Source organism: Manduca sexta, chromosome 22, assembly GCF_014839805.1.
Source record: "Manduca sexta isolate Smith_Timp_Sample1 chromosome 22, JHU_Msex_v1.0, whole genome shotgun sequence".
NCBI lineage: Eukaryota > Metazoa > Arthropoda > Insecta > Lepidoptera > Sphingidae > Manduca > Manduca sexta.
The window spans coordinates 12,520,276-12,631,732 of record NC_051136.1 but is presented as its reverse complement, the minus strand read 5'-3'; the positions used below and the strand labels follow the sequence as shown (position 1 = coordinate 12,631,732).

At 35.2% G+C, this 111,457-nt stretch overlaps 2 protein-coding genes and 1 long non-coding RNA gene across 5 annotated transcripts; 1 reads left to right on the top strand and 2 right to left on the bottom strand.

The window, feature by feature from the left end:
- Positions 1-10,427: 10,427 nt before the first annotated feature.
- LOC115449528 (proton-coupled amino acid transporter-like protein pathetic) lies at positions 10,428-28,548 on the bottom strand. 2 transcript variants are annotated; one of them, XM_030177375.2, is made up of 9 exons: positions 28,484-28,548; positions 27,957-28,070; positions 25,059-25,209; positions 18,919-19,040; positions 17,904-17,988; positions 15,636-15,880; positions 13,157-13,369; positions 12,719-12,888; positions 10,428-11,530 (listed from the first exon to the last, which is right to left on the bottom strand). In XM_030177375.2, the coding sequence occupies exons 1-9, from the start codon at positions 28,531-28,533 to the stop codon at positions 11,247-11,249; spliced, it is 1,434 nt and encodes a 477-aa protein (XP_030033235.2). In that variant the 5' UTR covers positions 28,534-28,548; the 3' UTR covers positions 10,428-11,246. The 2 variants fall into 2 exon arrangements, with proteins under 2 accessions (XP_030033235.2, XP_037297430.1); XM_037441533.1 differs by having other exon boundaries at positions 25,071-25,209.
- A 3,008-nt stretch (positions 28,549-31,556) lies between these two features.
- On the bottom strand, positions 31,557-89,425 carry LOC115449527 (proton-coupled amino acid transporter-like protein pathetic). 2 transcript variants are annotated; one of them, XM_037441359.1, is made up of 10 exons: positions 89,313-89,425; positions 64,555-64,623; positions 54,010-54,123; positions 51,000-51,150; positions 43,931-44,052; positions 42,352-42,436; positions 40,833-41,077; positions 37,013-37,225; positions 36,600-36,769; positions 31,557-35,132 (listed from the first exon to the last, which is right to left on the bottom strand). In XM_037441359.1, the coding sequence occupies exons 2-10, from the start codon at positions 64,602-64,604 to the stop codon at positions 34,849-34,851; spliced, it is 1,434 nt and encodes a 477-aa protein (XP_037297256.1). In that variant the 5' UTR covers positions 64,605-64,623; positions 89,313-89,425; the 3' UTR covers positions 31,557-34,848. The 2 variants fall into 2 exon arrangements, with proteins under 2 accessions (XP_037297256.1, XP_030033234.2); XM_030177374.2 differs by lacking the exon at positions 89,313-89,425 and adding an exon at positions 67,357-67,705.
- On the top strand, positions 59,178-60,086 carry LOC119190150. Its single transcript, XR_005112783.1, has 2 exons — positions 59,178-59,321; positions 59,773-60,086. It is a non-coding gene; the product is annotated as an uncharacterized LOC119190150 (long non-coding RNA).
- Positions 89,426-111,457: the final 22,032 nt, after the last annotated feature.

Genomic DNA, 111,457 nt, shown 5'->3' with positions numbered 1-111,457 from the left:
ATATAGATTTTGAACGCTTGTTGCGTTTCCTTTTATCGATCGTCCAAAGATCTTTCCAAACTGTCTCATTTCGGGTGACTTCAAACTAACCGCGCGGTTTCAGCGCGGAAGTCGCGCGTTTCACTTTTACATAGAATGAGCGCTGCCGCGGTGTAGCCGCGCGTTTATTTTATAGGTACCCTTAATATACTGTTGGGGTAGTACCTAATTATCTTCCTCACTTTTTTTGCCAAATAACTTTGCACCTTACATACTGATGCTAGGTTTCTCGTATGCGACGGACCATCAGGTAGGACCACCGCAATACCATTTCCATCGATAAATAGCAGTGTGCGTGCTATTGCCTTTTGAATGTCATTGTAGCCAGTGTACTTATTGGGTATTATGAGGCTTAGCATCTCTTGTCTGAGGGTGACTAGCGCAGTGGAGTGCCACTCAGATGTCTCCTTAGGGGCAGGTAAACTGGGCAACCTCCAGGGCTCTAGCGCTTTGTCTTGGAGGACCGTTTTTACCATCTTACGGACGAAACAGTTAAAACTTTTTTTTCTCCGCCTATCGGCACGCGTCCTTCTTTTTTAGCTTTCGCCCCGGACCTCGCCTCGTTTAGACCCGCCATTGCCACTCAGTACTGTCTAATTCAAGCGTCTGTATGGTATTGTATCTGTTTATGGTCGAAACGTTTACCACCAGGCGACATGCTCATCTCGTCATTCGACTCCTATAAAAGAAACGAACACTAACTGCAAAATGGACCAAATAATGGTAATATCTATCAACGAAAGACGACGCGTCCATTGATCAATGTAATGGCATCGTATCGTTTTATTAAATTGAATAACGTAGTGTATGTGTTCTGAATGCATTTGTTTTAGATCGGCTTTTGATGTGTCGTAGTTTGTGTTATAGTCCTTACATTCAAGACTTAAAATCACTATTTTTCGAATTTCATTACAGTTTTTTTTTATAATATAATTGTCTTTACCATAATTGCATAACTACTGTTTTAATGCAATAATAAATTCAGTTCAGCCGCATTAATCGTTTATCGTATTATAATATCATAATGTATTTTTTCACATTTTACAGATACAAAACAATTATTATTTCATTTGAATAAATATACTTAGTTTTATATTTCCAGGCGCGACTCTGAATTAGCATACATATTGGGTTATTTTTTTTTTGCTTTGAATAATGAGACGAGTTTGCCGTTCGCCTGTTTATAAGCTATACGGGTGGTTGTGTCGATTACAATAAATAAACAGTAGAAACACCATCCAACACGTTGAATTACAAAGTATTGTTTGGTATTCCACTGCGCTCGCTATCCTGAGACATGTTAATGACAAACATTAGCATCTATGATATTAGTGAAACAAACCCTCACTAACAAAATAATAAAGCTAAAAACATTCTCTTGCGACAGAAAACAGTTACCGTTAGCTCCCTCACTTGCATGTTTACTACTTTTTAGCATCTTACTGATTTAATTGCTCCACAATTTTAGAGATGTTTGAGTGTAGAACTGCAAAAACCGCTGAATGGCTTTTAATGAAATTTACCGCATATCGTTTGTCAAAATGTAAGCTACTTTTAAAATATCGTTTACGCAGGCAAATATACGCGTTTTTTTAAACGGACATGAAAAAGTACCCCACTTCACCTAATGGTGAGCAAAGTGGGGTCCAGATAGAGTGTCGATTAAAGATAGATGACTAACGCACGCAAATCGACACAATTATACTTTTTTTTTATTGCTTTGGATTACGAAATGAGCTTGCTGTTCGCCCGATGGTAAGTGATACGACAGCTTTTAAAAACACCATCCAATACCTTGCATCACAATGTATTGTTTGGTATTCCACTGCGCTCGCCATCCTGAGACATGAGATGTTAAGTCTTATTATGTCCAGTAGTTACACTGGCTACAATTCCCTTTAAACCGGAACATAACAGTGACTACACACTGCTGCTTGGCGGTAGAAATAGACATTGCGCTGGTACCCACCCAGGTGGACTCTCACATATGAGAGACCTACCACCAGTAAACCAGTTACCCCACACATCACTGAATTTTATCTTGTATAAATGGTTTGTTAAAAGAAATAATGACTTGGCATGATATCCAAGATATAACATAAAAACAATAATAATCTGAACATAATCTATTTGCAATATGCAATATTTTTAAGTACTGATAACGTGTCTGTCATTTCAGACACAAGCTTATCCCATCATAGATATAAGTGTACTTTGTCAATATTCAAAATTCAAATTACTTATTTAATATCAGCCCTGTATTATATACTGTCCCACTGCTGGGGCCCCCTCTACTTCTTAAAGGGTTTAGGCCTTTGTCCACCACGCTGGCTTAGTGCGGATTGGCAGACTTCACACACCCACAAAATTCCTATAGAGAAATTCGCAGTTATGCAGGTTTCCCCACGATGTTTTCATTCTGTTAAAGCATGCGATAATTACAAAGAAGAAACGACTCTTAATCCACTTGTTTCTGTAGTTTTTTTTTTATTTTAAAATATCCCCACCGTTCAAATGTTGGTGTGGTAATTTTGACAGCCCGCTTCAACACGAGTTCAAAACTTGAAGTAAACATAAAAATCTGATTTTTTGTGTTATTTGTGTTATGGCGTTCGTTTTTTAAGTCTATATTAGTTTTTCTTTAGGTATCGGATACCGTAGAAAACATCGGGAGAACTCTGCGAATATGCTACTGGAATCCCGCGGCTTAGCGACTGCAGGGTCCTGGAAGAAAGTTGGGAAGGAAGGGTTACGAAGGAAGTGTGAGGGAAAATTAAGAAAAAACTCTTAGGATGGGAGGAGGAAAGGCCAGGAAAAGTCCGCAAGCTCTTATAGGCCTCTGCAATTACGATACAGTTCAATTTAAGACATTGAAATATTTAATTTCGATATATTTTGATAAAAAAAATTTCGTTCATAAATAAATTAATGAACACTTAAAATCCTTTAAGTTATTTTTCCCTTTTACATCACTCAGAAATTCGTATACCTAAGACCTTTAAAATAAAATTAAAAAGTAAATGTTACCAACCTTCAAATAAACAACGTGCGCACATTCGTATACCGAACAAGTCGCTCATTCACGACTCTTGCAAACCGACTGAACCAAATCAATGCGCCTGAGTTTGTGTTTTGTGACAATATTATCTATACAGTGCATATTTGACGTTATCTACGTATATTAAATAAAGTCTATTGAGAAAATTAGGAAGCAATGTTCCCAGGACAGGGTGAGAGAAATCCTCAGCCATCCAAAAGTCTTTGCGTTATAAAGAGTAACTAAAGTTTCTCAACAATCATTCAAATCTACAATTTATAACATACTATTCACGAGAAGAGTATAAAAAGGTATTCTGCTGATGATGCAATTAATGGCGTTAATAGAAGTGACCTCACTTTAAACTTGGAAACGTGACATAAATTTGGGATATCCAGAATACATCACAGGAATGACGTCTATAGTAAGTTTTAGGATAAAACAATTTGTACAAATACATACCTATAATAAAGGTATTGATATTTTTAATATTAGTAACGGTGTTGAAATTGGAATGAACTAGCAACTAGCTACTTAATGTATGTGTGTGTGAGTGAGCTCATTCAAATTTCATATACCTATTAATCCGTATTACTATGTAGTAGAAATGTCACTGCCTCGGTGGCGTAGTTGTACGGCAGCGCTCTGAGGTCCTGGGTTCGAATCCCGGGTCGGGCAAAGTGATATTTGTGTTTTTCTGCTCAATATCAGCCCGGAGTCTGGAATTTGTGCCCGATATGGCGATAGGCTCGCCCCCTATCACATCATGGGACGGAATACACTTGGCGAAAAGTGGATGCCATGGTTGCGCCTCTGCATACCCCTTCGGAGATAAAATGCGTGATGTTGTGTTGTTGTGTGTTTAGAAATGTCACGAAAACCCGCTTAGTTAAGTTAAACCACATAATTGTTACTACGTCTGCTAATATTGTGTCAAAAAAACATCCATGAACGAATACTTTTATGGAAAATCGCAGTTTTGGTTTTCTTATTTTTTGATCATTTCGAAGTTTAGTACAATAATGGCGGGTCGTCATCATCATCATCATCATGATTTCAGCCGGGAATCGTCTACTGCTGGACATAGGTCTCCCCCATTGAGCGCCACAGGGACCGGTTCTGGGCCGCTCTCATCCATCGGACTCCGGCGACCCTCACCAGGTCGTCGGTCCATCTCGTGGGGGCCCTGCCTACGCTGCGTCTCCCGGTTCGTGGTCGCCACTCCAGAACTTTTCCGCCGCAACGGCCATCAGATCTACGAGCTATGAGCCGTGCCCACTGCCATTTGAGTTTCGCAACTCTAAGGGCTATGTCGGTATAATGGTGGGTGCGTGAGTGTATTTCTGACTAAATTGTTGCCGCTGCGACGATTCCTCGTGTAAGATGAAATTTACTTTTTATTGTTAATCATTTTATTCAAAACTTGCACTTTTTATTTTACATCTACGGTTAACTTATTGAAAACTATTATTGTCCAGAAGATAAGTATGTCGTTAAATTTAGTAACGATGTGTCAAAATGACACTGTATAATACATGACTGGTATTGTAGTTATCAATTCGACGTGTGTTTTTGATGATATTATGTAATGCGAATTTGAAATGATGTTATTGATTATATGCTGTTGAGTCACTTATCAGGCCACGCAGTTAGTTCGTCTAGTCATTTATTTGGGTAAAAAATGTTCTATACATAATATTTATACAAAATTATTTGCACTTGACGTTTGTATGTCAGTTGATGGAGATAGGATCTACATTAAAATCATCCATATTTATTTAATCGATCTGAGTGATTGATATATGTTCTTGATATAAAGAAACTTGGTTTAGAAAGTTAAGGCTTGTCATTCAAAATACCATTGTATCACTAGCAGATACTGTTTGATTCCTTCCTAATCGAATTTCTGCTATAGCGGCCAATCACAACGGATGTCAGCCAAGTACGCAGGAGATATTATAGTGCACAAGTGTATGCATAATACACAGATGCACTGTGTATTCTTTCACTCTCATAAATTTGAAGTAGATATGTTATGAATTAAACTGTTGTGAAGTTATGTAGTAGTAGGTACACAATAAAAAACACGCAATCTTAACTAGATATCTTATGATTAAAGTTGTCTACAATGACATGTGAAGTCAAACCTATCAAGTTAATCTAGTGTTTCTCCAAAAAACACGCAATCTGAAGTCTGAACTAGATATGATTAAAACTGTAGACAATGACGTGGGAAGTCTTACATACAGTAATGTTATTGTACATGTCACAAATATGCAGCTTATCTATCGGTTTGTGTGGCATTCTTATCTTGAGTTGTAGATGATGTCGTTAACAATCCTCTAGGCTCAATTACAGATTGATATGGTTGTCGAATCGAATTTCTAAAATAATGTTCAATGACGAATGTGAGCTTGCATGTACAAAGAGAGCTTGTTCGCTTTTTTTTTTGATGGTCTGCTTAAAATTTCATTTTTTTAACGTTACTCTACGTTTGTTAGCCTGGTAAGGGCCCGGCGTATACAAACACTGGAATTTTGGGTGAGCGGTTTAGGCGCTCGCAACTCTTGAAAGCGGCGATAGCCTAGTTGGTTGTGGAACGGACTGCCGAGACGAATGTCTGCAGGTTCAAATCCCAAAGGCACACACCTTTGACTTTTCAAAAAATTTATGTGTGTATTCTTTGTGAATTTATTGCTTCTTAACGGTGAAGGAAAACATCGTGAGGAAACCTGCATACCTAAGAAGTTCTCTATAGGAATTTTCGTGGATGTGTGAAGTCTACCAATCCGAATTAGGCCGGCGTGGTGGACTAAGGCCTAAGCCCTCTCAGTAGTAGAGGAGGCCCGTGCCCAACAGTGGGACAGTACATAATACAAGGCTGATTTTATTATTTATTTAGTAACTCTTGAAAATTAAGCAACTATGCTGAGTGGAACCTACTAATGACTCAGGACGATGACTTGGAGAGGATCACATAAGAAGAATACATAATAAAACTTCATGATGGAGTATTTTTTTCGCAGCACGTGTAATTTTTGAAGGAACATAAGTTGCTCTGTCTGAGGCAATATATTTTGTCGTAAACATTATTTGTAAGCGAGATGCTTGACAGATACACAAAATAATTTGTACGTTTTGCATGTTCAAGATAAAATTACATTGCGTAACAGTCGTGGCGGCACGAAATTTGTTCTAGCAATTTTCTTATAACCGCATGTCAGTTTCTAGTTCTTGCTTGCGTTGGGACGGTATCATGTTATTTCCTTACGATTATTTCAAGCAATAATTGATATGCATATGGTTAGTAGCAGTTTTGTTTAAGTCAGGCTTAAGGCGCGTTTTCTCTGTGTTACTCAATCTATTGAATTTGTCTGTTTTTCCAGATTAATGTTAAAACATGTCGAGTGAACTTGATATCCAATTGGATCTCACTTATAGTTTTTTCACAAGAATTTTTTAGTGTTGAAATAAAATATATCAAAGAAACTACAATAAAGCTTAGATCCGAACAACGCAAATTTGTCTCATGGGAAGACTGAGGCATCAAACCTCTTAAGCTCAAACAAAAATTAAATTAGTTTACTGTTGACAAATGTTGACACTGTTGACAAGTTAAAAGCAAAAAAAGAATGTATGCCGTGTTTGTGATATAGTGTCTTAGTGACGTAGTTGTATTTCAGTACGGGAGCAGTGCTGAGGTCTCGGGTTCGATTCCCGGATCTAGCAAAGCGCTATTGGATTTCTCTACTCAGTACCGGCCCTGAGTCTGGAATTTGGCCTATTACATCATGGGACGGAATACATATGGTGGAAAGTGGGTGCACCAATGCGCCACTATCTACCGCCTATATATGATACGTCAAAAAGAGATTTTTATCCCATTTAACTATCATTTTAATTACTAGGTGCTACTGCTATAAGTCTTAATAATATTTACATTTTTAATCAATTTTCTTCTTCTTCTACCTGTCTTAATGCCCCTGATCTGGGGTCGGCCATTTCGGCACATTCTTTTTCAAGCATATTGCATATTTTCACTTAGTATTAAGAGCAGTTGCTTGCTTGACGTCCTTCATTAAAGGTTCCAGTCTGAAAATATTGTAAGTTCTTCTTTTGTGAATCTGTTTGATATTTAATAGAAGTAAACGAAACCGCTGAATGGATTTTGATAAAATTTGACACATTGATAGACATATTCTATTTACATAAACTATTAGTGAGTGACTGTAAAAATATAGTACATATTAGGTCTTTCATTTCGGGGAAGTAATTGACACGGATGGATGTAACGACAACGAATTTTTTTAACTTATACCAACTATGAGATGATATCTCGTCATTGGATATATGTTTTACGAGTACGCGAACCGCGCTGATGTCCTGAATCCCGGGCGGGCTAACAATGATTGTGACTGAATTTTTTCTTCTTAAAACTTGGCCGCAGCTCGGAATCAGAGAATTCGCGGTGTGATACCCCTGTGTCTCAAATAGTACGTTAAGCCGTTGGTCATGTCCTGATCTCTCTGTGGTCATGTCGGATTTGCGGTCTCACCGGACTATGAGAGTGAAGGAACAGAGAGTGCACTTGTACATTGCGCACACTCTTGCGCATTATAATATCTCCTGCATACCTGGCTGCTTTCCGTTGAGATTGGTCGCCGTGACTGAAATTTTGCTAGGAGGTATTCAATATGTTGGTTTATATATATGTATAGATATTAGATAAGTCACGATGGCGGCAACGGATTACGTTAGTTATATCAAAGGTTTGCAGTAATAAGAAGTCGAAATATAATTAAGTATTCATTTATTGCTATCACAATTTAATTTACGGTCTCTTGTGTAGCGTCCGTTTCCATTCAAGCGATAAGCGATGCGGAGATAAGATGGGAAAAAATCCTTAGGTGTATAGTATTTCATCTCTACTTTGCTTTTGCAGAAAAAATGTAAGCAAGCAGGAGATAAATGATATAGTGAGCAAGGGTTTGCAGACGATACGAGAAGAAATAAAACAAATAAATTATAAATGTGCACTCTAAGTCGTTGTTCCAGTGTCATTGCAAAGGGTAATAAAAATCATCGGAGGATGATTTATTACTTTTTTAATATTTTTGAATGCATGTATATTTAAAACTGTAAAAAAGTACGTTCAACGTAAAGAAATAATTGGGTAATATTTAAAGTCCATATTACTTATCCGCGCGGCTTCTGTTAATGGAAACGCACCTAAGTGTTATGCTAGAGTTGAAACTCTTATCTAAGTTACTTGTACAATAAACATTCATTTGTACATTAATTACATTCAATATAATACAAATTATAAAAATATAAATTATTCCTGTAAAACACAACTCAATTTTTATACAAAGAAAAATATATTTGGTCACTTTAATAATACATATAACAAAATATACATTATTAATGAAGCGCTGAAGGTCTTATTTATCTGTGTTTAAAGCCATTCTGTGTGAAAAGTAGCGGGCATTGTTCAGCAACATTGCAAAAACGCGCATCATGTCTTATATTTTTAGCCGCAGGATGTCCACTGCTGAACCTCCCTAAAGATTTTGTTTAAAAATTCCTACTGTCAAATTATTGTTAATTTCAACGTCATAATAAAAAAAACGCAATTCATTCTTACATGATTACATGCTTTAGATGAATTCGATAATTTATGATAACATAAGATGAAGTAAATATAGCTTTACAAGTAGACACCAACTAAAGATAACATCAGTCAATATTGTGAACTTGAATATTAACTATAACACTTTTTTGTTTTACAGGGTCATTTTAACATTGCGTTACTAAATGAAACCATATACTCGTCGTGACCTTTGCTCACATTGTGCCAAAAATCAACCATTAATAACTTATATTTTCACCAAAAATCCTGGTTTTACTTTTCTGTTTTTTTTTTATCATTTTGTAGTTAAATGCGAATATGGCGTGTGCCTGAGTGTATTTCTGACTGAAAGTATGATGTGGCCGCTGCGACGAATTCTCTTAGAGTAGTTATTAGTAATGGCATTAGGGCGCATAAAATTAAAATTACATTTTATTAATATTTATTTTAAACTAGCTTCTGCTCGCAGCTTCGCCCGCGTGGATTTCGGACTTCAAAAATGGAGGAGATGCTCAATTTGTCGGGATGTTTTTTTAATTATGGTGGTATGCAGGTGGTCCGATTGTCCTGTCAGGGTCTGATGATGGGATCCTGGTGAAATCGAAGGAAGCTTATAGCATGATTCAGTATTCACGCGTGATGGCTTATTATTAGCGTATTTCATGTATAAATTTGGTGTTTCTATACCGATTTCTATGATTTTTTTTATGGAATATTTAATAATGTTAACTTTTTTAATTAGGGATGACTGAGAGTGTTATAAACGTAAGAGTAGACAAATATAATGAGAAAGCTTCGAACTGCTAAGCTATCGGGAGTTACACGTGTTATTGTGAGTCAACCATAAAAGATAGACATATGCTGTCGTGGGATATTTTTTACATAATTTTAAGGAGAACATTTCCGTCATACATGATTTCTGCGTAGCTTTAACCATTAAGGTTGCACACGCGACGGAAGCTTAAAAATGGAGTAACTTCTCCCGTTTTCCCAACATTTCCCTTCACTGCTCTGCTCCTATTAATTGTAGCGTGATGAAAAGTATACTATAACCAGCACAGGAGTATGACAAATAATTGTACCAAGTTTCGTTAAAATCCGTCGAGTAGTTTTTGTTTCTATAACGGTTATACAGACAGACAGACAGACAGACAAAAATTTTACTAATTGCATTTTTGGCATCAGTATTGATCCCTAATCACCCCCTGATAGTTATTTTGGAAATATATTTCATGTACAGAATTGACCTCTCTACAGATTTATTATAAGTATAGATATAGATATACTACTCAAGTAACTTATTGTAAAGTGTTATTTCCAAGTAAATAAGCATGTGGTTTCATTTAGTAACGCAATGTCAACATGACCCTGTATAATGTTTTATTATATTCGGAGTCCTATACCGTCTGCGGAGGTAAATTCGTCTTTTTGAAAATAGTGGTTTTCTTAGACATAAAGGTAAAAGTGTCAAAAAACCTTCACTATCTGTAGGGCTATGAATGCTGTCTTTCGAGTAGATCACCCATAATTGCAAAAATACGGATTTGCCCTTGTGGATGGAATAGGGAAGCCAGAATTTTTTCAAGTCATTATTTCGGTAGGTGTGTCGTATGTTACTACAATATGTTTTAAATATATTTACCTCAAGTGCTATAGTTCAAATGTGTATTATAATTAACGATAATTAACTTGAGCCCAGTACTGTATGGTAGGGTAATTTTATGCACGTAACTATGCTATTTTACAAAAACCGACGTCCCGGTAGTGTGCTCAAATTGTTTGCTGGTTATTATATCCACTTAAGTATTTAAATGAACGTCAGCCTCGCCCAAGACTTTTCAGACCAACCAGAGAAAGGTCTATGTTCACTTCAGTTATATACGACCCCTTTGATCATTGCCTTTTTTTTATTGCTGTAAATGACGAGACGAGCTTGCCGTTCGCCTGATGGTAAACGATACGACCGCCCATTAACAGTAGAAACACCATCCAACACCTTGAAATATAAAGTATCGTTTGGTAGTCCACTGCGCTCGCCATCCTGAGATGTGAGACGTTAAGGTCTCATTATGTCATGTAGTTACACTGTCGCGCAACGCGTCAGTACGCGCAACTGGTGCATCCTCCTTCCGCCGGCTGTATTACGTCCCATGGTGTGATAGGGGGCCAGCCTGTCGCCATAACGGGCACAATCTCCAAATCCGGGCTGACACTGATTAGCCTTTGCCCGACCCGTAGATCGACCTAGACTTCAGCACTGCAGCTGTATCGTAATATTTATTTAGCTGTATCGTAATTTCGCCACTGAAGCAGTCCAAAATGAGTCAGTAAAGGTAACATTTAAGTTTTTATGCTTTTACTAAAATAGATAGTATAACTAAAAGTTGATCACTGAAAAATTAAGGTAACGCCACAGCAGAAAATCAATTTATTAATAATGCACAGAATGCCCGTATGCTTTTGACTCGTATCCGTCTAGTGTACGCCTGTCAATCATATATAGAAAACTATACTCTTATTTAACTATTTATATATAGACGCTCATAAGCTAGTTACATTAGTGTGACTTCCTTCCAAATCCTGATGTCCGGTCTCCTCACCCATTCGCAATATAGAAACATACGTTCCTGACACTAAAGCTGCAAGAGATATTATTCCTAATATAGTATTCTTCCATAGTACGTAGTTATATTTTCCCAAATCTTTGTCCCAGTGATAGACTGTGTCTACTACCGCTGGGATTAGAAGACCAAGGGTAGAAAAGAAGATGGCTCCGAAGAAGCTGATGACTAGTTCCAGGTTGGGAAAAGCTGCTGCGACTGCGACTGCAAGAGAAGAATAGGAATTGATTTAGCTGGGTGGTAGTCTTGAGGGATGGTACCTCGCGGTGAGATGGTTTCCATAAAAAATATTTGAAAACGTTAATTATAAGTAGTGAGACTGAAGATAATCCGGTTCCTAAAATGACCTACTATCCTAGTTTTTGTAAGTTTTTTTATTTTAAAATTTTATAATAATATTAAGTTGGCATGACACTCAAATTTCAATAACTATATTTTTTCTTAATTCGGTTTGTTTCATGCTAAAAAAAGTTTTTCGAGAATCTTAATGACCATCTGTTTATTAGTCCAGGCTAATCTGTAACGCGAAAAAGTTGGATTCAAGAGGTTCAGGAGTGATTTTATTTAAAATTATATCCTGAATATTGAAATCAAGTAAATTGAAATTAATACTCTTCAATCGAGACAGAAATACTAAAGAACCTTAGTTATTAATTATTTAGTCTGTTCATATCACGTTCTCTACAGAGTTCTATCAAAATATCTAAATTGACTTTTTTATTGCCAATTTCATGTAACAATCAGTCATAGATCTGTTGATTTGATCGTCAATATAAATTATAAAGTACTTTTGAAGTAATTGATGAGCGTAAAACAGTTAAATGGGTTCGCGCGATCTACAAATGAAATATGTTTTGAATTGTAATCATTTCCTTTTTGCATTTGTCCTTATTTTAAAGCAGATGGAAAAATAAAAGAGGCTAAACTATTCGTGGATAAAAAAATAGATGGTAAAAACAACATCTTATTTTCAAACAAATCTTTTTCAATGCCTTTACTGTATATAATAATGAAATATGAAAAGTGGGTAGAAATCTGTTAGATTTTATTTTTCATTAAGTGTGGTCCATTCACGCCTCTACATACCCTTTCGGGGAAGAAATATTGGGTGTGATCATTGAACTGAAACATATAGGTGCATCTTCATGTACAAGTCATTGCATTCACGAAAACGCACCCGCCACTTTTGATGGGGTGTAAACGGATAAGGGGATAGATCCCAGACTTTCCCCAACGCTATCGACCATAGCATGTGTGTGCACGTGTGCTACGCAAGCATACTATAAACGGTTGAGGTAAATAGTGGGGCACGTTTTGGTGGATGAAATAATTTATACACTGCTGCTTAGAGGCAGAGATTATAATATTGACAATCAAAGAAATGATTCCTACCTGAAATACTAACGATAACGATCCTTATAGAAATCTGTATGACGTTCTCGTATCTGTCAGATTCTCTCTTCTTCAGCATTCTGGTGATCCATTCCATGGGTACGTAAAATTGCAAAGCGTATGTTAGGTATATGACGAGGGCCATCAAGAACTTGGCACCTTGGGCCATTCTGGAAGAAAAAATGATTTAATTTTATCGACTTCATCATTACATGTAAGACTGCGTTGAGTGATAAGGCGGTCAATTAACTTCTTGAATGTATTTTCCGTGTAAACGATAAAGTTATAAATAAAAAAATATTTCTTTAGCAAATGAGCGAATAGTTTGTCTGATAGTAAAGGAAATCGTAAAATCTTTGTCGAACCGTTTGCGCAAAATCGATAAAAGAGGTTATGCGACTACATTGGTGTGAGGAAAGAGGATAAAGTGTCACTTACAGTTCATCTTGAGGAAGATTCAACGTCACACTGCCTTTGACCTGGTCTCCGAACTGGACGTAGCCGAAGAAGCCCACAAATCCATACAATGCGACAACGATGATCATGGTAACGTTGAGGACTCCTGGACAGCTGAGGAACTGCTGCGGCTTGGCCATCTCATTCTCTACCGGCATCACCACCCCGATACTTCCCATTGCAAAGATTACAGTGCTGAAAATATGATAGTTAAAAAGTGTGTTAAAAAATGTTAAAATAACTCATTACAAAATGTTCCAAAGGATACCTCAATTAAGATAAAGTATAGGACCTAAGAACATTTTTGTGACATGATAAATGTGACGATTGGAGTGATATAACTATAGAAGGTTGAATATTTCTTTTTCTGGTCGGCTCCTCGTGTCTAAGGATTGTGGTCAGCATCAGAGTTGCATCTGGAGCGCATAATCTGCCATCACCAGTTTCTATCCAGCACGCCTATTACGGCTGAGTAGAATTTGGAGGACTAAAGTGAATGGTTGAATGTAATTGAATCTATTACAAAGTGCAAACTGCCTGATTTTATGTTTATAGCAAAAAACTAATGTACCAACTCAACGATCTGACAATATAGTACAAACGGTAAAAAGAACCTCGCTTTCAATGACAAATGCTCTGTAATTTGTTAATAATCTTTCTTGCCGGACCAAAAATATAAAAAACCTCGCAGTAAAATATGGAACTTATTTATTGTAATAATAAAGTTAACTTTAAAATGTAATAGCAAAAGTGACACCACAATGTAGGTTTATTATTTTATGATTAGATAAGTCGGTGGTAGTATATATTTTATAACCTCCCGGGTAGCGACCAGTGACCACCGTATACATGGTGTTAAAATTCACCATCGTCGCCAACATAAGTGCGTAGTCTTCCGAGATAGGCTTGTTTTATCCGGTTCAAACAGACTGGCATAATTGTGTCAACTGCCGAGGGATAATCATCTCGGCAATCAAATATTGAATACGAAAAGATTTGAGATAATACAAGTAAGCTTTGTATTTATATTAGCTTCTGCCCTTGAAGGTGTGTGTGGAAATAATGTTTTATTTAAATAATTTTTCAAGATTAATCCACATTCTGATAGTTAAGAACGCAATAAAAAACCGGCCAAGTGCGAGCCGGAATCGCGCACTGAGGGTTCCGTACAAACCTGTAAGTTTATAAGTAAAAGTTCACCCATCACGACAATCGAGTCATAGTTATGGTATGCTTATAGCAAAATTAAATCCATAACATTATAATATGGAAAGCTGGAGGAGCATAAATTAACAAATAATTTAAGTTCTTCGGATTTTTTTCTTTATATGTGCTATAAAATATTGCTACATGCCAAATTTCAAGATTCTAGGTCGACTGGAAGTACCCTTTCGGTATTGATTCCCTTGCGAGTAGTTGCGAATTTGAAAATATGCGGTTTAAATTACTTTTACTTTTAATTGTTTTGTTTGAATTTGTTACAGCTTAAAGGTATTATAGAACTGAGTATTTGATATGAATTTCAATTTAATACCTCTACGCGTTCATGAGGAAAGGGGTAGTAACTTTAAAATTATTTTTATTATATGATGTCACTAAAAATGTATGGTTTCCGCATTTTTTCCTTTATCTGTGCTATAAGACGTTGCTGCGTCCCAAATTTCAAGATTCTGACTTTACGGGAAGTACCTTGTAGGTTTTGATTCCCTAACGAGTTTCGAAAATTTGCGGCATAAACGGCTGTATCTTTTGATTGCGTTGGCTTAGAAGTTTGAATTTTTCACAGCTCCAAGAGACAGTAGACTTGAGTATTTGGTATAAATTTCAGTTTAATGCTTCCACGCGTTCTTGAGAAAAAGGGTCTTGGCAGACGGACGGACGGACAACAAAGTGATCCTATAAGGGTTCCTTTTTTGTCTTTCGAGGTTCGGAACCCCAACCTTACTTTCGGGGAACCTAACCCTAAGGAATCATTCAAGCCGGTCTAGCTGTTCTCAAGTGAAGCCTTTAAATACATGTGGCTAATACATATATTAGCTCATCGCCCTTGCTCAAACAAATGATTATAGCAAGGCTAAGATGCATAAAATCAATATCACGCTACAGCCACCCGTCCCAGTTCACAGCAGACCTGTGTATTGGTAATTAAGGCTGGTTTCGATGAAATTGACATATTTGAACATCTGTTTCAGTCATCCAACGTCGATACCGTAGTTTTGGATTTCAGTGTTTGATTTTGACATCTAAATGAAATGGCACACTGGATGCTTATATTGAGTTCTATTTTGTAAAAAAATATATAAACTACTTAAATGTCTCTATTGTGTATTTGGGGAATTTTTATATGACTTTTTTTGAAGCATAGAGTATAAAAATATATTTTGTCTATTAGTGAAATAAGTGTCCCACATGGAAAATTATTAAAATATAAAAAACAATACACTAAATACAAAGCCATTACCTCAAAAACAATGGCCATTGTGTAACTTCAGCAACCATTTCCCTCTCTTTCAAAGGGGGTAGATCCAAGAATACATAGTACAAGGTAATAGCAAAGACAATGAAGATTAGCACATTGGCAATCGCTGAGAATGGCACCAGGTACTTGAGGTTCCTTATTTGGCACAGTAGGACCAGGGGAACTAGTGTCAGCGCGCAGTATGTTTGAATAGAGAGCTTGTTGTCTGGCATGTAGGCGTCCAGGGTCTGGAAAGATAATCGCAATTTAAGTGGAAAAGAAGGGTGAATTAAAGGAGTGGTAAAATTGAAAAAAAAAATATTGGGTTATATCTGAAATATAACACAGTTGATGATAACTTAAACAGTGAAAATATAATTGCTATGCAATGGATTGAAAATAAGGTCTTCTGATAGAATTGTTACTGATTAATGATAACTTTCGTTTACCAACAGGCAAAATGGGAATGACTTGGTAATGTCATCAATCCAATATCTCCTACTGATGTTTATAAGAAAGTGTTTGATTATGATATTAGTCATCGGGCAATCGTATTGCTAGTCTCGTTATAAAGTTGTATTCTAGTAATATTGATATGAGAATTTGTTGTTTTTGTTGCTATATCCTAACTGCTGGATGAATTCGGGTGGTGTTTTTTTTTATTTCAATATAAAGGCTATATTCAATTTTAGAAAATATTAATTCCAGTGACGATTTGGCTTGCATTTTCCTACTAATCTCCTTGCGTCTATCGTCTATGAAGGATGTCTTCTTCTTCTTAGTCGTAACACTCTTGACAGAGTGGCCTTGATCGTCATGTAGTGTTTTCCGGAGCAGATGTAATGTGTCTTACGATCTTTTGCCATATCTCTATGTTAGAGGTTATTCTGGTGCACTCATGTACGGGACGCTCTACGGCAGATTTTACTTGATCAGTCCAACGCATAGGTGTACTTCCCCGCGACCAAGTGCCTTCAAACTTTTCCTGTAAATGTGTCCGAAGAAAGTGAGTATGCGGGACTGTATTAAGGCGGATAGAAGCTGCTTGATGCCGAGTTCTTGAAGTATCGAGGCGTTTGTTCAAAATTCTGTCCACAACACCTCAAGCATTTCTTTCCCCAGCATTCTTCTTCAGGACCACATTTCGTAAATAATTTATTCAATTCTCTAGGGTCATATCAGGTGAATTATGTTTTGAGTACCCGCACAATATTATGCTTGACATGGGAATCAAACTAAAGACATCTTAGTCTGTGGACTCTGCCCACCAATGAGGCATTCATAATTACATATGCATACACTTAACTACGATAGCATTAAAATGCTGTATATATAGTATAAGGTCTTGCTACATTATAATATCAGCCCTGTATATATATTGTCCCACTGCTGGGCACGGGCGTCCTCTACTACCGAGAGGGATTAGGCCTTAGTCTACCACGGTGGCCTAGTGCGGATTGATAGACTTCACACACCCTCAAAATTCCTATAGAGAATTTCTCAGGTATGCAGGTTTCCTCACAATGTTTTCCTACACCGTTAAAGCAAGCAATAAATTCACAAAGAATACACACATAAATTTTTAGAAAAGTCAAAGGTGTGCCTTTGGGATTTGAACCTGCAGACATTCGTCTCGGCAGTCCGTTCCACAACCAACTAGGCTATCGCCGCTTGCTACATCAAATAACTGAAATTCGTTAAGAATTTAATAAAATTAGATCGCAATTGACTTCTATTTGTAATATCCTACTAATATTATGAATACAAAAGTTTGTGAGGATGGATGTATGTGTGTATGTTTGTTCCTCTTTTACGAAAAAACTACTAAACGGATTTGGGTGAAACTTTATACATCAGAATAACAGATATGCTACAATTTATAATATTTTTGTGTAATTTGGTCATAATATACGTTACATAAGTAAGTCGAAAAAATAATTATTCCGGAATAATCCCTCACGCGGGAAAAGCCCCGAGCAAAAGCTAGTTATTTATAAAGATACAAAGAATTAAATCTATTTTTGTTTATTTTAAAGTGAAAAAACGGTTACACATTGAGGAATATTAAGACTAATCTTAATCTAAATGTACTTATATAAAAACATATACATTTATCCACATATTGCCGAATATAAAATTAATAATACAATTATACAATCAAGAATAGACTACGAGCCATTGCGAAATCACCTCCGGCAACTTGAGAATACTCGTAACATCTTCTTTTACTTAGTCAGATTCAAATGAGAACGCAAATTGATTGAAACTTACTTCCTTAAATGAGGAGCCGACGAAAACCACGTAGACACACAACACGCTGATATAAGCCAAGACCATTGAGTAATCCACTACGTTTCTGTAGAAATAGTAGTCTTTTATTAGCTGAGATGCAGTGTAAGATTATGAAAACGACGAGGTGCGAGATCTAAATGTTGGGCAACATTTTTAATTATTAGCTTGATGTAGGCATTGGGCGGCAGTTCGTGAATTCCAGACAAATCGTGAGCTGCTCGGATTTCAAGAAAAGAATACGGTTTGCAATAGGTATTAAAAAGTTTATACCTAGGCTCTAATACAATTACTTTGTCAACATGTTGATGTTCTCATTTACTTAAACAGCATCGATATCTATTTAGTTCAATAGTTTCACTTTTAAATGGAACTAATTAGGCCTTGTAATTTATATTCAGCAATAGCGGGTTAAAATATAATTATTGTAATAAGATTAAATGTGAGGTAAGTATTGACATATATCGTGAAATAATGAACTACGTAAACTATGTTTTGTGAATTACTAGTTCAAAATGGAGATTATAATTAGTATTTATAGCATAATAAGTGGTGAAACAGACTCTAAAGGCGAAGGTTCGAAGCCAACCCCAATTTATCAATTTAGTGATCGCTTTAACAGTGAATGAAATCTTGACAAATTAATAATAAAATAATTTGCCTTTACGTGTTTTTATACACTCCTAACATATGTATTATAAACACACATTCCCCCACGAAAAACGCGACTATCTCCGAACGCGATGAATTTAAAAACCAACCAACGGATTTTGAGGAAATTTGGAGGACAAGGAGATGGTTTGAAATCCTGGGAAGGCACAAGCTACTTTTACCCCGGGAAAAATGTTTCACGCGGGTAAATCCGAGAGCAAAAGTTAGTTATATTATACAAAAAACTAAAAAAAATTGTAAACACCTCAAAATCCATTAACTATTGTAGAAATACAAAGCAAAAACACCGATTTGTGTTAATGCGATATAAACATAAAATACTTACTTGACAAAATGTCCCCACTTCCGCACGCCTTTAGGCCCGTAAGTAAAGGCTGCCTCACATGTTTCCGCAAAACTCATTGAAGGTTTCTTAGCGTCCACGCAAACCTCTTGCGAAGTTTTTACCTGCAACATTCGGTATATTTGTTACAATTGTTTTTTCTACTTCATAAGTGGGTTTTAGCCGTTACCGATATGGCGATAGTCCATCATATTATCATAGTGGAATACGAACAGCGAAAAGTGAGTGTAATAGTTGGGCATCGCCTACCTTTTCGGGAAAAGGATGAGCTCATGTGTTGGTTACAATATACTATGACAGAATTGAAATATTTTTAATATTCTTCGCATAATTATTGTACCATTATATTTTTAAAGCAAGCGGTGATAGCCTAGTTGGGTATGGAACGGACTGCCGAGACGAATGTCCGCAGGTTCAAATCCCAAGGGCACACACCTCTGACTTGTCTAAAATTATGTGTGTATTCTTTGTGAATTATCGTTTGCTTTAACGGTGAAGGAAAACGTCTTGAGGAAACCTGCATACCAGAGAAGTTCTCTATAGGATTTGAACCTGCGGACATTAGTCTTGGCAGGCTGTTCCACACCCAACTAGGCTATCGCCGCTTACTTACTTACTTGCTTACTTCGTACTTAGATTACTGTTATACTATTTATACTGCACTAATGGTAAGTGGAGTGGGGTCCAACACAATGTCGACTGACGAGAGATGATTACCCCTTGGCAGTCGACACAATTGTGCCTGTTGGAACCGGATATACATAGGCTACTCCCAGAACGCGACACGCTTACATGGGTCACTAAGGCGGGGTTTAATACCTTGTATACGGTGGTTGCTATCGGGACGGATATAAATATATTGTAAAACGCTCTTTTTACAGTAAACATTATATTAGCAAAATAATTACAGAATACAATTTTAAACATTCTTTTGACAACGTCCAGCCAGAGAGAATAATAATAAAATAGTCGCCGCATGACATATCTTCTCTTCTGCCAGCCTGCCCGCGCAGCCGAATACTTCCGGAAACGCCCGATGTCATCGGCTAGGATAGCGGCGCGTAACATCGGCCATCCTGCAAAGTGAATACCAAAGGTATTCACAAAAATAAATTTGAGAAAGCAGAACTGAATCGGATACTTATATTTTAAACATTTTTACCAGTAAATCACTAACTATTTCTGATCGATTAACTCTTTAATAAACCAATCAAGTCTTGCGTATCCACAATATCCAACAACTTATCCATTTTGCAATTAACTTTCACGCTATATGTGTATATAATTTATTTTTCGTTAGTACCTAAACCCCGTTTCCTTACTTCATTCCCAGCAACCAAAGACCTTCATTCTATTTATCCAAGTTTACATACAGTTAATGCTGAATTCTAGTAGCAATCATAGAATGCTGAGAACCAAACTTAAGTTTAAAAAAAAACACCCAGAACAATTAAACCTTTCAAAGCAAAACCTCCAATTAGTAAGACAGCAGCAAATGAAAAGGAATGAGAAGCACAACTAAAGAACTCCATAGAAGTCGCAAAGGAAGTTAACACACAAGATAATATAACACACAATAAGGACTTATCAGCACACGATTCATACATATAAATAAGCATACGCAACATATACCAACTCAATCAAATCAATTAATCAAATGGTTTACGAGTAACACAGCATAAAGGCAAGAAGCGTTAGAAAAGTCTTAACTGAAATTAATAAAATATTTAAAACTAACATGCGGAAGATTGTCATGCTTCCAGATTATAAACACAGAAAAATGCATTCAAACGGCCAAAGGCATTAAGAAAAAAGGCGGGAAAATACAGACAGCGAAAAGAGATTAGATCCCCAGCATAAAGGATAAAAACGGCATAATAGAAACCACAGTACGAGAGTCTCTATCAAAGCTACTAAATGCATCCAAGAATTATACACATGCAGAAATACTACAGAAACAACATATCCGACCATTAAAGAACCGGTACCGGAGACAATCTCTGATAAATAAAAGTAGACAAATAAAACTCCAGGTGCAGAGAACATCAGCAATGAACTTCTCATCGAGAACAGGGACATTATTAACACCTACACTCACATAGTTATTGACTGAGGTCTTAAGAATAAATTAATTTCAAGTCAGTGGACAACAATTACTATTATACGACTACACAAGAAGATTGAAAAGGACATTTTTTTTTATTACTAGCTCTTCTAACCTAATCGATAACATAAGATGTACAGACTCCAAATTAAGAACGGATACATTAGCAACAGAACTGGGTGCACGACTTTCGAGAAGTGAACTCTACATGCAATAAAAGTAAATTAGGAAACAAGTTACATTGTGTTTGAATTAGTAATAACGAATTAGTTGAAGTCACAAATTAGGGACAGAATTTATTATTCCAAGTTTCTTAATCTGAGGTACTTTACCGCTAAAATACAAATTTCTTGAAGCATATTATTGTGGACTGATACATTCGCCACAAAGACAAGTGATGACTATAATTGATTCGCCGTGTTGGCAAGTTGAAAGTCACTCTGTTATGGAGACGGTTGCCAGAACGAGAATCAGCAAAATTAAGTTTCATTAACAAAACAGAGTTATCAATGTCAACGTTAACCCATTTTTGTAAAATAAAAAATGATATCAGCCATCTCGCGTCTTTATTCAAGAAAACTGATTTTAAATTGAGCAAGTCTAGATTCGTAGCTTTGTAAACTGTGGCTGTGGTTATTCACGTGTGAAAAATGATACAGAAACTGCTTCTGGGCTCTCTCACCAATCTCTGAATATGTTCGATGAATGACGGACTCCAGAGAGCATAGCAACATTCAAGATCAAATCGGACGAAACAACTAAAAAGACGACAGAGATCTCGGGATCTTCAAAACTTTCGTTTGTTATAACAGAAAACCAATTGAAAGCGCAGCCTACCCCGTAACTATGAGTCGAATAGTCAGTTAAGCCACGCGTGTCAAGACACTTCCTAAATGGGATATTATAATTACAATATAAGAAACTCTAAGAAGACTATAAATCTTAACAGTTTGAATAAATAACTATAGGTCTACAACTTGATGTCAAATATCTACAAAGTCCTCGCTAAAGTGATTCTATATCGCAGGCATAACCAAGACACTGGACCAGATTCAACTAAGAGAACCAGCAGGCTTAACCGTTACCCCAGTGTTTATAAAAACTGTCACTGGCGATCGAAGCCGATGTGGAGACATGTGATTTACAATTACACTACTCAAGTACAGCGTTAGCTACACGTGTATGTTCCGCTTATATAAACAACCAGCACAGAGAGAACATGGCCAACATGGAATAAAAACAACTACAGCAATTTTCATATGCATTACACAATGTTGGCAACTCATCGGAACCAGGATTTGTACATAATTTTCGGTAATGTCAATATTACATTCCGTAAATTGGGCTCCGTAAATAGTATCGATACTGAAGCACGCATCCGTCGCTACTTCTACCGAATATGTTTCAACTTTTTTTTTTATTATTATAACACTACTTGTAATTTCTCGCCATATAATTACATATATACAAAATGACAATAACTGAACTCTAAACATACTTTTTTAACTATTTGATTAAAACATCAGCTTCTAATGACCCACTAAAATCAAAAGAATTCCTTGTGCATGTCTGCTCGATAAAACCACGGTTAATATATTTCTACAACTAAACAGGTTAACAGAAAATAACTTATCATAAGCAGTATAATAGATGTCAGTCCTAAGGTTTTATCTGATATTTTACTTTTTTTTTTGTTCATAATGTTATTACCAACAATAAACCACCACCACCACCATGGTACACTTCAAAATTGCAGGAATACTCAAAGACAAATACAAATGTTTTTGCAATCTCAGATTACCATTCCCACTGTTTATCAAAAAATTGAGCGAAGGTTAACCAACCAAGCTTAGTGTTACAGCTAGTACGGCAACACAATCCAGTATACAGGGTCACCATATTGTACCCTTATTCATTCGCAGAAATATTGCTCACATATTGTACCTTATTAGTATACTTAGAGAGCATCAATTTTTCAGAGCCATTGCGTAAGTGCTATATAAGAATACCAAACATTTCAATTAATAAGCCAGTGCTTTTCAATTTATCTCGAGTCCAAGTACAGACAGAATAGTTTTTTTTTTATCATGCTCCAAACCAGATCAGTGAGGGTATCTGGAACAGAAGATATGTATGTTATATTATATTATTATATTACATTTCTAAACAACAACGTTTGCTCTGTCTTATTTTCTTTACTCTGTTTTCCTAAATTGCATTTATACATCAACACAGTTGACTGGATTTTGGAACCTCGTATACCACAAATCACATAATATTGTACTTCTGCCGTATATTGTAGCTTAATCTCTTTATGTCAGACTGTAAGCTTTCCATGTAAGATTAATGAATTCACAGATATTATATATAGTTTATAATTAAATATAAACACTAAACCAGAAACAGAAATAGAAAAACAGAAAAGAAATTAAGTAAAACAGAATTAATGAAGCAGATCAGTAAAATAAAGCAGTCAAATCAGACAGAGTATATGTTCTGACGTAGTGTTACCAGGTGTCTCGATGTGCGCGGAATATCCCGGTTATCAGAGTTCTGGAGACGCGTCCCGATTTGCGACTGATTGGGACATTAAATGTCCCGAAAATCAATAAATTTATCAAAAGACATTATTATCAAAAAATAAACAACACATCACATCACTAGCCCTGTAGGTATAATTTTATTTTGTTCTTTTGTTTAGAGACGCGACTGTACCGTGATCTATGATTCGATGTTAAAACAGAAATTTCAATGAAAACCAACATTAGCATGACTTGCAGTATTTTTTTTTTGTGTTTCGACCTTCTACCTGGATCCCGATTTGTTTTACCTGTTGCCCGATTTCAAACAAATAGGACCTAGTAACACTAATCAGAATGCTCATGGCTACAGACAGAATATGATCAGAAGGCTCATGACCACAGACAGTATATGATCAGAATGCTCATGACTACAGACAGAATATGATCAGAATGCTCATGGTTACAGACAGAATATGACCAGAATGGTCATGGCTACAGACAGAATATGATCAGAATGGTCATGGCTGCAGATAAAATATTATCAAAAGGCTCACGGCCACAGACAGATCAGATTAAATAAAATAAACAGTTACGCACGTTCGCATTGTCAGCCTGAAGTGTTGCGCCACCGATTTGACTTCACATGACTCCAGTCATTCCTGTCTCCAATGATTTAGTTTCTAAGAAAACACCCTCTCCAGTGAGCCAAGCAGCAGGCATAACGAAGTTTTTGTTATGAATGTCGTGAATCGTACTAATGTGCAGACATCAATTCCATATGCATTCCCAACATATTTACTTCAACAGACGTAGACGTTGCCATGGTAACTAAAATCTGAGAATCTGGTAATTTTAATTTTGGCATTCAATGATTCATCACACATTTATTCCGATAGTTCTCTTCACATTCGAATTCAATGTAACTTCAAATTATCATTTGTATAATCCCACTTCTGAATGTAAAACGCTCTTTTACAGTAAACATTATATTAGCAAAATAATTACAGAATACAATTTTAAACATTCTTTTGACAACGTCCAGCCAGAGAGAATAATAATAAAATAGTCGCCGCGTGACATATCTTCTCTTCTGCCAGCCTGCCCGCGCAGCCGAATACTTCCGGAAACGCCCGATGTCATCGGCTAGGATAGCGGCGCGTAACAATATTCTACCACCTTCTCTATATATGGTATATAATACATAAACTAAATAAATAAATGACTGCCTCGGTGGCGTAGTTGTACTGCATGCGCGGTAGGTACGGCAGCGCTCTGAGGTCCTGGGTTCGAATCCCAGGTCGGGAAAAGTGATAATTGATCAGCCCGGAGTCTGGAATTTGTGCCCGATATGGCGATAGGCTCGCCCCCTATCACATCATGGGACGGAACACACTTGGCGAAAAGTGGGTGCCCTGGTTGCACCTCTGCATACCCCTTCGGGGATAAAATGCGTGATGGTGTGTGTGTGTGTGTGTAATACATAAATAATCTTTTACCAAAATATGTACAGTATGCGTGCTGATGAAACCAGCTAGTAGTATCCCGATAGATCCAGTGACGAGTCCAGCATTTTTGAACGCTGCGGGCATAGCCAGGATTCCTGAGCCGAGACATGCTTTCAGGAGATGGACAATCGAGCCGATTGTTCTGTAGCAAAAATTAAACAATTATTTTAAATCTATATAGAATGTAATACGGAAAGGAGTTTAGGGTACTTAAGGAAAACCAAATATAACAAATCTTTATTATAAAGTGCCATTGTTACAATAATTTAATGCGTGAATTTATTATAAATTACTCGATTTTAATCGCTTCATGAAGATTACATTTATAATTTACTAAAGGCATTGAACAAATTTCATGTACCTATATAATATCAACTACCAGAACTGTAAAAGGTCGAAGTATCTTTACAATACCTATCATTAGACTCAATTTATTTCCATCAGTTCGTATAATTTCTTCTATTATAGGTAGCGGCTTTCAAATACTTCTTTCATATTATTATAAGCCTTAACGTGTCTTGTGGTTCCATAATGAAGTGCTCTATGAATTCATAAATAGCTCAAGAGATTTCTAAGAGTTGTACATGTTGACTGAATTCTCTTGAATTAATTATTTTCTATTATATTACAATATTTTCCCACAACATTAAACACAAACGTAGGTCATGTATTCATTGTAAACCGTAAACATGTTGACACTTAACATAAATTAACATCACCTGTTAGTTGGAATTCTTTTTATAAAATCAGTCATGTTTGAAGTTATGAGTCGGTTATTGATAAATTACCTTTACGATTTATTTGTTTGTTTTAGCCTTTTGCTACTCAACCATAGTAATTTTATATGATAATTCTGATCATTAGATCTTATATTAATCGTTTAAATCATGGTTTAACCTGTTTGTAATTTCTTCAGATTTTTTTTCATTGTGCATCCTACTTACCGCTATTTTAAATAAATGTTCCCAATGCCCTTTTCCCTCCACATCCAACCCCCGCTCTCCTCGAGGGAATTTTTATGCTCTCGTACTCCACCCCGTATACACGTCCATGCATGGGGGTACATTTGCCACGGCCCTAGACATATTGTTAAGTATGTATACCTCATGGTTAATAATAATATCAGCCCTGTATTATATACTTGCCCACTGCTGAGCACGGGCCTTCTCTACTACTGAGAGGGATTAGGCCTTAGTCCACCACGCTGGCCTAGTGCGGATTGGTAGACTTCACGCACCTTCGAAATTTCTATAGGGGAACTTCTCAGAAGTGCAGGTTTCCTCACGATGTTTTCCATCATCTTTAAAGCGAACGATAAATTCACAAAGAATACACTCATGATTTTTTAGAAAAGTCGGAGGTGTGTGCCCTTGGGATTTGAACCTGCGGATATTCGTCTTGGCAGTCCGTTTCACACCCAACTAGGCTAATACCGCTTTAGTCATCGCTCATGGTTGTCAATTCACATTGAGGCCAATAAGCGCTAGCAAATATCTCGCTTCCTTCTTCTCTCCGCCAACTGAATATTTTTTTCTTCTCCCTCCACACTTCCTTCTCAGCTATTTCCCTTGGGACTGCCGTGGTTGCTAAGCCGGGGATCGCCTGTGTTTCGTTCACCGGGGAAACCCCGGTGAAAACTACGGTGGTACCGCGAAAAAAAAATCCTTTTGCAATCTATCTCTAAAATAAACCAAGTAGAACATTGTTTCATTGACATGCTACAAATGAGTTTAATTTATTCATTTTCGGAACTCGATTGAATATTGAGATTTAGTTTCATTTATTGAAAACGACTGATAGTGTGTTATAATTATTCGGTAGTCTTTCGGTTTGAAACAACAATTCGTACATATTTAAAACAAAGTCCCCCGTGGCGTTTGTCTTAACGCGATAAACTCAAAAACGAACGATTTTCATACGGCTTCCATCAATGAACGGTTTATGTATATAATTCATTAATGTTTTGTACGACTGAAAAAACAATTGCCAAAACTACAATGTGTAGCCATTATGCTCTACTACCTGTGCGAAGGATCGGTGACGTCACAATAAAGAGAGAAACCATCACAACGTACCTAAGATTGTATTATTAGACTGAAATTAAAATAACGAAGTTACGTCGATTAGATGTGCGCACAATACATCCGACCTTTGTGCTATCGATGGATACGATGTTGTTGATGAGACACCTGTGGACGAGAAATCCGACACCTCCTCGGGACTGTTGGTCGTCCCCCCGGTAGAAGAGCAGGTTTCCGGACTTCAGGGCTATCGTATCCTCCCCGATTCTTCGGACTTCCGATAACTCCATAATGTCCCAGTGAAACCCACTCAATTCTTCTTCCAGTTCGACAATCTTCTCGTCTGTCCTCAAAGTGCGAATGCTATGTGTTACCAAGGCCAGTCGTCGTCGAGGGTGGGAGCGGGGATTCCCGGGGATTCTTCGCACCCCCTGCCCCGGCGTTACCGTGGCCGCTACCGGAGCCAGGAATAGCAGTGTGACTTTGTTTTATATTATACTTTTTTAGAACTTTTAAGAGGAACAATACCGTCGTACATATTTATTTCATGACTTTAACTATTTCCTCGGCGCTTTCAATGGAAGCTCTCAAGAGGAATAAATTTTTCCCGTTATAGCAACATTTTTTATTACTGCTTCGCACCTAATAGTCACAGCGTGATGATATACATCCTTTACCCTTTCTCGATACGTGGTCTATCCAACACAAAAAGATTTTTCAGTTCGAGCACGTAGTTCCTGAGATTAGCGTATTCAAACAAACAAACTCTTCAGCTTTATGTAATAGTATAGGTTAGATTTAATGGCATAGCATCACAAAGTACTTGTCCCTCTGACACACCATCACTACTCAGAATAATAATACTTACGTGTTGGGATGCTCAAGCATTCGATGCTCGAATGGATTGTAGGGCTTGTCTTCTTTGCCCTTAGATATTATGCTGATGGATGATTGGAATCCAGGGTGGGCAGTCAGTTCCGCTCTGAAAGATAATAGAATAAATATTATTTGTAGTACTCATTAATTAGATGAATAATAAATAAATATGAATAAATATGGCTATCTTTTTTATACATTCTCTTAGTTAATCAAGGTAAAGGGTACTGCGGTTTATGATTAGCGGTATAGGGCAATGAAGTCTTTTTTATTTCGACAAGGCAAAGTGCTGCGTCTGATGGTAATTAGGAAAGCGTCCAGATGAATTTTGGATTGACGAAGGAGTAGTTCTCGCTAGTCAAGACAATAATGCCGGCCTGTGTTAAAATATGATGGTAAACGAAACAATTATCTACAAAAATACTACAGAATTTTAAATTTCAAAGTACATCGTGGTAATGCAACTTGCCATGGGTACCATGTTTGTATAAATAAAATACAAATATAGATAATACTTACGTTGAGGAGAAGTTGTTTAAATCAATATTATTTTTCTCTGGCTTCACCATTCTGTCATTTGTTATTAATCTGTGAAGAGGAATATTATAATTATTACTTTGTTTATTTCATCAGTTTAAAAATTAATTTAATTTATGAAAATTTATCAAATATGATGCATTCTTTATAAAGTAATTTTAACTAGTTTTAGGCTGATTTGATCAGCCGTATTAAATAATAATTTGAACATAATCTACGTTCCATGCAATAATATTTTTAAGTACTGATAACGTGTCTGTTATTTTAGACACAAGCTTATTCCATTATAGATAAAATCGAAATTTGACAATATTTAAATACGAATATAAATTGTTTATTAATAATCATACCAAACAAAATTACACTTAAATAAATAATATCCTAAGAATCGTTATTCAATACAAGAATTACCACGGGTTCCCAAATTAGGTGAGGGCTGGAATCTGTATCTTGGGTAACCAACAAAAGAGTTATATTTGGATAAAGTAAAAATTAGTAAGCAATTACTAGAATAAAATTTATAATATTTGTTAATAAATAAAAAAAACTATTGACAAGTTTTACAAGGCTGGTATTGAAAGTTTTAGTCCTTCCTTATGTTCAGTAGTGAACTCAAGGGTGAAGAAAATTGTAGAAATGGGATATGTAGCAGAGTAATGACGCCCTTAGAATTTATAAGCTGAACAATTTATTTACTATTAGCAGAGTTTACGCTACATCTAAATGTATATAACTGAAACTGACTAACTGACAGTGATCTATCACAGCCCAAACCACTAGACGGATCGGGCTGAAATTTGGCATGCAAGTAGATGTTATGACGTAGGCATCCGCTAAGAAAGGATATTGATAAATTCCACCTCTAAGGAGATAAAATAGGGTATGAAAGTTTGTATAAATCTTCTTAGATTTTTACTGATTGAACTGAAATTGAACATTGAAGCTACTATGATGAAAACGTTCGCTTAAATAGGATTTTGATAAATTCAACCCCCATGGGGATAAAATTATTTTGAACCTATCAGTACCGGGAAAATATGCAGCAAGACTTTTATCATACAGTGGACTTTTATCCCGGAAAACTCCTTCACGCGTGCGAAGCCGCGAGCAAAAGCTAGTCGTATAGCAACACCACTTTCATTGTTCTCGTTGTTTTTACATTGTTCCAGAAACCACAATGTCACATATAAAATCAGCCAGCTAAATTGATATCTTATACATAAATATTAATCTTTATTTCTTTCGGTTATCGCATCACGCGTGAACGGATGGATCAATTTTGCTAATTCTTTTTTTGCTGTGTTAATTATTGTCAGGAAAAGGTTCTTATGAAAAAAATAAGTTAGTTGAGCAAAATATTAGATAATTGAAGAAAACTTAACAATATTATAATAATAATAATATCAGCCCTGTATTATATACTTGCCTCCTCTACTACTGAGAGGGATTAGGCCTTAGTCCACCACGCTGGCCTAGTGCGGGTTGGTAGACTTCACACACCTTCGAAATTCCTATAGAGAACTTCTCAGATGTGCAGGTTTCCTCACGATGTTTTCCTTCACCGTTAAAGCGAACGATAAATTCACAAAGAATACACACATGATTTTAGAAAAGTCAGAGGTATGTGCCCTTGGGATTTGAACCTGCGGACATTCGTCTTGGCAGTTCGTTCCACACCCAACTAGACTATCGCCGCTTACCGCTTACCGCTAAGGCCTGCTTAAAACCTCATTATTTTTTAACATTACCTTTGTTAGCCTGGAAAGAACCGGCGTATACAAACACACTGGACTTTTATGTGAGCGCTTTAAGCGGTTGTATCGTAAAATTAAGCGACCATGCTGACGGCAAACTATTAATGGGTTACGAACCACGCCTCAGGGTGGTCGATGGGACAGGATCAGACAAGAAAGATTATAGATGCGCGTAATCGTCGCGAAATAACTATGAAACCTTATTACTGTATTCGTCGGCACGCGGGCTGGAACTGTTAGAAGGGTCGGGGGGACGGGGAACGCGGCAAGGTTCCCGACAGCGTGGATAGAACCGCAGTCATGTGGAGGACATTTATTTATTAGCACTGCCACATTAGCGGCGATAGCCTAGTTGGGTGTGGAACGGACTGCCGAGACGAATGTCCGCAGGCTCAAATCCCAAGGGCACACACCTCTGACTTTTCCAAAAAATCATGTGTGTAGTCTTTGTGAATTTATCGTTCGCTTTAATGGTAAAGGAAAACATTGTGAGGAAACCTGCACACCTGAGAAGTTCTCTATAGGAATTTCGAAGGTGTGAAGTCTACCAATCCGCACTAGGTCAGCGTGGTGGACTAAGGCCATTAGGCCTTACACCACACACCTTTAGTAACGTGTACCTGCCAAAGCCACTGTAGCCCAAAGTTCATAATGGCCCATCGTTCTTACCTGTGTTGGGAGCATGCGCTGACAAACTTTTAGCTTTTATAAAATAACGAAGGTCTGGCGTTCACGGGCTCTTGCTCTGTAAGTGCTATTTCTTGCCAGTTACTCGCTGGTGTCCACAATGAGTGATCAAGAAAATAATAATTATCCGATATATATAATAACAGTTCCCATAGTTACACTACAATTAAAATAGTATTATAGTCACTGATATATATGTATGTACAACAAGTAATACATAACATAAGCCAAAGTACTCAGCGAGTAGCATATTTTTTATGAAACATCAAGTTAGTAATGATATACATAATATAGCTTCATTTAAAATTACTCAGTCGCAGCTCGGAGTCGGGAAATTCGCGGTGTGATACCCCTGTGCCACGGAAAGCACGTAAAGCCGTTGGTCCTGCGCCCGATCTCTCTCCGGTCATGTCGGATTTGCCGTCTCAACAGACTATGAGAGTGAAGGAACTTGTATGTTGCGCACACACTTGTGTACTATAATATCTCGTGCGTACCTGGCTGCTTTCCGTTGAAATTGTTCGAAATTTGGCTAGGAGGGATTCATAAAAAATATGTAGGTTTGTATATTTAGACTACGTTGGTCAAGGGTTTGAGGTAATAAATAGACAAAATATAACTAAATATTCATTTATTGTTATCACAATTTAATTTACGGTCTCTTGTACATAAGAGTGCGTTTCCATTCAAGCGATAAACGGTGCAGAGACGCTATAGAATTTAAAGTAATATCGTATTTTCAGCCCCGCAGGAATAATGTTGGCAAGTAAAACATAATATAGTTGACCAAGGGTACTCAGACGATACGCGAAGACATAAAACAATTAAATTATAAATGTTCACCGCAATTCGTTATACCAGTGTCTTTGCAAAAGGTAATAATAATCATCGGGGGATGATTTATTATTTTTTAAATATTTTAAATGCATGTATATTATAAACAGTAAAAAAATACTTTCAATGGTAAGAAATTATTAGGTAATATTGAAATTCCACTTTTCTCATCCGCACGTTTTCTATTAACGGAAACGCACCTTTAATGTCATACTAAAGTTGAAACTCTTATCTAAGTTATCTGTACAATAAACATTAATTTGTACATTAATTACATTAAATATAATACAAATTATAAAAATAAAAATTATTCCTGTAAAACAAAATTCACTTATTATACAAACAAAAATATGAAAAATATATATTATGGTCGCTTCAGTAATACAAACAAAATATATGTTAGTACGGAAACGTTGAAAAACAAATTAATTTGCGTTTAAAGTCATTGAGTGTAGAGCCAAAACGGGCATTATTCAACAACATTGCAAAAACGTGCATCACATTTTATATTTTGAAAGGAACATAATTAAGATGTCTATTATTACAATAAAAATTTTAAATTCCTACTGTCAATTTATTAAGGTGCAAAATTTTATGTCGTAATAAAAATGTTATTTGTCTTTACATATTTAATGCTTTAGATGAATGGGATATTTTGTATGTTATATTCGAAGTTTGTATGGCCCTATTTTTACAAATACACAGCAACACGAGATAATATCGATATTGTGAACTTGAAGATTAACTTCTGAGCATATTGCTAATAAATAAGACTGGAATTCATTGAACGCAAAATAAATTGTACTCGAAACAATTAAGACTTAAAATTCAATGAATTATTTATTCCCATTTGAAGTCAATATACTATATACAATACACAATATTTCATAGCGATTTACGTTTTATTGAGCTAGTCCTACCGTACATTACTTATTGTCTTATTTAAAAACATTTAAAATAAAATATAACGACAGCCAGCAGGCTAATTGACTTAAGAGACGATTTTTTTAAAATAATTGAGACGTGGTTAAAAAAATGTGAATAATGTGGTGCTAATTTCAAATATGTATAAAACTCAATGTCGCATGTCAATTAGCTTGCCAACGAATAACAAAACAAGCATTATGTCTAGGTCATTCAAATTATGTAAGGAAAGGATGCAAAAACAATGATAACTAATAAAACTGAATCATAAAGTTTTTACTAAATAAGGAAGACATTCGCGAAGTGTACCACACTGGTTTTAACATAGCAAATATAACACTGTGCACATTGCGTACTACTCATGGGTTATATAGTAAAATAAATTATAATGTGAAATTTTCTTTACATTGCAAGCAACACGTTTGATATATTATTCAGCGACTTAGACTATTCCAATTACAGACTAGAACTTGGCATTTTCATCTAGTTCATAATTATTCGTTTTTTTCGCATATTACGACACAAGGTGATAATAACCTTAGTTCCATAATTTTCTATTGTATTGGGGGGTCCTTTTCCGCCTGCGGGTTTTAATTCGACTTTTTGAAAATAGGGGCGCTTTAGTTATAGGATTTTTTTATAGACATAAATATAAAACAGTCAAAAAAATCACTTTTATAGGGCTATGAGTGCTATCTAGTGATTAGAACATTTGTAATTGCAAAAAGGCGAATTCGCCCTCGTAGACTGAATAGGGAAACCTGTTTTTTTTAAATCATTGTTTAGCTATTGTCTTACGTCACGACCTAGAACCGTTTTCAATACACAATCTCAATCTCAATTTTCAATCCAATCCCAAAAATGAATTAATCAAAATAATTCATTTGTAAGCATGTCAAAAAAATCTTTGTTATGATTAGTCCATGTTGAGATAGTTCAAATAAAGCAATTGAGATCGTTTATTGAAAATGGCGGTATGTCACTCTACACGTCCAATTTGCTCATTACCTACACATTTCCATTCATACTTTTAATTTTTTTTTATTATTTGTTATTTTTAACGGATAATAAATTTTGTTGCTTCAGGTGTCAATAACCGCAATTCTCAGTAAACGATCTCGATCGTTTTTTTCAATCGATCGCGAAAATTGACCAATCAGAACAAAGGTTTTCCTAACATGTTCACAAATTACTTATTTTCATTGGTTTATTTTCGGGATTGAATTAAATATTAGAATTGGGACCTTTTATTAAAATCGGCCGTAAAGATAATTATTTGTACTATGATCTATTTTCGTTTGATTTTATGTTTACTTTTTCAAATGATTTCTATATTTAATAGATTTTTCTATTTTTTATAGATATTTATATTTAATAATAGTTTGAAATGTCAGACGACATATGTAAGTCGTGTCGTGTGTCCTAAGTAGCTTACGATGAAGTGGCGGTATTTTTATAATTGGCAATAGTAATAATGAAAATTTATACCATATTTTATTTTAAAAGAAATATAAAAATAATACATTATAATATACTACTCAAAACAAAATAAGGGCCTATATTTCAGTTTGTATAGTACATCAAAAGTAGTTTTAAGCTATTTGTATTCTAAATTAGTTTTTTAAGTAAGTATATAAAATATTATATATCATAAAAATAACGCAAATATACATATACATTTTCTACTGAAATAAATGCATAAATTTATTTACAGACATTCACCCACTTTCCACCGTGTGTATTTCTTCCCATGATGTGATAGGGGGATAGCCTATGGCCTTAATGGGTACAATTTTCAGATTCCGGGTTGATACTGATTAGAAAAACCCAATATCACTTTGCCTGACCCGGGGATCGAACGCGAGACCTTAGAATTGCAGCCAAATCGTAAAACAACTATGCCACTGAGGCAGTCAAAAATTTGTAAGTAAATTTGTTTACATTAAATTTGTATGCATTCACTGAAATAGACATTATAACTAAAACTCGATCACTGAAAATATTTTTAATATCTAACAGCGGAAAATCAACTTATCAATAATGTACAAAATGTTCATTTTCTTTTGACTCTTATCCGCCACTGGTATCCTATCAATCATAGGTAGAAAACTATACTCTTATATATACCTATTAACAATATATAGACGTTCATAAGCTTGTTACGTTACTGTGACTTCCTTCCAATTCCTGATGTCCGAACTCCTCAACCATTCCCAATATGGAAACATACGCTCCTGACACTAAAGCTACAAGAGATATTATTCCTATGATAGTATTCTTCCATAGTACGTAATTATACTTTCCCAAGTCTTTATCCCAGTGGTAGACTGTGTCTACTATCGCTGGGATTAGAAGACCAAGGGTAGAAAAGAAGATGGCTCCGACGAAGCTGATGACTAGTTCCAGATTGGGAAAAGCTGCTGCGACTGCGACTGCAAGAGAAGAATAGGATTGATTTAGCTGGGTCGTAGACTTTAAGGGTGGTACACGTGGTGAGATGGTTATCATAAAAATGATTTAAATACGTTAATTATAAGTAGTGAGACCGAAGACAGTCCAGTTCCTAACATGGTTCAAGTTTTTGTTTGTTAATTTTAGAATATTATATTGATATGTAGCAATATAATTAAAGGTTTTTCTTTATATTTTTTCATAATGTTATGAAGTAAACAATAATGTGGACTATCAGCGGTTCCTTCACCTTATACCTAATATTATGTAAAATAAAAAAAATTGTAGAGCTGATTGTGACTCTTAAATTTCAATAACTAAGTATATTTTGTATTTCTTTTTGTTTGCTTCATGCTGAAAAAAATATTGAGAATCTTAAAGACAGTCTGTTTATTAGTCCTGGCTAATCCGTAATGCGAAGAAGTTGGATTCAAGAGGTTCAGGAGTGACTTTATGTAATATTATATCCAGGAAATTCAAATCAAGTTACTAAAGCCAAATGCACAATATAACTCGACCTTTCTGCCCTGTTAATGCCATATAGAAGGGAGGTCAGGTTAACATGGTCAATATTCCTAATTCAATATTTCACGCACGCAGACCAGCGACCAAAAATTACCGTAAATTGGGGTTAATACTCTTTTCAATCGAGACAGAAATACGAAAGAACCTCTGTTATTAATTATTTAGTCTGTTCATATCACGTTCTATACAGAGTGCTATCAAAGTATCTAAATTGACTTTTTTATTGCCAATTTTATGTAACAATCGGTCATAAATTTATTGATTTGATCGTCAATATAAACTATAATGTTCTTTTGAAGTAGTTGATGGTCGTAAAAAAGTTAAAGATGTTCGCGCGATCCGTAAATGAAATATGTTTTGAATTTTAACCATTTTCTTTTTGCATTTGCCCTTATTTTAATGTGGAAGTAACAAATATAAAAGAGGCCAAACTATTTCGGAATAAAAAAAGCATCCGTTAACAAGCAACATGTTACTTTTTAATATTTTTTTGTCAATGCTTTTACTGTATACAATAATGAATATGAAAAGTAAATAGAAATCTTTTTGATTTTATTTTTCATTAAATGTAGTGGTTTTGCAGCCGGCCGCATTGAAGGTACAGCTGTACCTACCCTTTCCGGGAAAAATCTTGGATATAATCTTTGAACTAAAACATAACGGTGCATCACCATATAGGTCATTGCATTCACGAAGCCGCACCCCATCATTTTTGATGGGGTGTTGCAGGGTAAGGGGATAGATCCAAGCACTTTCCCCGACGCTATCCACCATAGTATGTGTGCACGTATGCTGCTCAGGTACACTGTACGGTTAAGGAAAATAGTGGAGCGCGTCTTCGAGGATGGAATAGTCTATAAGTTACTGCTTGAAGAGATTCTGGCAGAGATAATAATATTGATAATCAAAGAAATTATTATTACCTGAAATAGTAACAATAACGATTCTTATAGAAATCTGTATGACGTTCTCGTATCTATCAGATTCTCTCTTCTTCAACATTCTGGTGATCCATTCCATGGGCACGTAGAATTGCAGAGCGTATGATAGGTATATGACGAAGGCCATCAAGATCTTAGCACTCTGGGCCATTCTGAAAGAAAGAAAGACTTATTTGTAACACCGCCTTGAGCGATAAGACGGTCAATTGAACTTTTTTAGTGTATTTTCCGTGTGGATGATAAAGTTACAAATAAAAAAAATATCCCTTATACAATCGGCAAGTAGTTTGCCTGATAGTAAAGGAAATCATAAAAACTTTGTTGAACCATTTGGGCAAAATCAATAAAAGAGGTGACTACACTGGTGTGAGGGAAGAGGATAAAATATCACTTACAGTTCATCCTGAGGAAGGTTCAACGTCACACTGCCTTTGACCTGGTCTCCGAACTGGACGTAGCCGAAGAAGCCCACGATTCCATACAGTGAGATGACAATGACCATGGAAATGTTGAGGACTCCTGGACAGCCGAGGAACTGCTGCGGCTTGGCCATCTCATTCTCCACCGGCATCACCACGCCAATGCCTTCCATTGCAAAGACTACAGTGCTGGAAATAGGAGGATGGTTAAAAAAATGTGCGAAACAAAGATTTAAAAACTAAGTACAAAATGTTCAAAAAGATACCTCAATTAAGACAAGGTATAGGATGTAAGAACATTTTTGTAACATGACAAATGTGACGATTGGAGTGATATAACTACAGACGGCTGTTTCTCTTTTTGATCGGTCCTTCATGTCTGAGGACCGTGGTCAGCATCAGGGTTGCATCTGGAGCGGATAATCAGCCTCCACCGATTTCTATCCAGCGCGTCCTTACGGCTGTGTAGAATTTGGGGGGAAAAAGTGAAAGGCTGAGTGTAATTGAGTCTATTAACTTTACAAAGTGTTCACCGCCTGATGTTATGTTTATAGCAATAAAACAGATGTCGTTACTCAACGATTTGATAATTAAGCATAAACTGTAGAAATAACTTCGCTCGCTGATACAGAGGCAGTACCTTGTTATCAGCAAATTATCTGTCTATAGCCTGACCAGGAATTTAAAAATCCTCGCAGTGTTGTGGTAAGATATGGAACTTATTTCTTTTAAATGGAAGAGCAAAAGGGGCGCCACAAATCAGGTTTTTTATTTTCTGATCAGGCAATAATATATTATAAAGTAAGTAAAGGCTGTTTAATTTTGTTTTTATTTTCAATGCAACATAAATTAGTTTCCATGTCATGCGAGTAGGGCAAAAAACTTATAAATCTATATTTGGATGACCGCCGTTCATTATTTATAGCAAGGACCCGCGTCCCTAATTTCCTTTGCGACGTTAACTACCGGATTTAACTTAGTTTTGGGACGAACATTTATTTCCGACATTGACTAATCATTAAATGATTTTAATAAATTTTATTATATAGTGATTTTAATATCGACGGAGAAATAATAATCGAAAACAATATTATAATAATACAAATGTAAAAGAATATAACTACCACCGTACTAAAGTATTTAAATTACATGTTCCGTTTATTTATGATGGAATGACGAGACGATCATATAATAATATATTATATAATCATTTCAGCCCTGTATTATATACTGTCCCACTGTTGGGCTCGGGCCTCATCTACTACTAAGAGGAAGTAGGTCTTAGTCCACCACGCCGACCTAATGCGGGTTGGTAGACTTCACACACCCTCGAAATTCCTATAGAGTAATTCTCAGGCATGCAGGTTTCCTCACGATGTTTTCCGTCGCCGTCAAAGCAAGCGATAATTCACAAAGAATACACACATAATTTTTAGGAAAGTCAGAGCGGCGATAGCCTGGTTGGTTGAGGAACAGACTGCCAAGACGAATGTCTGCAGGTTCAAATCCCAAGGTCACACACCTTTGACGAGACGATCAAGTCACTCGTATTTTTTTTAATCGGGCACTATCACTTCCAATTTCCGTGGCAGTTTAAGGAACCGGAAGTCCAAAATTTCAGCGTAAGAGGGATCTACCATTCTATTAACACCACAGTAATAAAGAAAGCGATTGTCTAATTCTCACCATTACGAACATAACCTGCTTTAAAATACTGTCAGTTGTCCTTTTCAAATACGGTTCAAAAAAGTCAACAGAGTCCTCTCAGATTTCCGATTAATTAAAGAAATCTTTGAGACAATATCCGAAACTGAAGGGGTCTGGTATTAAAAGTTAAAAGCAAAGAAAGTCACGCTTTCTATTTCCTTATCCGATGACGTTGATGTTCTTTCTTATTACATACACTTTTGAGGCTATTTTTGGCATTCATTTATAATGTAGCAGGCGTTTCTTTGTGACTGAAAGAATAATTTGGAGTTAGTGGAATATTTTTGCATAGTTTCTGGAGGCAGGTTTGTATTGCATTGGGTTCTCGAGTCACAACTGGGTTAGTACATCAGTCTGACGGAAAACCGGCGTGAATCGGCAGCTTTGTTGCTTCATTTTGATAAATGGCATTGGAAATAGAACAAGGTCTAAATCTAAGCATGCGATTGTGTACTTTAGTTTCAAATTGAGAAAATAATTATAATTGAACATATTACTTATTACGGGAATGCATGAAAAGATTGATGAATGTGGAGGAAGCGAGGGAAGTGTACCAGAATCGTGCAAAGTGGCAATCCATAGTCCCTGCCTAACCCTATGAGATAAAGGCGTAATGCTATGTATGTATAAGTATAAACTTATTTTAGCCGGAACAAAAACGATATTAAACTGACTACGTTTCCAAAATCGTTCGAAAAAGGAAGTCGTTTTGTTTGGATATTGGAAAACTTTGGAGTCCTTCACAATGGTTATTACGTTTATTTGTTAGTAGATAGTTCTCGCTCTCCATATAAAATAACTTCACGATTGCAGTTTTTACGTAGCTGTGGCCTAAAAATTAAAGATCTATTTATTGCCTTTGTATATAGTTATATCATTTTGTTTAGCCCATTGAAAATGTTTGTGCATTCCGTTTTAATTCACGTTGTCGAATTAGTGACGGTTGGTATTTTTAATACGATCTAAAATTAAATAAAAAAAGATTTGAGATATGACAAGTGTTTATATTTATATTAGCTTATGTCCTTGAAGATCTGTGTAGAACATATTTTTTTTAATATTTTTTCCAGATTAATTTCAAGACTCGTATGCTTTGATGCAATTATAGCGATTTAATGCACAAATAATTAATATCTGACTTCTTTAAATTTATTTCATCACATTTATTTGAAACTATTGGGCCCGGTAAACGTCCGCATTCTGTGTGAATTAACTTACATCTTTTAGGTTTCGACAATTTAGCACCGTCTATTACGTACAAAATAATCGAAAGGAGCAATCTAGAACTAACTAAACTCTCATACATTTTTTATTTGAAATCGGTTAGATAATATTGGAGATTAAGCGTGTATAAGAAAATCATATGAAAATATCAACTAAATTGCACAACTTTCCTCTAACTTCCCGTTAATTAAGAAAAAAATATTTTTGAACACAAACCTTGTCCTGATAATTAGGACCACAATAAAAACGGACTAGTCATCATGTCAGTCTTACATGTGACAACTGATTTATATAATAATAATAATATAGATCAGCTCATCGTCCTATCTTAGAAACAAACCTTGCCTTGATAATTTAAAATACTACAAAAAATGGATCAGTCAAGCCAGTCGAGTCGTTCTCAAGTGATGCTCTTACATGTGGCAACTGATTTATATACACAGACTAGCCAATCGCTCGATCTCAAACAAACGATTATAGCAGGACTAAGATGTACAAAATCAATATCACGGTACAACCCCCAGTCCCAGTTCCCAACGGACCTGTGTTTCGTTAATTAAGGCCGGTTTCGATGATATTGACAGATTCGAACATCTGTTCTACTAATCCGACAACGAGACCGTAGTTTTGGGTTTCAGTATTTGATTTTGACATTTACTTGAAATAGCAAACTGGATGTTTATTGAGTTCTAATTTTGTCTATAAAAGTAAACTACTTAAATTTCTCTATTGGATGTTTGGAGTATTTTTCATATGAAATCTTGTCGAAGTATAGCGCAAATAAATATATTTTGCTATTAGTAAAATATCCCATATGTAAAATTATCAAAACATAAAAACAATGCACTAAACACAACTCCCTTACCTCAAAAACAAGGGCCATTGTGTGACTTCAGCAACCATTTCCCTCTCTTTCAAAGGGGGTAGATCCACGAATACATAGTACAAGGTAATAGCAAAGACGACGAAGATTAGCACATTGGCAATCGCTGAGAATGGCACCAGGTACTTGAGGTTCCTTATTTGGCACAGCAGGACCAGGGGAACTAGTGTCAGCGCGCAGTATGTTTGAATAGAGAGCTCGCTGTCTGGCATGTAGGCGTCCAGGGTCTGGAAAGATAATCGCAAATTAATTGGTAGTAGGGTATATTTTATATCAACTCAGATACCGATCAAAGGCCGGCATTATTGGGTCGACTGCTGAGGGGTAATCAGCTCGTGTCAGTCGACATTCTATTGGATCCCACTCCACTTACCATCAGGTTCAAAGGAGTCACTTATCCGTGCTCGTAATACTACTTCACTTACCATCAGGTTCAAAGGATTCACTTATCCATGCCCATATATAAATAAATAAAAAAGGTAATGAAAGGTGAATTAAAGGAGAGGTAAAATTGAAAAAATATATATCACAATGTATATTAGAAACAGAGATGGTAATGTTATCTTAAATAGTGAAAATATAATTGCTATGCAGTGGATTTGTAATTAGGTCTTCTAGTGCAGTGGTATTTATGATTACTAACTAACAAGCAAAATCCGAATGAGTTTGTAGTGTCATCAATCAGATATCTCCTACTGATATTTATATGTTAGAGCTTCATTATAGTACTCATCAGAAAAGCGGATTGATAGTCTCGTTATAAAGTTGTATTCTAGTAATTATAATATGAAAATTTGTTGTTTTTGTTGCTACATCCTGATGGATGGCTACTGGTGTTTATTTTATTTCAATATAAATGCTATATTTAATTTATGAAAATAATAATTCTAGTAACGATGGCTTGAATTTTACTATCGATCTTCTGTGTCAAACGAGTCTGGAGAATGTATTACCCGTAAATAATATATTAAATTCTCTAAGCTTATATCAGGTGAATTATGTTTTGAGTACCCGCACCGATATTGCTTGACATGGGAATCAAACCAAGGATATCCCAGTCTGTATACTACAACCAACGAAGCGATGTATAAATATATTATATTCATACACTTAACTCCGATAGCATTAAAATGGTTAATTTGTCAAATGTCTTGTTAAATAAAACTACTGTAAAATCGAAATGCTTGATTGCCATTCGATTACAATTTACTTAGACCGGTATTGAACCTTATTTGTTATATTATTTATAATGATATAGAAAGAAATAAATCTATTTTTGTTTATTTTAAAGACAAAAAACGGTTACACATTAAGGAATATAAAAGACTAATCTTAATCTATATGTACATATATAAAAACATATATAATACAATTCAGCAATTATGAATAGATTCCGACAACTTGAGAATAACATCTTTTTTTGACTTGGAGTTGGATTCAGAGATATATTATTTTCCTACGCAATGTTTTTAAATACGAGCACAAATTGATTGAAACTTACTTCTTTGAATGAGGAGCCGATGAAGACTACGTAGACACACAGCACGCTGATATAAGCCAAGACCATTGAGTAATCCACCACGTTTCTGTAGAAATAATAATTTTATTAACTAGGATGTAGGTTAAGATTATGAAAACGATGAGGTTCTAAATCAAAATGTTGGGTAACTCTTTAAAATATTATCTTGATATAGCAAAATGACTACATTTGAGCTAATTGTAAGTATTCCTATATTGAAATTAAAGTACTTTTCGGATTTTATCTCGGTTTTTTCATATTTTAGTTTTCTCCCGACTTTTCGAAGACTTTGCAGCCTTCATGGTCACGAGGGAAAAGTATTCCTATAGTATAGAAGAGCAAATAGGCAAGTGGCACAGTTAACAACATGATGCCTATAGGCATTGGGCGTTAGTCCATGACTTCCAGATTAATCGTGGGTTGCTCAGATTTCAAGAGAAGGAAAGGGTTTACAACATCGATATATATGTACTACGTACTAGATTTGGCGTTCCGAACATTCACTGTGTTTAATTATATTGAACTGTCATCCATTCAAACTGACATCAGTTCACAATCTTCACAATCTCAACTCAAATGGCAACGAAAACGTCACTGTTATAACCAATTTATTCACTTAACAACAAGTAATCTTACTTTTTTGACTAATATTATTATTAAAATCCAGGTTCACAGCTTAGACTCGCGTTTTTATATTATAAGCGCCACTCCATACACAACCACAAGCATTAGTATGGTGTTAATATTGATGCTTGTGGTTGACCAACAACACCATATACATATACATAAAATTAATTTCTCCGACATTTTGAATCTAATTTATGTCCGTCTACATAATCCAATTCGCTTTTAAATTAAAAAAAAAACAGTTGAACTAAATAGATATCTATGCTTTTTGAATAAATGAGAAAATTATCAACAATAGTTTCACTTTTAAATGAAAGTAATAGGGCCTTGTAATTTATATACAGCGATAGCAGGTTAAAAATACACTTATTGTAAAAAGAAAGATTAAATTTTAAGTACGTATATATTGCAAAATAATTAACTACGAAGAACTGTGTTTTGTGAAGTACCAGATCCAAATAGAAATTATAATTAGTATTAATAGCATAATAAGTGGTGAAACAGACTTTAAAGGCGAAGGTCATTGGCTCGGAGTTCACCCCAATTTATCTATTTAGTGATCACTTTAACAGTGAATGAAATCTTCATAAATCATTATTAAAATTAATTGCCTTTATGTGTCTATAAACTCCTTTCATATAATAAAACATATTCTCCAACCGCGTCTATCTCTCTGAACGCGATAAATTCCAAAATTAACCAACGGATTTCAATGAAATTTGGAATGGAGATGGTTTGAAACCCTGGGAAGGACACAAGCTACTTATTATCCCGGAAAAACTCTTTCACACCGACGAATCCGGAAGCAAAAGCTAGTTATATTATACAAGAAATTATTTAAAATCATACATTTTTTGTGCAAACCTCAAACCCATTTACTAATTTTGAAATACACAGATTTGTGTCAATACAATATTAAACATAAAATACTTACTTGACAAAATGTCCCCACTTCCGCACGCCTTTAGGCCCGTAAGTAAAGGCAGCCTCACATGTTTCCGCAAAACTCATTGAAGGTTTCTTAGCGTCCACGCATACCTCTTGTGATGTTTTTACCTGTAACATTCGGTACATTTGAAATTACAATAATTTTTATTTCTACATAAGTGGGGTTCACTTGTTACCAATATGGCGGAAGGCCACCATATCATGGTGGAATACACACGGTGGTATGTGGATTGTGCATTTACTACTGCTCCTTTAGGAAAAAGGCGTGAGTGTACGTGTTGGTACAATACACTATAACAGAATTAAGTTAGTTAGTTGTCCTTCACGTAATTTTTGTCCCATTTTCTGACACAAAAGTAGGGCCCTTGATTATCATTACTACACTCCATAAAAGCCTACAATAATCATGGGTGTCTTAAAAGAAAGGAAAAGAGATGAGACAAGATATGAGGGTGTTTGACGCTCAGATGGAATCGTATTGTTGTATGTGTTTTATACATACCTATATCAAGGATGACGATGCTCTAGTTAATATGTCATTAATTATGAAAAAAATAATCCAGCGCCAGCAATAGTTATCAAAGTTTCCCTTTTCTGGCAATCTTTTTTTTATCCGACAATTTTTTTATTGGCATACGTTCTCAGTAGTTAGTAGTGGCAATAGCGTAGTTGGTTGTGGAACGGACTGCCGAGACGAATGTCCGTAGGTTCCCCACTCAAGGGCAAACACCTCTAACTTTTCTTAATAAATGTGTGTATTCTTTGTGAATTTTCGCTTGCTTTAACAGTGAAGGAAAACATCGTAAGGAAACCTGCATACCTGAGAAGATCTCTATAGGAATTTCGAAGGTGTGTAAAGTCTACGAATCCGCACTAGGCCAGCGTGGTGGCCTAAGGCTAACCCCTCTCAGTAGTAGAGGAGGCCCGTGCCCAGCAGTGGGATAGTATATAATACAGGGCTGACATTATACGTTCTCAAGTATTGTCGCGTCTTAATTATTTTATTGCGGGCTACCACTGGCAAGTGGCAAGCATGCTGTGTTCGTCATCCCTACTCTATATTGTCTGATGGCGGCTGAAATTTTCTATTTGGAACAAAAACCTTTACTGGTATTTAATCGTGTATTTATAAGAGTATGAGTTTTTCAACAGTCGACTTGGATTACACACGGTTTTTTTTCTTTGTACCTTGTTACTACTGTCTAGCCTTAATGGGGGGTAACTGAGTCGTTATGTTGGAGTCACCATGACTTTACGCCGCCCTGGGAGATAGTAAACGTCGGGAGACTGCCAGTTGATTACATACCTTACTGAATATTAAGGTCAAGTATAGGCACTTTATCAGATTAAAACTGTTGTGTTGGGTCCAATCTACCATGGCAATTTTCATTAAAATGCAAAATCAACCAAAATAAATTGTTTAAATATTCCAGTTTCTTTTATCAAAGAAACCGCTTACACAAATACAAGTGGAACTTAAGCGGCGTAGCTTTCCGAATAAAAATACAGCCGCAGTGCTGAAAATAGCAGGCGTAAAAATATACCTACATTCATGCTTGAAACGAGTTTTCTGCATTTTATAATATTCTAAAATAAGATTAATTGGGCTAATTATAATTTTAACGGCCGTATACAACGTAATAGCAAATTTGCCATTGTTTACGGTTTTTTGTGGTCACGCCGTGACTATCCCGGTCGAACTGATCTATTCATATTGCCGATTAGACCATCTATGATGTGTTTTATAAAAACATACGTGTAGACGTACGTATGTAGATAAGAGCGACATCTTCCTACACTATGAAAATTAATTTCACACATTATATTGACCTTAGTGCATCTGATCATAAGCAGAGTAGAATCCATATAAAATGTAAGGGGTGATACTCCTTGACAACCGAAACAATTATGCCGGCCTGCCTAAACAGGATATACGCAGGCTGATTCTGGAACATACATACGTGAGCCACTATTTATACTATATATATTTATAATATGTACGATAGTCGCTATAAGGGGAGATACAAAGTATGTCCTACCACCAGCTAAATATAACAGAAATATATTGTATGTAGGTACTATTTTCAAAATAACCAGTGGGCAAATAGCTAACGGTAATAAATTTCGGATAGAAGTAGCTGGCGTGCCGGTTTGATACAATATAATATTTCCGGAAGAACGAAACGTTCCTTAGGGATAAGTGTCATTGTACATGAAAGGTCGTCTGAGACAAAAGTCTGGATTCGCTTTTCGCCAGTTGTCAGGCATCTTGCTTATTTTGTAAGTAGTTTTAAAATGGCTGTTATAACGAACGTAAATTGTTTTATTATCTTGATGTCATAGTAAATTGTAGCACTTAGAAATATTCAGTAACATGATTATCTTTATAAATGTGATGCTTTAGTTCAAGTGAATAAACAAATTTTTACAAATGAAGACGCAATTTGGATTCACGATATTTTAAAAAAATAAGGAAAATTTATTAAATATACAAAGACTCATACTGATATCTTCAAAGGGGTAGGCAGGAGCGCAACTGGTGCACCCACTTTTAGCCGAGTGTATTTTATTTTTATTAGAGTCCGGAAATGTTTTTTCATTGCACCTGATGTTAAGCGAACTAAAGCTGATTTTATATAGCCGATAGCCTTCCGCGATAAGTGGGCTATCCAACACTACAAGACCTTTTCAATTCGAACCAGTAGTTTCTGAGATTAGCGCATTCAAACAAACAAACTCTTCAGCTTTTTATAATAACATAGATAAAAATTTGATTTAGAAATACGGATATAATACTAGCTTCAAAACGGTGGAAAAAAATAATACTAATACATGTCATTTACTCGTGTTGTCAATACAAATTACCTACTCAGGTATTTACTTTCTTAATCGCTTAGAAATTTGCACAAGTTATTATTTCACATGTATTGTTATTTGCCCTCTCCTAAATCTAAAGCCCTTTGTGACGTAGTACAATCTTGTACTAAGAATTGAAAGTCGATTGTTCCAACAAAACAATATTAACTCCCAACCAGTCTTCAAACAAAACCACGTCCCAAACGGTGAAACGACACTATTTGAGTTTAATTATAGTTATTCTACTATTGTTAATTAAAAAACTTTGTCAAACTGTTATATTAGTTTGGGTAATATTCAATTGCTCAGACCTAGGTAGCAGAAAATTAAATTGAAGCTGGTTTTCGAAACTTCGGGAGAATATAAAAAATAAAAACAGAAACCGACCGTCGACAATGGAAGTTTGAAATATGAATACAATAAAAGTATGAAAGTGCATGTACAATCCTTTTTGACATCATCATATTTTATTCTACAGCCTTCACTTCCTAAACTGAAATATTTTTATTGACAATTTTATTATTCGTCGAGTCGGGACCATGTGTTAGCTCGATGCAAATTTCTTTTTAAACTTTAGATTTTAGCAAAGTTAGTAACAGCCAAGCCAGGCCCACTCCATAATAGGACACAGATATGGTGCCGAGGAGACAATATCTGTGTCCTATTATGGAGACCGGACCAGATGTGTGGTGGGTATACGAATTTACATTAACTTTATTAGTCTCTGATTTCCAAGTACAAGATCATAAACGAGTGTAAACAAGTTCACCGCTGACAATTAGGTACTCAAGCGTTTCAATAGTAACTTTAATGGATTATTCAGAAATCGATTTACGTTATTACCAATATTGTCTGGACTGGTATTGCTAAACGACAACAGCCCAGACTTTCTAGGTATTACTAAACGATTTAGACTTAGAATTGCAATTGACAAACATCTTTGTTGCTTTATAATAAAATTCCTTTTCGAAGTCAAGTTTTTAATTAGAATAGAATTTATTTATATTGAATATATGCAGTTCCGAGTTTAATTTAGCCGTGTTTTAAAACCAGAACAATAAAATTATTTGTTAGTTCTAATTGGGCTTCGCGCTGTGAGTTCAGTATACGGTTTTTAGAAAATGTCTGATACTGCTTCTGGGAAAAACATTAGCACCAATTTCGAGGAAAACATAATAGTTGATTTTCACAATTTTAGCAGGTAATGTGGACATCCATTAAAGTTTTTATGATAAACAGAATAGAAAATATTCCTATTATTGTTGTTGACAATGGAAACCATGTTAATGTTAAAAACCTTTACAATGGACGTTAATAAACAGCAGAGTAAACACGTGTTATAACATAAAATACACAAATTTATAGATGTTTTGTTAGAAGTACGTTCAAACATTTTAATAGCCTATTATTGTTTTTACAACTTTAGAAGAAACGTTGGTCATAAATTCAATTACCAAGTCTACGAAGCACCGCACTCGTCATCTTTTTGGAAGTTTAGAAATTATACCGTAATTAAATGTTCTTTAAATCGGAATATTATACTAGCTTTTGTCTGCCACTCCGTCCGCGTGAAATAGTTTTTCGGAGATAAAAAGTAGTTTATATCACACAGTACTCATGTAGGTTCCTATTAGTGGAAATCTTGAAAATCGGTTCAGTACTTCCTGAGATTGGCGTAATCAAACAAACTCTTCAGCTTTATATCTACATTAGTATAGTTATACATTGCTGCTTAGCGCTTGAAACAAGCCGTTATCCAGGGAGACTAATAAATACATGAAACAATTAACTTAGAAAGCACTAATGCATAGTTGCCACAATATTTCTTGTTTATAAAATTTTAGTTAATATTGCCAAACATATTGATATTATATGCCAAACACAATTGAAGTGCATGTTCCAGTATCCAAAAGTTTTGGAATTTGTCCAAATTTTATTTGGTTTTTAGCCTAAAGCGCCAAGTTCAATACGTCGATGATAGGATTGCACCAAACTTTACCTATTATGGATAAATGTATTGGACTTCATAATGTGGAGTTTGTTTTGTCTAGTTTTGATGTGACTTCGTTATTACGTTTATTTTCTTCTAACAATACGGCGGATATAATATGATCTTTCAGTTTTTGGTTGGATTCATAAGACCAATGATCAGATTTTGCCCAAAAACAAAACCATTCGTTTTATGCAGTGAATTAAATACTTAAAAAATTATAGCTTGAATACTGTGATAGTAATTATAATCTATCGGATTAGATAATCCATTAGAGAACTACAAGAAAACAGAAATTAGGTAATCTTTTAATTTAATATTAAAAAGAGAGATATTGATGGAGCTGTCAGTAGAATAGAAACAGCTTCTTTTCATGAAATATAAATCAAAATCGCAATGCTTAAATTATTGTAAGGATGTAAAATATATTTTGTTTTTGACAGAGACGGCAAAGTGACCTCACTGTACCTGATGGTAAGTGTAGTGGGTTCCAATAGAGTGTCGACTGACGAGAGATGAATACCCCTTAGCAGTCGATACAATAATGCCGGCCCGGGGCCTTATTCTCTATCCCGCACGTTATTTTAACAGTGCGTAACAAGGACGTAACACAGCGCGTCATGTTTAGGACTATAGAAATTTGGCTTACAGAATACCATGCCACGCACATTACTCGAAGATAACATGACATGGCCGCGTTACGCGTTTACACTATCATACAGAATAAGAGCCCTGTTGGAACCGGATATATACAGGGTGACCCTGGAACGCGACACGCGTACGTGGGCCACTACGGCGGGGCTTAACATCTTGTGTGCGGTGGTCGCTGTCCGGCCAGATAGCCACCACCTTCATATTCTACCACCATCAATGCATATACCTAGTCTTGCCATAAATATTGTAATAAAGAAAAAAGAAAATTGTTAACTGCAAATAACATTTATTACTTTTACAGTGTGTCAGTTTAATACATAAATATAAAACAATTAAAAATATAAAAAGCTTATTCGAAGTGGTCTCCATTGGCTGCAATACAGTCCTTTAAACGATGAGGCCAGTTATCAATAGAAGCACGCACTCTTTCCATGGGAAAATTCTTCACTGCCAATCGTATAGATTGTTTTAGGGACTCAAATTATCATGGCGTTTAGAGCAAGCTGTACTCTCTAAAACTGACCACAAATCATAATCCAGCGGATTAAGATCGGGACTAGACGACGGCCAGTCTTCAGCTCTGATGAAGTCCGAAACGTTCGATTCCAACCAAGACTGCGTGGACCGAGCTTTATGACCCGGCGCCGAGTCTTGCTGGAAGGACCATACTTGGTTATTGAACATGGTGATGTTAAGGGGCTTAACTACCTTCTCAAGAATGGTATCTTGATACACTTGTGCCGATGTTTTGATACCTTTTTCACAAAAATATGGCTCAGTCACTCCTTCATAGCTAACACCCCACCAAACCATCACTGAAGTCGGATAATGTCCACGTTGCACTCTGTCGACTAATTGGGAAGCTTCCTTAGAGCTTTGAGCATAAATACGGTCATTTTGTTTGTTAAAATGTTGCTCAATTGTAAAAATTTTTCTCATCCGTAAACAAAATTTTTCTGTGACCTCCCTTTGCGTACCGCTTCAGTAGTTGTTTCGATTTTACCACCCTATTCTTCTTTAAATTATCAGTTAAGAAATGGCCAGTGCGTCTCTTATAGGCTGCAAGTCCTAAGTCATCTTTTAAAATACGCGACATGGTTCTAGGTGCTATCTTCATTTCCCGAGATAAAATCTTTTGCTTTCGGACAGGATTTCTTCGAATTCTTTCCCTTACTGCTTTGACCACCTTTTTCGTACGAACACTACGTGGACGGCCAGATCTTTTCTGTCACAAACAGAGGAGGTCTCATTGTACCTATTAATAGCCCGGTACACAAACATTTTACTAATACCAAGTGTATGGAGAGTTTTAAAAATTGCATTTGGCTCCATACCTACTTTGTGTAATGCTATCACAGCGATTCGGTTCTCTTTATCACCCCACACCATTTTAATATCGCAAAATATTTTACAATGTATTGGCGCCAAAATGAGAAAACACAATGAACAATCGTATAAAAATGACAGATTCGAAATTCAAATGTAATATTTTTTTATAATTAAGTGTAACAGTATTTATGGCCAGACTAAGTATAATACATAAATAAACTCTTACCAGAATATGTACAGTATGCGTGCAGATGAAACCAGCTAGCAGGGTTCCGATAGATCCAGTGACGAGTCCGGCATTTTTGAACGCTGCGGGCATAGCCAGGATTCCGGAGCCAAGACATGCTTTCAGGAGATGGACGATCGAGCCGATTGTTCTGTGGACATAAGCACAAATGAAACCATTATTTTAATATAGAAAGGAGGTTAGGGTACTTAATAAAACCAAACAAACGAATTATTATTATAAAGTGCTATTGTTTCAACAATTTAATGCGTGAATTTATTATAAATTATTCGATTTTAGACGCTTCATGAAGATAACATTTATAATTTACTAAAGGCATTGAGCAAATTATATGCGTAATGTCATTTATCAGAACTACAGAGGTCGTAGTATTTTTATAGAATCTCTTATTAGAATCCATTCCATTCAATCAATTCGCATAATATCTACTATTATAAGCAGCTGCTTTTAAACACTTCTTTCATAATAGTTCCTTTACGCGTCTTTTGCTTCCATTATGACTTACTCTAAGAATTCGTAATTTAACTCAAGAGATTTCTAAGAGTTCTACATATTCTCTTGAATGAATTATTTTCTATTATATTACTACATTATTAAATAACAATAAAGACAAACGTAGGTCATGTATTCATTGTAAACCGTAAATATGTTGACACTTATTTAACATAAATTAACATCACCTGTTAGTTGCAATTCTTATTATAAATTCAGTTATGTTTGAAGTTATGAGTCGTTTATTGAAAAGTTACCTTTATATTTCTTTGTTTGTTCTAGCCTGTTGCTAGTCAACTACAGATATTTTTTATTACAATTCTGATGACTATATTTTAAATTAATAGTTTTACTCGTGGTTTATCTTACGTGTACTTTCTTCAGGATATAAATGAATCACTGCCCATCCTGCATAGTTAGATATGCTTACGCGTTCATCTTTTGGCTCAAATCAATCCTTAAATATTTAAAACAAAGTCCTCCTTCCTGTCTATCTGAACGCGATAAACTTAAAAACAGTCGAAAAGATTTTCATACGATTTCCATCAAGGGACGTACTAATTCAAGGAAAAGGTTAATGTATATATTATATTATAATTAATTAATGTTTTGTATGATAGAAAAAGCCATTGCCAAAGCTGCAAAATGTAGCCACTATGCTCTACTACCTGTGCGAAGGGTGGGTGACCTTTACAACGTACCTAAAAATGAATTAATAAAAATAATTATAATAATACTGTCCCACTGTTGGGCACGGGCCTCCTATAATACTGAGAGGGATTACGCCTTAGACCACCATGCTGGCCTAGTAAGGATTGTTAGAATTCACACACCTTCGAAATTCCGATAGAGAACTTCTCAGGTGTACAGGTTTTCTCACGATGTATTCCTTCACCGTTAAAGCAACCCACAATTCACAAAGAATACACACATAATTTTAGAAAAGTCAGAGGAGTGTGCCCTTTGGATTTGAAACCTGTGAACATTTGTTTTGACAGTCCATTCCACAACCAACTAGACTATTACCGCTATAAGATTGTATTATTAGACTGAAATTCAAATAACGAAGTTACGTCGTTCAAACGTGCGTACAATACATCTAACCTTTGTGGGGATTACAATAAGCTATCTGAGGTACTGTGACGTCTCTTTAATTTAATACATTCGCCCGCATCGCTATAAATTGCCTTCACGACCTATTTATGTAGAAGTTACATAAATTCACTCTAACAGCAAGGCGTAGGCAGCAGTGGCGATAAATGAAATTTTCCGTAAAGGAAACCGACACAACTAATTGGTACTAATGCATAAATGCGATCTGGTGGTATGTCTCTTATATGTGAGTCGGCCTGGATAGGTCCCACCACAATGTCTATTTCTGCCGTTAAACAGCAGTGTGTAGTACTGTTGTGTTCCGTTTTGAAGAATATTGTAGCCAGTGTAACTACTGGACATAATAAGACTTAACATCTTATGTCTCAGGATTGCGAGCGCAGTGAAATACCAAACAATATTTTGTGTGTAGTACTAAGGTGTTAGATGGTCTTTCTACTGTTTATGGACGGTCGTATCGCTTACCATCAGGCGAACGGCAAGCTAGTGTCAACATTCAAAGCCATAATAATAAAAAAATCGTTCTAATGATAATTAGATTTTACGTAAATTACTAAAGGGAGGCAGGAATCGGGTTAATGACCCTTGGCCACTGGTAGGCAGTGTGTTTCTGTTCGCAGAACTTATTTCCGTCTCATGAGGCTAGGCCTACATAAATAACAACTAAATTTTTAACAATACAATTGACATAATTCCTTCTCTGTCTAATAATACTAATAATATCAGCCCTGTATTATACACTTGCCCACTGCTGAGCACGGGCCTCCTCTACTACTGAGAGGGATTAGGCCTTAGTCCACCACGCTGGCCTAGTGCGGATCGGTATACTTCACACACCTTCGAAATTCCTATAGAGAACTTCTTAGATGTGCAGGTTTTCTCACGATCTTTTCCTTCACCGTTAAAGCGAACGATGAATTCACAAAGAATACACACACGATTTTAGAAAAGTCAGAGGTGTGTGCCCTTGGTATTTCAACTAGCGGACATTCGTCTCGGCAGTCCGTTCCACACCCAACTAGGCTATCGCCGCTTCTATGTCTGATTTACGATAATAATTCACGTAGGAAAAAATTATGAAGCAATTATTTATCACAATAATTACTACTGGTTATTGGTAAAGACACAATTTATTATGTATACCCTTGTAGCGGTTGTGGTATAATTTTTATATTATTGTGGAACTATATTAATGGAATTACTGGAAAATATAATAAGGTTGTTTGATTTTTACTTGATTGCAATGTTTCCTTCTATTAGAAATAACATATGTGATGTAAATATTTTGAAAAGTATAAAACAAAATGAGTCTATTAAAAATATATATGGCATTATAAAGCCCTCTTCCCTCTAACACACCGTTAGTACTCTGAGTATTACTTACGTGTTTGGATGCTCAACCATACGATGCTCGAAAGGATTGTAGGGTTTGTCTTCTTTACCCTTAGATATTATGCTGATGGATGACTGGAATCCAGGGTGGGCAGTCAGTTCCGCTCTGAAAGAAAGCATAGAATAACTATTTTATGTACCACTTTAACTAGATTAATAAGTCAGTCTCTTTTTATTCATTCTCTTAATTAATTAAGGTAAAGGGTTCTGCGCTTGATTGTGAGTATTTGGTGAGATTTTTATTTGGGCTCAGCAAAGTGCTGCGCCTGATGGTAAGTGGAGAAGGGTCCAGATAAAGTGTGGATTGATGAAAAATTTGCTCTCGAAAATAACACGGTTTTACTTACGTTATAAAGTAGTCGGAATCGCCGACCAATTTCGTCCTATTAAGTAGGTCATCCTCGATGACGAAAACCGTGTTGTTTTCGACTAATTTAATATGTCTCGCGTAAGTTTTAATAATATTAATTAGCTCTCGCTAGTCGACACAATAATGCCGGCCTGTTTAAAAGTCTGGTGTAAACGATACAGTTTTCCAGAAATAACACCACAGAAGTTTGAATTTTAAAATTTGAGGCAATGCAATTTCGTTCGCCTGAGATATCAAATCAGAATGCCAGGTTACATTGTTAGTAATTATGGAAAATGACGTCAGAGACGGGCTTAGTGTGCCAAGTTTGTTTTTTTGCAAAGTTAGAGCGAGAATGAAAATTTTTTTTAGTTAAATACTAAGTATATTTCTAGGTCACAAAAAAATCCTTCGAAGAAAATATTGGATTCGATAACGACTAATTGAAGAGTGTAAAAAAGACTGCAAGCTATATTAAACTTTCTTAATTAGTGAATACGTTAATCAGGAAACAAGCTAAGAAGGAAAGATATAAAACATTGATTAATACGCTCATAATGTACTTTCAAGTAAATGCTAATAATAGCGACTTGAGTTGCTTGTGATTTAAATTGGCTATGTTGGGTTAAAGCAAATTAATCTTCAGATCTTAACTCACAAACGCGATGTTAACAGCAACAAATTTTAACCAAAACAAATCTCTTTAGAAGTATAGCGCGATGACTAGACTGGCGATAATGATAATGTTCATTATCATCATCATCAGCCCTGTATTATATACTGTCCCACTGTTGGGCACGGGCCTCCTCTACTACTGAGAGGGATTAGGTCTTAGTCCACCACGCTGGCCTAGTGCGGATTTGTAGACCACACACACCCTAAAAATTTCTATAGAGAACTACTCAGGCATGCAGGTTTCCTCACGATGTTTTTCCTTCACCGTTAAAGCAAGCGATAATTCACATAAAATACACACATATTTTTTTATTTAGAAAACTCAGTTGTTGTGCCCTTGGGTTTTGAACCTGCGGACATTCGTCTCGGCAATCCGTTCCACACCCAACTAGGCTATCGCTGCTGCCTTATAGTGATAATAATAATATAGCTTTATTTATTCCATACTTAGGTAAATAAATATGCAATAACTGACTCAATTATCTTAAAGTTATTCTTGTATGCACCCCCTTCGGGAAATAGCCTCCTCGAAGAACTCAACAACATCTAATTTCTGTATGTTATGATTATTATAATTATGGTTACAACCCCATAAAAAATATTCAGGATTATTCACTCCGTTAGTATGAAAATTCTACCTCTGAGAGGCTCGCCACTCACGTGTCCGATATGGCTCATTAAGTTTATCGTGAATCGTTTACATATTTTAGTAGCAAAAGAAGCACGTTTATGCAAAAAGATAAAGCGGGTTTCACTTTTTTACAACTAAGCGTTGATTCAATAATAGGTATAACAAAAATAAAACACATCTCGCCTTTTAGTCTTGAATGTGTAGGCTTAGATGCAAATAGGTCATACATTTTTTGTACGTCCCATCATGTGATACACGTGCCTATCGCCATATCGGGCACGAATGTCAGATTCCGGGCAAATACTACTAAAACCCGATCCCTATGGCTGATTCGTCTTCAGGACCTTAGAGTAGTGGTCGTACCGCGCACGCAATACAACAACACCAAAGAGGCAGTAGTTTATCTTTTAAATACATTTTAATTTTATAGATATGTATCTAAGACATGGTTTCCTGGCAAGCAATAACCAACTCTCGTCAGTCGACATTACATTCCAATTCTACTCCGCTTACTATCAGATGCAATGGGATCACTTTGCTGTGTGCATATAAAAAATAATATAAGCCTTTATTCAGGCCCCTCACGAGATGGACTGACGACCTGGGGCCTTATTCTCTATCCCGCACGTTATTTTAACAGTGCGTAACAAGCACGTAACACAACGCGTCATGTTTAGGACTATAGAAATTTGACTTACAGAATACCATTCCACGCACATTTCTCGGAGATAACATGACACGGCCGCGTTACGCGTTTACACTATCATACAGAATAAGGGCCCTGACGAGGGTCGCCGGAGTCCGATGGATGAGGGCGGCACAGAACCGGTCCCTATAGTGCTCAATAGGGGAGGCCTATGTACAGCAGTAGACGATACCTGGCTGAAATGATGATTCAAACAAAGTATATAGTTGAAAAATTCAATAAATAAGTTTGTGTCTCAGGGTCTTTGTTTGTTTCTGTTTAACAAAGGCCTCCTCCAATTTTATCCATAAGGTTCTATTGCCAGCTGTCCTCATTCATGTACCATGTAAAAATCCTTACTCATCCTCAAATACAGCGTCATCCAAGACAAATCAAGAACCTACGCAATATGGATAGATTACGTCACTAATCGAAGACCATAAACAAATTGTCAATAGAAGGAGTCCATCCGTAACAGGATTAATGCTCATTGAGCAAAAAGTGTCGCGGTTCAGTGGTCATGTACAGCGTGAACGAAGGTTGGAGTTGTGAAAGGATTGATGGAATCACAGTCACGTTTTGAAGGTCACAAAGACTATATTACTTTGTAGAAGCGAAGCGTTACTGTTTATGTCAGTGTCAAGGTAAAAAAAACTGAATCTTTTTACAGCAGATCAGAATTATGGGTTGATTACCAGTTATAATAGATTCGATTTTCAGGTCAGACACATTTGTCTAGCGGTATATAAGGCAGTGAATCGTGAGGTTTCGGGTTCGACTTCTTAGTGAAGCACGGAAATTTTAGTAAGTTTTAAAACAAAAAAAATATTGTCAGAATGTGTATTTTCTCCCTATAACGGGATAGAAAATTTAAACTGAAAAAAGTGTCATATTAACTGGCCATCTATCGAAACCTTCAGGTAAATTTATTTTATTAAATTACAAGCTAACAAGAATAGTATTTAGAGCATATTCTCCTACAGATTATAATCGTACACATACTCTCTGCCTACCATCCAACAACATAAATCAATTTGGATCGGTTTGTTCTCAGGATCGGATCAAATATTGGGATCGTTTATCGAGAACTGCCGTAAATCGCAACTCTACCTCTAATATCTAAAATCTAAAGGCATAATATTTGTAAATAATAGCACTATCATATAGTAGATAATGTTCATCTATTCGTGTCCGCAAAAAACTGGTTTCTGGACAAAAGTAGGGATAATGTAGCTTCCTATTGATGAAAGTATTTTCAAAATTGGTCCAGTAGTTCCAGAGATCAGTGCGTATAAACAAACAAACTCCTCTGCTTAATATAGATTAAAGATACGTGAGAAATTGTTGCAAAATAACTTTTAATAGAGTAGTATAGAATAGTAATATTATTTTGCCCTTTAATGTCGATTGGCAATTTCAGGACTGCATTGTATTGGGTGCCGAAGTTTGCCGTGATACAAACAATGGCAACTTTGCAATTCAGGCACGTATAGCAATAATGAGACCCAAGAAAGCTGACTTATAGAATCGAATGTGTTTTTTGCTCTGTATCCGCGCGCACAGGGTTTACTGTAAGAAATATTTACTCATATTTCGCACGTGGACGGAAAACCAAAATGCTTATACAAGTTATTGAACTCGCGAACTAGTCAAAAACTATTCGCAACACAAAAGAATAAGGAAAAATATATGTTATTCAAATAGGACATGTGATTTAAATATTATCACGTTCTTAAACCTGGCGTCGCTTTACATAATTATAATAATAATTATTGTATTTAAACGCCTATGTTTTGATGCTTTATTTTATTTTAATAATTATAATGAACACTGGACAAATCTAATTTTATGAAACGAATTGTCTAGTTTGGTTTTCTATTTAATATTTGTAAAGCTAGCTAAAAATACCACATGGCTTTAAAAAACAACACCAATATTCCTATATTGAAATTAAAATATAGCATTCTACCTTTCTTATAATATGATTCTCCAAACCCCAAAGATATTTATATGTCATTGGCACACCAAATCGCACAAAAACGTGCGTGACTGTTCAAAAATAGAATAAGATCAAAAGGAATTCATACAAAAGGGAAAACGTGTAATCACTTGTATTTATGATGGAATATGTATAATGGATTGGAGAAAATTGGAAGCACTGGGCTTCAATTCAGGTTAGCCGCACGGATTCTTCAAGGACTAAATAAGGAATCATAAATATGCTCATTCGTTTAATTCCAAAGTTCGATAGAGATGTAATTAATGTATAAAATTTAGAGTTTATTTTGGTTCCATGATATGCACCAATTGTTACATCGGGCATGAACTAAAACTTCTCGCGACACAGGTGTGTTTTATTATCAAAATATTGTTACAATTTTGTACTGTTTTTGATTATTACTTACTACATCGTTGTGACATTCTCCAACAGTAATTCCGCGTGGAATCTAAATGATTACAGATAATAAAAACCTGATATTATAAATGTCTATTTTATAACTCGTAACAAAGAGTAAAAGCGAATTCGCATGTTAATATAGCTTCATATCATACATTACTATAAGTCTTCGAAACGTCGGGAGAAAATAATATAAAAAATAGCGATAACATCCGGAAAATTTCAACATTACTGTGAGTTAAATTATAATTATGTGCTCAGTCACTTGTAACGGTTATTCCGTTACTAATTACTCATTTATTATATTATTTTGTATTAGGTATACATTATTTAATAATAATTATTTTTTTTTATTAACGATAAAAGAATGTCAAGCGCATCGGCTAAAAGGTCTGGGAGCATGCGCCGAAAGGCAGGGATTTCACCCCCGCGCCCGGACGAGGGGAATGCGTTCGGGCAAGCGTCATTAGGAGGAATCGAATAAAACGCGATCGAACTATATTTGCAAATTATAAAATTACTGAACATAATATCTAAAGACTACAGCCTTGTGTACCCCGAATTGGGTGAGTGTTTATACTATTTAATAAGCAATGTAAATATCTAGTTTTTATATTGCGCAACTGTGATGTGAGCTAATGTAAATAATTTAATATCGCTATGATTAAATGTTATTCCATTTGGAATTAGCTACTACTACCTTTATTAACTCGGGCTTGATTGGTATACGGTCACTGCATGTAAAGGATTGGGATGTCTTGTGGAAATAAACGAATGAATGTACATTTACATAGCTTGAGTACCCAGCTACGACCGCCATTATGACAACTGTCTTATTTAATTAACAATACGAATAATTAATGTTAATCTAATCGTGTGTATGTTGACTGCCTCATCTCAGATACTATTAATTGCATGAACACCACGAGGTTCTTGGGTTCGCTTTTTGCAACTGCATGAGTGTGGCAGTCAAACAGCAACAAACATTATTTGAGACACTGAAAATTGGATTCTCAGGGTTCACCCGCTTGCTTAGTGCTCTGCCCTACTGCCTGCTACTACCGTCGGTCACACCGGGTCCAGTCGTGTTCCACGGGAGTGGTTGCATGACCCTTTTGCCTGCTGCAGTTTACCTACGGGTGCCACCTACTGCTTGCTGCTGTAGCAAGAGGAGTGTACGCTACTGCACTCCGCGCCACGCACCAGGAACCCAAGGCCAGTGTATTCAATCGGTGGAGAATGTGTTTTGGACAATGGATGTTCTAATACCCCTTATAGAATAAGTACCTTATATAATATTTTGTTTACCTTTATTACATATTTTGTTAGCCTTCCCTTGCCTTTTTATTTCTTTAGCTCCCATTAACCAGATAAGGTGGGCAGGGCAACGGGGAGTGTGACACACTATAGAAGCAAAGATTTTTTTGAAGAATAATGAGGGATCTTATTTAAATTGAACTTTATATTAAAATATATATTATATTCTTTTCCAATGAACAACAGCGTCTCATGAGAATATGATGTCTCTAAATATAGCTGTTTTAGTGGCGTAGGTACTAATCATAGTATCGCAGTGAGGTCCCAGGTTCGAATCTCGGGTAGGGCAAAATGATATTGGGTTCTTCTGATACGAGCCTAGAGTCTGGAATCTGTGCCTGTTATAGCAATAGCCTTGTCTCTTATCACATCATGGGTTAAAGCATTTGGCGAAAAGTAGGTTCCCTGGTTGCACTTCTGCCTATCCCTTCGGATATAAAGGGAAATATATTTTTTGAAATATGATGCTAAGCCATGTGTTATATTATCTTTCTTATCAACATACATACATACATATCATCACGCATTTATCCCCGAAGGGGTATGCAGAGGCGCAACTAGGGCACCCACTTTTCGCCAAGTGTGTTCCGTCCCATGATGTGATAGGGGGCGAGCCTATCGCCATATCGGGCACAAATTTCAGACTCCGGGCTGATACTGAGCAGAAAAACCCAAATATCACTTTGCCCGACCCGGGATTCGAACCCAGGAGCTCAAAGCTCTATTGTACCGGGCATGCAATACAACTACGCCACAGAGGCAGTCAATCAACATACATTATTAATTAGTGATTTACATTATAGTCTTATATTCGTCGGCGTAAAAATTATGTGACGTCATAAAGAAAATGTCAAAACCAGATATTGAAACTTCACATGATGTAGATATTGTAATTGTAAATCATATTTAAAACAATCTTAAATTCTTCAAACATAAGAAAATATATCCTACTGAAATAACGAAGAAAGAACAGAACAAATACCTAATAAACACTTTATATAGTTAACATAAGATTGTTATTTCAACGATAATTTTCGAGTAATCTATACTATTATATAAAGCTTAAGAGTTTGTTTGTTTGTTTGTTTGTTTGTTTGTTTGAACGCGCTAATCTCAGGAACTACCGGTCCAAACTGAAAAATTATTTTTGCGTTGGATAGCCCTATGTTCGTGGAGTGCTATAGGCTATATATCATCACGCTATACCCAATGGGAGCGGAGCAGTAATAGCTAATCTCAGGAACTACCGGTTCAAATTGAAAAATTATTTTTGTGTTGGATAGCCCTTTGGTCGTGGAGTGCTATAGGCTATATATCATCACGCTATACCCAATGAGAGCGGAGCAGTAATAGCTAATCTCAGGAACTACCGGTTCAAATTGAAAAATTATTTTTGTGTTGGATAGCCCTTTGGTCGTGGAGTGCTATAGGCTATATATCATCACGCTATACCCAATGGGAGCGGAGCAGTAATAGCTAATCTCAGGAACTACCGGTTCAAATTGAAAAATTCTTTTTGTGTTGGATAGCCCTTTGGTCATGGAGTGCTATAGGCTATATATCATCACGCTATACCCAATGGGAGCGGAGCAGTGGTAGCTAATCTCAGGAACTACCGGTTCGAACTGAAAAATATTTTTGTGTTGAATAGCCCTTTATTTGTGGAGTGCTATAGGCTATATATCATCACACTATGACTAATAGGAGCGGAGCAGTAATGGCTAATCTCAGGAACAACCGGTTTGAACTGAAAAAATATTTTTGTGTTGGATAGACCTTTGTTCCTGGACTGCTATAGGCTATATATCATCACGCTATGACCAATAGGAGCATAGCAGTAATGAAACATGTTGCCAAAACGGGGAAAATGTATTAATTAGTTTTTAGAGCATCCGCTGCGTGCGCTGCGTAAACGGTTAAAGTAATTCAACAATAATGTATGACGGGATTGTTCCTCTTAAAAAGTTCTACAAAAATATATTATAAACCAAAGTCCCCCGCTGCATCTGTCTGCCTGAACGTGTTAAACTCAAAAACTACCCAACGTATTAAGATGACATTTGGTATGGAGACAGTTTGAGACCCTGGGAAGAACATAGGCTCCCAGGAAATTATACAGCGTGACTTTTATAACGGAAAACTTTTGCCCGAAAAACTTTATAACGCGGGCGGAGCCGCGGGCAAAAGCTAGTGATTATTATAATCTACCCGAACGTTCATAATAATTGATAGGACGCGCGTTAGTTATGTTTCCATGGTTACATACGTAACCTTCTCTTATTTCATTTTGTTACATAATAAAGTACTAAGAAAGCCAATAAATACATTGTACAAATCACACATAGATAAAATCGTCAATCAATTCTTATTCATTAAAAAGGTTTTAAAAAGGTGACGCGCTTGCCGTTCGTCTGATGGTAAGCGAATCGCCCATAAACAGTAGAAACACTATCCAGTACCTTGAATTACAAAGTATTGTTTGGTATTCCACTAATAGGAATATATACCTATATACTAATCCACTGCTGGGCTTAGGTTTCTCCTGCTATAAGTCATTTCATCCACGAAGACGCGTCCTACCAATTTTTAACAGCGGTGTTGCAGGGTAAAGTTACTGATCCACACCTTAACCTCGACGCAATCCATTATAGTGTGCGTGTGAACTCATGTTGCTCACGCACACTATAAGCGACTAGGGAAAGAAGTGGGGCGCATCATCGTGAATGAAATGATCGAAACTGACAGAGTTCAATCTATAGTTCACCGTCCTTTAGTTTGATGCAACCTATACATTCATTCATTCAAGGAGTAGAAGTGAACGAAACGCTGATATCAAAGAAAAACCTCATTGGAGGTATTTGGTTTCTAGCCAACCTTACTGGGCACTTGTAATACATTTATTTGTTAAACAAAGATATTATTCTCCCGAATTTCGTCCACGGCGGACAATCTCAACGGCGACCAGCCAGGCACGTAGGAGATATTATAGTGCTCAAGTGTGTGCTCAATACACAGGTGCACTCTCTGTTCCTTCACTCTCATAGTCCGGTGAGAGGAAATATTATAAAAAAATATGAGTTCAGTAATAACAAAAAGAAACATTAATTAATCCCAGTCCATTAATTTCTTAACATTAAAGTATTTCAAATATTACAATAGAGACCTAAATAAATTGAGCATAGACCTAAACAAATAGCAAAAGGGTCAAATAATACTTCACTTTGATCCTTAACTGATGAACCATTCTATATTACATTGTTACTTTTAGTTGGTACGGATGGTCACTAATAATCATTGTTTATGCAGGTTGTTGCATATTTTAGATTACATGTATAGTTGATGCTCGCGGCTTCGTTCGTGTAAAAAGCCTTTCAAGCTACAAAATTCCCTAAAACGCTAGTAATGACCCTAAAGATGCCGGTGTCTAACTATTAAAAAAAATCATTAATTATTTCATTATTCATAAAACTAATTTTTAATTCTCTCCGTGACTATGAAGGATGTAAAATCTTCGATACCTCGGGAGTAAAGTAAACAATTTTTTGCATAAAACCTTTGGATTTAGGCAATTATAAATGGAAATAATATCAAAATAATAGCGTTTTGAAACTGTCCAAATTATTTTCATTGCCTTTGGATGAACTAGTCAATGTTCAATTATAACAAGATTATGAATAATTATCTCTATTATAGTGAGTATGTAAGTTAAACAGTTGATTGCGAATTCATTATCATAATTGATGATAGATATAAACACGTTAATGTTTACGTTGCGTTATTAACAGCGGTTTCCAATAAACGATCCCAATCTCAATCTTTAATCCTGTTCCGAGAATGAACCAATCAAAATTACTCATTTGTAAGCATGTCAAATTCCTGTGTTCTGATTAGTCGATTTTTGAGATAGATCGAAAAAGAGTTTAGGATTGTTTATTGAAAATGGCGGTAAATTAATATTTATGTCTTTGCTAAAATTGTGCCAAAAATCATGGATAATAAATAATCTCGACAGCAACTCTTCCGGCAATTTATACGGTACGTACTTACCAAAATATATGGTATCATAATGTACACGTTACTCTCAATCAGTCTTTGGACTCGATGCTTCGATGAGGTCATGAGTGGGAGGAACCGTGGTTGACTTCTTTGGCGAAGAATACTTTGAGTACTTTTTAATAGATATTGGATCCCTTAGAAAAGATGACGTTGAAGTCAGATGCGGGTAACATGATTGGATAGTATTATTGTCAGTCCATTTTGACTCAGTTTTGTTCATCATTATTTTCTCGCTATATTAAGAGTTAAGACAAAATAATGTCTAAACATGTTACTGCTACGGTCCATGGATCGAACAGGCTGGCATAATTAACTGGCGATGGATAATCACCTCTCTTGAAATTTAATTTAGTCTCCACTTCACTTACTATCAGGTGCTGTGGGGTGCCGTGTTTATGTAAAAAATAAAGGTATGTAGGTACTTACGTTGAGGAAAAGTTGTTTAAATCAATATTATTTTTCTCCGACTTCGCCATTCTGTCGTTTGTTATTAATCTGTAAAGAGGAATATTATAATTATTACTTTGTTTATTTTATCTGTTTTAAAATTCATTGAATTTATGAAACATTATCAAATATTATGTACTCTTTATAAAGTATTTTGAACTAGTTTTTGCTTGCGTCTCTGTGAGTCAAATCAAGGTAAAGGTTTTATCTAGTAATAAATAAATAAATAAAAAATACCAGTTTTTCGTATGCGAGTGACGATCTGGGCAGGTACCACAGCAATGACTATTTCTATCGTATAGCAGCAGTGTGCGTGCACTGTTGCCTTTAGAAGGGCATTGTAGCCAGCGTAATTACTGGGCATTATGAGCCTTAGCACCTCATGTTTGAGGGTACCGAGTCCAGTGAAAGGCTACGCAGCAGTGACGGCCTTATGAAGGTGAACCAGGCGACTTCCCGAGGCCTAGCACGGTGCCTTGGAGGACCTTCTTTTCGATGTTACGAATGAAATAGGTAAAACCGGGGAACTTTTTTTTATCTCTGCCAAGCGTCACGCGTATTTTTTTTTAATGTCGCCTGGTGCCTCGCATCGTTTAGAGCCGGCACTGCCACGCATTACGATGTTAATCAAAGGTCTATATGATGTTATATCTGTTTATGTTCGAAACGTTCACCACCTGGTGACATGATTATCTCGTCATTCAACTGCTATAAAAGAAACGAACACTAACTGCAAAATAGACCAAATGATAGTAATATCTATCAACGAAAGACGACGCGTCCATTGATCATTGTAATGGCATCGTATCGTTTTATTAAATTGAATAACGTAGTGTACGTGTTCTGAATGTATTTGTTTTAGATCTGCTTTTGATATGTCGCAGTTTGTGTTATAGTCCTTACATTCAAGACTTAAAATAATACTATTTTTCGGATTAAAATCCGGATAAATCCGGTTTTTATATTATAATTTTATTTACTATAATCATATCTGTTTAATGTAATAATTAATTCAGTTAACTGATCATATTTTAAACTATTTTTCAGATTATATATTATGTATATCCGAAAAATAGTTTAATTTTAATGTCTAACATTCGCGTAAACATAAGAAATCATTACTAAAGATTTAAGTTCACTTCACATAAGAAAGATATTTAAGACATTGTATATTATCCTAATCAATGCTAATAAATATTTTTGTAGATAATGTCTTATTTCCCCTATCTACGTTCATTTGAATAATGAAAGATATATAATGCACGGCTTTAGAGTAAGATCTTATTAAGTGTTAATGTTTCCTAAAATCATATGTGTATTCTTTGTGAATTATCGCTTGCTTTAACGATAAAAACAACGTGAGGAAATCTGCGTACTTGAAAACTTCAGTATAAGAATTTTGAGGGTGTACTAAGTCTACCAACCGCACTAGGCCAGAGTGAGGGACTAAGGCATAATCTCTCTCTGTAGTAGAGGAGGCCCGTGCCCAGCAGTAGGACAGTATAAAATGCAGGGCTGATATTATTAAGTGTTATGTCAAGGTGTAACTTAAGATCAGACACAGGACTCAGCCCATTATTTTTTTGTTTAAATTTATGCTTCGTATGTTTGTTTCTGGCCAGATGGCAGGACGACTTACACAAGATGGCCGGCAGCGACTGGATGCATAAAGCTGCAGACCGGGCTCTGTGGCGTACCTTGGGAGAGGCCTATGTCCAGCAGTGGACTGCAACGGCTGATGATGATGATGATGATGTTTGTTTGAACGTACTAATCCCAAGAACTAGTAAACCGATTTTGATATTTTACACTTAGAGGAAGCTACAATACCTGAGTGCTATGGCTTTATCCTGGCAAAATATTTATTCCGGAAAAGTTTTCACGTACGCAGAGTCACGAGCATAAGCTAGTGCTATAATGCTTCAGATTTTAATAGTTTAGTGGTGTATTCGAATTGTTTTGTGTTTGATATTTGTACCTGCCCGGATAGTAACAAGCGTAAACCCAGCCATAGTGGCGTAAGTATTCCGTTCTGGGATAAGCCTATGTATTTAGTTTCGTAAATCGGCCGGCATATGTTATAGGCCGGCATAAATATATCGACTAGTGAGAGATAATAATTTCTCATATATCGACACTCTAGACGTCACTGTACTCGCCATCTGTTGCAATGACGTCACTTTTTTATGCTGCCACGGAAAAGCGACCCCACTACACCTGATAGTAAGCGGAGTAGGATCCAATATAATATCCACTGATGACAGATGATTACCCCTCGACAGTCGACACAATTATGCCGGCCAGTTGGAACAAGATATACACAGGCTGATCCCGGAACGCGACACACTTACGTGGGCCGCTATGGCGGGTTTGACCACCTTGCGTACGGTCGCTGTCTGGGCGGATATAAAATATATCCCCCGACCAGCAAACTTTGCCGTGCCTAAATTATTATTTCGTATCGTATTTGCTTATATGTCCCGATGTTGGACAAAAGTATCCCCGAGCCTTTAACGAATCGCCACCCTGTACTTATAGTGAAGCTATTTAGAAATGAAAGAAGTTCGTCTCTTTTTTATTTTGGCCTAGTTTGGTTTCCAAGTTATTATGCAAATTATTGCATTATTGCCCAATAAAAAAATGACGACTCTCGGTAATTAAATATTCGAAATCTTTGCGTGTACAAGGTCACGAAAAATACGCAACGTTAAATATGATAATGTATTTAAAAACAACAGAATCTTCAGGCATTACTGTCCGAATGTTAACAAGTTAACCTACCTTATTTTGTCGTCCATTTTGAATCTTTTACCACGCATAATAAACACAAATTAAACACTAGAATATATTCTATAATCACTTAATATGAGCAAGAACACACGATTATACTATTATCTATGTCACGAAACTGCACTGCAATTAAAAATTTAATAACTGTTTAAATCGAAGAACACTACCGTGGTATTGTGTGTGTCGTTTTCATACTAATGTTTCCGAATATTGGCTTTACGAACATCTGTCTGACGTCAAAATTGCTAATACTTGCATTACCTATAGTCGTGGCCAATGAACGTTTAACGAAATGTAAATAAAAATTAAATAATAAAGGAAAAACTAAACTTTTTCGTGTTCTTAAATAAATTAAAAATAAAAGCGTGTTCGAATTTTAAAATTAAGAAATTATTTCAATTTTTAATTTTATTATGAAGTTGTCTTTCTTTTATAATGTAACGTAATTTCCTACCTATCTATCGGTATATTTGTTGATAATTTATGAAAAACTCCGATGTCCGCACTGTACATTATCGATCATAATACGCTATCAATAGCACATAAATCCATAGATAAGGTTATCATCAAAAGAAATGACGTTTATGGATTCTAAAAGTAATTTGGACGGTTCAAGAGACAATTTGTGTGACACGCTGGATGTTTACTGTATAATTGTGACCCCTTGACCGGCTCATTACCGCTGTCGTAGACACCGGTCTTCACACCGAATGCACGCCTATGCATGGGAGTACATTTGTCGCGACCCTAGTCACACAGTCAAGTGTGTATACCTCTTGGTTGGTAAATCACATTAGGCCTATAAGGCCCCGAACTTTTCCCGCCCATCCTGGAAAGTTCCCATTATTCCTCAGCTTTTCCTTCCCTCATTTCCTATTTCAATCACCTCCAAGCCCCTATAGACTACAGTCAGTAAGCCGGGGCATACTAGTACCCCATTGGGTTTTCCCCGAAGTAGACTACAGGGCCCCCTACAAAAAAACTGCATAGAGTCATTAAAGCGACATAATAAAACTAATCTGTCATTTGTACTATTGTCAATAAATATTTATTGCTGCTGGTAGAATATACTTGATATCCGCCCTATAGCGACCACTATACACAAGGAGTTAAAGCTATAGTGGTCCACGTCAGTGTGTCGCGTGCAGGGATCAGCCTGTGTATATCCGAGTCCAATAGGCCTCATGATGGCGTCGACTGCCAAGGGGTAATCATCTCTCGTCAGTCGACATTGTGTTGGACCCCACTCCACTTACCATCAAGTGCAGTAGGTTCATATGTCCGTGTATTTATAAAAAAAATAAATTGTTATTTATTATTAGCGTTTATGCATCACTAATTACTTGACAATAATGTTACGTAGATAAAATGATTCGCCTCGCATAGTTGTATTGCGTCATTGAGTGCGCGATACGACACCGAGGTTCCGGGTTTGAATTGTCGGTCACTTATTTGGTTCTTCTTCGAAGTATCAGTACGAAGTTTGGTATTTGTTCCAATATGGATTTTTTTTTCGTTCACCCTGATGGCACCTGAGTATTTTGCTTTTATTTATATATATTTTTAATATTTTTATTTCCTTTGTAAGTATACCTGTGTTAAATTTTTCTACTTATCATAGACCTTACTATGTTACTGTTTACACTCCCATATGGAATTAGACTCGTCTTTATCACTAGGGATGAATCAGACAGCCTGGATGCCCTGTTTGTACCACTGCGTAACCCTTCAGGGATAAAGGTTTGACGTGTGAGTTTTGTTAAGGTGTTTTCTCCAAAGATGTCAGGATTTGTAACGACTTCAAAATAAACCCATTTTTTAAACTATCACGATTATTTTAAATATTAAGTATGTATTTTTGTAATATGTAGGTAGATATTGTAACGTTGACTCTACGCTGTTTCCTCCTGACCATGTAGGCTGCAAAGTCTTCGAAACGTCGGGAGAATATCATAACATAAAAAACCGCAATAATATCCGTAAAATAGTTTTATTTCATATCTGACGTTCGCGTAAATATAATAAATCATCATACGTAAAGATTGTCAAATAGTATGAAATTTTTCATAAGGCCTTGACTACTAGAGCTACGTTAAGGTTAGTGGAATAAGGTGATACTATTTTTTTTTATAGCATAGTTATCTTTATGCGCCCCGTGACGACGAAGGCTGTAGTCTTCGAAACGTCGGAAAAAAACGCGATAAAACCCGTAAATAGCTTTATTTAAATATCTAACATTCGCGTAAACATATCATTGTACCTAACTCTCGTACCTCTGGCAGACATCTTAAGCTTGTATCTGGATATGTAAAGGCCAGAGGTTGCTAAGAGATGAGACTATGCAGGCTTACTGTACAAGATCTAGTGTTCGCAATTACTTAGGTACGGTTGGACGGATGTGAAGGATTGCGATATCAGCACAATATGATAAAGCATCACTGACAGGGAAGGCTTTTACCTTACAAGGGGTAGACAGATGTGACGCATAGTTCTGCAGCTTTTCTGGGTTCCATGTCCAGTCAGACACGAAAGTAGCTGAACAAATTCTTATTTTTAAATGAAAGAAAGAAAGAAAGAAAGAAAGAAATTTATTTAAACAGTTTTTCGTACAATGGTTTACTGCATTTGACGGTAAAGTAAAAAACAAAGAAATGAGTATGTTAAATTAGTTCACATAATTAAAACGGTACGTATACAATTTAAAAATCTTACCCTCCGTGCTAGTTAATACTGTGTTACGGCAGGGTAAAGGATTCTCGCCTTATAAACTACCAGATTGGGCTCACTTTTCAATAAATCAAACGATTCTATTGTTTAAGATATTGCACATTTTGCGTAAACAACTTGGTGTAGTACTAGTAAACTATACAGATAAAACTCAAATTCAATGATATTTTTTTCATTTTTTTTTTGTTTGAGTTACAATGTTTAATTTATATTTTTTGTTTTTTTTTTATTTTTAAAATATGTTCATCTTTACTCTACTTTTAAAATGTAGAAGCAGTTACATAACTTATACAACTAAGAAAAATCAAGTGGAAAAGAGAAAAAAAAAAAAAAAATCCACAAGGAGTGGCATAATAATACAACAACATAGACCCCATGTAAAAAAGCTTACAAGATGGTAAGCATGATATTAGTCAAAACATTGCTTTTATATAGTTTTCCGTGTTTATATAATCAAAGCCTCGCAAAAAATTCTCCAGCGCTTTTCCACATAAAAACTTAGTTTTATCCTTTATCATTATGGTTTTGTTTATGCGATTGTATAACAGCGGTGCAAGAAAAGAAGCAAAACTTTGAGCAAATGTCGTCTTGCATAGGGGAACAGTATAAACATCATGCGCTCTTCTTTTTGTTAAATTGTCAGTTCTGCCAGTATAGGAGTGTTGTCTTAAAATTATAAGTTTTATGAAAAGTTGTCTTACGGTGAGTACCTGAAACTCATTATAAAGATGGAAAGTAGGATACCTAAAGGGCCTAAAAGTTAGAACTTTTATTATAGATCTTTGTGTTCTTTCTAATTTAATCAACGATGTCTTGTTTGCTCCACCCCAAGCGGTTATTCCGTAACATATTAGAGACTGGCATAAGGTCAAGTAGACAACTTTATTAGTTTGGTCGTCCTTTAGATGACGAATTTGTTTAAAAATTGGTATTAATTTTCTTAATCGAGTCTTTAAGGTATCAATGTGTTGTTTCCAATTTAAATTTTTATCTATTGTAATTCCTAGGTACTTGATGCTTTCTGTACGAGTAAGTCTGTAGCAGTCACAATTATTGTAATTTGTATTTGCAGCGCACGTATGTGTTTTTATGTTGAAATGTGTACTTGGTTGGTTATTATTATAAATGGAAAAGGTAATATATTTTGTTTTAGTTATATTTAAAGTAAGTAAGTTGTTATTCAACCAATCAAATACAATGCGTACACCATTTTCAGCTGAAAGTCGTACGTTTTCCCAAGTCGACCCTTCAAAGAGCATGACGGTATCATCTGCAAATGTTATAATTTTAGCATTTGGTATAGTAGTATTACAGAGATCATTTATATATACCAAAAAGAGTGTTGGCCCGAGAACTGAACCTTGTGGCACGCCAAATCTGACTAGTTGCTTTGAGCTACACATCCCAGCTAATTTAACTGTTTGATGCCTATCATACAAGTAGCCCTTAAAGAGTTCTAATGGAACGCCACGGATTCCTATAGATTCCAACTTGGCTATAAGTAAGGGAACAGATACAGTGTCAAAAGCCTTGGCTAGATCCAAGAAGACTCCAACACATTTTTTTCTTTTTTATCTAAGGTGTCCACTACATGTGATACTAGACATTCTATTGCGTCTGTAGTGGATTTGTTTCGCCTGAAGCCATACTGGTTTATAGAAAGAATATTATTTTTTTCTAGGTAACTTACTAGTCGCGAGTTAATGACTTTCTCAAGAATTTTAGCCAAAGTTGGTAACAGTGATATTGGGCGATAATTAGTGACACTGTTTCTGTCCCCTGACTTGAAGATAGGCACGATGACAGATTCCTTAAGTACCTTAGGGAACGTACCTGATTTCAAACAGATGTTACATATGTGAGTAATGGATTTGCAGAGAATGTTAATGAACTTTTTAATAAACATAGATGATATTCCATCCCATCCGGAGGCAGATGAATTTTTTAAAGATGATACAATTTTACGTATTTCTATTTCATCAGTCTCCAATAGCATAAAAGAGTTTAATTGTGTTTTAGTGGGAGTGTATTTTAAGGACAAATTTTCTTGAAATGTGTTTAATTTGAGTAAAATGTTTGAAGCTAGATTGCTACCTACGTTGGAAAAGAAATCATTTATGTAGTTAAGGGACATTTGTGGTGTACTTTTCATGTTTAATAGGTCAGTTGACACTGAGGTATCCTTATTTGATTTTTTAATACGACAAACTCTTCTTATTACATTCCATGTTTTTTTAATATCTTTTTTATTCTTATGAAGATCTGCGCGATTATAATTATTTTTTAGATTATGAAGAATATTATTACAATAATTTCTATAGCGTTTATATATGAGCTTTAAATTTTCATCATTAGGCGATTTTTTATGACGCCGGTGCAGAATATCCCGAAATTTTATACATCGTAATAGTCCCGGAGTTATCCACGGTTGTAATATAGTTTTTCTATTGGACGCCGAGATATGTTGTGAGGTTTTATTAATAACATTAGATACATTATTGATAAATATCTGAGTGCTAATGTTTGGATCGTCTATCGTTAATATTTCATTCCAGTTGACTTTGGCCAGAAGTTTGGATGCTTTTGCATAATTAATTTTTAAATAACCTGAACGATCAGTATTATGTTTGAAGTTATTTAAAGTATTGATTGCAAGAAATATACAGCTATGATCAGTAACAGAAGGATCACAAATAACAGTTGACACTTTAATCTTAGATTTAACTAAACAATGATCCAAACACTTAACTTCACGGGTAGGTAGAGTATGACTTGGCAAGAAACCATGTGTCGCAGTTAGATCTAAATAATCGTCACACTTTGGGTCAGTATTATCGGGACTTATGTCTATGTTCAGATCACCCACTATGTAAATATTTGGAATGTGTCTTAAGCTTGTCAGCAGATTGTCTAGAGAGGAAAGAAAGTTGTTTGTACAAGTAAAAGAAGGCGATCTATAAATACAGACAAAGGCAAGGTACATACTCACTTTAACTACTAAGCAGTCTGCATCAGTAATGTTGGGTTCAAATACTGAGATATCAGCGATCTCATTGTGGACATATGCAATAACTCCACTATTTCGGTTAATGTGTCTACAGGTATTAAAAGTCTGATATTGATCAATCGATGGTATGGTTAAACAGTCCTGTAACCAGCATAAATCATCAATTAAAAATATTCTTTTTCATTATTAAAAATAAATAAAACCCTTTGAAGTTCATTTTGGTCCAAAAACAATATTCGAACAGGGACACGAAAGATTAAAAAAGATTAAAGTTTTTTTTTATTTCGTAAAAGCTATTTTATTACGTACATTTTATTTCGTGAAATACTCACTTGTAACTATAATTTTTAAATTAATATTAATCTCTTCTTACATAGTAACAAGATATTATCAATACCCATTTTTATAGCTTAAAAATACCCGTATTACTAAAACTTGGTTAATAAAACAATGGACAATTTTAGTCTGGTAGAGAAAACTCAAGCCTAATCATAAAACTATGGCAAAATATTTTTATATGTAATAGTAAAATAGCCTATAATAGTATAGTAAGATATTTTTTCTATGTATTTCCTAAAGGTTTTTTGGCCAACTTCCTATAGTTTAATTCTGCATAAATTCAGTATTAAAAATACACCATTATAATATTATATGTAATGCCGAAGGTCATAGGGCGCCCTGAGGAAGTAAATATCGCCTTCCTCGTTATTATCAAGGTATTATTACTAAGATATTCTCATCGCTGAGAGACATCTTCATCCGTTTACGTAGGGCATTACGAACGTTTATGAAATAAAAATTAAAAAGAAATAGGAATCGTGCTTCTGAACGATTTCAAAACAAATTCCAAAAAAATTCGTATCATATTTTTGTTAGCCAAAACTATGGCCTTGGAGAGGGGCAGCGAAGCATTATATGTTTTACGTGCCATAAAAAAAAATATTCACCATTCAAGCTTTAAGTACCTATCAAGGCGCTGTTTTTCTGGCGAGCTATTTTTACATCCCAATTATATTTTACTTGGCATTGAAATATAATATTCATAAGTATTACTAATGTCTGAATTATTTATTGCGTTCCAGGAATAATATTCTCATGATTCTACGTAATCAAGACAAGGCGTAGGAATACACGCTTTATCACTAAAAATTTGACAATGGCTTTAGATTTGAATTATCACATATCCGCTTATACAGTAATTCGAAAAAAATAATTCCATTAAAAAAAATTAAAAACCAAAATGGAATCCTAGTATCAAAGATTAAAAATTTAAATTTGATATTGTCAAGTTTAACAGTGGTTTTCAATAACAATCGCAATCTTTTATTCAATTCCGAGAATAAACCAATCAAAGGACGTCTGTAAACATGTGAAGAAACTTAGTTCTGATAGGTTTTGCGATGGATCGAAAAAGCGATTGGGATCGTTTAATGAAGTCGGCGGTTAGTGAAGACATATCGTACCTTGTTATCTCTATATATAAGGAATGAAATCATAATAATAGTCATAAATATTTTTAAAGATATCAATTAAGATTTGTGAGAGAGATACATTGATAGTTTTATCCTTTTATTTATTTTCGACAAACTTTTGGTTTGGTATTTACCAGAAATTTTGAAATTCCATATATTTACGCCAGAATCAGCAGCGAAAACTAGTAGCTACGTTAATGCGACTTATCAATATTTTAATTAATGATTGCCTCTTCTTCATCCTTAAGTTCATTTCTAAACATAAGGAAGGAAGCAAAATTCCCAGATCAACCTTGTAGAACCTGTCAATAATTTTATTAACACAAATTTCACTTTTATCTATGAATGGCTAACCTTGTGTCTGCAATGACAGAGACGTTATCAATACTTGTAAATAAAATATTGGTTTCTGGCGAATAATTATTGTCTGGAATATAGGTTATGTTGAAATTATAAATTTTAAGAATGTTATATCTTGGACATCATGCTAAAACATTATTTATTTTAACAAACCATTTATCTATATCTATACTTATAATAAATCTGTAGAGAGGTCAATTCTGTACATGAAATATATTTCCTCGACTTATTGACTGCCTCGGTGGCGTAGTTGTATTGCACGTCCGGTACAATAGCGCTCTGAGGTCGAATTCGAATCCCGGGTCGGGCAAAGTGATATTTGGGTTTTTCTGCTCAGTATCAGCCCGGAGTCTGGAATTTGTGCCCGATATGGAGATAGGCTCGCCCCCTATCACATCATGGTGTCTGTCTGTCTGTCTGTCTGTCTGTCTGTCTGTCTGTCGGTCTGTCTGTCTGTCTGTCTGTATAACCGTTATAGAAACAAAAACTACTCGACGGATTTTAACGAAACTTGGTACAATTATTTGTAATACTCCTGTGCTGGTTATAGTATACTTTTCATCACGCTACAATTAATAGGATCTGAGCAGTGAAGGGAAATGTTGGGAAAACGGGAGAAGTTACTCAATTTTTTAAGCTTCCGTCGCGTGTGGAACCTTAATGGTTAAAGCTACACAGAAATCATGTATGACGGAAATGTTCTCCTTAAAATTGTGTAAAAAATATCCCACGACAGCAAAAAAAGAATCATAGAAATCGGTATAGAAACACCAAAGTTATACATGAAATACGCTAATAATAAGCCATCATGCGTGAATACTGAATCATGCTATAAGGATTATTTTTGTATCTATATAAGGTCGCGAACGCACAGGCAGACGGCTTGCTTGGCACTAAGAAGCTAGCGAATCACCTAGCGAGTAGCTTCGTAAAACGAACATTCTCGAACGTTCGCGACCGGCTCCATTTTTGAAGTCCGAAATCCACGCGGGCGAAGCTTCGAGCGGAAGCTAGTAATACATAAAATTGTTCAGTGAAGTGTGGGATAACCCAATATGTATGCTAATCTAGAGTCGCGGCTGGAAATATAAAACCCTAAGTGTCTTTTGAAATTAAATTATAATTGTTAATTATAAAATATTAAACATTGTTTATATTCAGCCAAATTTGGCTTTACCACCAGTTCAGAAAGCCGTTTCCAACAGAGAAGAACGGGCAAAAAAATAGTATATCTTTTACCTTTCTTACGCGCTAAGTTACGTATACTGATTTTGTCTTATACCTGCACGCCAAAGTAACCGCACTGTACTCAATGGTAAGTGGAGTGGACTCCAGTAGACTGTCAAGTGACGAGATATGATTATCCCTCGCCAGTCGGCATAATTATGCCGGCTTGTTAGAACCGGATATACACAGACTGATCTCAGAACGCGACACACTCACGTAGGCCACTATGGCGGGTTTTATCAGCTTATGTACGGTTGTCGATATCCGGGCCAAAGTAAAATATATCCTACCACCAGCAAAATTAATCGTCCGGTGATATGCATTATAGGAATCTAAATGACTATTCATAGGATATGCCTAAAAGGAATGTCTATACTATTAAAATCTTCTCAATAAAATAACATTTAAATATTATTTATAACAGAATCTTCTCTACTGTACCTAAATCTATGTAAATATGTCGACCTAAGATGTTTAATGATTTCTTATGTTTACGCGAATGTTAGACATTTAAATTAAACCATGTTTCGGATTTTATCGCGGTTTTAATATTTTACTTTTCTCCCGACGTTTCGAAGACTTTGCAACCTTCATGGTCACGGGGGAATTGAAGCGTACAATTATACAAAATTTTAAAAGGTAGATAGATATTGTAACTTTGACTTTTTTAACGTTTTATTTCAATTCTAACATTCGCGTAAACATAAGAAATCACAATCAATGTTGTAAGGCTTATTGTAAAACTAATTAAGATTATTTCTGTAATGAATGCGGCAATATTGAATTAATTGTTTCCCATAACTTATAAATAACAATGAGACATTGAAACCACTTTACGACACAACGTGTCGCTTAGATGATAAATCTACAGAGTTTTTATTATAACCATAGAATATTTTAAATACTTTAGATTTTTTTATTTTAATAAAATATGTGCTGGAGAATATAAAAAATAAATACTTCTGTTTATTATACCGGTTTCAATTGTGCATATATTTAACTATTAATATTTTTGTTTCATATTGTAATACTTATTTCTTTTCTAATTTATTCAAACCAACGCAAAATATAGGTTAGCTTTAATGGTCATGAATTATTAAAACCGTAACTAAAGAAATTAATTTTGTTATCTATTTCAATGACGATATTAAATGTTTTTAATACAGAAATAGTATTACTAATAGTTTATATATAATAAGATTTTAATAATAATAATATGAGCCCTGTATTATACACTGACCACTACTGGGTACGGGCCTCCTCTTCTATTGAGAGGGTTTAGGCCTTAGTCCATCACTCTGGCCTTGCAGATTTCATTTTCCTTCAAAATTCTTATAAAGAACTTATCAGGTGTACAGGTTATTTACAATGTTTTCCTTCACCGTTAAAGCAAGCAATAATTCACAAAAAATATACACATAACTGGTTTTTATTTCATTGCAATTCAAAGAGGATAGTGACCAATCATTTTTAGTTCATTTTTATTTTTAATCAACTTCAAAAGGTTCTCATATTTTTTTTATACATATGTTACTCAATAAGTCCGCCAACTACGAACCGTTTAAAATTTATAGTTTACTAAGTTAATATATTAACTAAACAATAATATACGAAAAAACAATATTAAGTCTCAATTGGTCAACGACTCTACAATTAGTAACCTGTATATAATGTGAAATTATTTCGTTTTCAATAGTTTTTGAAGGCATTCACATATTTGTTAAATGTGTTATTAGGTTCCTGTAAACATGAAGTGTACAGTGTACATATACCCTCTTCGCCACCACACGCAAACATGCGCACGGTCGGTCGTAAACACTAAGTGAAATCCTTTGTACAATATGATTGAAAAAGTGCGTTGCGGCATCCCTCTTCAGAGTGGGATATAAATGGGTAAAAGAGGAAGGTAAGTTCATCCTATCGATGGTTTAACAGTAGTGTAATCCGAGCATTCATAATTCACGAAAGAAACAAAGTTACTCATGTTTTTTCGATGTTTTTTTAATTAATTGTCCTAACATTTTGATTTTAAATCTAAACGACCTAGAACTAGATCGACGGGGGGACTATCTAATGCATTTAATTAAAAGAACTTAAGAACTTAGAAGCATGGGCCTGTAAATCGAGTTCTTATTCAACCAGTATATACCTATATAGTATGTCGCGTTAGTGGAGAGACCTGTTTGGGAAAGATACTAGGATACTAGGAATGTTTGATTCGGGTCTCAAATATATATAAAATATACCACTTTAATTATTACGAATATATTATTACCTCGGTAATTTTATTTTCTTAAATCAGGTTTGAAGTGTGAAAGGAAAACGGTTCACACATAGAGTTCATGTTTATACATAATGACCTATAAGATAGGTCAAACAAGGAACTAGCCCAAGGTTACCAACACGTTGGGAAGCTTTTTACTTTTTTATGTTTACTGATTTTTGCGTATATTTTTATTAGTCATAAGTATGAACTGCCATGTTTAAATTATACCTCGACTAAAATACATACTTTACTGGCCGATGTAACTATGCCGACTGCTCAGACACATCATTAAGAATTCATTGTGCTTTTCATCACACAGGTTTAGTATTGTTATTTTGTATTGTATCATGACACCCTCGGTGGCGTAGTTGTAGTTGTACTACGACGAGTACGACTACTGCGCTATGGTCCTGGGTTCGAATTCCGGGTCGGGCCAAAAATAATTGTGACTGGGTTTTTCCATCTTATAAACAACTCAGTCGCAGCTCGGAGTCAGGAAGTTTTGGTGTGATACCCCGTGCCTTAGAAAGCACGTAAAGCCGTTGGTCCTAAGCCAGGTCCCTCTCCAGTCATATCGGATTATCGTATTATCAGACTATCAAAGTGAAGGAACAGAGAGAGCACCTGTGTAATAGCGCACACACTTGTGCACTATAATATATCCTGCGTACCTAGCTGTTCTCTGTTGAGATTCGGCTATGAGCATTTCATCACCTAACAATGTGCCAATGTTGGGCAAATTCCTCCCTTAGATTCTTCCATGAATCACGTTCCTGAGCTATAGTGAATCAGTTATTTTTAAATGGTTCCAGTCAGTTCCGCCATCTCTTCTTTGGTCTACCTCGATGCCTACGAGCAGTGTCAGGGCTCTTTTAACTTGTTCATTAAAAATATTTAATATAAATATTGTAGGTACCAAATTTGTATATATTTATTGTCTTATTGTATTGAAAAAAAAATATCATGCACCAAGAAGCAATGAAAATATATTTAATGGCAATTAAAATGCGTACAAATTGGTCATGTATTTATTACTATGCAAACTAATGATTTTGTATTTATACGTTACTGGGCCAAGGCGGATTTGTGGTATTCCTAATATGGTCTGCTCTACAAAAGGTGTATGTAAATAAAAGATTTGTTGCCTCATCTATGTCTATACCCTAAAATGTCTGGCCATATTTGTATAAAAAATGTTTGCGAAAATGTTTTTACAAAAGAATACTCATGAAAAAACAATCAATTTGTTTCAGATCTTTAAATGTATTTATGTATAATATTCTGATAGTGAATGAAAGCTTTGTAGAATATTTTAAAGGCATAGATATTATATTTCGTTTGACGCACTACACGGCTTTACAAAATTATTTAAATAAATCTTCCCACTACACCTTTGCATACTATGACCATGCTAGGAATATGTCAGGCAAAAAATACTCTGTATTGAAAAGTATGAGATTATTAAAATGTTATCCCGGCTTCTACCAAAATACAAGGAACTGGAAATAAATCGTAAACAAGTTATTAATTTAACATAAATAAAAGTCTAAAGTAGATGTAAACATAGTTTTTTTATTAATCTTTTTTGATTACTAATTTGGTATGAATCACTAATTTAGATTCAGTCAATGCGGGTTTTATAGCTGTAGCTGTAGCTGTACATTTTGATAATGAATCTGTGGGCTTGATTTTGAGGTCATTAGATTAGAGCATTTTGTTATAGGTTTTCACCTAGTCACTTGGTGTGGGCAATGTTGATTTAGGTTTTCTTCACTCACGCTGTATTGGTTGGCTGTATATTATTTTACTCTCGCGTAACGGTGAATACCCGTTTATTTTCTAAATACCCTTAATTTTTTACCTTCACACGATAAAATTACTAATTACCGGAACGAGCTACTATGGTTAATCTTTCACAATTTATGTAAGATAGTCTTTATCGACTCCTATAAAATAATATTGTATTTACTTTGATCAAAATACACACTGAGATATTTTAAAGGAAAACATTAAAGTCGGCCTGATTTATCTCAGAAAACAACCAAGAGGAATGATTTACTAAATAAATCAAGTCAAAAACTTGTTTTTATATGACACGTTGAAGTCACCTTTAAGTTAAAGTTCATTATAAATTGCAAACATCGCTTACTTTATAATACCTGTCACAAATGCAAGAATGGCGTATTTGCTAATTTGATGAATATACATTTGTGTTTTGTAAATTAAATAAATAATAAATTGGTACGTAAATTATTATTTATTTTAATAAGTTACATTAATTTTAAGTAATTACAATAGCTTTGACTATTTAACAGCGGTTGCGGAGCCCAAACTAAGCACGTATCTTTGGAACCATTTACGTCTATTACTATGAGGTACAATCATAATTATTTTGGCATCTAATTGACTAAAAAAGAAGATACTATTCGACTGTGGTTTATAATTCTATTTATAAAAAAATATCGTACGATTTTTTCATACACATGTTACGACTTATCGATAGACTGATCGTACCGATTTATCGTAACCACTTCGACCTTCATTAGTAAATACTGACATTATACATTACAACTACTTAAATTACACGTGTTAATGTTATTGTGTTAGGTCATTGACCGCGCCTTAGTGTTAAATTTGTACTAAAATGATAAATTGTTATTGAGTTTTATGTTGTTTTAAGGCACGAAAAACACTCAATTTATTCGTTTTAATTAAAATGTAGATTTTTAAAGTAGGTAGATATAAATTACTATATAGGGCAAGTTTGAAAAGTTTAAAGGAAATTTCAAACAGTAGTTTAACTATAATAGGTTAACAAAATTAATTATTAGCCGACCAAATACAAAAGTCAGGCTCTAATCAATGTTCCCAAATGAATAGTAATAATATAAAAAAATCAGATACTGAAATGATCTGTTTTGAGATGTGAAACAGGCCTTAGAGTATTTGAATTTTTGACGAAAACGTAATTTAGATATTTATTTTTTTTTGCCTTGGAAGGCAGACGATCTGATATGACAATCGACTGGATGTTGCATGGTTACCGTCGCCCAGGGACTTCAGCTATACTCGAAATAGACAAACCACTGAATACTGAATTTCTTAGAATTATGCATCATTTGAAACCGGACATATACCTCCATACATCGATGTATATGTACTACGTACTAGATTTGGCGTTCCGAACATTCACTGTGTTCAACTGAATTGAACTGCAATCAATTCAAACTGATTTTAGCATGATCAATATTGGCAGCTTGTGGTTGTGTACGGAGTGGCGCTCATCATATAAGAACTCGAGTCTAAGTGTTAACCTGGATTTGAATAAAAAATATTAGTCAAATAAGTAAAATTATTTGTTGTTCAAGTGAATAAATAGGTTATAACAGTGACGTTTTGGTGACCATTTTAGTTCAGATATTGAACAAATAGTTTATATGGACGTTCGTGTCTGTAGAATATACGTCAATGCCTCCATTGCATGCCTGTTCATAAATTTTCTCCACAGTCAAAAAACGATAGTTGATAAAACTTGTTTCTTGAAAAATTCGGTCATAGAGATAAGGTAAAGAAGATAACAATTGTTCGAGCATGAAGCATCTAGAGGTGTGTCCAGTTACGAAATGTTCGAAAGATTATTGAAAGTCAAGGTTATTCTTGCTAATATGATGCAAATATTTTTGTGAATATTTATGCACATTTGGCAACGTTTGTTAGAACAGGTAGAAACCGCTAAACGGTATTTAAAGAATTTCAGCACCCTAAAAATCCATGTTCTGGGTTAACATATAATAATATTAGCCCTGTATTATATACTATCCCACTTCTGGGCACGGCTCTATTCCTGAAAGGGATCAGGCCTTGGTCCACCACGCTCGCCGCTCTAACGTATTTTGGTATTTATTGTTGCGGGAGAGTCGATATAGGAACTTTTATCGTAGGAAAATTTATAGACAAAGGCGGACCGGTAAGCAATACCTAGTAACATAAATGCGAGTGTTTTTCCTCCATTTTTTACAATATGAACTAGAGCAGGGATTCTTAAAGTAGGGGTTCATACATGCGAGTGTTTTGCGTCCATTTTTTATAATAATATGAACTAGAGCAGGGCTTCAAAGTGGGATACGCGAATTCCTAGCGGTTAACCATTCGACGGTAGGGGGTTTTGTAGCCGTCCTGAGCCGAGGCCGTGATCCTTTAGAGGGTCGCCCTCAGCATGGCCACTTAAGGGCTCGCAGTGCCTAATGCACTCACCCGCAAGACCGGTGTGTTTGTATAAGCCGGCCCTGTTAGGCTAAAAACAAATGGCAATGTTAAAAAAAAGGTAGGGGGTTCGCGACAAGATTTACGTAACGGTGGCTTGATGACAACAGGCCACGCGGCACACATGGTAGTGCGCGTACGCATTTCCTCTGAGGAAGTATTTTATTAGTTAGTTATGGGGTTCGCTGTCATCTGGAAACTTTTATAGGGGCTTGTGGAGTCAAAAGTTTGAGAAACCCTGCACTAGAGTGACGTAGACAATCTTTGTCCAAAAACTGAATGATTTATTTACTACTGTCATTACGGGAAAATATTTCACTGACGCCAAATAAATCTAGTTTTGTATGAATGATAACAAAACATCCTTATTACTTCCGCCGATAGAGAAATTAGATTCATAACTAAATAGGCGCGAATTTTCTTTCCTTCCTGGCACCTTCAAGTAGTTACGATGCACATATCAATGAACTGGTGTTATATTTAACGCAAGGATGACATTGAAGTAACATTTTTCCTTCTACTTAATAGGAGTTGTTGTAGGAAGCGACCTTTGTGGGTTTTACTATCTTTATTTGTACTGGTTAACGTAAACGTTACTAAGTAACTAGTAACATAAGATAAAGCGTACACTACATTTTTTATATTTGTTTTTTATTTTTTTCCCGATGTTTTAAAAATTATGCAGCCTTCATGGTCACGGGACGGACTGAGATGTGGTTCGTCCGGAAAAAAACTATATAGAATATATTTAACGTTTATTATCATAGTCAATGTACCTATATTCATAATTTCATTGTTGTATTAAAATCCTTTACAAATATCAAGTACGACTTTTGTTTTATGTACCTTGTATCAACAGACTCCCCAACTATCTACCTACATTTGACAATTACAACAAAAAAAAAACAACTATTATGGCCTATTCTACGCAGAATGAGCAAACAGTGTATTGAAGTGTGGCAGCCGGTCTTTTGGGAACGGAATTTAACGAAAAAACCAGAGAAAATTAAAATATACAAACCGCGAATGAATTCGAATACTAGTTTCATTTCAATAATACTGATAAGTTGAGAATATAATACATTAGTTTTCGTGTAACATTAGCGGTTTTTTTAATATCTAAGGATAACATAAACAAAACGCATTACCAACACAATTCAAATTCAGATCGTGTTGCTATAGTTCGTGCCCGGCCGTTGCACTTAGCACGTTTTGCTCTTCTTATTAAGTCGAAAAAAACACCATAGAAATTGTAAGCGTTGCTAACAAAATCAATAAACCGTGAAATAAATGCAGTGCCTTTAAAATAATATATCAGATATTGCTTTATGAATTCTAGATATTTTGCACGTGGGTTTGGCGCCTTGGGGAGTTAAACGGATTAGTAAGGTCATTGGCGTACATAATTGATGAATAGTGTGTGTTATCGGTTAACACTTAATATATTTTGAACGGAAAGTACTGAGTATGAGTAAATAGATTAGTTGTGATGTCTCACTTTACAGAAACTATTTACGGATTCTATCGGCGTTTTTATATTACCTATAATCTTGCCCGATGTTTCGAAGAATTTGTAGCCTTCATGGTCACGGGGGAATTGAGGTGTTGGTCATCCGTAAAGACAAAGTTATAATAGCTACCTACATGTAACAAAAATGCAATTTAAAAAAAACAAATAGCTATTGATGGTCCGATCAACGCAGAGTGAGCTCACGGTGTCTCGAAGACTGGCAAAACAGGATAAAATCCGTAAAAATTGTTTTATTTCAATGCCTAACATTCGCGTAAACATAAGAAATCATTTACTTTACAGAATTTAACAGTCGCTTGCTATAAATATGTCGTCATAAATCAATATGGGGCTATCCCCAATGCCATAATAATTAAATAGGTTTAGTATTGTTAGAATTGTGAGAAACTTAACATCCTCTCCAGAAGCAAATAATCGTAGTGCAAAGACTTGACTCTTTCATGATATTTTATTAAATATAAATACCCTACCTTATTAATGAAGACTGCCTCAGTGGCATAGTTTTACTGCATGCGCGGTACGACAGCGCTCTGAGGTCCTGGGTTCGAATCCTGGGTTGGGCAAAGTGGTATTTGGGTTTTTCTACTCAGTGTCAGCTCAGAGTCTGGAATTTGTGCCCGATATGGCGATATGTTCGCCACCTATCACATCATGGGACGGAACACACTTGGCGAAAAGTGGGTGCCTTGGTTGCGCCTCTGCATACCCATTCGGGGATAAATGCGTGATGTTGTGTGTGTGTGTGTGTATTATTAATGAAGTACCTTTATCATTACGGGATGATATTACTCATCTGTACTTATATAAGGCTTAAGATTTTGTTTCAACGCGCTAGTTCCAGGAACTACAAAACTGATTATAAAAAAATATTTATAAGAAGATACATAATTTTTAGGGACTTTTATCCCAAAATACTTTATCACGCTGAGCTGCAAGGAAAAACTAGTAAAAATATAAAATTCAAGTTACAAATATTTCTTTTATAATATAAATAAACTTCAATAAATATCATTCAATGTAAACAACAAAAATACATTCAACAATCACGTGCGAGCAATTATTTTAAAAAATGTAGGTATGCATGTCCTACGTCATACTGTGTCGTTTTTTAAATATAAAATAGTTTTTTTTTTTTGGGTATCAGATTCCGCAGTCAGCACCAGGGGAAACTTGTGAATGGGGTACTGGAATCCCCCGGCTGCAGTCCTGGAGGAAAGTTAGGATCGGATAACTGAGAAGGAAGTCTGTGGGATGGACAAGATAAAACTCTTTGGATGGGAGTAGGGGAGAAGGCCAGGAATTATTCGCGAGTCCTTATGGACCTCAATGTGAATTGGCAACCATGAGGTATACACACTTAACGTCCCCGTACATGGGCGTGCGTTCGGCGTGGAGATCGAGCGCACAAAATTGCCTCTAAGTGAGTTTATAATAGTGGTCTTTTTAGAAGGGAGGACGAAATTAAGAGAACGTTGGGCCCGTATTGACGAAGAGTGACTGAAGACAGTACTCATTGGAGATTTAGAGGAGGCCTTTCCATGAGATAAACTGAATTATATGACACCATATGATTCACGAAGTTACTTATTTGTTGTTTATCTATTATTGAATAGTTTCTAAAGCTTAATTTGTTTTTTGTAAACATCTTTGTAATTTATTCGGTTAATAAAGACTATTTTATTTTGTTGTCTTTTGAAAGTTAGTCTTTCAAAACGAATCTAGAGAATAATATTTATGACGCCGCTTGACCAACTTGCCACACCTAATTGTTGCGTATCGTATCAGGTATTTGTAACTGTTAAACCTAGTAAGGTGAGGTGTAGTTTATTTTGACTGCCTTTGTTAGCCTAGCAAGGGCCGGCTTCTACAAACATGCTGGACTTTTTGGTATGCGACGACGCTGATGGCAACCTACTAACGGGTAACAAACGTTGACTGTCACTGGAAGAGGATGAGCCATCAAGGATTATGGAGGCGCGTAGTCGTATCATACTATCTAAGGCGTAGTTTTATCATTATTCAAACAGATGAAATAATTTTTGCCAGTGGCTTCGCCTGCGGTAGATGAAATGAAATGATTTATTTGAATCTGTGAAATGTTATACATTATTTACATTCCGTCAATATTAACTCTACTACCAGTTCGGAAAGCAGTTCTCATCAGAGAAGAACGGGCAAGAAACTCTGGTCTTTTCAAAATCAGTTTAAGGTAAAGACTACAATCCATGATAAGGAGACGAGAAATTACATACAATTGGTTTTTTATTGTTGTTTAGAGCGGTACATTGATGATGAAAAGTACCCCAAAACACTCAGATGTAATAAGGATAAATTCACACGAATTTATGCAGCTTAGCCACTATTAACAACTGTTGGATTATAATATCTGAATGATATTTAAAATTAACGTCTAGATTCAACTTCTAGGTTCAATGACTCGAAGTTTTTTTAGGTCATACAATTCTGAGCAATTCAGACCGGTATAGACTATCAATGGATCTTGATTGTCGTGCAAATCATGGTAAGGAGTCGTCAAAATATAGCGGTAAACTGCTATATTTATCGTGTTTAATGTTATTTTAAGTTTGCGTATATCTTAAAAGAGCTAAACGTCTCACCTAAATGATAATGCCATAATAAATAATATTGTTGCATTTTTAGAGTGTCCTAATAGAAACCATAAATCAGAGCTCGATGTCAATAGATAAACGTGAAGAAATAATTAATTAGGCAATAGAAGGTATAATTGTTCTTATCTTGCATTTTACTGATAATAGAAAAAATGGTAAAACCTGCGAAGATGTTTGTAAACACAAAAACTGACCTAGTTAGCATGCTATTTATATAATTCCGAAAAAAAGTCTGAATTTTATAAATTCCTGAGGAAAGTCTTTACTTCGTCTAATTTGTATTTAGTATAAGCCTCTAAGGAGCGATGCCATTTGTGTGATATTTTACTTCTTCTGTACAGCGATTGATATAAAAACACGCTACTTAGTACAGTACCTACTGCTTGAAATTCGATACATTAGCATTTACGCTTAATTAGCAAAATAATTACCAAAGCAAAATGTATTTAACATATTTGAAAATACAGTTGATTTCACTTATGCTTTCAATATGTACAGACGCAAAATTCCATTTAACATAATTAGCTGTGGTGATAATTATGTGTATAAGCAGAAAAAATTATAAAATTTGTTAAGAATCATATTCGCAGGGCTTACTCGCATGAATATGAAGAATTATGCCTTATTAAGGACTTAGTTGATATATTATTTAAAACACCATGGTTTGGTGGTCGCGCACATGGTTTGTAGACTATATATTCAAGTCCCAGGTCGGACAATACTTTGTAATATTTCTAACATTATCTATACATATTATAAAACAAAGTCCCCTGTTCTGTTATCGATTTTCTCAAAATCTACAGAATGGATTTTTATAAAACTTGGCCTGAAGATGGTTTGAGACCCTAGAAAGGTTACCTTTCTATCCCGGAAAAATATATAGCGGGACTTTTTCTCCGAAAACTCCTTAACGCGAGCGAAGGCGCAAGCAAAAGTTGAGTATACAATTTTGCACACGGATAGATCTAATCCTCATAGATATAATTTTAATGTTAATATTGACTATGAGGTTTTACGCAACCAAATCCATGAACAAAAACTAGTTCAAAATTAATAACAACAATTTAAATCATAAGTCGATAATATAGCTATATTACACGTAGAGTACATGACATATCTACGACTTGATTCGCTGCTGTTTACGATAACTGGGACGGGTTATCAATTTTAATACCATCTAAAAGCCTTTCTGACGTTCAGCAACTGACTTTAGAGCGAGCCTTCTAATATTCTTATACTATACGCCATTTGAGGGACTCCGTAGTAAACTGCTGCCAGCACGAATGAATAAATGAATCCCTCCTAGCCTAATTGAGCCAATCTCAACGAAAATCATCCAGGTACGCAAGAGATATTATAATGCACAAGTGGGTGCGCAATACACAGGTGCACTCTCTGTTCCGCTTATCTCATAGACATATAAGACAGAAATCCAACAAAACCTGAGATAGATCAGGTGCAGGACCGGCTATACGTGTTTTCGGAGGCAAGTGGGTATCACACCGCTAACTTCCTGATTCCGACCCGCGACAAAGTAATTTGTAAAATGGCAAACCCAATCACAAATATTTTTGATCCGTCCCGTGATTCGAAGCCAGGACCTCAGCGCAGTAGTCATACTCGAACCATATATTATACGCATTACAACTACGCCACTGAAGCAGCCAGCGTAGTACATTAGGTAATCGAGAGAGTCATGGAACTACTACTATCAGAATATCGATAGAGAAGGTCGGAGAAGAAGACTTTAGATATGTCGGTGTTGGATGCGAACAACCAATCTGTGTAAAAATTAATTCCGGAACAGGCGGTGCCGGATCATTGCAATATGGCGGGATTTTCCTTTTATCTATAGCCTCTGACTTGATTTTGGTTGCCTATTCATTCCTTGAATAAATTAATAATGCACTTAGTCGCATACATTTATATTATAATCCGATATTTATCGTCAATTAAAATTGAGCCTTAATATCGTTTACAAAACGACTAAAAATGTGACTAAGCCGGTTGTATGCATTTTTTGTCTAAAATTAATTAAGTGAAGTCGATAAAAAACGTCTCATAGCTCATCCATTTGAATTATGACGCAAATGTAGCCAGTTATTGTACAATTTAAAATAATTATTTAATTTTTGTAAATCACTCCGAAATATTTATTGAAATTTGTTTTTAGTTTGATAAACTAATTATATGTTAATATAATTTTATAGTTGACTGTTCTATAAAGTATGTTATAAGATTAATCATAATTTTAGTTGATAAATATCTATAAATGTAATACCAAACAATTCAATTTAATTAATTGAAATATTTCATGTCGATAAGATTTATTGATAAATCTTTAGCGTTCATAAAAAAAATAATTAAAAATTAAAAACCTTTTAGTTATTTTCCCTTTTACCTCATTCAAAAACCCGTATACCTTAGGCCTTAAAAATAAAATTAAAAAGTAAATGTTACCAACCTTCAAATAAATAACGCGCGCACATAATTCGAATACCGAACAAGTCGCTCATTCACGACTCTTGCAAACCGACTGAACCACATCAATGCGCCTGAGTTTGTGTTTAGTGACAATATTATCTACACAATTCATATTCGACGTTATATATAATAAATAAAGTATAATTTACTTTGGCAGTAGGGTGCGGTCAAGGTCGCAGTGAAAACTTAGTCATTGTTTTGTTATTAGTTAATTTGCAATGATGTATTGGGAAATTTTGTTTAGTTCAGGTAAAGTTTGGATTGCATTAGTAAACGTAGAATCTGATGGCAATCACTAAATTAAATAAAAAATAATGCAAAAATATATACTTAGAATTTGTGATATGTGTGTGTTTGTTTGTTAGTATGATACAGCTCAACTATTGATTTTAAAAATATAGCGCCTTGGTAGGAATAAGATGGGAAGCAAAGTTAACAGGACAGTGAAAAGAAATCTGCAACTCACTTTTTACCAAGGGCCTTTGCGTTATAAAGAGTAACCAATGTTTCTCTAGAATCATCTGGCTTATAACAAATTATTCAAGAGAAGGGTAAAAAAGATGTCCTGTGGATGACCCAGTTAATGACGTCAATAGGTGAAGTGACCTCACCTTAAACTTGAAACGTGACAAAAATTTGGGATATCCAGAATACATCACAGGAATGACGTCAATTATAAGTTTGAGGATAAAACAATTTGAACTAGAACAGAATTTTAATTGGATCTAAATATATGGATTAGACAGCAGTCCATTTCTAGTTTGCACACAATTTATATCAGTTTTAGTAAAGGCACTTTGAGCATCTTGTTTATTAAACTTAAATTTGTTTATAACTCTACTAAAGATACATACATACTTTACTGGTGGTAGGTCTCTCAAATGTGAGAGTCCGCCTGGGTAAGTACCACGCAATGTCTATTTCTGCCGTCAAGCAGCAGTGTGTAGTCGTTGTTTTCTTTCGGTTTGAAGGGCATTGTAGCCAGTGTAACTATTGGACATAATAAGACTTTCCACCTCATGTATCAGGATGGCGAGCGCAGTGGAATACAGAACAATACATTGTAATTCAAGGGGTTGGATGGTGTTTCTATTGTTTATGGGTGTTCGTATCGCTTACCATCAGACGAACGACGAGCTCATCTCGTTCTTAAAAGCAATAAAAAAAGACTTATAATAAATTTAATGACATGTATTAACCGCTTTTGATAATAGTAACGGTGCTGAAACTAAAGTGAACTAGCTCAAGGGTATACTGACATTTGCAGTTCAGTGGAAACTGAATTCTAGTTCAAACGTACGAAAAAATACTTTTGATGCGACAGAATTGTCACAAAATGGTTCAACCAGTAATATATGGGGCTTTTGTTGGAGGATTGAAACGTTGCAGTAGGACTATAATGGCTGAACGATTTTGTAGTTTAAGAGGAGGTAAAGAGGAAATAAAAACTTGTTTAAGGCATTCAATAAAACGCCTATTTCCCTATAGGAAAATAGAGGTAGTGTGATTAACATCATTTACGGAGAGCCTATTCGTTCGTCGTTTTCGAATTATTAAAACTTGTGACTGTCTCGGTGGCGTAGTTGTACTGCATGCGCGGTACGGAACAACTCTGAAGTCCTGGGTTCGAGTCCCGAGTCGCACAAAGTGATATTTGGTTTTCCTGCTGAGTATAAACCCGCAGTATAGAATTTGTGCCCGATATACCTGTAGTCTCGCCCTCTATCACATCATGAGATGGAACACACTTGGTGAAAAGTGGGTGCCGTGGTTCCACCTCTACGTACTCTTTCGGGAATAAATCTTTGATATATGTGTGTGTGGGGGTGAGCTCATTAAAATTTCATTGACCTATTGATCCATATTACTATATAATAGAACTGTCACGATAAACCCGCTTAGTTAAGTCATCAAAACAAGCTCTAACAATAGCTTTCCAATTCGGAGAATATTGGACCTAAAATAATCTAGAGTTTAGGATCGAACTAAATACTATTCATAGTTCAAAGTTCAAGAGTTGCTTATGTCTTGCGAACACTTTGCTCTGTAGTAATTACTGTAATAAAATTACTAAAATCAGTAAAACAATCTTGCCATCATTTTCAAGTGTTTACAAACATTAAGTAATTTTGCTACTGTGCTAAATCAAAGTCCGGTTTCTAGACACGGCCGTGAAGGCCCTATTGGCCCACACCTGACCTCGCCAAGGTCGTATCTAGTGTTTTAAATAATTTGACAGTCGTCACGATGAGCTGGCAGTCGGATGCCAAACGAGTCTGCGGACTCGATTGCTTTGTTGACAAATATATTTAAAGTGGATTTTGTTTTGTGTCTGGGAGTTAGGAACTTGAAAGTCTTGACTAATTTATAGTTAACAGTGGCGGAGGCTCCATATAATCCAATTCCTGCCGGCTTCCCTTTCTTAACTTATATAAAAATAATAATAATATCATCCCTGTATTATATACTTACCCACTGCTGAGCACGGGCCTCATCTACTACTGAGAGGGATTAGGCCTTAGTCCACCACGCTGGCCTAGTGCGGGTTGGTAGACTTCACACATCTTCGAAATTCCTATAGGGAACTTCTCTGATGAGCAGGTTTCCTCACGATGTTTTCCTTCACCGTTAAAGCGAACGATAAATTCACAAAGAATACACACATGATTTTAGAAAAGTCAGAGGTGTGTGCCCATGGGATTTGAACCTGCGGACATTCGTCTTGGCAGTCCGTTCCACGCCCAACTAGGCTATCCCCGCTTACAACTTATGTGAAATCTTATTATGATTAGAAAGATTTGTAGACCGCACTTATGCACATTAGTACCTACATGTTGTGTCAGGATACCTTTCGATAAATTACAGCCGTCGCCAATAATAGCTAATATAATTATATCTACAAGAAGTGTTATTGTGATACTGAATATAAAACTTAAGGTTAAATGTATAAAATTGAGTAGATATTTCAGAGAAGCCTAGGTTGAGCAACAAACGCTCAGAAGCTGATATTTATGTATACAAAGATTATTTAATACAAACTTTCTATCTATATAAAGTTGTATAAGTTATATGCGACCTTAATGATGTATGCAAAAATATTTATTGGTATATCAATACAAAAAGCAAAAAGGTTTTGCTTGCAGCCAATTGTCAGATGGTTTATTTCGTTGATGTAGAGAACATTGATTGAACCAAGTCGATAAGATGTTTTTGTCTCAAATTGAAATATTTGAAAGGATTTTATTTCGTATCTCTGTTTTTATTATTTCTTATAGTATTTCAGCCCTTTGTGATTCATTGATATATTTATCTTTGAAAATATCGCTATTTTTAACAGAGAAAAAAAATATCGCGAGAAATCTTACCTAAGAATTGTATGCAGGAATCTCCACGCTATGTGAAATATACGGCACATTAGATTTTTGTGGTGATAACTAAGAACTACAATCTCTCGATAGACGAGACCCGTGCATCCATGAATATCGAATATTTTCATAAAAATCTCAGTTTTAATTTTCTTATTTTTTTATCATTTTAAGATTAGTACGAAAATGGTGCGTGCGTGAACGTATTTCTGACTAAAAGTGTGATGATGCAGCTAAATGGAATTCTCTCAGAGTAGTAGTAGTGACATTAAGGTGTCTAAAATTATAATTACTTTGTATAGATATTTATTTTATTTTACATGAACTGTTAGAATAATATTGTAAACTGTTAGTTTCACTAGATACTTGTATGTGGTTTCATTCAGTAATGTCTTAAATTGACACTGTAAAATACATGACTGGTATTGTAAGTATTATTAATCGACTTCAAAGAAATATTCTATACATTCTATATTCATATAAAACAATTCGCACTTAATAAACATAGGATCCACTCATTTCTCTCAAGACTTTGGCTTGATTTGATGTCAAAAAGGCGCTGAACAATATTTTTTTTTATTCGAGCATGGCCAAGTGACTCCACTGCATCAGATGGTAAATGGAGTAGAGTTCAATACAATACAAATAGAGGTGATTACCCTTGGGCAGTCGACACAATTATGCCGGCCTGTTGGCATCGGATATACACAGGCCGATCCCGGAACGCAACACACGTGGGCCGCTATGGCGGGTTTTAACACCATAGTATAAAACCTCTTCTCATACTCTTAGTTATGCCAAAACTGATGATATAGAAATTGAATCTTGTTATACGACATCAAAAGAAACAAAACAAACTATGAATGCCAATAAAACGATGATAAAGCACGTGTACTTCTACAATCAGTTGACTGACACATGCTTCTACCAACTAAAACATTCAATCTGGAAGCATGTTCTTTCAAATAAAAAAAGCCGAATTTGTTAATAAATGGCCGAGATCTGAGTAATAAAAAATTACACGTCGAATTGAGAATCTCGTCCCTTTTTCGAAATCGGTTAAAAAACGAAATACACAGCAAAGGTGGGCCCACTAGTTGCGCATTTTACGCTTTTTAGGAATAAAGGCGTGAATATAGGATTTCACATGTTACGATGAATCTCGTTAATGTTAATGAAAAAATATTATAATTACAATTAGTTGACACGTCGCGTCACCTACATAGCAAAAAATGCATCAAGTTACTATGACGTCAAACACAGCAACTTTACGACTCAGCGATTGCATTTTATTAAAAACATCTATACATATATAAATTAAGCGGTGATAGCCTAGTTGGGCGTGGAACGGACTGCCGAGACGAATGTCCGCAGGTTCAAATCCCAAGGGCACACACCTCTGACTTTTCTAAAATCATGTGGGTATTCTTTGTGAATTTATCGTTCGCTTTAACGGTGAAGGAAAACATCGTGAGGAAACCTGCACATCTGAGAAGTTCTCAGTAGGAATTTCGAAGGTGTGTGAAGTCTACCAATCCGCACTAGGTCAGCGTGGTGGACTAAGGCCTAATCCCTCTCAGTAGTAGAGGAGGCCCGTGCTCAGCAGTGGGCAAGTATATAATACAGGGCTGAAGTTATTATTATACATATAAAACAAAGTTACCTGTCTGTATGTGATCGATTTTGTCATAATCTACTTGAAGGATTTTTATAAGGTTTTTACTAAAAGATAATACAATTCTTGGAGTAGGTTTAAGTTAATAGTACATTACGGTTTTATGTAAATTGACTAAAATATAACGATGACTGTTACAGAGGTCACGTGGTTGTAAAAAATCTCATTGAGCTGGATTTACGCGGGAAAATTTTGCGACACACTGATTTGCATGCGAGCGAAGCCGCGGGAACAACTAGTACTCATGTACTTGTAAGAAGTCTATAGAATTATAGATATAAAGGAAAGACTTGCTGATAACAAAGACCTATCTATTGTTAACAAGTCCCAAATAATCAAAGTTTTGATCAGTTCAAAGAATAGATGAATGGTGAACACGCGTTTGCAAGTAAGTTACCACTTGTACTTATAGACTTACCTCATATTTACCGCTATTAAGTATACCATTCAGAAGTATTAAGGGTCCGAACGAATTAAACTCTTCCATTATTAGATGTTAGGTACCTGTATCAGCGCTTGCTATAGGCGATTTATTGCTTATAGTTAATAGTATCTCTAATATGTAGTATCAGTACAAAAGTTAGTCAGTGAAAGTCAAGTAGTAAATGTGCGTTATAGTTAGAATTCTAGTTAAAAGTTTCCAATAATAAGAACTATTAAAGAATAAGCATCTTCTTTATCAAACACAACTCAGTAAACATTGTATAACTTTCTTTTAAAGTGTAGTCAATTGAGTAAGGTATTTATTTGGTCTTTTCTTTATATCTTAGGTTCATAGCTTGATTTTTTATCTCTACTCGTCGTTAGTAAGACAGGCACTTTAGTTATGGATAATTCCTTTTTTTCTTTATTTACTCTTTCAAATGCTAAACTGTCTGCTATATATTTCAAGTGGGTTGATTTATTTTTATAAAAATAGGCGGTAACCTTGTTGTTTTTATTCGTATTTCGTACAATAACCTTATCTGTTTTTGGGCGTCTTACGTAGGTATCATCCAAATTTTATTTTAATATTGCAATACCACAAATTGGAGTAGTTCAAGGCTAATAAATATTTATTGGTGTACATACATGTTATATTAATGAATATTTAATATAAGTATCTATATTTGCTAGCATGCGTGGTTCAATAAATTAATTTGAACTGTGGAATACTGACTACAATATCCAGCCTTAATAGACGTAATATGTTTCTGTGGATGAGACAAAATCTGTCGTCTTGACGGTCTACATTGTAGACTCTACAGGAAGACCTGAGACCTACTAACTATTACTGAGTTTTTTTTCATACATTTAATACTAAAACTATTAACATATATTATACGTATGTCTGCCTCGATGTTGCAGTTGTATAAAGGTACGACTACAGTATTAAGATCACAGGTTCGATCGCTGGGCCGAGCAAAGAGATTGTGGGGTGTCTACTCTGTATCAGCCCGGAGTCTGGAATTTGTCCTCTAAATGAAAATGACGATATGCTCGCCCCCTATCGCACAATGGTCGGTATACACACGGCGAAATGTGTCTGTACCAGTAGTCTCTGCCTATCCCTGCAGGGATAAAAGTTGTGATGTGTGCGTACTATATGTATGAAATCTGATTGATCTCTCCAGTTGTGTGCAAGCTATTCGGATTAAAAAGAAATATAAATTAGTAAGTACACTCTCACTAGCAAAAAATAAATATTGAGTAAGTACTGAAAATAAAAATGTATATTCAAATAAAACAGTCTAAGTAACTGTTTTGCTATATGAATATTCAACAGGAGATTTGCCTCAACAAATAAAAAAAAATAATTCCGGGTCGTATTCACAAATCATCTTTGTTGCCGGAATTAGTTTTGCGTCTTCTCGGTGCGTAACCGGCTGAACAAAACTATTGTTTAACTTATGAGGAAGATATAGATGTAAACAATAAAAAGCAACGCTATCTAAATAAAAATAAAGGTAAAGCTATGTATTCACTATATCGATGGTTGAAAGTTAATTAACTTAAGCGACATTTTTTTTAATTTTAGTTTAGAAATTTAAGTTTCTTACATATTTAAAATCAGTATTCTATGTATTTTTAACCGAGTTAATTTTTTTTAAACAAAACTTTCGCTTATGTCAGTAAGCCTTTCAACCGATATACTTAAGACTCGTGGCTCACGACGCGCAGAACAATATGCTTATTATGTTTTTTTTGTGAATTGGACCGCGCTGTCCATACCGGGGGAAACTCGAATCCCCCAGTTTAGCATCTACAGGAGGAGAGTTGGGTGGGTATATCTGGGGGAAGGAAAGGAACCCTCTTAGGAGGAGCGGATGGGAGAAAGCCTAGGAATGCTCGCGAGCCCTCATCCTCAACGTGTAGTTACAACCAGGAGGTATATATACTAAACTGTGTGACTAGAGACGCATCAGATGTCCCCTCGTGCATGGGCGTGCATTTGGTGTGGAGATCGAACGCGCCAGAATTGGCTCGAAGGGAAACTTAAAATAGTTGAAAAATGTTGCCATTCAATACGTTATTTTGACGGCATCGCGCTAACCATAACGTGCAGTCACTGCCGCGCCAGAATAAAAAAAATATAATGATTCGTAGTCCAAGTACGTTGGCACTTCAATGCAGGAATGATAAAAATAAAATTATATGTACCATTCTATAGATGTGTTACAGTCCAAATAGTATATCGATCAACGAGAGATATTGCTTTCTTTAAGTTGGCCAAAGATATGCCAATCTTATTGAAAGTATACTAATCGACTTAGAATGTGTTCATCAAATCGAACTAATATGACAGGTTCTGTAGAGTGCCATCAACCATGTCACAAGCAAAACAACCAATTTAATTCAAACATTGACCATCTTTAACGTCCAATGTCTAGTGAGTACGAAGCGTAAAGGATCACCTTGAGTTTACATTTTCATAGTTGCCGGAAGAGCGGCGGACGATGACAGCGGTAAATATTAGTTGGCCGCGTGCAAATTAAATTATCTACGCTTAATTTTCCACTAACGGAATATTTTTCATTGTAGCGAATTCTTGAAATAACCTAACAATGACATAGGCGGAGATGTATCTCATTACACTATATTTTTAGTCTCATTGACAACAGGATAACTCTAGTCCTAGGAAAGCCTGATACTAGTATTATTATATTTTTTTTTTTGCTTTGAATGACGAGACGAGCTGGCCATTCGCCTGATGGTTATCTATACGACCACCCATAAATAGTAGCAACACCATCCAACACCTTGAATTACAAAGTATTGTTCGGTATTTCACTGCGCTTGCTATTCTGAGACATGAGATTTTAAGTCTTATTATGTCCAGTAGTTTAAACTAGCTACAATGTCCTTCAAACCGGAACACAACAGTGACTACACACTGCTGCTTGGCGGCAGAAATATTCATTGCGGTGGTACCTACCCAGGCGGACTCTTATATATGAGAGACCTACTACCAGTAATTTTAAACATTGGAGGACACGATACGTGACGCTGTACCACTATGCATTCAGATACTCATACGAGAGGACTATCTCACATCGCCTAAAAAACATCAATATTCTATGAATGAATCTATATATATAAAATAAAGTTGTGTTAGTTACACTATTTATAACTCAAGAACGGCTGAACTGGTTTGGCTGAAAATTAGTAGGGAGGAAGCCTAGAACCAGGAGACGGACATAGGATACTTTTTATCCTGTTCCTGCGGGAACGGGACGTGACATACAATGTGGTATAACAAAACGAAATTTGGTATGGAGATAGTTTAAGACCCTGGGAAAGTTGTAGCCTACTATCCCGGGCAAATATATAGCCGGACTTTTATCCCGGAAAACACATTCACGCGGGGGAAGCCGCGAGCAAAAGCTAGTTTGAGATATAAATTATCAACCCATATTGATTGAAACAAGATTTTATCTGTGAGTAGTTAAGTCCCCTGTCATGGGATTGAGTCCGAGAAATCCGTATTGACGTTTTATCAAGTGTCCGAAATATTTTATTCAGATGTGTTAAGCTGATTACTCGAGGCTTTGCATCAGTTTTAAGATAACATTTCGTAAATTAAACTTTTGGGCCTTGAACTATTTTGATAACCAATAAGAGATTTTTAAATCGACATTACCTCTTGGTAATGTAATTACAAAGGCTGTGGAAGAAGAAAAGATGGAAAGGAGAGAAATTGCTCTTTCACTATTACAAATTTCTATGTAATATTTTTTGTACAAATTGAATTGTATATAATACATAATTCTAAGTTTTATTCAGTAAAAAATCCCATAATTCCGAAAGACAAATAAAGGTGGGACCACGACTATTATTTTTAGAATTTTTACCAACATAATTTTTTGTTGTTGTTTTATTGACAAGTAAAAAATCTCGTAGGCCGTGTAGTAGAGTCACTTTGTGCCCGTATGAAAAAAAAAACTTCGTAAAAGGAAGTAGGGGCGCAAAAATGCTTCCACACTACTGAAGTCAATTTGCGTTCATTTGTGTTTCACCGCGCAGTAGCTGATAGAAGTCAGAACGTCGAAGCATCACTTCCATTTCACTGACAATGATATACAAACATTCGTATTATATTTTCTAAGAGATTAGTGTTTGGTATTCAAGATGATACATAGAAATTTCCTGTCGTATACGATCTGATTTTTCTCGTGGCTTTGCCCCACCTAAAGCGTACTGTCAAAAGAAGATCTACTCATTTTGTAAGATTAAAAGTATGTTACTCTTCAGCTCAATATTCGTAAATAATTACATGTTCTGAGAGAACCCAACAAACATAGTTTCTCTGTTTTATATACCTACTAACAAGTGATAAAATATAATTCCTGTCAAATGCCACCAAAAGGTGATGACAAAATACCTGTATTCCAAAATTTTGACAAAGCCATTCTTGAGTAGTTAGAAACGTAAAGAAATATCCTCACTTCTTCGAAGAAAATAAGTATAAAAACAAAAGATAGGATAATCCTTTTATATGTTATATTTCGTATCTAATTCCAGTCACTATGTAGTTTGTAAGAAATCCGAAATATGCCGAAAGTCCACGTTCTTATACTGTAATACCTCTATGAAATCGAATTGTAATAACTTTATTTTGACAAGAATCGTTTTTGTTATTATTAATACTATGTGTTGATCGCGGCTTCGCCTATGACAAGCTTTTCCAGCGGCAAAAGTACATAAAAATTCAGCGCCATGTATAAAAAAAACAGATGCAAGAATTCCACTTGTTCCCACGAGTGCAAATTACTGTGATAAAAAGTATGTGTAGGCCTATATATTAATTCAAGACGTGGTCTACTTGTCTGCAAAATTTCATCCAAATCCATTCACTTGTTACTGCGTTTATTTCTAACAAACGTCTCAACATTTTTACAAACTTTAACATTTTTATTATTAAAAATATTGCGATTATATGTCGCATCCAAAAATATTAATTTTTAGTCCAATTTACAAGACAAGACTCCTGAAATTAAATTCAATCAACACCAAGAGTCAATTCAACCCTTTTCAGAATGAAAAATTGCGGGTACGATCCGCAAATGGCTTCTACTTTAACAGAAAAAAGATTTATTAACCCACCGTGACCTCAATTTGGGGCAATTTGCTTATTTGTCATGAAGATTACCTCTTCCCTTTATTAAATGGCTGGGCCACAGGATCTGGAGTTGATTTGATTATTTAATCTATAAACACTTGTTTACTCCTTCACAAATTTATGGTGGGATAAATAAATAAAAAATAATGGTTCTTTTACTTATTAGAAATGAATTTTAGATCACAAGACGCTACTGACGGCTTTAATATTCAAACGATGATTAATTTTGTAATGTGGTCATAAAAACACCCAATCTGAACTAGATGATATTTAAAACCTATATTGTTAATGTAGTGTTTAGTTCCAAAAACCACGGAATCCGAACTAAATAGGTTATGAATTAAACCGTTGACAATCGTGTGAAAAGGAAACCTATGAAGCTATGTAGTAATACTCCAAAAAACACGCAATTTTAACTAAATATCTCATGATAAAAGCTGTTGACAATGACATGTGAAGTCAAAGTTATGAAATTAATGTAGTAGTTTTCCAAAAAAACACGCAATCTGAACTAGATATGATTAAAACTGTTGGCAATGACGTGTGAAGTCTTACATACAGTAATGTTGTTGTACATGTCACAAATGTGCAGCTTATCTATCGGTTTGTGTGGCATTATCTTGAGTTGTGGATGATGTCGCTAACAATCCTCTAAACTAGATTACTGATTGATACGGTAGTCGAAGCGAATTTCTAAAAGAACGTTCAAATGGCGAATGCGATATCGCGTCTTCTTGTATGTAATTAGTGAGTTTGTTCGCGTCCATTTTTATTAGATGGTCTACTTAAATAATAATATTAGCCCTGTATTATGCTATATTGTCTCGTCCATTGCTGGCCTTCCTCTACTATTGATAAGGATTAGGCCATACTCTACCACGCTAACTTAGTGCGGAGTAGACTTCACACACCTTCAAAATACCTCTAGAGGTATGCAGGTTTCCTCACGATGTTTTCTTTCACCGCTAAGGCAAGCGATAATCCACAAATAATAGACACATAATTTTGGAAAGTCAGTGGTGCGTGCCCTTGGGATTCGAAGCTGCGGACATTTGGCTCCGCAGTTCGTTCTTCACCCAACTAGGACTATCGTTGCTATAAAGGTCTGCTTGAAGTTTCAATTATTTATAAGTACTGCCACATTGTATACAACAACAGTTCACATAGTTACATTAAAATTATAATAGTATTATAGTCACTGATATATACAACAAGTAAGCCATACATAACATTCGCCACAGTACTCAGGGAGTATCATATTTTTATGGAACATCAAGATAGTAATGCTATACATAATAAAGCATCATGATGTAGTAATTTTTTCGCAGCACGTGAAATTCTTGAAAGAACATATGTTGCTCTGTCTGATACAATACTTGCCTGGCCTAAACATTATTCATAAGGTTTTTCATAAATACCCAATATAATTTCTACGTTATTCGCATATTCATGAAAGAATATCATTGTATAAACAGTCGGTATGGGCGAGAAAGTTGTTCAAACAATTCTTGTAATCACGTGCCAGATTCTAGTTCTTGCTTGCGTTGGGACGGTGTCATGTAACTTCTTACAATTATTTCAAGCAATAATTGCATATGATTAGTAGCGTTGTTTAAGGCTAAAGGCGTGTGTTCTCTGTATAACTCACTCTATTGAATTTGCTTGTCTTTCAAGATTAATGTTATTTAAAACATGTCGAGTGAACTTGATATCCAATTAGATCTCACTTATATTAACGAAGTTGTAATTCGTATTTTACTTTGTTACAAACTCGGCCTTTTTCCCAAGAATGTTTTAGTTTTGATATAAAATACATCAAAGAGAATACAAGCTTAAATCCGAACAACGCAAATTTGTCTCATGGGAAGACTGAGACATCAAACCACTTAAACTCAAACAAAAATTAAATTATTTTACTGTTGACAAATAAGCAAACTTGACAGACTAGCGGCTGCCCTCGACCTCATTCGTTATGTTTAACATCTGAGATTACAAGATTAAAACTAGTTCATAAAAATATTAGAGTAATGGTTTGAGGAAGAGTGATTATGCCTTGTTTGTGATTTAGCGCCTTAGTGGCGTTGTTGTATTATAGTACGACTGCAGTGCTGAGGTGTCGGGTTCGGTCCTCGGCTCGAGAAAGGTGATATTTTTCTAGTATCAGTCCTGAGTCTGCAATTAGTGCTCAAAATGGCAGTAGGCTCGCCTCCTTTCACATCATGGGATGGAATACACACGGTGGTAAGTAGGTAGTAAGAAAGTAGGTGCACTAGTTGGGCCTCTACCTACTTCTTCGGGAATAAAAGACATGAGAGTGTGTGTGTCTGTTCTATATGTATAGTACGTATTTTTTTTCAACATATGTATGTTGAAAAAAAATACGTACTAGATTTGGCGTTCCGAACATTCACTGTGTTCAACTGAATTGAACTGCAATCCATTCAAACTGAATTTAGTATGGTCAATATTGACAGCTTGTGGTAGAGTACAAAGTGGCGTTCATGATATAAGAACTCGAGTCTAAGTATAAACCTGGATTTGAATAAAAAATATTGGTTATAAAAGTAAAATTATTTGTTGTTCGAGTATTATGTATGCGTGGTTATAACAGCAATGTTTCGGTTGCCGTTTTAGTTCAGATTTTGAACAAATAATTTATATGGACGTTCGTTATTTTAGTTAGTTATTTTATTATAATTTTTTTTGCTTGGTGCTAGTGCTATAAGTCTTAATAATATTTACATTTTTAAACAGTTTTCTTTTTCCACCTGACCCAATATCACTCTAATCTGAGGTCGGCATATAATTTTTCAAGGACATTGCATATCATTTAATATTAAGAGTAGTTGCTTGCTTGACGTTCGTCCTCTTTAAAGGTTTTAATCTAGGAAAATCGTATAAGATATACTTTTAGATATACTTTTGTAAAGCTGTTTGATGGTTTATTAAAGTAAATATAACTACTGAACGGAGTTTGATAAAATAATATAAACTATTAGTTAGTGACTGCAAAAAATATAATACTTATTAGGACTTTCATTTCGGTGAAGTAATTGACGCGGATGGATTCTCGGGCAACACCTAGTATGTAATAAAAATACATTTTCCTGTTTAGACAACCTAACAAAATAAGGGCACGAATGCCATAAGAATATGATGAATTACTTCTGTCAAGGAAGGTTAGTGTGATCATAGTCTATAGCCGACATTAACGACTAAAAGTTTTTTAAATTTATACCAATTATGAGATGCTATCTCGTATTTAGATTAATCTTTTACGAGCACGACTATCGCGCTGAGGTCCTGGGTTCGAATCCCGGGTCGGGCAAAAAATATTTTTTTTTCCACGATCACGACAATGGGACGTCACTGCACTTATGGTAAGTGGAGAGGAGCCAATAAAATGTCGACTGAAGAGATGAGTACCCATTGACAGTCGATACAATTATGTCGGCCTGTTAGAACCCGATATACACAGGCTGATCCTGGAACGCGACTTAAAATAAAATAAAATACTTTATTTATCACGTAGGCGAACAAAGTTGCACTTATGATACGTCAAAACAAAGAATAAGAATAAATATTATTTCTAAACAACTATTAAAATTACTTATATAACTATGGACATTTTAAATTAGGGATAAAGTTTATACAAAAGACAAGGTATAAACCGAAGTAACCAGCTCGGGCTGGCAAGTAGGGGGAAATAGAAGGGTAATGTACTTAACATCTTGTGTATGTTGGTCGCTGGGTGGATATAAAGTTTATTCTACCAACAATAAAAATATAAAGAATAACATTAGTGTCGTAAAAAAGAGTTTTTTTTTATACTCAACCTCCGAGATTTCTTTCTTCCAATTTTTCGACATGCAACGTGTAATCAGACATGAAATCCATGTCTTGTTCCTCTAACATTCAGATTTCAACACGTCTACTGACATAAATTACCTCATGATCACATGGATTCTGAAAAAAAGAGATAATCTTATTTTATTAACGGCTTCACCATAACAGGTAAATCATGATTTTTTTATTGCTTTAAATGTAGAGACGAGCTCGCCATTCGCCTGATGGTAAGCGATACGATCGCCCATAAACGGTAGAAAGACCATCCAATAACTTGGATACTACCTAGGCGGATTTTCAGAAATGAGAGACCTACCACCAGGTATAAAACTTACAAATCTATCACACATAACACAGCATACCTCTTCTGTCATTTAGTATGACGTTGTGATTAACGTAGGTCATTCTTGGATATCTTTCCTAATCCTTACGTGAAAGATAGGTCATTGTTCTTTATCAAAAAATCGATCATAATATGTCTAGATAAAGTAATGTTTCTTAGTAACAAGAATTTATGCTGGTGGGTGGTAACTAGAAGTACAAGAAATATTTTTGACTACACAATAAGGTTTAATTTATTTTTATTCGACTGTTTGAATTATGTCTCGGATTGGAACGAGATTTCGGTATTAGGGACGTACTTTGCCCCGTACATATCTTTTGTTCTTGAAAAGATATCATGGAACAAAAGGCAAAGCCAATATTTCGAATTCTGAATAATTGCTATGTTATATTATCAGCATAAAAGGGGGAAAAATTGAAAAAGACAGCTGCATGGTTACTTTATGAATTGAGCGCAACAAGGTTGTATTACTCCTTCTTGGAAGGTGAACGAAATACCCTCTTAAAAAGTAAAAAATATTGATTTAAAATCTCCCAATTGTAGTAACTGCAATCTGAATTGGATCAGAACAAGTTTTACAAGCTTGTAGCATAAATAAATCATTATTTTTACCATTGACAGCCCTGCTTGAAACTACCCCTGGATAAAAAAAAAATCTACAAAAAAACTCCACAAATTATTGTACACCTGGAATTTGAACCTATACCGGTCAACAACCCGCGTTACTAGGCCAAGGACACGAAGTTTATTTATAATCATAAAAATATTTAAGATAACGATAGTCCAAAAACAGCAATTATCGCAATGAATGAATTTCTCAATTCGTGTTTACTTTATATAATTTCGCAATATTACCACCGCTTATCAATGATGGAACGAATTTGATAAAATTCTTACACAATATAAAAAAACGGTTTACAAGTGTTTCATATAAATGTTATCGATTGATGTGCGATGTAAATTATTTCGGCACTAATCTGTGTGAGGAGATGACACAGCTTATAAGTAGTTTTTTTTTTTGGCATTGACTTACGTTTCTTAGCTTGGCAGGGCCGGCTTATACAAACCCACCGGTCTTGCGGGTGAGTGCTTTAGGCACTGCGAGTCCTTAAGTGGCCATGCTGAGGGCCCTCGACCCTCGGCCTCGGCTAAGGACGGCCACTAAAAGAGGAGACGTCAGCGATTATGGGAAACGCGAAAGGTACGCAAGCGACCTAACAGTCTACCTAGTTTACTTCAGCACGCGGGCCGGAATTATCAGAAGGGTCGGGGGGACGGGAAACGCGGCGAGGTCCTCGGCGGCGAGGACGGAGCTGCGGGAGCTGCGTGTGGAGTGTAAGACAGTTTATAGTGATGAGATCTATTATATTTCCAGGATAGCGACTACCGTACATAAGGCGTTAAACCAAGTCGGTCATTATCGGACCGTACTCCACTTACCATAAGGTGCATTTTTCCGTGCCCGAATAAAAAATACAAAAGACAATGAATCAGTGTTGTCTCAAAGCCCGTGTCGATAAAATTTGTTAATTGCAATTTATTTGTATTGACTTTTTATTTGAATTGTTGACTTATATTTTTTTTTATTTCATGTGAAAATTGCTACTAACGCCAACATCTCACACAAGCGTTTGTAAGGTACGGAGACGTTTCCAAGAAAATAGTGAGGAAAGAATCAAAGAAATCGTTTATTTTGATTAGGTTGTACATTGGCTAGATACAATAACAAACACAACAATGAAAACTGAACTAATAGTAACAACAAAAGTAATAATAAATTAGGGTTATAAAACATATTTTAATTTTCTTAATATATGTGCAGTGTGCACGGTACAGTGACCCCACTACACTTGATGGTAAGTGTATCAAATCAAATCAAATCAAATCAAATCAAAGTATTTATTTGTAAGCATAGATACTTAGTTTACAGGTGTTATAGTAATACATAATTTGTTCACTATGCTTTGCTGTTGCGTCAGCGTACAAATATATAAGTTTTATGATGACTATTACATCACATAAAGTTATTTGGTTTTATTACTTGACTAAACTAAACTACATAAAATAATAATTAAAAACAATAAACAAAATTAAATTATTTTCTTAAGTAATAAATAACAATATTGAGATCATTCATAGGTCAGTATCATTTAAATACTCTATAACAGAATAATAACATTTATTTTAAGTAAATTGAAAAGTCTTGTTTTAAATTGTACTATATTAAGCGATTTTATTGAATTTGGTATTTTGTTAAAAATTTTAGGGGCCAAACAGAATAAGCTTTCATGCTTTAATTTGGTGTTCGAAGGAACAATGCACAGTTTTTGATTATTGCGTAATGTACGGTGGGATACTTCATAGTTTTTTAAAAATAAGTATGTATTACTTTTGACAAATACCGCCACTTCAAAAATATACAGACATGGTAATGTCAATAATTGTAATGACATGAAGTGTGGTTTACAACTTTCTGATGCTTTAATCTTGACTATAGCTCGAATACAGCGCTTTTGTGCCTTAAAGACCCTGTCCCTGGCTACGGAGTTCCCCAGAAAATAATGCCATAGCGCAACGTCGACGCCACGAACCCGTGGTACGCTACTATGACGGCCTTCATATCGACTACTTTAGCCAATCTGTACAGGGCGTAAGAATATTGACTAACCTTTTTGCAAACATTGTCAACGTGAGTTTGCCATGACATATCCCTGTCTAAATGAAGGCCCAAGAATTTGGTTGAAGTTGTTTCTTCAACAATATTACCCTTATAATTAACAACATGACCAGGTGACTTTATTCGTTGGGAAAAGAACATAACTTTAGTTTTTTCTATGTTAATTAAAAGATTGTTAACTATAAGCCATTCGATAATTTCATTAAGTGCATTATTTATGTCGTTTTCGAAGGCACAAGGATTATTACAATTAATTAAAACCGTACTATCGTCTGCGAACAACACCATCTGATGACTTATGTGCCTGGGGAGGTCATTTATATACAATAGAAATAGTAAAGGACCTAATACGCTTCCTTGTGGAACACCGAATTTAATTTTGCGGCCTTTAGATCTAAATTTAATTTCCTTGGCTGATTTAAGAGAAATATGTGTTATTTCGGTATACTGAATTCGGTCACTCAAATAAGATTTTATTAATTGTGAAATATTACCTCTGATTCCATAAGTTTCTAGTTTTTTTATAAGTGTGTTATGATCAACAAAATCAAATGCTTTTTGCATATCCATAAATATAGCACAAATAGGTTTTCTTTGGTCCATATTATTTAATATAGGAGATAGGAGATCGAAAATTGCCATATTTATCGATTTATCCTTTCGGAAACCTTTTTGTTCATTAGCTAATATCTGGTTAATTTCAATGAATTTATAAAGAGCATGATATATAAATTTTTCAAACACTTTTGATATGATTGGTATTAAAGCTAACGGTCTATAGTTTTTCATTGCTTCTTTAGAATCTTTCTTATACATAGGTTTTACAATCAACTGGTTTTAATTTATCAGGATATATTCCGAATAATATTCTTAAAATGATTATATGACTGAGACGTGGACCTACTATCGGAGAAACATGTTTCAACACTTTTGTACATATGTCGTCATAACCTACACTGTTTTTATTTTTTAAGGATTTAATAATACTGTGCACATCTTCAGGAAGGGATGGTCGCATAAACATTGAATTTTTATTTATGAATGGCATTTTAGGTTTATAAAAGGGATTTCTTTGGTTATTTTTTGTACTTCCATTAGTTTGCTCAATATAAAAGTCATTAAAGGCATTTGCTATATTATATGGATTACTAATTACTATATTATCTTTTATAATTTTGTTATGGGCTCTTTTGGATTATCATATTTTGATTTATTTATAATATGCCAAGTGGCTTTTGATTTGTTGTTTGCATTATTAATATATATGTTATTTTGTGAGCGTTGTGTTAAATTAATAATAAGTCGTAGTTTTTTGGAGTATGTTTTAAGATCATGTTTATTTTTTACGCTAGGATTTTTTCTACACTTCCATAGTAATGATCTTTTTACTTTTGAACAAATTTTTATTCCTCTAGAAACCCATTTTGTCTTTTTTAATAAGAATCTAGTGAATAATCTATACGGAAAGCACAGGTCATAAAGGCATTTAAAGCTATCTAAGAATTTATCATACGCTATGTTGGGATCATTACATAATATTATATCTGAAAATGTTAAGTTTTGTAAGCAGTTTTTAAATTTCTCCATATTTTCTAAACAATAGTCGCGTCTTTTAATTTGCCATTTTTTGAGTAAACATGTTTTTGTTACTGGACATTTTAATATCTGTGCTGTATGGTCTGACAATCCTAATTCAATAACTTCGCTTTTACAGTTTTTTATATTATGTGCAAAATTGTCAATGCATGTATTACTGGGTATTCTTGTTGGTTCTCTAATTTGTAAAGTTAAATTATAGCCAGAAAGAAAATTTTCGAAGTCTATAGACTGGTTAGACTTTGTTAACATGTTAATGTTAAAATCTCCACAAAGTATAACATGGTTTTTATTTTTTGAGATTATTTTCGTTAATATAGAATCAAGTTTATCATAAAATATATGTATATCAGAACCTGGAATCCTGTATAAGCAGATTATTATGATGTTATGTTCAATTAATTCAATACCACAGCATTCGACATGATACATCGCAGATAAAGTATTAATATATTCTAAAGTCTTAAAACTATGACCATATTTTATTAATATACATGAACCTCCTCTTCTCGAATCTCTGGAATAGTTCGCTGCGAGCCTGAAGTTTGGTATTTTTAAGCAATCTTTATCTTCATCCGTCATAAAATGCTCCGTAATACAAATCACGTCAAGTTCTTTTCCTTTTGCTTTAAATTGTTCTATTTCTATGGCTAAATTATCAGCTTTATTTATAAGACCAGCTATATTTTGATGTAAAACATAAATATTATTATAAAAGAAAAACTTATTATGGAACAAGTTGTTATCGGGTGCAATTGTTGGGTCGTTTTGTTGTTGCATGTTCTTGAGAATATTATTTCTTTCAAATTTAATGTCTTTTATTAATTTAGCTGCAGTTATAATAATATTACTTATACCACGGTAATTAAGTTTTCCTGAATTAAAAGAGAACATTTCGTAAGTAAGGCTTTTGTTCGTATCAAAGTAATAGGCATAATGATGAGTTTGAATGTCTAGATGTAACATATTGTTAAATATTTCAACTCTGCTGTTATAAAGTCCGGCACCACATATATATGTAGGTAGACATATAATAATATTAGTGTATGTAATATTCTGAAAACTTGATCTGATAAAGTGTACTAGTTCTATATAGTTTCCGGTTGTTTTAAAATCCGTTTCTCCGATCTGGAAGATGCAATAATCATTCATGGTATAATTTCTTAATTTGGATTCAATTCCATAAAGTGCTTCTTTAATTCCTCCATGAGTGGTAATGTAATTACAAAAGTCATAGGATTCACCAAATTCTTGCTGTATTAAGTTCAAAACTTTCTGTTGGTTTTTATTCGTACTAATTATACATAAGTTCGGTTTATTTTTTAAGTCTTGTATGTTTTTTTCTTCGTTTTCAATAATTAAAGACTCTCTTTTTCTTCTGGGTCGTTTGAATGTTTTCTGTACTTCTTCTTTGGTATAACTAGATTTTTTTGTTTGTCTTTTCATTTATTATTTTGTTGCTTATTTTATTTTGTGCAGAATTATTATTTTCCAATCCAGCTGCCTCAGTAATTTGTTTTATCTGATTTTTAAGTACTATGTTCTCACTTGAGAGTCGGTCTACCTTATCCTGTACGATTTGAAGTGTATCGGAGATATTCTCTATATGTTTTCCCAAAGTAATCTTTTCAGTTGTGAGAGTGTCTACTTTATGTTGTACTGTTTGTAACTGTTGAGTTAATTGTAACAGTTGAATCTTCAAAGTATCTATTAAATCACCATTATTATCCACAGAAATATTAGGAAAACTATTAAAGGAGTCATCTAATTCCTCGTTACATTCTGAATTTTGAATGTTCTTTATTTTTGAACGTATGGTCACATTATTAAGTGAATTTGGAGAAGGCATGCTGTTATCCGTTGCAGAAGTGTTGTCAATATTTTCTGTCACTTTTCTACATTCTGGACACTTCCAAGTATTCATATGCTCAGTGTTTCTTATTAGGTTGAATCGTTTGTACGACATATTTACACAGTCTATATCGTATTTACATTTACATGTGCAACATTCCATAAATTCTCTGGTTCGAATTATATTATTACATCTCGAACATAAATGAACATCCATTTTATTCTTGGATAAATTATGTTTTTTTTTTAAAAATCAAAAATACGAAAATTTAAATTTTTTGCTTTATTGTGGTTTCGAACATACGTAACTCTGCGCTGGTCTAGTGTGCCGTTACCGCCGGTCCAACAAGTAGCTGAATACAGTTGTCGAATTAAAACACTGGTATGAATAGTTTTAATGAGTATTAGTAAAATGACGGTTATTAGAATTTAAATATCAGTTCGATGCTACGTTGTGATTGAGGTTATAATTATCAATGTTAACACTTATGTTCATTAAATCACTAGTAATTAAGTTCACTTCACGAGTATATTCACCGTAAATGTTGTTTAATGTCCAAATTCTTAAGTAGCTTCAAGTTTTATTTAAGTTTAGCATTCTATAGTCACTGAATAGTTTTACGATGATTACTGCACTATTTTTTTATTTATTTACTCACAAACGTTTCTTGAGTAGTATTACTTTAGTATTAACATATTTATCAAATCAAAATAGATATTAACTTATTATTTACATTTAATTTGGTTTAACAAAACGCGAGCGCAACACGACACGACAATATATTTGTAAATTTGGATATGTTGTTAGTGAAAAGTTGTTAGTGATTTAACATAACTTTACCAATTATTGTGAAGGAATAATAGCATAATAATTTTTCGACACAATATTGCTTTCAGCCAATACATGAGCAAACAATGAGATGGGTAATCAACTTAAGGTCGCGGAGTCCAATAGAATGGCGACTGATGATAGATGATTACCCCTCAACAGTCGACACAATTATGCCGGCCTATTGAATCCGGATATAGGTACACAAGCTGATCCTGGAAAGCGACACTTATGAACATCACTATAGCGGGTTTTAACACCTTGTGTACGGCAAACGTAATTACATTATAAATTCAATACAGAATAACTTTAAGTTAGATATTTAAAGATTAACGGTATCGAAA

What these genes read in the sequence shown, in the direction of transcription:
- LOC115449528 (XM_030177375.2), bottom strand. Translation starts at nt 28,533, where the DNA reads ATGGTGAAGCCAGAGAAAAATAATATTGATTTAAACAACTTCTCCTCA. An exon ending in CAATGGCCATTGTTTTTGAG is followed by an intron (nt 13,370 to 15,635) that starts GTAATGGCTTTG and finishes TCATATTTTCAG; the next exon opens with CACTGTAATCTTTGCAATGG. An exon ending in AATCTTCCTCAAGATGAACT is followed by an intron (nt 12,889 to 13,156) that starts GTAAGTGACACT and finishes TTTTTCTTCCAG; the next exon opens with AATGGCCCAAGGTGCCAAGT.
- LOC115449527 (XM_030177374.2), bottom strand. Translation starts at nt 67,394, where the DNA reads ATGCGTGGTAAAAGATTCAAAATGGACGACAAAATAAG. An exon ending in AAAATGGACGACAAAATAAG is followed by an intron (nt 64,624 to 67,356) that starts GTAGGTTAACTT and finishes TCCTCTTTACAG; the next exon opens with ATTAATAACAAACGACAGAA. An exon ending in ATGGTTGAGCATCCAAACAC is followed by an intron (nt 51,151 to 54,009) that starts GTAAGTAATACT and finishes TTATGTCCACAG; the next exon opens with AACAATCGGCTCGATCGTCC.